Source organism: Homalodisca vitripennis, chromosome 1, assembly GCF_021130785.1.
Source record: "Homalodisca vitripennis isolate AUS2020 chromosome 1, UT_GWSS_2.1, whole genome shotgun sequence".
Taxonomy (NCBI): Eukaryota; Metazoa; Arthropoda; class Insecta; order Hemiptera; family Cicadellidae; genus Homalodisca; species Homalodisca vitripennis.
The window spans coordinates 221,915,900-222,060,078 of NC_060207.1; the positions used below are offsets into that span (position 1 = coordinate 221,915,900).

General features: G+C 32.8%; 4 protein-coding genes and 1 non-coding gene across 8 annotated transcripts; 3 read left to right on the forward strand and 2 right to left on the reverse strand.

Annotated features, from left to right (window-relative positions):
- Window positions 1-4,060: 4,060 nt before the first annotated feature.
- On the reverse strand, window positions 4,061-26,319 carry LOC124353090 (prion-like-(Q/N-rich) domain-bearing protein 25). 2 transcript variants are annotated; one of them, XM_046802908.1, is made up of 7 exons: window positions 25,874-26,312; window positions 19,404-19,532; window positions 18,742-18,879; window positions 10,275-10,397; window positions 8,861-9,004; window positions 7,198-7,329; window positions 4,061-4,787 (listed from the first exon to the last, which is right to left on the reverse strand). In XM_046802908.1, exons 1-7 carry the CDS (start codon window positions 26,217-26,219, stop codon window positions 4,714-4,716), a joined length of 1,086 nt encoding a protein of 361 aa, XP_046658864.1. In that variant the 5' UTR covers window positions 26,220-26,312; the 3' UTR covers window positions 4,061-4,713. The 2 variants fall into 2 exon arrangements, with proteins under 2 accessions (XP_046658864.1, XP_046658865.1); XM_046802909.1 differs by lacking the exon at window positions 19,404-19,532 and having other exon boundaries at window positions 25,874-26,319.
- Window positions 26,320-31,525: 5,206 nt separating this feature from the next.
- Window positions 31,526-43,015, forward strand: LOC124353091. The gene is made up of 6 exons (XM_046802910.1): window positions 31,526-31,675; window positions 35,795-35,926; window positions 37,952-38,077; window positions 39,498-39,638; window positions 41,032-41,163; window positions 42,910-43,015. The coding sequence occupies exons 1-6, from the start codon at window positions 31,606-31,608 to the stop codon at window positions 43,008-43,010; spliced, it is 702 nt and encodes a 233-aa protein (XP_046658866.1). The 5' UTR covers window positions 31,526-31,605; the 3' UTR covers window positions 43,011-43,015.
- A 1,334-nt stretch (window positions 43,016-44,349) lies between these two features.
- LOC124353092 (ribonuclease H2 subunit A) lies at window positions 44,350-53,577 on the reverse strand. Its single transcript, XM_046802911.1, has 6 exons — window positions 53,187-53,577; window positions 51,217-51,415; window positions 48,800-48,926; window positions 48,415-48,604; window positions 46,349-46,472; window positions 44,350-44,645 (listed from the first exon to the last, which is right to left on the reverse strand). Exons 1-6 carry the CDS (start codon window positions 53,350-53,352, stop codon window positions 44,507-44,509), a joined length of 945 nt encoding a protein of 314 aa, XP_046658867.1. The 5' UTR covers window positions 53,353-53,577; the 3' UTR covers window positions 44,350-44,506.
- A 5,785-nt stretch (window positions 53,578-59,362) lies between these two features.
- LOC124353093 (alpha-L-iduronidase) lies at window positions 59,363-96,849 on the forward strand. Of its 3 annotated transcripts, none has more exons than XM_046802913.1 (15): window positions 59,363-59,502; window positions 62,516-62,716; window positions 64,678-64,818; window positions 66,104-66,297; window positions 67,004-67,099; window positions 68,865-69,018; window positions 69,978-70,112; window positions 72,694-72,894; window positions 77,091-77,237; window positions 84,839-84,978; window positions 85,957-86,078; window positions 91,913-92,035; window positions 93,512-93,582; window positions 96,367-96,482; window positions 96,661-96,849. In XM_046802913.1, the coding sequence occupies exons 2-15, from the start codon at window positions 62,562-62,564 to the stop codon at window positions 96,759-96,761; spliced, it is 1,896 nt and encodes a 631-aa protein (XP_046658869.1). In that variant the 5' UTR covers window positions 59,363-59,502; window positions 62,516-62,561; the 3' UTR covers window positions 96,762-96,849. The 3 variants fall into 3 exon arrangements, with proteins under 3 accessions (XP_046658869.1, XP_046658868.1, XP_046658870.1); XM_046802912.1 differs by lacking the exon at window positions 59,363-59,502 and adding an exon at window positions 59,688-59,839; XM_046802914.1 differs by lacking the exon at window positions 59,363-59,502 and adding an exon at window positions 59,846-59,987.
- Window positions 96,850-106,390: 9,541 nt separating this feature from the next.
- Window positions 106,391-106,464, forward strand: Trnai-aau. The gene has a single exon. It is a non-coding gene; the product is annotated as a tRNA-Ile (tRNA).
- Window positions 106,465-144,179: the final 37,715 nt, after the last annotated feature.

Here is a 144,179-nt window from a genome sequence, read left to right on the forward strand (position 1 = left end):
CCAAAGAAGAAGCCTCAGGAACAAAAATTTGGAAAACTACTGGAGAATTTCAACTGGAGGCGAACTAAGAAGCTTTATAAGATTTAACACAATGGCTGAGTTCTAACACACTTTCTTACAGAACATTGCAAGCTCGATAAACACATGATAAAGCTTGGTTTAAGAGTAGATGATACCTGTTTAAACAGTCAGGATGATCAGGCAGCACCTATCATCAACTACAGTAGAATTAATTGTGTTAGCAAGGAAGAGCTAGCTAAAGTCCTAGGCCGGCATTAAGTGGAATCAATAGACGTACCCAGTCTTGACGCCAAACAAAGATTCATATTTCTTGAGAAAGCAGGACTGGTAGAATTACTATAGCTGGGATTTACCAGTAACATAATAGTAAGGAAACACAATAGAACTCTGATGTCACACTTTAATTTCATTCTTCTGAACTCAATACAATAAAATTGTATTATTTGGAAACTAAATAAACTGAGAGAAATCTACTCTTTGGAGAAAGTCCATCAGACCTTTTTTTGTTCTCTTAGGACAAGAAGCTTATAAATTGAAACTTAGTCCTATAAGGATCTTAGCATTGCTTCCGGAATGATAGGATATTCAGGATGGCTAAGGTTAGGAGGTAGGGGCCACCTCCTATCGAGATCCATGAGGAAGGATTAGGGAACTAATCTCAAAGTCATGTCCTCTCGGAAGAAGGAGAATCCAGCTCTGAACCAGCCTCTCCAGTCAAAGCAGGCAGGGGGTGGGCACACACTTGAGGTTGAGGCTACCAAAAACCTCTGATACTTAGGGAACGAACCCCACCAACTCTAACAGTCATCTTCTGCAGTAGACTAGACCTATCGAATTACCCTTGCACCTCAGAATTTCGACATTTGCGGTTAGTGATGTGCCGCTCCTGGACATCTATGAGGTTGCCCAGATTTAAGTGACACTTTGGTTTTTGCTGTGCCCAGTGGTAGGTTCAACTGGAAGGTATAAACCAGCCAGAAGTGATTCCTGCTTGTATTCTAGATATACAAGCCCTATAGCTAGACACACTATCTGAGAATATTCAATAAAAAAATAGTGATTCAAAATAGATTAAAAAGTGATTGTTTTAAGGTACATACAATATAAGGTTTATTATTAGTGCATCGTGAAGCTGATAACCCGGTTTCCGGGCGAACAATACTAGCTGTTTTGCTCGATCCTGTTAAGAGCCAGCTGTAATAAAATGACCTTGGTTTTGCCCCTAAAGAATAATGGGCAAATTCAGTTTAAAGATATAGTTATTCTTGGAAAAGTGTACACACTTTTTGAGTATTTAAATGACGGAGTATGAAAAAGTTTGAAGATTTTTTCTTTAACAGCCATTAAACGTCGAAAAAAAATCCTTTGGATGTGTATTAACTATATGTTTAAAAAGAGATATATCCCATAATGCTGTGGCTATAAATACAGTTGTAAAAGTGTTTGAAATTTAATATTATTCTTGAGGCTGAAATAAAGATGACGGCTCTTAAGCCTTAGAGTCTACATTCTACATAATCATGAGCAACCAATGTAGCAGAGAGTCTTAGTTGAAAAAAAGAGAAAGGGTATAAAGATTGGAGTGCCAATTCCACGGTTCATCTGGTTGAGTGTAAAATGAGGAGTATTTCTGTTTGATGTAACTCCTCGGGTAATTTCGATGATGATCATGTAGGGAAATATTTACTTATAATATTTTATAAACCACACATTTGAAAAGCAATCTTATGTTTTATTTAATAATTAAAGATTTGAGTAGTACAATATTTTATTGAAATTTTAAAGAGTTGAAGAGTTATTTTATTCTTATTATAACAAATAAGAAAAATGAGATTAAGTTCTTGTTTTTTTGCACAGAAATAATTAAATCGGTTGATTTATTTTCTATAAACGATTCTTCAGGAATGAATTCTTCACTAAAAGAAGTTAAATCTTTCTAGATGGTACATACAACATTCATACTATGAATTAATACAGAATACTTATCCATCTTCTAAATAAAAATGCTGAAAATCGTTAAAAAATTAATACTATTTTTGTTGTCTTCTTCATTAAAACAGACTACTTTTATAGAAATATTATGCTTGATAATATTAGGTAAAAACCTTGGAATCAGTAAATTGTTAAATATTTATACGTCTATTATTATAGGGAAGAAAAATTAATGCATTATTGTAAATATTCTGGCATCTGCTATGTCTGTTAATCTAACAGTTATTGTTATGTATTTTTAAATAATTTTCTAATAATTCACAATTACTACTTTACTCAGAATTTTAAGTTGATGAACAAAAAGAAAGAAATGTAAATGAATATGGGTATACAGTAATTGATCAAAACACCATTTACCTTGCAAATTATTTTTCTATTGATCCTGTAAAAACAGTTCTAATTTAGGAGTTCCTTAAGGCTCCAATTTAGAGCCTCTGTTTTTCAAATAAAAAACATCCTGAAATGTAATGTTCAAGTATTTTGCTTATTTAAATTCTCTGACATCATATGATCTGATGTTCTGAGGCAACTCCAGTGTGTCTTTCTGAGAATTTCTGCTGCAAAAAAGGGTAGTCAGGATTATGGCTGGTGGAGGTTCTCTAAACCTTACAGGCAAATGTTTCACTCTGTAAAAATGTTACCACTTCTATGTATTTTCATCTCGTAATGTGTGATGTTTTTAGCTGTAAACTTTGACCGATTTTTCGGCAGGAGTGATTGAAATTCCTATTTTACTAGAAAGTCTTTTCTACTACAATATCCAATTCACAAAACTAATTTCTTTAAAAAATCTCCTTATTACAGCTGTATCACCACCTATAACCATTTCCCACCCAGAATAAAAAATGAACTACTGCGAAGTTTAACTAAGAAACTGCGTTTTTCTTTACTCACTGATGTTATCGTAAAAACAGCTTTCTAGCTTTAGAATTTAATAAAAATTATTTAAATTTAGTATAAAACAGCTTAAAATGAAATATTATAATCAGAAATAATTGTTTTGCTCACTATATAGTATTTTTTGTTACAACATATATAGATTTCAAATATATATAGCTCATTTTATTCTTTAGACGTCTTGCAGACAGATAGACGGACATACGGAAAAAAAATGTCTACATGTTCCCGGTAGACAAATGAGAAATTGCGTAAGCCTACTGAATTATAGGCATCAGTGACACTCAAATTCATAGATTGGACATGCACCATCATATAACTCACTCTTGTCTAAGTAGAAATGAATTTTCATACAAAATTCAAAGTGTACAGATTAAATCTTTCTCCTTACCACATGATTCATCCACATTTTTGTTCAGTAATTTAGATTTAATAGCAGTGTTCAAATAAAAGCCCCTGTAAGCAAGTTAAGGTACTACAACGTAGGAGTGCGGTAAAGTCAAATATTGTCACAGACTTTTAATATTGATTGTAGCCTACTATATTTTCTTTTCACTATAACAATAAAAGTATAATTTGTGTGTAATATGTATGATTGTACACAGTTTGTTTACAAATTTATTTATTCAGCTATTATTTCGTTTCCACCATAGTGTTACCCATAAGACTAATGTCAAAATATTTTTATATTCACTATCACTCAGCTAAATTTCATGGAGTGATATGCACCATCATCAAACTCAGTGTTCTTCATATATAAATACAGCTTTATACAAAATTTCTATGTCAGAGATATTGTGCGGACAGACAGACAGAAATCAAATTTTTCCAGACTTATGAGTGATAGGCTTCGTTAAAGCTCAGCCAATTATTTATTTATTAGAACATGCTGGAAGACAAGTTGCAGACCAAAAAATATGGAGGAAAAATAAAGGAAATGTCAAATATGTTGCTAGTATCTGCATCAACGCAGACAAGGCTCCAAATCTTATACACAGTTAAGCTGTTAAACATAGCTTACAAACCCAAAGATGTAGTCATTGATTTTTAAATTTCTGACAAATTATTTTTTTAATTTATTTGTATTTAGTAGTTTCAAACATTTGAAAGGTCAGGATGATTATAATGCTTTTCAATAAAAATCATCTAATTATACTTCATTATATTTTATTAATTACAACTTATCTAATAACACAAATCCTTAATAAACTAATGACTTACAAAAGAACACAGCAATTAATTCAGCACTAATCTACTCTTTCTCAATACTAAAACATTTTAAACTATATGAATAGTTTATTTGGGACAACCAATATCATGTCTTTCTAATTTATGATATTAAAAATGAAATTCAATAAATTTTGTTAGGAAAGGTGTGCTAAAATTTTCTCTGAGAATCAGTAACATGCCTTTTTTGCTGATTGAATAGTTATTTTTGAAATATACAATTATATAGTACTTAATTAACTATTAAGTAAGTTCATTAATTAATTAATCCCGTAAGTAATGGCAGTATTAGAACAAAGGGCTAAGAAGGCTATAATTATAGTTAACATTTATGACTTAATAATTACTCTATTCTGCTCTACAGACACATGAGTGAATGAACAATATAAATACACTAAATTAGTAATATACATGTACAGTACAAACTAAAAAGCACAGATATAATTCAGATAGCTGTATAACCATATATCCATTTGTGATCCAAACAATTTTCAACCTCTGCGTGATGGAACTTGCAGGGTCCGTTTGAATCCATTGCCAACTGTGTTAAGTTGAATGTCTAACATGCGTCACTAACTACGCCAGGTAATACTTGGCGACTACGATACAGAGTACCCATGTCAGAGAGACAGCCAACTCCTCTCCAGACGCTGCAAACAGACAAGTACATCATTCATAGAACTACACAATTATACGATTTTTACCTATCTACCCCCTCTCCAATCCCCCATTGAGGTTTGCGGTTGAAGTTCTCAAAAATACAAAAATCCATGAATTTAAGTCCTATATCGACCCTCCAAGGAAATTGGTTGACATATTTCTATTCATAACGAGAACGTAGCCAGCTATTCATAACGTGAACGTAGCCAGCTATTCATAACGAGAACGTAGCCAGCTATTCATAACGAGAACGTAGCCAGCTATTCATAACGAGAACGTAGCCACCTATTCATAACGAGAACATAGCCAGCTATTCATAACGAGAACGTAGCCAGCTATTCATAACGAGAACGTAGCCAGAACAACTGATATTTTCCCGTAGTGGGCAGAAAGTAAGGAAAGTGCAATGAACCGCTCATTCTCCATTTTGTTTCTTAAAAGGTTCTTGACCTGTTTCAATGTTGAGAACAATCTTTTAGCAGTGCATTTCAGTATACTGAATTACTTAAATAATAATAATCGTTAATAATTATTTAAATTTGGGGGGATCTGGTCCCCTTGAACTCTCTCGCTGGCTACATCCTTGGTTCATAATTTAAGGGAGGGGGTGACTTTTGGAACAACTGGTCTATTTCATTTATTGAAATAAAGAATAATGGAAATATTAGTTACTTCTTTAGATAATAGAAGCATATGCCTACATACTCAGAAAGCACAACAATATAATAGCAATAATTATTTTCTTTATTTCACAAAACTAAATCAATAAAGAAGAAGGAAGAAACACTTAAATCAATATAACATTTCACATAATAATGTATGAAAACAGGTGTTTCAGAATAAATTTGCAGATTTTTCATGTGACAGTAAATAATACACTAAGCTTCATTTCTGAGACAGTAACCGTACACAGCATGTACATAACAACACTCGTAGAGAGAAAATGATAGTTTGAGACAGTGTTGTTGGAGGTAGGCCATTCATTCATTGTTCACAGTAGCAGATACATAAATAAATTCATGTGTACAGCTTGCACACCATTCCATCCAAGTACATTTAATAAATATTAACTATAAAAGAAAATTTGTTAATCAATAGCATCAAATTGGTAATATGAAAAATAAACAAAATGCAACATTGCAGTAATTGCACCACAAAATGCATTATAAAATATGTGACAATTTTGTTGAATGTACAATAATTCAGCTCTACAAATCATGTAATCCATCACTGTTAGAAACACGTCAGAGTTGTCTCGAATTTATTCTGGAGTTGCAACAATCCTACCAACCAATTCCTCTCTATATGGAACTGCAGTTGCTACGATTATTTTCCTACCACACCAAAAAACGATGTCTAGCAGTGTAAATTCAGGTGAAATTGCTGACCACTGCTCTTGAACACCACATTCAATCCAGCAACCTGTAAACTCTTTGTTCAAATAGTAACAGATTGATCATAAAAAATGCGCTGACGCACCTTAGTACTGGTTCCACATTTTTCCTGAAGACGTATCTTGGATGCCAGCGCAAAGAGGTGGTAAAAGAGATTAGGCAAGACATCTTAAAAAAAGATTAAGAACCAGTAGGTTTCTCTCACTATTTAGGCAGGTTGAAGAATTCAGGGACCTATCACTAATTACCATACTATACCGGCCCAACCAATTATGGAGAAAGTTTCCTCAAAATTATTGCCTTTTTCGATATTTGGAGTTTTTGTCTTTCCAATTGTGACTATTTGTATAGGGCTTTGCAACTCTTATCTTGCTTATCTACGCTTCATCGTTGTAAACTACCAGTTGAGCATCATTGAAGTTAAAAAATTTTCATTTCATGTCAGGTAATCTCAGACTCTTGAGGAAAAGGAATTACCATGAATTTCCCATTACTATACCCAATCAATGTGCTATCTAATTACCATGGATCTCCCATTACTATACCCAATCAATGTGCTATCTCAATGTCGTTTTCTTTAAGTATCCATTTTTCCTTCTCTGTGTTACTATGCATATGCAACCCATAGTAGAAATGTAGCTTGGGTTATCGTTGACCACAACATAAAATAGCCGCACTTTATTCTGAAATACCCTGTATAATCCATGATAGATGTCAGTGATGGTAGAACATTACTAGAACATATAGGTGGGATATTGACTCAGACCACTACGAAATTCCAAAAGCTGCTCACTTTTTTATTTTGAAATGCTTTTACTTCCAAAATTTGTTCTCATGTATAAACAATAGATTCTTTATGGATAAAAATATATGGACTAAACAACTCAAAAATTTTTTTACACTTCCCACCTAATTTTACCATGATCAGATATTTTTGTGTAGTGTAAAGGATGCTTTTCTATAGAACATAAAATACCAACATTAGAAGGTTAATAAAGTAACTTACATCTTGTACAAATGTCTTCTCCAGGGAGAGTCTTGTATCCATCTGCACATGTGCAATTGTTACCCACACACATCCTGGACCCTTCATCGGAGACAGCACAGTCTTCATGGGTCTCACAGACTTCTCCAAGTTCTGGAAGTATCCAAGGATAAAGTTGAACCACAAGCAGTTAATTATTTATTGTCTCACTTAAATATGAATAAATCATAACATAAAGGGACCAAACTTAACTAAACAATAGACTAAAAGAAGCTTCAGTAAATTAATTTCTGCCTTAATTAAATTCTGACCAAATTCATGAAGTTTTGAAATTAATCCATATGTGATTATTATAAATAACTGCACCTTATAAAGCATTTACTGCCAATTTACTTTTCATTTGAAGAACTCTAAAACTTTTAAATTCTAGCAAAACTACCAGTCTGAAAATCTAATATTAGATAAAACTGAGACAAAATTAGATGAAACGTCTGTGGCAGATTTAGTATGACTAAACATGTAAATAGAGGCTAGAAAGAAGAATTTAGTTTATGATAATATAAAATATTGTTTCTCTGTTGTACAGAAATATTTTCGATCTCTATCTACTACTACTTCTATTAAGTGAAATTGATAATGATATAGTATAAAAATGCTTTGTTGTTTATTTCTAAAACAGAATTTTTTCCTCATATTCAACATACCTAAGCTAAAAAATATTCTATGTAAGTTTTAGAATTGTTATTGTTTACGACAAAAATTTACATTGTTTGACAACTGAATTAAATTAAATAATAATAGACTTTTATCTCTATCAAATATCACTAACTGTGAGAAAGATTTCATTGTTATTGGAAACCATACAAAAAGACTTAATTGTATGTATGCAAGAAATTAACTTAGTGAACTGTACTGCAAATTAAAGAATTGAATATTTGAACACTTTTGTGGTATGACAAAACAACTTTGTTTATTAAGGGGAAATTAATAACCTGTTGTGAAAATAATTCTGTCACGACTCAGTAAAAGTATTTACTACAAATAATAAGCTATTCTTTCAAACGGTCTAAAGCCTACGCAGTGGGTTATTGATAGTATGTATACAAAACATACTTTTTCTGTTACAAAAGACGCTCTAACAGATGTAAACCAATTTCTCATTGTTGCATAGTTCTCTATGTTTCTCATTATTTTAACCTCTGGTCAATTTTGTTCTGCAATGATCACTAATCCCACAATACCTCTTGTTTACCTCAGTGCTGAGGTAGAACTGTTTACATGGTCATTAACGCTTTCTTTATCTGGACCTATTTAAATGGCTTCTATCAAGAACAATATCAATGTCCAATGAAATTTTATAATATTTTTAATTGTTTTAAAGATTGCTATTAAAAAAAGAATAATACTCAATCATTTTATCTCAAACCAAATGCAGAGAACTTCAGTTAAGAATCAGCATATAAAATAAGTTTTAGTTATTCCGAGTTTCTGATATTTCTGTATCATTGCTATTAAAACAAAAATGGTCCTAAAATTGATCTCTAATGTACTCCACGGATAGACTCAATCCAATAAACTTAACCTTAAGATCATTCCATGACTCTTTCGTAGTCTTAATACTGTAACTTATTCATTATTTTAAAGACAGTACATTAACATAATAAAGAATAAAGACTCCTCTTACTTTTGTCAACAATGCAGGTTGTACCGTTGAAATGGTAGTTGTTGGTACACCTGCACATACTGTTACTACATCGTGCTTCATCTCCGTACGAATGTGTGCACTGAATATCCTCCACACAAGGTGCCTTGTACAAGTTTCCAGCAGCTGTTAACATTCCACAAACAATTGATAGCATTCATCCGTTTATATAAAACTCACAATTTATCAACATTAAATAAACAAGTTTATACAAATGAGTAAAATGTATGTGTTAGAATTTATTGTTCAGAATGATATTTTATGTGAATAAAGTTTACAATAATATAACAAATTCTTGGATTAACATTTCTCAATCGATCTACAGCATTTCCAAGGGTTGGATTACTAATCAAATCATCATGTATAAGAGGCTCCAAGAGTTTTACCAGTGGGATCAAGAAGACCAAGCTTTCTCAAACTTTCTGATGAAAATAGTAAAACAGAAGTAATTTAGAATCAATTTAAATCTGGCATTATTCATTGCATATTTGGTTACCATATTTTGAATATGTTGAATATTAGGATTATTATAACAACTGGGGTTAAATAAGGGTGTATGCAAGAACGTAGTCAGGAAAAAATGTTTGGTGGGAGGGGAGTCAAGACACTGATATTTTCCTTTAGTGGATAGAGATTTTAGTGTAGTGGAGTCAACTACTCATTCCAAATTTTGTTCCTTAAAAAGTTCTTGACCCATTTCAATGTTGAGAACGATCTTTCAGCAGTACACGTCAGTAATGCTGAATTATTTAAATAATAATAATCATTTGCTAAAAAAGTAAATGAAAAAAATTTGGATGGCGTCTGGACCTCTTGGGATCCCCTCGCTGGCTACATCCTTGGGTGTATGGATGTTACTATACCTTATTTCATATACGTTTACTTAGTAAAGTAAATGGCAAGTAGGATGAGTGGTAGAAACAATTGTTTAAAATTAAATCCCTTTAACAATTTCTCAAATTTTGTTTGTCACTTACTAAAAACCCAATTACTTTTTTTTATAAGTCCCTCTTCCTCTCATGAAATACGAGATGATGAGTTTACACTCCACAATCTCAAATCCTGGAAATCCCTGTATATAAAAGGAAGTAACGAAACCTGTAATTCTCTTTGTTTTACAACACATAAACTGAACTAATATAATATGTTGAGATTAAGTAGTAGAATAATATTAATACATACAGGACAATATTATTAAAAATATATTCATTGAATTAAAATATATGAATATTTAATTAGAAGAAACCATTATTAGTGGGTAAGTTACTGATAATTTTCACTGTATGACTGTTAGTATATAAAACATTTTATGCGTTGATTAACGTTAAATGTTATGTTCACAAATTCTGACATTGACGATAATATTCAGTTGTTACACATTGTAATTTATACTCACGTTGGAGGCACTTGTTGACAGGGCTCGGAATGTAAGGGTCGATACAATTGCAGACTCCCTGAGCGCAGGTCGCAAACTCTATATCATCACATTGGAGGGAGATGTTGCAGTTTCCTCCGAGCACTGTGATGGATAAAGAGCCAGATTAAAATTTAACAAAGAAGTATGAGAATGACTACAGTTACAATACAATTTCTTCTTCTTCTTCTATGGAGCGGCCTACTGCCATGCACTTAAACCTCCAGGACTTTTTGCGCACCCGGAAGCACACCATGAGGCCTACCAGTCTATGATTTCAGCAGTTCCAAAAACCGCCGAAAACAACCTATCAGGTCCACCTGGAAAAATTCACCACCCTTGTCCAAATTACCATGATGGCATACCGCTCCTTTGCTATTTAAGGACAATCAAAGAGCAAGTGTTCAACGGTTTCATCCTGCTCATCACACATTCTATAAAGCGGATCCTCCTGAAGGATGCCGACTCTGTGAAGATGCTTCCTCAGGTGACCATGTCCCGTGATCAGACCTATAACTCGAGAAGACATTGATCTATTTAGTGAGAGAAGGTCAGATGCCACTCTGGAGGAAGCGACTGTAGTACCATTCTGCTCATTCTCATGCCCGGATGCAACCTCCACCTTCTCTCATGTTCAGCGCGAACCCATTTCAAGACAGCCCAAAGGATTCACACCTTGGAATACCAAAGAATGGTTGTGGGCCTGTCATAATTGTCAGTACAATTTAATGAAACCATCGAATTGAGGCAATAAATTATAATTTGATTAGAAATAGTAGCATGTTCGTTATACGCACTTGGATTTCTATATTCTGAATATTGCAATTGGGCTTCCTATGACACCTGAAGTCTGCATTAATCCTTCTGCCAATACCTTGAAGTCTTTTAAGAGTTCAGGTACAACTGATAGTCGAAGGATAGACATTAGTACTCTACCAATAGCCAAAACCAAATTTCCCGCTTTTGATGTTTTGGTGGCGTGGGCAGTGTCAAATTATTATGAACAGAGATCTCCAATGTTCAAATTCAGAGAGTTCTTGGATTTCATGGTGTATTTAGAGTGATCAGTGATAATTGATTTCGTCTTCCATTGTAATAGGTACAGTTTTGTTTTGAGGAACATACTCTGGGGTGTTAGTTTTAAAATTGAAAATCTTTGGGTAAATTCTTTGGTGGGTCACAAACAACTCTGAATTAGGTAGAGTAAGCAACAACAGCACAAGGATTACCTTCAACAAAGCAGGTGCAGTGTTTTGTCTTTTATGCATATCAAAGCAGTTCCAGCTAGTTTTTTTAGGAATAAAAACTGTTTATACCCTAGAGGTGTCTACTTCTGGAGAACAGTGTTGACTTCAAATTGAGTCTGGACCATAGGACTTACTTATTGGGCTCTCTTTCGTTTTCTTTATTACAATATTCTGTTAGGTGAAGAAATGTTGGGCAAGTTGAGATTGGCTAACTGCGCAGTACTTGCTTCAGTTTGACGAAAATTGAGGCTGCCTTAGGATGTGGTTAAGGACTTTTTCTACACTTTCAAAATCATTGGTTAGATTCTTGTCAGACTGCAAAGCCGGTATTACTCAACATTCCTGGTTGTTACAGAATTGGTTCTGATGTAGTCAAGAAGCATGAAGCTCGGGGTTTGGAATACCCTAATTACAGCACTCAAGATCAGTGGTAATGACATTGAACTGTAAGGGTGATTTGCGTTTTGCTTAAAATTTCAGATCAGAACTGAAATTTTAGTTGAATGTTTAGATTGTTTATGTTCAAGACAAAAGCTTCCAAAACAAATACAATCAGCAAGAGTGAAGCAAGATTTGACCGTCTATTATTGAGCTGGTTGCCTTGAGGCAGAAGCTGCAAATTATGAACTGATTGTAGCTGCTACAATATTTGAAGACCTTTATCTTTTTTATCATTTATTATTTTACTTTTACAGAAATTCAATTTCATGTACGGTACAGTACATAATATGTTATAAATAAATAAATAATTTTTCAAACAGACCTAACAGAAACGCACGAAAAGATAATTAAAGAGACATGCAATTTATTGTCTCTACAACGCAGAAAATGCAATTGTCAGTCAAACATACACTTATTGAATAAATAAAACTGGAGCTTTATGCGATGGATGAAGTAAGCCCTACACAGTCTGTAAAAGAGGAGATGACCAGTGTGCAAATGTATCTCATGTGATAAATGAAGAGCATCTGATATGTTGAGTGGTCTTCATACAGCAAAGATGGTGGAGTTCTGGAATGACCCATTATTAAGGCTGCCTTTGTTTCTAAAGTATATAATACCAATGCCATATAAATAGGTAAAACACTTGGTCTTCTTATCGTCTATTCTTATCGTCTATTCTTGATGGACTCTTGATGAGTTGGAGTCTACTTATGAGTATTGCATACTTTTATCACTTATGAGTTCATAGCTAGGGTTCTTCATGGTAGCCATTGTTTTGATTTTTAAAAGAGCCCAAGCAAGCTTAAATCTGTAAAAAAAGCTGTGGATATTAAAATGTATTTATTCTTCACAGATCCATTATGCAATAAGATAGTTAAATTCTACCTGGAATACAGCCGGATGTGTGCCACTTAAAAAAACCATGCCAAAATTATAATTGGTTTTATCCCCACTGGAAATAAAGTGACTATAAACAAAGGTAGATGATCAGGTCAAGATAACAGTAAAAAAATACTACAAGGCCTTCCTTACTGGCTATTGTCTCTCTTAAATTAAAGTATTATAGTGCAATACCTAATGCGCTATGGAACCATTATTGAATTTGGCACGAATGATCTAGTAATTCAACTCATGTTCCATTGAGAATTTGAATATACTTATTTGAAGTTGTAGAAAATGAATCGATTTCATTTTCTTCTCAATGAAAGATATCAAAAACAGAATAAAATGCTAGTAAGGGTATCAGGCCTGAGAATAGATTTCTTAGTTTATGTTTATGTTTAAATGCAGCTAGTGACATAACTATCTTGAGCAAACTGTTTTGATTTAGTTTATCCTAATGTTGAACAAACAAAAACAAACATTCTGATTTGAAAATAAAGTCTATTTATCTTTGATAATGAAAACTTATTTACTGTGAAAACAATAGTTGCCTTCTTACTCAAAGAGCTTGGAAATCTTCAGCATATTGAACTGAACGTAGAGAGATAGGTTTTTCAAATAACATCAAATAACATCTAAATTTCGAATGCTCTTACTTATTTTGGAAAAGAAAAGAGTAAGGACAAGATATACATTGCAAACATATGTTTACTTAGAGAGCTGCCTCAGAATGTTTACTTACAATGAAGCTGAAAGTACTCTACGATTTTATGTTACATGATAACAACATTTTGTAGATTATAAATTTAATTATTATGTACACTGTATGCAGTTAAAACATTTTGTTTTTATAAGTAAATGTTGAAATACCAGCTGTATATTTTTACATAAAATATAATTTTCAACTACTATGGATTCATGTAGGTTCTAAGACAACGTTATAAGTTTATAAAGCCTTAAGAGTATATTAAACCTTTTTCCAATTTATAATCTGTCAAAGAATAAAAGCTTGATTTGCAATGTTTTTAACTCGTAAAAAAATTATTCTGTAGTTTTTTTTACCAGTTGAGTGTTGCACACTAGTAAAAATACCAGACAATAAATGTGTTATATGTTTAGCGTGACAATTAAACTATCAAACAAGTAAATATCAGTTAGGCCAAAAACACAAAAACAATGACATCTTTAGACTGAAACTGATGTGTAAATTTTTGGTTACCGTTAATGTAACTATTATTTACTGGCTGTATAATAACTTGTAAGTGTTGTAGACTAAACTAAAGGGAAATGTATCAATAGTCATAGTCAAACCACTTTATTCCATAATGTCACTACAATAAAATAAAATACTAATATTAATTTAAATATATAAATAGAAATTGGTACCATTAGTTCATCTAAATAATATCTTACTTCTTAACAATTTATCTTCAATTATTTTTTAAATTAATTAATTGAAATCAGAAATCAGAAAGACTTTATTTGTTAATCAATCACACATTACAAAATGAATAAAGAGCCACATGGGACGAATCCTGTGCGTGGCTCCATATGCGTGGAATTGGTTTCCATATGAAAAGAATTCCTCAAAAGAATATAAAGGCAACTTAGTTAAATAATCCATACCATCTTTTTAAAACCTTAAAAGATCTATTTCAATTATAAATTTGTTGGAAAATTATGTAAATATCTCACACCACTATAATATCTTTTCTTTTTTATAAAATTCGAGATTGTGTTGATGGATATGTCTATTAAAACGAGTGTTATATGTATGTTTATTAGTTTTTAGTATAAGATCAAAAAATTGATTTACATAAATTATTGATTCAAATATATGTAAACCATATACTGTCAGAATTTCAAGTTCATCAAAAATATCTTTAACAGGATCTGTATATCTTAAATGTTTCATGACTCTCAAAAATTTTTTTAGGACCAATAAACTATCTAAATTGCTTCTCATTGTTGATCCATAAATGCTTATTCCGTAAGCTAAATGTGGGTGAATAAATGAGAAATATATTCATTTAAGTGTATTTAAATTACTAATTTTTGCTATTTGTCACAATGCATATACACCATACCAGTATGGTAATAAAACATTGAAACTAAACCACTTTCAGAAAATTATTTATAGTGCTCTTGACAATGTGGTGAAATAATAGATTGTAGGACTGTAGGTCCACGCCTAGTTTTGAGGGTGGCTGACGCCACTTTTCTGCAGGGTAGGACAGTTAGTCCACACCGACACCTGTGGACTAACTGTCCTACTTTTCAAAACTGACCTGGCCGTGCATTAGTTTTTCTACCTGCACTTATTCTTTATTCTGGTCAGTGATGCTTCCACTACATTCGCACAGCGTACTGCTAAAGCAGCAAATATTAACAACAGTTTACTCAAGCTATCACATATGAAGTGGATTACTAATTGGGATTATATGTTAACGAATTCCATATAGCATTATATTACTATCTGATTAATTTGGCATTGTCCTAATGATTCATAAACATCTACAGTAAGTTTGTATCAGTTATTCCTTATATTGGACCATCGTTTGTATAATACTGTATATACCAGTAGACACTATAATGGTTAGACATTCTTAAGTTAGAAATGGCGTAACTAACCTGACTTTATTTTATGTATATAATTTCGTTTCATTCTTTTTGCAGCTGTCTTATGTAGTGTACTGAAAATTATTTAGCAGATATAGAGTTTAGATCTCGAAACATCCATTCAAGTGCTGCAGTGTGAGTACGACGATCCCTTATCAACCCCTCGTCAAAAGAAACCCGTGAGTCGGACAGTGGGTCCCAGGCCGGGACTGTGGACCTACTGTCCACCCCTTAAGAAGTAGGTAAGAAATGCTTCCGGCAGTTTTATGACGTGGACCTACAGTCCGTTTACCGAAATAATATTACTAATTCAGTGTCCACCATGCAGAAGCCTTGCAGCAGGGTGACTTTGAAATCTTGTGTATAATAATGTGTTTAAGTTACTCATGCTTCTAATTACATTTTATTTTACAATTACTTTCTGGTATATTTCAAATTACTTCCATATGTGACAATATTATTACCAGCTTTAATAGTTTCTTAATTTATAATGTAAAATACACTGTGTAACATAAGTTTTAAAGAAAAAATTTTCAGTATATAATTTAAAATTTAACTATCTCAAGCAGAGACCTACATAGATTCAGCTGATATGATTATTAACTTCCAATCAAACACAAAAACATTAAATCTAATATTTGCTAATTATTATACTTTCACATGATTAGCAATGTTTTTTTTCATTACTTTGTTTTCACTGATAATGAAACTAAACTACATAAGTAAGTGATTAGACTATGACATAACAAAGCGCCATAGTATTACACACTTTGTTATTTCAGTAAAAGGTCTTTGACTTTACACTTGACAGTTTTTATTGCATTTCAGAGAAAGTTTGGTGTTTGTATAGTTGTTGCAACAGTCTCTGATAATTACTGGGTGATATGATGTGTGGTGTGGTAATGTTTTGTAAGTCTGTTCTATTGGTTACTACCTACTCTCTGTAATGAATAGTGGATTTTACTCTAGTGTCCATTAACCCCTTAATGCTTTTCTATTTGTACCTTAAACTATGTTGAATTCTTTTGTTGCTGTTTTTTTACAGAGATAGGTTCTAGAGTTTAGATATATACCTTTTAGGAAAAAAGTTTATTTTTTGAGTCTTAAAATTTTGGTTATTTTTTACTATTTTGGTCATTTTCACTATCTATGTCCGTGTCATCATCACGTAAACAACGCCAATCGTCTATTTGTGCATTGGATTTTTGCATGGCACAATAAACATTTGAAATAAAACATAAAATATTCCAAAACGGTTGACATGCAATAACAAACATGTGGTAGCTATCTGTAATTTGCAATTACAGTGAACTTTCCAAGGTGCAAACTCATAACGGACGACCAAGGAAGTGCTGATATTTAATAAAAAAAACCAAAATTACTTGCCCAAAATGTGCCAAAAAATTGTCATAGAAATGTTTCTTGTGCAATATTCTGGCAGAAAACAGAAAAAAGAGGATCAATATAAAAATGTGTAATGTCAGTAGCACACTTTTACGTCATCGCCTATGAACGTTATATTATATCACGTTAAATAAATATGTTCCTATTTCATTGCGATACCATACAAACAGACTGATTTAATGTCCCAAGGTTTTAATTACATTTAATGACTATTTAATGTTTATCCAATACTAGGCTAATATTTTTTGAGCATTTATAAGTTTTAAATTTTCGATCAAATTAATATCATGCTTTTAATAAAAAATCAAATCTCTGCTCATGAATGTGCTTTATTTTTTTCACACTAATCCTATATCCCCTAATTTGGACATTTAGAAGATTTTAATAAAGAGTTTTATATAATGTTGACTAAACGTCCGTTACGATTAATGTTGCAATACTGTATTTCCATTGCAGATTAGCAATAATGATTGCAATGTTTTTAGTACAGCATTCCAACGTTTCATAATGTTAGACAGCGTTTTGCAGATTTTCTCGGTGTACTTTGATATCAGTCACTAAAACAACAACAGTAAGTAAAACAGAGCTTAACACTTTCACTGCCGACAACGTAATTTGACGTCGCGCAAGGAGTTCTATAGACTGCCGACAACGTCATTTGACGGCGCCGACTTTTACAGTAATAAAAACTCATTTAAACGACTATGAAATTCGGCATTGATAGTCATTCGCTAATTCGATGTTTTTGTTTCTTACTCTATGTATTATAATCTATGAAATGTTGTTGGCAGTCATCTGTAACATCGGAAAAAAAGTGGTTTGTTTACCGCTTCGCGTCGGGCGTCGGCTATTTGTTGTCGTTCTGCTACCGTAGTTCGTCGTCTGCGTCGTTATTGTTTTGCTTGCTATTACGTTTGTTTATGATTGTTTTGTGAGTAAATACAATGAATCGTAACAGTATTGAAGACAATCAAGTTCTAGAAGAGTTACTCAGATGTTCAAGTGACAGTGAAAGTGATGATTTATTCCAAGATGACACAGATAATGATCCCGATTTTACTACTGATGGACTTCTTGGAGATGCAAGTAAGTTTGTTGACATTGTATTTTTACTCAAATAACAAATATAAGCAAATTAGTAATAAAAACATTTATTCTTGTGTTTTGTAAATAATTGGTTTATTACAGAATTTTACAGTTTATTGTTTATTTTATTTTATTTATTTTTTATTTTTTATTTTTTATTATTCAAGACTTTCCACACTAAAAAAAATATTTCAGCATAAGTAAATTTTAATTGTAAACATGTGTAGCTATAGTGTTAGTAATGACAATTCTAAATACAGAAAAAAAAATAATAAAAAATATATTATGCTACAGACTAGTACATGGTGATGTTTTTTGGTCAACTTTTTATTTTTTACAAAAAACGTTATGTTTTTAAGTTTTCAACCAAGACTTTCTGTTTGAAAATATTTATGCATGAGCATCTGTGTAGAAAGAGGAAGAACTTAGCTTTAAAAAAATGTAAGTCCTATGGTTTTCTTATAATTAGTTAAAAAATTATATATATTTAAAAAATCGTTAAAAAATGGGCGGCAGTGTAAGAAAGTTGTCAAAATTAGGAGGCGGCAGTGAAAGTGTTAATTTGAAAGGATAACAGGATTTCAGACATTTGCCGTCATTACAAATTATAAAAGGTGTTACACTGATTTGCCATCGTTACAGGCTATAAAAGGTATAACACCAATGTTATATTATTTATAACCTATAACGATGACAAATGTCCGAAATCCTGTTATCCTTTCAAACCTTCCATCGTCAATAACAAACTTTAAACAAAGAAAGCTTACTTTGTTTCTCCCAGCAGCGCCCTGAGTCGAAGATGTAATTGTGCCGGCAGACACATATGTTGTCGCGACAGTCACTCTCCGGAACAGCATGATCACACTGAGCCTCCTCCTCGCACTCGTCGCCCAATCCGGTCGGCACTACACAGACATGGAATGTTACCTGTTAGGGTTTATCTTAACAGGAATTAGCCATTTGATTACCAAATAGAAAATCTAACAAATAAAATAACAATAATGGTAAATTTATTGCCAGGATAATATAAAACAAATTGTATAGCGTGCATTAAGATTGTACATAGAATAAAAAACAATATAACATAACAAAACAAAACATTCAAAACCCATTGAAATATCAGGAAACCCACTGCAGACCAATTTATCATTTAATCCATGTGACTGGCATTTCAAATGCATTTTGAATTACTAGTTTCTAAGACAAAAACAAAACTTAGATCATGATAAGCCACTTCATTGCTCAATAGTCAAGTGGTTTGATACTCTACTTCACTATAATGGGTACTAAATATTTAAAACTCATATTTCCAAAGTTATATGAATGATATAATATGAATAAAAAAAAATATGTTTTAGGTTATTTAAAAACAATAAATTAGAAAACAATACTAAAATAAACAATAAACAACAGTAACTCCAAACCATACCTTTGAGGCATTTAGACAAGTTGTGTTTCGAGGGAATGAAGCCCGCCTTACAAACACATACACCATCTACGCAATCTGTATCGCTAACTTCTGCACAGTCATCACTGACACGACACCTTGCACCTAGAGCTGAAAGCCAGAAGCAAAAGAGATTTAGTCACAAAGCAAATACAGTTAGTTCTAATAAGAAACTAACTAGTTCTATTAAGGGGGAATAAATTTCCCCCTAAGCATCAGGACTGCTAACTGCTTCTCTGAAGGAGAGCCTGAATATTCCTTATGAATGTAAGATTGGCCCAAAACTGGAAGTGGAACCAGTTGGGGAACAAACTAGGAAAACAGCAGGATTCAAGACAATAGCCATTGTTATGTGTTTCAAGGACGTTTTGAGGACTGTTATCAGCTTTCTTCTTCAGGTGTAAAATCCTAAACATCAAAATTAAGGAAGTAAAAAGCAAATGATGAAGAACAACCCAAAATCAAAATACATTTGTACAATATGTAAGCCAAGTAAAATACAGTGAAAACACAAACAGGTTTCTAGAGCTTCTTCTTCTTCTAATGGGTGGTCTATTGCCATGTAATTAAGCCTAAAGGACCTTATGCGCACCCCGGTAGTATACCATAAAGCCAATCAGTTTACAGTTTCAGTAGTTCTACAAACTGTCAAAAACAACCAATCAGCTCCTCCTGAGGAAATTCTCCACCGTTGTCCAAACTACCAAAGATGGCATACCGCTCCCCTTGCTATTGCAGGACAGTCAAAGCAGGTGTTCAGCAGTTTTTTCCTGCTCATCACACATTTTACAGAGCGGATCCTCCCAAAGAATGCCAACTCTATGAAGATGGTTCCTCAGGTGACCATGTCCTGTAATCAGACCGATAACCCAAGAAGACAACGATCTACTTAAGGAGAGAAGGTCAGATGTCACCCTAGGGTAAGGCGACTGTAGGATAATTTTGCTCATTCTCAAACCCAGATAAAGCCTCCACCTTCTCCATGTTCAGTGTTCACTTTGAGACAGCCCTAAAGAATTCACACCTAGAAGTACCACAGACCAGTTGAGGTCCCGACATGTTAGATGCTGAGTCTAAGTTGATCAGGACATCAGCTCTTCGTTTCCCAGAGATCTCCTCATGATCAGGAACCCAAAAAATAGTCACATTGTTGATTCTGGCAAGGGAAGAAATAATTTGATAGCAATCGTAGAAAAGTTTGGAATTCAATCACAGAAATTCAACGCCTTTAATGCTACCTGCCTATCTGTGAAAATACTAATCGCCTTACTTCCTATACCACAGATGAAGATTCTCAAGAGTACATTCCATTATGGCTGTGACTTTTGCCTGAAAGACTGTGGAATAAGGACCCATAGGGACCACCAGCTCCCTACATGGTCTCACTCTCACAATTCCAGTGCCTGTGCCACTTTTTGTTTAAAAGCCACCCGTAAACCATTCAAGCTCCACTTGTGGAAGAGGTTTTTTTCCCTCCGACCAAGCCTCCCTAAAAGGTACAATCCTGATGGGTTTGTCAAAGGAAAATTATTGTGGTATCTGATCAGAGATCACATACAAAGCATTCTCCTCGATCAGGATGCTAAGTTTGCTAGAGCTGCACGTACACTGCTGACAAAAAGCAATAATTAACACACAACAGAAACAAAAAAACTGATGAAATATAGTGGATAATGACAAAATATTCAGGTGTGCTTTAGATTTTAAAACTCATTTTGCAGCAAGATCAAGGTTGTGCTGCTTTAGGGTCAAGCAAGAGCCTCCCTTATTTCAGCACTGCAAGAATGGTAACGGACTCATCCTTTTTACTCACTGGAAGAATATCTACAAACAGTAACTTGACTGTTACTTTCTTTTTTCTATACTTAAACCTCTCAAAAAACGTAAACAATTATTTAAAATGTATTTAACTGACACCATTTGTAATCTTTCAGATTATAAGTAAAGATTACACTGACTCTGATTCTTAAGGGGTGAGGTAAGAGGTAGAGGTATTTTTACCTTTTTTCTAATTTCCACCATCTAATTTTAATAGAACATTAAATTCTTACTAATGTTCTTAATAACCTAAAATGTTCTTATGTTCTTAAAAACCTATTAAATTCCTAATAACCTAAAACCTAAAGTAACTTAAATGAAGGGGAGTTGTAATCCTTTTTTTCAAAACTCGAGTATCCCAAAAAACCATATTATCTAACAGGAATTCATTAGATGAATAATAAAAGTGATGATTTGTTCAGATCGGTCGTTGGGAGAACCAATTGCTGAATGGTCTAAGATGTCTGACTTTGGATCTGAGTTAGAGATGACACAGATTAAAATCCTGTCGGTGCTCAATAATATCGACCTTATACTGGATCTACTCTCCTCATTAATTTTGATAAGGTCCTTGCACAGGCCAGTGATCCATAAGGATAGATAGAATAAGACCTAAAAGGAGATTGGCTTCTCCTTTAATGAAAATAATTTTTATTTAATTATCTAGACAAGAAAGAAAAAGGTGTAACCAAGATAATTAAATAGGATAATTCACATTAAATTAAAAATCAATTTCCAGTTTTTAAAGCAAACAGCTTAACAATTGTAATTTTTAAATAAACATTTTTTGGGAGAATAAATGTATTTTATTTGCAATCCCTCTAAGGGATACTAGTCTAGAATTCCCTAAAGATTATTTTGAACTTTTAAGAGATGAAGATATTAATTATCAACAGTAAAAGTTGTAATCTTGAACTAACTAATATAAAACGTAGATAAGATTTCCATCACAAATGTTCATTCAAATCTAAAATAATATTACGAGAAAAAAGTGGTGTTACAGTAAATTCTGGGATAGTAATTTTGTTTTGGCTTTGGTTTTTTGGGTAATGAACTAGCCAGTTCCAATTATTTGCAGTTTAGTAGACAAAATGTATATAGGCTCTATAATTTTAATGAAAGTAAATGATGATGTTAGTCTAATATCAAGGGTAAGTGGCTAATTAATGTATTACTTATGTTGATTAAATTTTGGTGATGATTATTTATGTGAGTGACATATGTACAGTGAAAGTTCGGGAACTAGTTAAGAAACTTTACTGTATTAGTTAAACCAAAACATTGAATTTGACTTAATCAATTTTGACTAATTTGGCTGCTCTGATCTGTAACGAATTACAATTATTGTGTAGTTGTTAGTTCAAAGTTTTAAAACATTTTTCTGGTAAATTGTTAACCTTGACATAGTGGTGCTATAACATGGAACTTTATTAAATACTGCTATTTCTGACATATATTATTGTTAATAAAACTTACAAAAATAAAATTTCCTTACAAGGAAGATTACCGATTCTTATTTCAAATGACGCATCAAGAATGTTGGGAGTAGTGGATAGGATGAGGTGCGGATTTATCTGGTATATTATCAGTGTTTATTGAAGCTAGCTAGAACCAATCCTACCAACAGCCAGTGAATAAAAAGCTGTGGTGGTGAAATTATCTTGATTTTTACAACATAAAAAAGTTAAACTTCAGACACTTTTACGCCCCCTTATTTTTGTCATACAATTGTATGAGATGTCTCATTTAAAGACGACTAAAATGCATCTGAACACCTTTTTATTGTTTCTTGTAAAGTGTATACCTTTTAAATATGTAAATGATGAAAACCAAAAAGTGTTTGTGATTTTTCTGGATAACCAATGAAGAAAATGTACCAAAACATTGGAAAAAAACTAAAAAAGTTTGGTGTGCATTGTATTTTAAATGAGACATTTTCCATAATCATACAACTAAAAATAAGACTATAAAAGTGTTTGAAGTTTAAAATTGTTTTTATGGATCTAAAATCAAGATGGCCGCTCTTAATGGTTTGACAAGTAGGGTTGTCTGCAGATATATTCCACTACACTCCCATCATTTTTAGGGGAAGACAATTCTCTGGGAGAGTATGGGATACTGCGCAATACTCATACAAGGTGAGGTCCAAAAAAAACATTTTGGTTATAAAAATAAAATGTAATTCACCCCAACCACAAATACGGATAATTTAACCAAAAGATAGTAAACAATTTTAAAACTAAAAATTCTATAGTAAACCATGTTTGTGCTGTGCCTAAATTTGTTCTAAATTTAGTTTTTATTCCATTTTAATTTTTATTTAAAGAAGATTATTGTTCACCATTTAAATAAATATTAAAAGACAATCATGAGTTTGCTTTTAATTAACACTTTTGTTTAATATCTTCTTTTATATCAAATTCAAAAGAGGTTGTAAAGTAAAAAAAAACTTCTCTTTAGTCACTTTAGTGTTCTGAAAGTATGAATTTCAGAGAAGAATAAACCAGATCAAATCCTGCATTTTTATTAAACTGTTTGAACAAATAGGCAATATATGTTTATCAAGAAATTCACCCTCAAATTATACATTTATTTAGTAATTCAGCATTTTTATTACCTCCAAATGTGAACCAAAGAATAATATTTTTAATTTTCCTTTGAAAGCCTTTGTGTTAATTGCTTGGAAATCAGAGCTTTTAAAATCAAACTGAATAAGGTAACGTTTTTAGAAAGGATTGATGGTAATCATTCTTTTCCAATCCGATTATAAGAACGTAGAGAGGGAAACATTTTTGGGGGGTCAAGACGACTGATAGTTTCTTGTAGTGGACAGAAAGTAAGGCGAGTGCAGTCAACTGCTCATTCCCCATTTTGTTCCTTAAAAATTTCTTGACCTGTTTCATTGTTGAGAACGATTTTTCAGTAGTAAGCCAGTAATGCTGAATTATTTAAATAATAATAATTATTTGCTAAAAAAGTAACTGAAAAAATTAAAATTTAGAGGGGTCCGGACCCCTTGGACACCCTCACTGGATACGTCCTTGGATTTATGCATGTTACGGCACTATATTATAAACTATCATTTAAGTTACACTAAATAACTTGTATATTAATGTATTACTAAACAAATAAAACTCTTCAATTTAACAGGGAAGGAACCCACCATGAGAAAAAGAATCAACTAGATGTTAAAACAAAACCCCAAAAAGGCAGTTAATGTAGTTGCTAAAATTATGAAATTGGTGAATCTGTAATACTGTACAATAATCAGAAACATCACTAACATATGAGATAAGGTGTGAAACATTAGATATGTTTGTGTTATCCTTAACTCTCTGATGATAATTTATTTTATTAACAAATATTTATTACTTGTCATGTTTATATTTCATTCACACATATTTTTCTCACTGAGATGTTACACCATTTGCTTTTAATTACATAGAATCAACCATGACAACCACTACTATTTACACACTAAATTTACACAACTTAACAAAAGATTACCAGCTAAAGGATCGTTAAAGCAGGACTTTCCAACAGTGTACTAGACAAAACTGCTTATCTGAACTTCATTAATGGTTGACACATAAAATCGGATTTGGTTTCTCAAATCAGATCATAAATACTGAATCAAACCATCACTTATTGGTTTAGACACCATCTTTTCTGTTGTATTGTATATTTACAATAATTGTTATCTCTTTTATCAATCACTAAAACAAAGCTTTCTGTATTAGCTTGGAAATTTTATTACTTAATTTTTAATTTCTTTAAAACCTGTTGGAAAATATACCTTTAACAGCTATGTATATCAGAATGAACAACATAAAAAATTATATCTGTTTAAAAAGAACCCTGGTTATTATGGACATTTAATTATGGATATATTGTTGCATTTTCCTGTGTCCTTTGGTTGAAATAGAAGAAAGGAATTCATAGAAAAGAGGAAACAAAACAGTCATCCAAAATAAAAAAAATTAATTTGATATGGGACATTTTTTAATAAATTTTTCAAGTATCTTCTGTATAGCCTATAATGTATTTCACACCCTAATGCTCAGAATCACTCACTCAATAACGTCATATTCTGGAGGCTTGGCATACAGTGCAATCATAGGCATGAGGCAATCATACTTTTCATTCACTAAGCTCCATATTATGTGACCTTGCCTTTCCCCATCCCATGTACATTCCATGTTCCAAAGTTCCCATTTAATTTGCCAATCACTCCCTGTAATGTTATGTTCAAATGTACGATAAAATACAAATATTATTTTTATAATATACAATAATACACCTTTTGATCTATTTTATTGTGTACAATGTAGATTTAGAATTCGATGAATTCATCTTCAGGTACTTGTAGGTTAAGGCAATGTAGTAAATAAATAATATTGAAACCAAATTGTCGTAATATGTTTTTAACTACTTTTGTGGCTAAATTTAGTGTATTTAATTTTGTATGTAATCAATTTATCAAATTCAAAATGTACATTGTACACAATAATATCGATCAAAAAGTGTCAAAAGGTGTATTATTGTCTATTATATATGAAACACTTTTTGAGGCTACATCTCCAATATTATTTTTATGTTTGGATTCAATTGAATCAAGCGAACCTCGGTCTTACCTTTCCCAATAGCGTCAGGCTGTACGAATATGGCAGGTTGGTCGAATTCCGGGCTTCCTTCCACCTTTTTGGCGGCGAGCAGAGGATCTTCCACTTCAGGCGGGGGCGTAATTTCCAAGTCGACCGGTGCAGCTGTGGCTGTTTCCGCCGGTTTCTCGGTTACTTCCGGAGGAGTCGTTTGTCCCGGAGGTTCGGTCACCACCTCCACCGGTAGCGGAGAAGGCTGGGGCGGGACTTCTGCTGCGGGTTCGGTGCCATTCTGGACGGCCACTTCGGCTTCTTGCGCCCTGGCAGCGACCGACAGCGCAAGCACGATCAGCACGAGCTGTAACCGCTGGGAGGCCATGATGAGAGAGAACGCCTGGTGAAGTGCCGCACCCACCTCGCCGCCGCTCCAACCTTATCTACCTGCCTCGCCGCACTGATAAGATTACACAACTAACACACAGACGATGGTTACGAATCCCCTACTTTTAGCAAAGCCCATATCAAATAACTTCTTTTATACCGGTTGCTATCAAGATCGGCCTTGTCATCTGTTCGGTCTGATTATAAACACATCCCTCTGACAGTAAAATCTAAAACTAGAACAGTCCATACAAAACGGAAAAGTTAATAAAATTTCTCATTGAGAAACACTACTTATAGAGTAATATTCCGAGAATTGCACTCAGGCCCGGCCCTAGCTTGTCCGGGGCCCGGTGCAAATTTGTACTTCGGAGTCCATAAATGTGGCACCCATCTTGCACACTCACTAAATTTATGACTATATATTACGAAAAACGCAGTATCAAGAGAAAACCTGGTATAATAATACTTAAGTATTAAGAAATAACTTGAAAGTAAAGTAGAGAAGGTCTTATTTTACCAGGCGAAGTTAGGGCTAAGAAGCCCTCTCTGACTCAACCTGGAGACCAACGGCTTAAGGTGTACGAGTATTCCGAACCACCACCAATGGCCGGAGAGGCGGGCTGCTTGCAAGGACAGGATCGCTCAGCGGTCAACAATCAGAGCAGCGGCCACGCTCGACGTTGCTTGAGTCGGTTATCTTGCGATAATTTAGCCTATAATAAATAAAAACAAACACCATTGAGGAATTTATCCAATTTAATGTATATTCTTTTGATCCATACAGGATCATGTGATTTTATAATTGTACATGAATTACAATAATTCATAACCATACAACAGATTTTTCATTGATGCCTGGAACATTATTCATATTGAAAAATTTACTGTAACTATAAATAAACTTTCTTGACAATTTTTCTAGCTGCTTTTTTATTACTTTGTAAAAAACTTAGGCTGCTATTACGATGAACTAATAACAACTAGCCTAAATAATGTGTTTTGTGCAGGCTATGCTAATATACAAAGTATCAAATTTAACTGCTTGCTTTTATAATAGCAGTTGTGTTTATTAAAACTTTCTTTATTAATATTTTATCATTCATCTAGCAATCTTAAATACTTTTATTTTTGTGCGCCCCCCCCCGACCATAAGAGCGGATCCCGCCGCGGCCACACTTCGCTATAGCCGGCCCTGACTGCTCTTGAACTTTATAGACGAATCACCCACTTTCTTATAAATCATTGATTAGCTCGTGATGAATCACCGGTTTAACACTGCATTGATTTCTTCAAAATTTCTACATCAAAATTATAACTAAAAGCACTTCTTAGTGAACCGGAATGTTAATGGAAAACGATGTATAGCCTATTAAACAAATACATTTTGTTACCTACGAATGCCACATTTCCTGTCAGTGTTAATTTATGTAAAGATTCCTTTCATGTTATTATTATGTTCACGTTAATTCTAAGCAAGAATGCGTATTTTACTTGACTTTCATTGTATTAGTGGATACCACAACTGTTCAAAGTTGAAGCTCCGCAATTCAGCTGTAAATTATAGGCTATTCAGCGGGAGATTCTAGAGAGACCAGGCTTATCGAAACGATACAAGGAAATACGCAATAATTTAACCTTTCTGACAATGTACTTCTACAAATAACTTTACAATTAAATCACATTTTACTTTTCAAGGGCTTTAATATCTCAAATATAAACATAAAGATTTTAATTACTTTCCATCGAAACAAGAACGTAGCCAGGAAAAAATCTGAGGGGGGTCCAGACAACTGATATTTTCCCGTAGTGGACAGAGAGTAAGGCTCCATTTTGTTCCTTAAAAAGTTCTTGACCTGTTTCTTTGTTGAGAATAAACTTTCAGCAGTACATGTCAGTAATACTGAATTATTTAAATAATGACAATAGTTTATTACAAAAGTAATTGAAAAATTTGAAATTTTGGGGGGTCAGGGCCCCCCTCTCGCTGGCTACGTTCTTGCATCCAAATTAATTCCAGGCCAGTTGTTTGATCGGCCCAGCAGCGCTGCACGGCGGACAAATAGCGCATCACAGCCTACTTGGGTTATATCAAATGACAATTTTATCGTACATTCAATTATTTGGTAACAACGTCTTTTTCGAATATAATAGAAATATGTATGAATGAATATTATTATCCTGGCATTTCCAATATACTTGGCAAACGTTAGGAATTTTTATTATATCTGTAATCTGATTCGGGGTTATTCCTAGAAAGGACAGTCATTCATATCAGATTAGAGAGTTCGCTAGCTTTACATCTGTTAAGCCTCAGCTCTTGGCTATGCTGGATTGTTGGGGCCACTTTGTCTGTTATTCCTGTCTGCTGGGACCTCCCAGGGATTTGAACCCTTGACCTCTCAATTAGAGAGCCGTTACTATATCCTCTAGTTTACGGAGGAGTTTGTTAATTAGTTCATGGAACCCACAGCAATGCAGTAGATGAGACAGATCTTCATACACGTCAAGTATACAAAGAAAATGACATATGACAGTAGATTTTAGGCAGATTTTGTATACAAACATTTTTATAAAATGTACGAAACGTAATCCAAAGTTAATGACAATAAACAGCTGTACACAATTTCAGCTGCAGTTCACCAAAGAGGCAGAAACATTTATTTACATTTAAATTTTAGAAAATTTGAAATATCAGTTCTTGATCAGTAGTGTAATGCAGATTGCATAAAAAAAGTCGCTATCTAATTTTTACTTTATACTGCAATAGTGACGAATAAACCATTTAGTGCATCGTAAATATAATTTAAACGCTATAAAAACCACCTTAATGAACAAAGCTATGAATGTTTGCACGTAAAGTCCTTGAAACTGGTTGGCTCCCTTATTGTTTTTTTTTTTGTTTAAAAAAAGAAAGGCCGATCCCCTTTTAAGCCTTATTCTGTCCGTCCTCATAGGCCACTGGTCTGTGCGAGGATCTTATCAAACAGAATAAAGTGTAGAGTCGATACAGTACGAGGTTGATGGTACTGATAAAAACTGCAACGGTTACAGACAGGATTTGAACCTGCGTTATCTCTAACTCAGACTCAAAGTCCAACGACAGACCGCTCGGCCATCGGCACTCCCTAAAAGTTTGACATTGTGTATGGCATTTTTACTGTAGTGGAAACACAAAGGGATTGCACACTCTTCCTCTTATACCGGAAGCAGAACACAAGCAATGGAAGTAGATGTTTTTGACCAAAGTAGTCTTTTTAGCTTATGTATGCACATATTTTCTGCATCGGGGTAAAAACATGAAAGTTAATTATGATTTTTTCCCTATCAATTTGCAGTATTAAAGCATTGAGTATGTTTTCTTATTTTAGTTTCAATATAAGTGCAATTTTCTTGCATCTGGTTCACCTTAGAGACCTAAATAAATAACTAGATTCTTCACAACATTACACACTACAAATTTATCTGTATGTTCCATCTATTGTGTGTGTTTCTTATATAGGAAATGATGTTTTAAAATTAATATTCTATTACTAGAATTACACTGTCCTTGCCAAAAACTGAATATAAAGATGTTGTATTTAGGACTTGAGTTTTTTTTTAATTCATGATAAAAATCACCAATGATAGATTAGTCCTACATAAAATTATAGCATCATGAAAATAATAACAAAATCCTTAAGCTCGAGTCCAAATATATTTGATTAGAAATAGAATGAAATTAGTAAATTACTACACTATAAGGCCCTCAAATAAATTTCAACTTGTGAACCCCATTTAGACCAAAGCTATAGAATTTTGAATTTAGGTTAAAACCATGTATCCACTTTGAAACCTTTATTTCAAGGTCATTATTCAATTAAAATGTGCTTATCTTAGAGTCCAAAAACTACTGACAAAATAAAGTCCAAGATTAAAATCTTATTCGAAAGTTTTTGATTAAAATATCCAGAAAATATTTTGTGATTTTTTTACATTGAAAATCAAATGCATTAATATTCCTAGTATTTTAATTAGAAAGGTAAGTATATGCTTTAAGAATAGAGAATTTCAAGATGTGGGCTATCGTGTTTATTTTACTCAATATTTTAAACTTATTGATATTTAAAATTTTAATGCCAATTATCCTTATTGGGTCTAAAAATGAAAATCTGATCCATCTGTAGTACGTTTAAAGAGGACTGAATGGTACAAATTATGTTTTCTGTAGTGAACTATATATAATATAAATGTACCAACCAAAACTAATGCCGTGATCATTTTATATATTATAAGTAATATTTTATGTTTTAAGGAATTATTATCATAATTCAATAATGGTAGCCTACTATCACCATATCATCTTTGCAATAATTTAATGTACCTATCTATTCTTAATTATTATTAATCTAAAGTATAATGGATCCAGACTAATATGGCTATGTTACATTTTGATATCAATACTATTAATATTTGTCATATGTAACTCACATATACAATTTATATATTTTATAGCCATAAGTATATTATACTGGTAGTTAAATAATATAATTTGCTCGAAATTCAAAATGTAAATAATCATTTATATAAAGAACACACATGAAAAATGTTATTGAAATAATATAGTATCGCAATGTTCTCCAAACTGGCATTTTGTTACAAGTTTTTAAGGTGATCTAGATTAAATCATTGTTTTCACGTGAGAACTTTGAAGTGGAGAAATATCAATTTAAACAAAACCTTTTGAAAATCTGTGCATAAAATGGAAATAACTCTGCACTAAATTTGTTAATAATTTGGAAATAACATGATTGAAGTTATGTAATGCAACTAAAAATGGTGTATAGATGAGTTTGTTTTGAATACTGTTGTAAACAAATTTTATTTATTGCTCAAGCCAATCTTCTAACTTAAACCAGATCGAGATATTTTCCACTTATAAAACAAATAAAATAATCAGCAATATTAGTTTTTGTAAAAATGGCAACTAAAATAAGTATGGTAAAATTCTAATCCTGAAAATCATCCTCAAAAATATATATTTTGCTGATATGGTTAAGAAACCAATTAATCTTCTCTATGCATGTTGAAATGGGTTTCTTCAGTTTGGAACATTATTTCAATGCATAATGAAGTTAATTAAAAAAAATTAAATTGCTATTCATTCCAAACAAAACTGAATGGTAAAAATGTGTAATACAGCTGCAATTTACTACTTTTTATTATTTGATCCCACTACTGAACTAGAAAACGAAACTAGAACAGGTTTGATAAAAAAAGAAGAGAGATCAGGTGTGGCTGAGGTGATAACACTTATCTCTGCCTGATAACAAAAGTTTAGCCACAGCAGATGAGTCTCTAAACTCAACAGCATGGTTTGCTCATTTGTTCAGTGCTTTTGAAAAATGTTAAGTTTTGTTTTTCTGACAATAAGCATAATTAATTTCCTCTCCAATGCCGTACCTCAAGTTTTAGGTAACTAACTATTTGTAAGGTAACAAGTTTTAAGGTAACTTTATGACTATGTATCAGAACACATTATATTTTTGTTTTTAAATAGTTATTGAGTGGCGAATTGAAGAGAAGAATGTTTATAATCCGAATCATTTTGAAATCAAATGAAACAAGAGATTCTCACGACCTGCCTGTAATTAAAGGTAGTAAAAACTAGTATCCTTACGCAAGACAGTACAATTTAAGAGAATTTGACACACATCAACTACTATTTTGTTTTGTTTGACTAATCACTTTGCATTGCAACAGATAATAGTACACAAAGGCGATTATTAGGGACTTCTTTCAGGTCAGAATCAGTTTGCCTAAAATTAGCACATTTGATTTATAATAAGCAATTATTACAATATGAAAATCAACACATTTTAACCTACTTCATTGTTAAAATGACTATGATCTACTATACATCAAACAAAATGTACATTTCAAGTTATTAATGACGTTTTATGGTCTCAGCTGACAAAACTACCTTGAAATCATTTAATGCCATTTCTGCCTGAATCCTGAAAATTAACATTGCTATTTATGCACAGGTAACATTAAGTGTGGAAAACAAGCTGTCGTGCTGTTGATAGTAAAAAATAATACAAGACTAACCATATGATTGAGGAGCATATTCTCTGATGCTAGTCTCAAGCTCAGAAATTAATTGTTTGATAAGTTAAACATTCTCTTTTATGGCTCTAATCTTAAATTTTCCAGTTTACATCTTGTTTACAAATTTCTAATACAATTACAATTTTGAGATGTGTTGGCCCCACTGCAGAGAATTATCTTCAGTCAATAAGGTTAAACCAAAACTGGCAGAACCAGTAATGTATACCACGGAAAGTGAAGGAGATGGAGCTTTACTGTAATTGGCTGAAGCTAAACCAATCACCAATCAATTTGGCTGAAATTCTGATAGAGAATACAATAGATTTTTCCTAGGTCATTATCATAACACGCAGGTTTGCAAAATTTTTCCCTAAGGAATTTAAAAAAATATGACCACTCTTAATATAGTGATATCGATTTTATTATAAGATTTTACGTAACATTAGATTATAAGTGAGTATATTTATTTATTTATTAAATAAATATTCTATTTATTTTATAAATAAATAGAGTATTAAGCTTTAATTGTGTTTCCTTATATTATAATTTTATCTTTTTCTTAATGTTTAGTAAGACCATCAATTGACTTCAGTTGTTCTGGGAAACTGTCTATTACTGATAAACGCAAATTTTATTTATTTATTTTAAGTCAACTTGAAGGTGATTCAGAAAGAAGTCCATCGTTGTACCAGGTCACTACATCCAGACTGACAAAATCTGCAAGCGTCTGCATGCTCCTTACCATTTTTTGAGATTCAATCTTAGCTTATCATCACACATCAGTTCCATGCGTAATTTTTCAGGTCTAACCTCAGTAGTATAGAGCCAGTGCAGTAACTTAGGTTTCAACTTCTGCATCTCCTCCACCAATCGTTTGATTGCAATAAGTGGATACTTCAATTATATTACTCTATTGCAATGTGTTCCCCAATGAACACCAAGATACTTCATCTCTACCAGCATTGTACATATTCACCCTTTGTAATGTTAAGGATTCAATATTTTCCTATTATGTTCTCCTTCATGTGATGGGTACAACAACCGGTAGATATGTAAATAATGGCCAATCCTTGTATACCGTTTGTTCCAAGAAATTCGTTTATCAGGTCTGTAAATGTATCATTGTATTTACCAACAACCAGGATCATCAAATCATCTTCATATCATTAGAAAATAATCCGCTTTAGTTCACTTGCATTATGATGTCATCCATCACCAGATTCCAAAGAAGAATAGTTCCAAAAAAGTCCTCTCTGAAAACAAATCTGTGTAGTTTTTACCATCACAGCATCGTTCTGAAAACCAAAAAGTGGACGGGCTCATTTTCTTCTGAGGAATACTTCCAAATTCAATGACAGGAAGGGACAAAATCCCAGGCTCGGAAGCCAGAATACTCAGGGATAGTATAGAACAAATATATAAAATAGAATGAAGAATTTAAATTTCTGAATAACATAAACAATAATTATAATAAAAACTTATGTGTTCTGGTTTTCCGCATTGTAATGGTAAAAGTAGATACACTTTTGATATAGGTACTGTACTTTATGACTTTTTTTTTTGTTTTGTATTTATACAGTACTTTTATAATAGTTTTTAATCAGAATTTTTTTTGTGTTTCACACTTTCACAAACTTAATACGATGTTGAAGGTTGTTGGTCTTTTGTGTATTCTATTCACGGATCAAAAAGTACAGATACCTGAGTTTGAATGTTAACCACAAACTAAAATTACATTAAAATTTAGTTTGTTTATTTCTGCATTTAGATCTATGAAGCAAATTATTTGCAAATACTGTAATAACTTCATGTTTTGATATTGGTAAGAATGAATAAAGGTGTAAAACTTTTGACTCTTTTGACACAAGTCAAAAAAACTTCCAACTTTGAAAACTTATAATTCAGAAACTTGTGATCATATTAACACTAAATTTAGGTAAAAGTGTACTGTTTATTAGTATAAAATTTTACAATTACATGAAAAAATTATTATCAAATTACTATTTAACTTTGATTCTTGACCGGGACGGTTCAACAAATTCAACATTTGTCACGTTAATTAGGCGTTTAATTTTATAACTACTATTTAAAACTGTAATTTTTAACACCAGTTTAACTGAAGAGATTTTGGTAATTCATCACGGTTGATGCCTGCTCAAAGGAAGAGGTTACAATAATAAAGAGGAAATCAATATAAATAATGTTCAAGGGATCACACATAACAAAATACATGTTAAACATGAAGATTTTGTACAAAAAAAAGGTATGGAAGGACAATTCTTTTATTGCAGATTCATCTGAGGAAGCTTGTGACTATATACTGAAAGGTGAGTTTGTTGAGGAATATTTTAATTTTATATTCATTAGGTATCATCTAGTATTTTATAGTCCTCATCTTCAATATGGTGATCTTGTTCCTAATAACAGTCTGCAACTTAAAATAAATTGTATGTATTTATTTACATCCACTTATAAGTTTGAAATGTTCTTTTACATCTGTTTGTTCAACCTCGGATTGATCTTAGTGTAGCCAAATGATACAAGTAAGAAAATTTGACATTATTTTGATTCTTTCAGGTTTCTTAAATAAAAAAGCTTATTTTTTCAAATGAACTATTATAATTTTGGTTACATTTTCACTATTTAAAACCCAATAATTAATTAAAAATAGTATAAATTACATCTGCATGAAAATTGTACTTTTTCAAGAAAAGAGTGCAAATTTTGCATATAATTGACTCCCTGGTTACCCAAATAACACTTTAGTAAAAGAATTTTCTCAAACTTCAGTGGCTTGAAAACAACAAAATACGGGTATGAGGTTTTTAACACACGTAAATGGAGAAAGTACTTGCCGTATATTGGCACATTTATTATTTTGCTGTAGAAACAAATAAGTTTTTTACTCAGTGAACATCAAAGCACCATGTTACTAAATAGTGATATTGAAAAATACTGGTGAAAAACAAGTTCTACCCCAAATGTATCTCAAACATAACAACCATTATTAGTTTTTAGATATAAGTAGAGTTTCTTGTCTCTCCAGGTACTATAACAAGCAAGTCTGCCAGTGCCAAGGGTTCCAGCCAACACCCGATGTTGTCCCTTAGAGAGGCATTTCAATATAAAAACTCAATGTACTTGCAGGTTATGACCTGGAAGCCTCTTGTGATTACGATGAGGACTGTATTGCTGACCACTTTTACTGCCGTAACCAGCAAGTCTGCCAGCGCCGGATAGGGTTCCAGCCAACACCCGATGTCATTACTTGTCCCTTAGAGAGGCATTTTAATATAAAACTCAGTGTACTTGCAGATTATGACCTGGAAGCCTCTTGTGATTACGATGAGGACTGTATTGCTGACCACTTTTACTGCCGTAACCAGCAAGTCTGCCAGCACCGGATAAGGTTCCAGCCAACACCTGATGCCATTAATTGTCCCGTAGAGAGGCATTTTAGTATGAAACTCAATGTACTTGCAGGTTATGACCTGGGAGCCTCTTGTGATTACGATGAGGATTGCATTGCTGATCACTCGTACTGCCGTAACCAGCAAGTCTGCCAGTGCCGGATAGGGTTCCAGCCATCACCAGATGGCATTACTTGTCTTGCTAGTAAGTGACTAGTGTGAAAATCATTTTACATTTTTCAATAGCGATTTTTTTCTTTTAAAAGAATTTATTAACTTGTAAAACATCATAATTCTTCAAGAGCTAGTGCTCCTTATCTTTCTTAGTATGTAATAAAGAGTTGAAATTGTCAAGTATACCTTAAAAAAATCATGATATTTCTTTACTTTAGTTGACTACCTCCAATTTTTCTCTCTGCTGGTACTAGTGCCCATGACATCAAAGCTCATACAACAAAGAACTCACTTCGGTTTGGGCACTTCTATTTCCCTCTTAGCCTCAATAGTTGACCATCACAATGGACAGACAATGCAAGACTATCTTCTTGTCGAAATGAATCATTGTTTACCAATTAATTGGCATAAAGATTTCACAGCAGTTATGTGGTAGAACATGAAAATGATTCCTGTCCATTAGTAACACGGAAGATTCGAGATTTGATTTGATATAAATGCTTCTACAGGGTGGGCAAAAAGTCTGTACCCAATGGTACAAGCATTATCCAGCGCATCACAAGTTTTTTCAGCAAGTATCAAGTGGTGGTTGGGAGTAATATTGGTGGAGGGGCAAACTGAACTGTTAGGAGCAAAAGAGGTGGAGGGGAGATGGAATGGGTTGACAGTTACAGCCAAAATCAAGCTACCAGTCTGCCAGTGTTATAGGGAACAATAGCGGATACAAGTATATTCACAAGTAACCAGCGTCTGTTGGCTTGTGTTTGGGTTCATGAACGTCCACAAGAAGTGGAAAAACTTTGAATCAACTTAAGAACAACTTTGTTGTGCGGTTTGGGTATCCTCCCTTTTACGAGAAAGTCGAGAACAATCCACCACATATGATGATTTGGGCAGGAGTGATAGGTAAACATCTGTTTGGCCTTAATTTTTGTAATGGGTCTTTAAGTCGGTAAACTTATCTGAGAATGCTGAACGAGTGTTTGTTCCACAATGAGAGCCAGAGGATTAGTGGAAACCATTACTTTCCAACTGGACTGTGCTCCACTGCATTTTGCATTGACAGTTTGAGGTTGCCTTAATGAAATTTGTTCTAACCACTGGATTGGTCAAGGATTGGATAAATACCCCTGCACAATTGTCCTGACCTCTAAAATACCTCAGACCTCACCACACCGGACAATGCACTCTGGGGTATTATTAAAGGACGAGGTGCGGAAACATCGATACATGCATTGATTCAGTTGAAGGAAGTAGTTCATGCTTCCTTTACAATAATTCCATCAGATTTGCTTAAAAAGATGAATAAATGAACACGGCACCGAATAAACCTGTGCATTCAATATGATGGGATGCACACAGACTTGTGGAAGCCCAATCTTGAAATAATAATAAGTAATAGTAAGTTAAAATAATATTATTTTAATACAGTTGATTTAAAAAAATTTAATTCCAATTGTTTTTCATTTAAGCAAGTAGTGGGTACGTACTTTTTGCCCACTCTGTACAGAAAATGCAGAATATACCACATATTTCTGGTATGCAAGTATTTTTGCCCAAAACTATTTATTAATTACTGTTCTTAAGACCAGTGGCATAACTAAGTCGAGAATGAGGGGTATAAACCCCCTTCCCCTCCAAAGAGCACTAAAAATAAATAAAGTATTTGTGTAACAGCAATCCATCTTCTTTGAAATATAGCAGTTCAATATTTTACTTTAAATTAGGCCTATCATGCAGTGTGACGTGGTTTTCAATTAGATTCATCCTCCCCTACCCCCCAAATTCTTTTTACGTCAACGCTTTACGCACTTAATTACTTCTTTTACAAAAGTAATAAAATTAAACAACACATTTAAGAATAGTAACATTATCACCGTATAGTTTTATCCCAGACCAAGTAGTAGCAATGAAACATGACAATAGTTTCAGTAAAATATTTCAAATGAAGATTGCTGCTTGGCTGTATCATTACAAAACATTGTAGAGTTGTCCAGAGCAAATATATTACAGTGAAGTGATCATCTAAATTTGGGTTATTTTATTACTGTTACAGCCGTTGGAGCTAGATGTCACACAAATTTCGACTGCATGACACTGCCCCAGTCAGAATGTCGACAGGACGTCTGCCAGTGTCAGATGAACTTCGTTCCAGACGCAACAGGAGCACAATGTTTGGCTCGTAAGTTGGTTTGTTCCTTATTTCCTAGAGTTGGAAAACTTGTTAGGCTTGAAATATTTTCTTTTGCCCACTTTCCTTCACAGATTCAATAATAAACAGTATTTTGTTATTTTTAGTAAACATTAGTTATGTCTGATATTATAAAAATAAATGCTGATTATAATACAGATATTTAGTATGACTTCGTAAATTTGGGTAAACATTACTTTTATTTATTGATGGGCGGTCATGTTTTTGAGTTATTTCGTATGAAGTCATTTACAGCAGAATGTACAGGGTTTTTACATTCACAAAACAATCTTTCATTAAATACGGTAAATTTCCACTTAAAATTATTGTTCAAATATTTGGATTTTTTAAGTAAAGAACAAATAGAACACGTACGTTTTAGATACGTTTTTGGATCTAAAACGTATAAACTGTTTATATATGAATACTTCATAGGAAATTGCTACACACAAATTTAGGTCTTGTAAAATGAAACCTAATTACAGTTTTTTTCATCAAATATAAAGTGGAAAACGTTATTCAAAAAAATTTGAAATAATTTTTATTTTTTTGTAGTTTTGGCATATTTATCTTTACATAATATTCAAAAACAAATAGTATAAAAATTGAATTACGCAGGTTAAGATTTTCAACAGACATTAAGGATGTCTATTTATTGACATTGAATAAATTAGTAGCTTCACAATGACTAAAATTCTTGAAAGAGCAAATACTTTTTGTGTACCATTCTCAAAGTGCTTACAAATGCAAACACTGTGTATACAACCAAAATGGAATAAAACATACATGAAATCATGAAATTTCAAATGAAACACATAACATATTAATTCAAAACATTGTTTGAAACAAATGAATACCTAACCGAAGTTACTATAAACCGTTATTTATTCACTATTATTATTATTATTATTAACGTAGTTGAAACAGAGTTGTTTGTAATGTTTTATTTTATAACTTGCTAATTTGGTTTTAACTTATTTGTATTATTACATTTTCATATTATATAGGTTGTAACATCTTAAATGAAATATTATGCATCACATGTCATTTATTTGTTGTTTTGAACAGTGTATTTAATTATTTATTTTATTTTATTACTATAATTATTACAGTTAAACAAGGAATTCACTAAATTACAATTTATTAATTTGTTATCATAATAAATTGCTGTCCATTCACAGGAAAAAAAAAACACGCATGTATTTATTCTAAATTTAATAATGATTATAATGAAACGTAATTACAGTAGTATTACACAACTGCCATGTCCATCATCACTTGTTATTCAGAGTGTGGAGACATTTAATGTGAAAAATAAAGCTTACGGTTATTTTGTCACCCACTGTATGTTGCTGACCACATTTCACACACTACCAGTATAATCTCTACATGTTACTGGTCATACTCCCAGGTGTGCCGGATATAAAGGGACTGTGCCAGCTGGACAACCAGTGCCAGGCGAGTTTTGGTGACCAGAGCCACTGCTATGCCGGCCGCTGCGAGTGTATGATGAGACATCACTTCTTAAATGGCCGCTGTTTTTTAACTAGAGGTAAAAACTGATACAATTTTGTAAGTCTTTAGAACAAACCTCACCTTTAACCCTTTTAGCGCCAAGCATATTGGGCAGATCGTGTCATATAACGCCAGAGTTACTGGTGTGGGTTGTCCCGCGGTAGAGCCACTGGGTATGTCGCAGTAGTGTCAAAGCAATTTTACAAATTATGACTCACATAGATATAATTCATTCTCATTTCGCAAAATTTTATGATAAACAAACGATTTTTGTCTAATTTCGTTCATTATTAATAGGAAAACCATGACATGTAATAGAATTCTTGAAATGTTAATCTGTTAAAATTGTATACCTTTAAAAGTTAGATACTTTTTCCATTTTCTTTTTTTAAATTAAGAGTTCAATAAATGCTTCAACAAAATATTTACTCAATAAACCTCTGTATTATAGCGTAAAAATATATTTAATTGAGAAAGACCTGTGAAAATTTGGTAAAATAATACAATTAAATAATTTACAGATTTATATATTTATTAGTAACAAAGTACAAAACTGAATTTTACCATAAAAACACATGTATCATTAGAAAAAACATTTTTGTGTATATTGTTATTTTGTTTGAATATTAGATCAATGTCTATGCATTGCTCCTTGCTATAGTGCATTTTACAAAAAATGCATGAATACGTACTAATTTTGTTGATATTAGTCAATAAATGGTTGTATACTGAATGAAAATGTTGAGAGCCTATATATAGGGCTCTTGGTGCTAAAAGGGTTAAATTTAGTCAGTTACCTATAAAGAAATTGAATTGTCCATTCAATTTTGTCTTAACTTAAAGGTTGAATTTTCAAAACTGTTGTATTATTGTTTGAATTTCATCTGTATCACTCTGAATGTTTTGAGACACTGACAGACAGTGAACACTGCCATAATCTTATCATTCTTATCTGATTTTCTGAGCATCTGGCAGCAAATTTGGTTCATCAGTGTGATCATGTCATCTGTTCAGAAAGTTCAATACCTTGACGTCAAGGAGTTATCAAGATAACATTTTCAGACTACAGTTTTCTATGATTTTAAAGTTAGGGTTTTTCAAGAGGAGTGCGTTGTACATCTCCAAACTGCTCTTGGTTCTGAAGCATCATCTCATGCTTGTTTTAAAATGGTATTCAAAATTTCGAAGAGGCTGAAATTCGCTTTTTAACTCACTTTGCAATGACCTTTAAAGGTAGGAAAACGAGTGAGCCACGAGTAGCATAAGAATTTGTCAGGAGTGTCCCCTAAAATACATATAACATCTAATTCATGACATCATTATATTTTTGAGAATTGATTTAAAAAAAATCAATACATACCAACTGTGAAAACTTACAACAAAATACCCATCTCAAAAAAGCTAAAATGAATGTTTTTTTTTAATTGCAGATCTTAACGAGTTCTGCGGCAACTCCAGTGAGTGCTACATCGGACCTGACTACACCAACGTTGTGGAGTGTGTGGGACAGAAATGCCAATGTGTCACAGGTTACTACATCGACGAGTACCACAAATGCAAAAGTATGTTCAATTTGAAAAGTGTCAAAAACTTTTACACTAACCTTGCAACATCTGGTTCTTAATAAAATTGTCACAGTTACATATAATATACTTTTAAAAACAAGCATGCTTTCACAGTAAGTAATTTTTGGAGTTATTGGAGGAAAGATCATCTAATTCTGCTGCCACATTTGGAAAATGTCTCTGAACACAGTTTAACCAACAAAGGAGCCATAAAAGAAAAGAACTATATAAGAATAATATTTACTGGAGAGACATTAATGAAGATCTTTAATAGATATTGGTGTTTAGACATTTTATATTTTGTACATTGTGTATCCATGTAAACAATTTTAGCATTATTATAGCTATAGCAGTTATACATTCATTATTTATTTTAATACACTATCTGATCCCAAGGTTTTTTTTAGGTTTTTGGTAGTCTTATTGGTTAGGCTTTGCATTCACCTCAAGTCGGCCAAAGGGAGGATTGATGAAGTGTAGGGGAGAGCAGCCTCAAAAGAAAAAAAAGAACAAAATATGGAAAATGATAACTATTTTACAGTTATAGGTGACCTGTAATTTAAGAAATTATGCATATACAATGTATTTGTGCGTTTAGAAATAGTTACTTTGAAAGTAGCGCCATCTGGAGATTCACAATTTTTGCTATGATGGAGGCAGTTTAATCTAGGTATATATAAACAATTTTTTTTTAAATGCTTAGAGGTAGATTTAACCCTCCAAATGCTATTGATATCATTTTAAAGTGCGGGCCCATTTTAAAACTTTTGACATGGTTTTTTTTTTTAAATTACATTTCAAATAGAAAAATGTGTACAAATATCAGGGATTATACATAATTTTTATTAGAAAAACAAGCTTTATGAGGTAAAGAAAAAATAACACAATTTTTCATTTAGAGAGATAGTCTCGTTGACTGGTAGAGTAAAATCAGTTTTATTTTTTTTCAATTTATGAGGTATAGTAGTTTTTTTTATATAGCAATAAAATTAAAAAATATATCATTGTTTCAAATTTTATTCTGAATAAAAGAAATGTGCATCACGTTTTTGGAAAAAACCAATCTGTCAGTCTGCACCCATCTAGAAATGTCGAAAACAAAGCTATTATAAGGAGAGCTTTAGATATTCGTTGTCCTCTTTCAAAACCAAGGCCAAGAGGCAGGCCAAAACTTGTTCCAATATGACCGCGAAGTAAACACGCTAAAAGACGATTTTTTGACCTGCTTATACAAATATGAGCTAAAAGAAAATAAACTCGATATGGACATAATAAAACAGAAAAAGAAAGCTTATGACAAAACTTCAAGAACTTAGACAAGCAGCTGCAAATGAACACATAAACAACTCTGACAACAAATCTAAGGCACAAGAGCAAAAACTGCTAACAAAATATCAACATAGATTCCTGAAAGGGAAGATCCAACATCACTGCCATAAAAAACTTAGTAGTATAGTAACACACTAACTAGAATATAACAAATTTGTCTCAGCCATTTTTTAGACTACATCAAGTCAATCAAAAGATGGTCTAGGTGTTGGTATTTACACACAAAAGGTCACAACAAACAGAATTATAATAATATTTCAAAACATTGGCAGCCCTTGAAAAGTTAGCAATTGGAAAATTGTACATTGAAAAAATAACAGAGTCGGAATAATAATATACCTTATTAATAATACGATCAGAATTGTATTACCGATGTACCATTCCAAATATTACTCTCTATTTTTTTTGTTTTAGGATCAGCTGGAGTTACGACTCTACCAACAGTCTTTATTCTACTGGCCAATCTCACTTTCATATTCATACCTTTTGTACTGTACAATAAATCATTCATTTAATAACACTTGTATATTCTGTGACCTTGAAAATTACATCCAAAATTCAGGTAATATGTATTTACCTGACTGAAAAATTAAATTTATAAACTTGATTGATGGGATTTATATTTAAAATTTATTATTTATTTAACCCAACTTCAAACTAGCACAATTTTTAAGTACAGAACCTTTTGTGATGTTTCATCGCTCCAGTGACTCATGGGTACTTTTTGAGTTGTGTTTTTGGATTCCAGGGCACCTGCTGACAATTTGAATTAACCATTTGTTATCAGCATCAGCCAATCAAATAGACTGAAATTGTAACTTCCATGTTTTCACTATCTTTATTTTCATACTGTCTATCTCCTTTTAACCCCTTTAACAGTTATAGACATTCTAAAATGTTTCCAGACGGTGAGTCACGTGTTTAGAAATTTATGACCTCAATTTGTTATTTGTTTTTATTTTGGTCTATTAAGCATGTGGAGCACTCAAAGTGGAAATATGCGTACTTTGTGAGTATGATGATAGAAGGAGGCAACGAGTTTGTGCTGCTATCTTGTGGATTTTCAGACAACTATGACATCACGTGTTACAAAGTTTAATTGTGCATCGCGCTGTTTGTTTTGTTTTATTGTTGTAACTATTTATCGTGATGAAACAGTCACAGATGATATTGAAATGAGATATGAACACATCAGAATCAGGTGATAATGCTTTATTCTTGAGAAATAGATCTGTTGATGACCCAGTTGACGACAAACATCTTGAAAAATGCTTCCTTACCTAATCTAATAGGTAGTATAATAATAACAAGTAGTGTTTGTTTAGAAGTTACACTATATTTTGTAGTCTTGGTGTCTCTGTGTCGAAACGATGGAAAGAGTTCGATTTGAACTTATTCATTCTTTATCGCCGATTATTTTTGGATCCCTTCAGACGAACATGTCTTCAGATTTCAGGAGTCAAGTCTGCGACATCATGAGGCCTAGTTACCTCATTTCTTTCCCCTTTTAAGCCTTATTCTGCCCGTCCTCATGGGCCATCGGCCTGTGCGAGGATCTTATCAAACAGAATAAGGAGGAGAGTCGATACAGTAGAATGTTGATTGTACTGATAAACAATGCAAGGCTCATAGACAGGATTCGAACCTGCGCTATCTCTAACTCAGATTCTAAGTCTAACGTCTTAGACTGCTCGGCCATCGGCACTCCCAATCTCTTCCCCAATCCAGTGGTACATAAATCATATTTATACATTGATTGAGTGTTTTACAAGAAATTATTATGCGAGGACATGTTTGGTCAACAAAAGAACGATTAACAGTACAAGGTCACCTAATTCATTTAAATTAAAACACTTTTTGTAAAAATATTCTACCTTTATTTCATAAAAAAACCTTTTATCGTCAGTGCAAATGAAAACAATCATTCAAGTATATTAAATAGACCTAACAATCAATTCATTTCACATTCAACAAAAACAACTTTGGGCAAACTTAATGTATCACATTGAATTTAAAACTCCTGCATGTTTTTCAAGCCTCTGTCGACAAAGAAGGAATGTTTGCTTCTAGCGGTCTTAGTAGAGGGTCTGAAGAATGTGGTGATGGCAGTATTGTTCTTGACAACACTATCTTCTTCCTCCTCATCTGACCTGGGGAGATGACAAGGGGTAAGTATGGGGTGCACATACTAAACTCATCGGAGAGAGTGAGTTTCATCATTATTCCTTATATAGAAGAGAAGTTGGAAACATCGACGCAAAAGATATCAAAATAAAATAATAACCATCAACAATTTTGAGTGCTATTGATCCTGAAATATGCAACTTTTGACTGTTTTATAGCGATTTTCAACAAACCATTACTCAGAAAATCCATATAGCACTTAGAGCGTAACTCCTTTAGTTTTAAGAAATGAAAAAAGTCTGGAGGAACAGGGTTAGTTTGACGTGATTGACGTTTTCGACTGAATTATACTGCAGACGCCTATCAAACAGAACACAAATCATGCCAGAATGCATGCGATGTATTGATATGATTTTTTATAAAGCAAAAGCTGTTGGCTTATTTTACAAAATACTGCTCCACTAAGCAAAAACGCGATTTAAAGTGTTCTATACTAAGAAGAGTAGTACTGTACAGTACGATAATCATCAATTGACAGTTGCTATGCTCAATTGAAATATTGTAAAATTAATGTAAATATGTTTAGTTTAGATTGTTTGTAATAAAACATTTGCAAAGTGATTTTCTTTTCTTTATATCATGTGGCAAAAAACTTTTTTTACTAATGTAATTCAATAATTCTACAATAAACATAAAAAAGAAAACATTAGACACAGGTATTTACAAATTTTTATATGTTTTTAGAAAGTTAGTAAAGTTGTTGAGGTATTAACAGCGTTTGAAAATCATTAAAAATTATCAGCAATCCATAAAGAGGCATGTAATTTGCGACCAGCACTCAAAGCATTCAGAAAGTACTGACTTATATGACTGCAAATCAAATTGTTATCAAATTATATTAAAAGTTTTAAGTTTGTTAGCGACCAGCACTTAAAGCATTCAGAAAGTACTGACTTATATGACTGCAAATCAAATTGTTATCAAATTATATTAAAAGTTTTAAGTTTGATAACGACCGGCACTCAAAGCATTCAGAAAGTACTGACTTATATGACTGCAAATCAAATTGTTATCAAATTATATTAAAAGTTTTAAGTTTGTTATTGTTACATAAAATTAATCTATTTAAAATAAATGATTTAATGTGTACATACATAAAACACCTATAAATATATTCTTCAAAAATATTCTATCAAACATAAATATTTAAATTATTTGTAAGTGTATGTTGGCAGAGCTGATAGAAACAACAATGTAAGTTCAAATCTTACACATGATAAACAGGTTGAGTGTTACCCATTATAAGTAGTGAACAGTTTTACTACCACACCTACCAATAAATATTAGAAGAATGAGTTAACTCTATTCATGTAAAGTCACTGTAGTTTAGCGATATTGGAAACATTGATTACAGTTTTTAAATACAATCTGAAACAGCCTTTAAATACATCAGATAATAGGATATATTTCTTAAGTGAAAGAAAATTGTTGTTTATTTTTTCAAGGAGAATATGGCATAGGCCAATTAAAATTAACTCATTTTTATGATTTGTTATTTGGGGCAAAACAAAACTATGCCGAAATTAAAATTATTTTGGCCAGAACTCTGCCTTATTGCTCAACTGCCTAAAACAGGCTGGATAAAAATCATTTTTATTTTCGGTTATAAAAAGATAAGTAACTAACATTTTTTTAGAAGCTATGTAAGGTTTCAAAAAAGTGCACTGACCAGTCAACCGCAACTGCATGTTGGTCCAACAATTTCTGAGCCGTGGACCAGCTGAACCGGACGAGTTGAGGGAAGCCAAACACTGGATCGATGTTGTTCTTTAGGAATTTTATCGTCTCCGGATCTGCAAAAGCAACATAAAGAATACCAATAAACACTTCCTTTCAGTTGAAATGAAGTATTTTTCTAAAAGATCACCAAACCTTTCTGGAAAATAGATCACAGTTATATTCTTTTACTATTTACCGGTTGTAGTAACTAAGATTTTAACTACTGATAAATTTTGCAATTAATTATAGTAAATAACAGTTATTTTAAGGTGGACCGAATCCAAATCTCTAATCGCAATACTATCAATTCACACAAATATCACAAATTCTAATCTCAATTCAATATATTCTAATACTTTTTATTCAGTTTCTTTGTATTTTAAAATAATAGTACTATAATGGAGAAACATAATATATTTGGTTATAGAAATAACCCATTTTGTTTTAAGTTTATTTTAAACATTTTGTCATAACGTACAGAATATAACGGAGAGTGGAAAGACCATATTAAAATTACTGTAACATCCATTCCTGAGTTGTGATACTTTCTCCGGCACTTCACACCCCTACAACATAAGTTGTGATAATGACGTGAGAGAACTGTGGTACAAAATGTGCACTACAAAATTCTCTACACATTAAATACAAATATTAACTAAAAAAAGATCGCCACATGTCTAAACCATCTATCAGTGAGTAGTAGTTTCAAAATTGTAAATAATGAAGGATTATAATAACTCATTTACAATATCTGATACACTGAAATAAACGGTACAAAATTTATTAACAGTTTCAAAAAAAGAACAAGTATCGGTATACACCCATATACATGTGCAATTAATTACTGCCCAAGTATATTGTGCAATAAAGACGATTTATGACTAAAAATGCCAGCAATAAGAAACAAACCTAAATCAGATTTTATAATGTAGTGTTATTTGGAAAAAATAGTGGCAAATAACTGACCAAGCTTCTGACACGGCTATATGACACAATTGTGTTTAACACATTTCCTCTCACACTACAAAATATTATCCTTTAAATTAGTCCAGCTGGAACACAACTGTGTCACTCTTTTCACCACAGACCAGTGGCACAAATATGTGCCAGTTGGTACCATTAAAATAGACCAGTGATTGATATATGTGAACTTCTTTTAACTCTTTATACAATTATTTTGGTCCGGACTATGACAAAGGTCTGAAACTTTGCATATGGTCTATAGAGATGTGTAGCATACTTGTGTTGCAATAATTGGTGTCTGGCCGGGTCATGTTGAAACTTATAATTTGGTCTTGAAAGTTGGTACCAATGTTGTTTAAATGTTCAATACAACTGACTTATTGTCGATTGATGTTCCAAAAATGATTTTCACCTATAAGTACAAAAATTGATTTCCTTAATAATTACTATTCAGATTTTTATAATTACAGCTGATTTATAAGAACCACATAATTATATGTGCTAAGAGTACAAACCCTGATAAACCAAATAAATTGGTTGCTGTATAAATATATAACCACACATTACTAGTATTTAAAAAAGTTTTGTTTTATTATTGAAAAGAGTTGTATGTATGGCTCAACTTGGGTGTCAGAAATATAATTCACTCGAACCAGATGTGCTCATAAAACCTACAAAATTGCATGGGAAGCCATGGGTAAACTATCAGTGATTTTAAAAAACCAATGATGGTATTGAAATAAATGCATATTTTTATTAAAGCATGATTTATGAGCTTTAAAACCTGATATAAAATAAAATTCATTTTAAACAAACTGATCTGTAAATAAATATTAAAACTAATGAAAAGCTCCGCAATCATTTTAAATAAGAAAAGTTTAAACTAAATTGTAATGCTTGGATATTCTCAAAGAAATTAAAGAAATATGCTTAAATAAATAAAAAATAAGTACCGTTGACTGTGTAGCTTGCAGATAAAGCAGATATCAATCTAACAATAGAGTATACAGGTTAAGATTAGCAAACTACAAAATTAGTAGCCAATGAACATACCTCCCGGATAACCACTCCCCCAGGATATATCCTCAGGAAGATCAATTTTCTCGGAGAACACCCAGTTCTGCACAGCGATATCCCTGGACACTTTGGCGCATATACTTGCCGCGCTTACGATTGCAAACAAGGAGTCAGCTTTCTTTGCCACGGTAATATTCAGCTGGGGGAATATCTTTGACAGTTTTTCCTGTCAACAACAAATTCAACTTCAAGTAATGACTATAAGTATATAATTAATTGTTGACAAAGACTACTTCGTATACACATTTCTGCAAAACAATAGTGTCAGAGGTTTTCATTAATTCCTTTAAACAAAGCTTATGGCATATTAAATAACAGGAAGGTGCCGAATTTGTGCAACTCGAGAAGTCACAACACTGACCTGATATTTTTCTGGCATTCCAACTGTATCGACGTAGACTTCAGTCACGTTTACACCTGCGTCTAAAGCTGCTTGGATCAATCCTACAGCTGAGTCCTGAGATACTTGGTTGAGAGAATATTTTTGTCTGAAAAAGAAAATGAATTCAATGAAAATATTCTGTTTCATTTATTAATTATTATAAGTATGCAATTAATAAAACTACAAGTGTTTGTTTATATATTACTAAATCGTACAAAAAATCCTTAACTGATTGTGCGTGTAATTATTGGAGTTGTGAGAGTATATAAAATTCTATCATCTGTAAAACAATAACTAACCAACAATATATGTGTCTGTTATTGTATTTATTTAAAAGAATCATAGATACAGCTAATTTTCTTTAAACAAAATGATGGAATATAAGGTATAGTACATATTGAGGTTTTTTAATATAAAAATGTTGTTTAAGATTTTACAATAAAAATTACTCATAAGTATTAATTTATATACCGTACGTAGATACAACTTACTATACCTAGAAACAACTTCCATACATTAGAATTAGATTATGAAATTAATTAAACGTGAGAATTAAGGGATGTTACACTTTAACTTAAATTTAATTAAAACCATAAATTTACGTCAAAGTGGTGGCAGCATTTAATAATTGGCAATGTCTCATGAATTTCTTATTTTAATTAATTATTAATATCCCAAAATATTAATTACAAACTTATATGGAAAGATGTTATACCGTGAATTTGAATAAGAGATAAAACAGTTTCTGTTTTTATTATTAGTTTTAAAAAAATATAAATATTTTGAAAAAACTCAATTTAAAGAATAAACAAAGTTTTTTAACTCTAGAACTAAAAACCCATCTCATGGTTAAATTTTAATACATTTTATGTACAGTAACATTTTTATGTTTAAGAGATTGCACATAGTTTTAAAAATTTAACATTTTCCTAATTTCAACAATAAAAAAAAATAATTTTATTAGTCTGATACTAAATTTCAATGTTAATTTTATCCATCAAATCAACAATTCACTGTCTCAAACTTGCAATACTAATGGCAGGACACTTCTTGTTTTTACAACGGTATTTAATCAAATTAGTCATTTGGTTATATGTACATCGTCGTCATACATAAATCTTTTTACCAAAATTTATAAATTTTTATAAATATAACTTTTTTGTCATGAAAAATATTATTTTACTTTATATTTTGTAAGAGGGAGAGGGGTATGCATGCCGACAGAAATAGTTTTAGAAAATGTAGAATTTAGTGGAATTATTTCATACACGTTCCTTAAAATTGGTATTATTCTGGTAAGATATTGTATTGAACAATTGTATTTTTCATGTTCCCAAACTAGTATTACTTTATTCCAAATTTTAGAAATAACATCTAATTTGGCAATATTTAAACAAACATATATAGCAAAACCCATTATACTTATTGCCCCAGAAAGATTCAATTGTTTTGGTTCCATATGTTAAATAGAAATTACATTTAGGCTACAAAGTTAGAATACAATTTTCGGTATCAATTTACAATAACGTGACCATAGAAAGGTATGTTCATTTTTTTCCCCTGAAAACTACAATTTTTCCTGAAAACAATAGTGAAGAAAAAATTCGTCGGCAACGAAAATCAAAGGAGTTACGATTTTTTGAAAACTCTGTTTTTGACAGTATCTCTGGCAATTTTACTGAAATGATGCTGACAAGTACGTTAATTCTGTCAACGATGCCTGCCCGCTGCGCACTGCTTGCTCTTTTAGAAAAAAAAATTAACTCGAGCTTGCAAAAGTCGAATCCCAGATCACGTGATGCCCCTGATCCTTAACCCTCCAAGTGTTGTTCGACAAAATTTTGTCGGTTATTTTCCATTTTTAACGCAATAATGCCCGAAAGGCATCAATATAATACAATAATATACTTTCCCCCCAGTTTATATGCACCTGTGATAATAATACTTGGCTATAAATGCCCAAACCATGAAAAAAAGTCAATTTTTCATGGTCACAGTATTGTAAATAAATACCCAATTTTCTATTACGAAAATTTCTAATTTCTGCTTTACTATATAATAGTATTTATTCACAATGAAAATGTAAAGAAACTACGAACACAAAACAATAAACAATGACAAGACTCACAAATTTAGTACAGTATTTTTCTACCTCCAAATTGCATCAAAGACACATAAATATCAAAACAGAGTTTTTATTAATAGATGTTTTATGCACTACAAAATGACACCATTAAATTCATCAAAAAACTTTATTGTTAATGTAAAAAGTGGTTATTTTCAGGTGGTGTTTACTGCTACGAATTTCACCACTTATAGGGGATGATAGCAAAGTGAAATTCCATCAGTCAGGAGTGACTGAACTTTAACTTTCAACAAAACAGGAAAATGCTTACCTTTGCAACATCCTGTTGCATATAATATTTGGAGATATGACTTCAACCATCCATCCAATAAATTCATTTGCTTTAATCAAAGTTTCAAATATTTCTTCCCTTTTCTTTTCTGTAAGTGTCTTGGAATCCGCACATTCTAGTTTCTTCAAGTCCTCTTCCATACTGACAGGGCAATAAGACACACCGTACACCATTGGCCCTGAAAACAATTGCTTTTTAATTAGAACTTTATTCTTTTGAACACCAATGTCCATTTGATAAATCTAGCTGGCCAGTCTGCTTCTTGGTAATCAGTTAATAAATAGATAGTGCACACCTGGAATGGCACACCAAAAAAATTTTATCCTGTGATCAGACCTTCTGGAAAAATTTTCTGTTATGTAAATGAATATAAAAGGTTAATAGACATATTTTGTACATCATTTTAATCATAAAAAACCTAAAATTATATCTTAGTTCACGTAAATTACATATTTACTGCAATAATTTTTCAATGCTTCAAAAAGAATAATATAAAACTGAAAAAATTTACTCTGAAATTCTGTTTTGTATATTAGGATTTTATGGTGATTTAAAAAATACATAATTTATATGGTCTAAAACATAATGATACACATTCCTCAGAATGTAAATAATTGTTCTAATTATTTTCATCTCTGAATTACGGTTTATACCTAGTTTTAAGTGTGTAAAGAAACAAATCAAATTACTATTTAATTTCTAAATTATAATTTCTATTCAAAATTATAAGCTCATTTCAGAACTTAGTTTATATATGATTTTAAATGTTTCATATAAATTTATGATTTACTGCACATTTATTCTTTGTTTAAATGTTTAAAAGTTAATATTTATATTATTTATGTAATATAAATAAATGAGTCTATATAAATTACATTTAAGTAATAATTCATTGAAACAATCCCAATAATCACTTCTATCATGGTGAGGAAATAATAATCGTACAATAAATATGATTATGTTCGTGGCAGCTGTTGTAGCCGTTGGCTGATACAAAAACAATTGAAGAATCTAATTGTTTGTAGTGTACAATATGGTAGAAGCTAACAATTTTACATTTTGAAATAGGAAACCGTTGAAATGAAATAATAAAACAAAAGAAATTTTGACAATTCCAAAAATACAACACGTTTTGATTGTATCCTCTTAGCAACCATATGAATTATCTCACAATTAGCTGCAGTATAAAAAACGGCCACAATGAATTTCATATTTCTGATAAACTGCTGAACAATAAAAAACCAAAAACTGAACAGAATTACATTACAGGTATTTCCTATTAGAGTATTGTTCAGTTATATTTCCATATCTAAAAAGTAATAATTTAATGATTATTAAACACTACGGTATCTAATTTTTATTTATTAAATATTTTAAAAATCAAAAACAGTGCAAAACTTTTTTTGTTTTTCTCTTAGAACTTATAAATTGCACCTAGTCCTATAAGGACCTTTGCACTGCTTCAGGAGTGACTGAACATTCTGGATGAGTAAGTTTGGGGGGGTAGGGGCTGCCTCCTATCGAAATCGACGAGGAAGAATTTAGTGCACTAATTGCAATTCATTTTCCCTAAAAGAAGGGAGGCCAGCTCTGAATCAGTCTCTCCATTCAAAGCAGGCAGGGGGTGGCACACCCTTATGTCTAGGCTAGCAAGAACCTTGGACACTTAGAGAACGTACCGGACTGAAGCAGCAAGTAAACAAATATATTTTTTCTGAAGATCATAAATCATGGGTATGACATGTTTGTAGTAGGCACAAAAAGGCAAAGGATTTTCCCACCTTTTTGGCAGGGCAATTCCAAATAACCAAGAAACAATGGATTACGAGAAGGAAGTAAGTATTATCGTTTGCTAGTTTCAATATAAAAAACCGGGTCCGCTTATCGTATCCTACCCACATGGTCTATATTGTTAATTAGCCTACATTGAATAGTGATGGTTTGCTTACCTAGCACAGGTCCTCTTCCTGCTTCATCAACACCTATTTTGCATGGTTCCTTCAAACAAATTTTAGGAATTGGTGATTTAAATATTAAATTCTCTGAATGATTACTACATTTAAGGTTAGTTTTAATTTGTTCCAATTTTTCGATTTCAATAGCTGTTGTTGACATTGTTTAACAATTCAAGTAAAAAGATAGTGGACAACTAAACTATGACGATTTTATGATTTACTATGCTAATATCGCACTTGATTACATTAATAAGAACGGAATGATAAAGGCTACAATTTAATCACTAGACTGGGCCTAAAATAAAGATAAATTTTCATGTACAGTTTGCTTTTAATCTAAGGTTATGTTTATTATTCCCTTACTATTTTCGTTCAGTTCATACACACGCACAGGAGCTTTTGTGGCGGGAAAATAAACATATGATACTTTCCGGATGGTCGTGTACATAGAGTACAAAATTTGTTCTCAATACTTGCTATCTATTCAATAAGATATGAACAATAAGTAAACAGGAGACTAAAAAAATTAATGGTTGAAATGAAATGAAATGAAAAATGAAATGAAAATTTGTTTATTTAAACAGGCAAAGTTAGGGCCTCATGGCCCTTTCTTACACTTAACCTGTCTGATCAATAAGCAGAACAATAAACAACATGACAAATATTAACCAAATTAATATTGACACTAATATACCTTACTAAATACATTAAATCAAACATAATCTAAACACTAAAAAAATTATAAATATGATACTTCTAAATAAAAATAAATAAAAATATAAGTATACAATCATGACACAAAATAATACTACAACTTCCATCTTTAATAATAACCAAAAACTATAATTAATACCTAATAACAATAATTTATAAATATATAATAAGAATATTTTTGAAATAAATAATATATATGCAGTTTGTCTTACTCACACTCCTCACACACAATGCCAGCACCACACCCACAGACCCCTAGGACGGACCCGCCCCGACCAACCGTTCATGGTACAAACGTTTCAGTGCCGCCACAAACCGCCGATCTCCCTCAATGGAAGTGATTTCTTGGGGGAGGGAGTTCCACAGACGACAACCCATCACTTGAAAAGATCTATCAAATACTACAGTCCTGTGTTGGGGCATTCTTAAGGTACGAGAACCAGAGCGAGTGCTTCTTACACTATCATGAGATATAAATTGTAAATAGTTTGAAAAATATTTTGGAAATCCAGATTGTAAAATTGAATGAACTAAATTTAGTATTTTGATTGATCGTTGTTCTTTTAATTTCAAAATATTTCCCTGAATATAGTACGGTGTAATGTGTTGGTCTCGTCTCACATCATAAACGTAACGTAAACAGTAGTTTTCAGTCCTTTGCAGCTTCTCACTAAGTGCTACCGTCATGTCATTCATCACAGAGTTGCAGTAATTGAAGTGTGGAAGTACTAGTGATTTTGTCAACAGTAGTTTGATCCGTTCAGGTAGAAATCTTTGTAAGCGTTTCAGTGAGTGGACAGATGCGAAGACTTTTTTACATATATCCCTCACCGCTTCCGTCCAAGTCAAATTCGAGTTAAATGTCAAACCAAGATTTTTCACTGTTTCGTAGTATGGTAGAGTAGTTCCGTCAATAATTAAGGATTCAATAGTGTTCGGGTCCAGAAAGTTCCGTAAACGTGTGTGGCATATAAGTATTGGTTTGGTTTTTGCATGGTTTAGTGTAAGCCCATGGTTTCCACACCATAAAACAATATTTTTAATGTCGTCATTCATTCTGTTGATGCAGTCGTTAATGGAGTTAACGTCAAAGTGCAAGTAGATTTGTAGGTCATCAGCGTACATGTGATACCTGCAGTATTTGAGAACTCTGTGAATGTCATTTACATACAGTACAAAGAGTAGGGGACCCAGGATAGAACCCTGAGGCACCCCACAAGTAACACACCCCCAGTCCGAAGTCACGTCAGCAACCTTGTTGATTAGATAATGGTTGATTAGTGTCTAAAGATCTAATCAACACGAAGAACTTAAAAGCGGTCATATACTTAAAGGGATTCGGTCCTACTAAAGTCTATAAATACGCTAAATAATGTCAGAGACTAGTAATAATATATATGTACACATACATATATATGAATATACTTCTCTTATTGGTCTCTGCTATTGTCCAGTAAAATCAAAGCAAGATAGTCTTGATGACTTTTAAGCTTAGGCCGAGTGTAGACTAAACTTAGATATTTTCTCTACATGCAATCCGAGTCACCGAATTTGTAATGGACTGTGTAGCCTGCAGCATTGTTCTCAGCACTTTAGATTAGAATTACTTTCTGATTTGATAAAGACGCAGTGCTCCACAGTTGAAGCCCACATTTTCAGACAGGTTTCAAAACTAATTTATAAAGTAACAATTTATTTTAAAGAGAAATATGTGATTTTCTTTCCAAAACCCAATACATTTTCGAACACTCCACACTAAGTTGCATTCGTTTATTCCAAGTATGGTTTTATCATGTTAACACATTCACTGCTATTCAGCTCCGATAGGCGCTCACCCCCATGCTAAAATATTTTGTGTGTGTGCAAAATATAGTAGATTTGTGTTACATATTAACGGATATAATCATAAATAATATATCTGATGAAAACTTGCCTGCCATTTTGTGTTGCCTAAAGGCAACACCAGCACTCCAGGACAGTTTTCCCCTACCAACATAATTTTTTTAAGCTGAACTATTTTATAAAGGTAAATAGTTGACAGACAAACACAGATATGGAACTTTTACCAAGAAATAACCTTTTAAAATATTTCTTTTGACCATGTTGCCCATAGGCAACGTCAGCATCCCACTATATGATGTAACACAATGCCAATGATACATCAAGTGTATGTCAGAAAACATAATGTTCATTAACTTTTGTGCTGTATTTACACACACACATGTAATTATATATATATATATATATATATATATATATATATATATATGTGTGTATAAAAATATATAGCTATATATATATATATATATATATATATATATGTGTGTATAAAAATATATATATATATATATATATATATATATACATACATAATTCATATTTGAAGCAAACATTTTGTAACATTATATATTTATTATAATTATTATTATTTTTTTACTTGTGCACTTGTGGTACAAATCAAAGCACTGGATAGCACACAACGCAGGTATTCCAGGACATTGATTACAGAAATAGATAGAAAATGATTTTTTTCTTTAGAGCACTGTTGGCATCTTCGCCGGGATACGTTTTCCATCTGGAGCTAGCTTTGTGTTTTTTGACAAGACATGAACGACATTGTAGTTTTGTCGGAGTCGCTTAGGAGATGGACCCAGTGTTGGAGGAAGAAGTATGTCCAAAACATCAAGTCTGAAGTTGTAAAGGGGTTTCTTGGACCTGGGGTTGGCCAACTGATGCAGCTTGAAAGCATTGATCAACATCATTTGTATAACATGAACAAATATCTTTTTATACCACCTCAGGCTTTTATGTTCACAAGGGTAGTAGGCTAACATTTGGTCGTGCCGATCTACACCCTTCATATGGGCATTGTATTGGACAATAGGTAGCGGCTTCACGCGAGCGACATTGCTTCTGTTGTTGGAGGTGACCAGTACATTCTCAAACTCAGTTGACATGTAAGTTACTGTGCTCTTGTCCCGCTACTTTGCTACCATCACTCCATCAGCATATCGCTCAATCGTCTCCCCTTTCCCCAGTTTGGCTTCTTTCACTGCATCTGGTAAGTGCTTGCGGTTTGTACGCAATATTCGAGTGCAATATATACCGTTTGCTAACAAATTTGCTGATAAGGGAAAACTCATATAATAATTGTCCATAAACAGAGAGTGTCCATTATTCAGCATATGTTGCATTAGTTATTTAACAACTTTCATAGCGTGTCCTTTTCCGCTGAGTTCCCGTCCTTTACCTGAATATACAGTAAACCTAACACATAGTCCGCCGGGTTCACACAAGGAGTAGAGTTTAATACCATATTTGTGTGTTTTACCTTTGATGTTCTGCCTAAACATAAGGCGACCCCTCCAAAGGGCAGTACCTTCATCCAACGACAGTTCCTTCCCCGGATGGAAATAAAATGTGTAATAATCAGTCTGACTTTGTGCAAACGGTCAATTGTTACAGTGGATGTCATCGTGTTTGCTAAAGTGAAGACATCTCAAGATCATAAGAAATCTGTCACGACTCATGTATTCTCGTACTAGGCTAAAATAAAAATATCTTGACTTGTTCCAGTAGTCATTGAACCGGTTCACTCGCACAGTGCCCACGTGAATACAATACAATACAATCTTTATTTACAAATTCCTTGGAGAATTGTAAGGGCGTCAAAATATCTTTTACAGTGCATAATATATATATACAAGTTTTAGTTGAGTTCAAGGAATTCCTCCAATGAGTAGAATGGGTGATATTCAAGCCATTTTCTTAGCTTGTGCTGGAAGTTCTTGCCTTGAAGTTTCCTTATCTCCGGAGGTAGGTGGTTGTGCAGTTTTCCTCCAATGTAGGTTGGTTTTCTCTCGTACAGTGACATGTGGTGGGTCGGTAGGTGATATAGTTCAGCACCCCTTGTGTTGTACTGATGGACATCACTGTTTTTTTTAGGGTTTTCATTACAGGTGCTGGAGATCACTGCTTCAATATAGAGATTCACAACAGTCAAGATTTTAAAAGTTTTAAATGCTGTTCTGCAGCTGTCATTGTAGTGTAATTCTGCTAGGGCTCTGATGGCTTTCTTCTGAATTTTAAGGACTCTCTCTAAGTTAGTCTTTGAGGTTCCACCCCACACAACCAGACCATAGCGGAGATGGGACTCAAAAACTGCAAAGTACCCAGTCCTGGCAGTGTTTGTATCACAAGAACTTGCAATGCGTTTTACTGCAAAGTAGCCAGTGTTAAGCTTTTTGCATAGGCTGTCCAAGTGAGGCACCCATGTCAGATTTTTGTCTAGGGTAACACCCAGAAACGTAGTATGATTCTTCATTTCCACATTTGGGATGTGTTCAACTATCTCTGCTCGCCTTCCAAAAGCAACTTGTAGTGTCTTTGTAGTGTTTACTGCCAGGATTTTTACTACAGTATTCATAAGCTTTTTTTACTGAAGTGAGACAAGATGATGTTAGATTTTCTGACTTGGAGTTTTTTAGGATCAGGGTGGTGTCATCCGCGTACATAAGAGTGTGACATTGATTTCCTATGTACTGAGGCATATCATTTGTGAAAAGGATGAACAAGACTGGGCCGAGAACTGATCCTTGCGGCACTCCTCGGTTGACTGGTAAGGGACCTGACTTGGTTTTTCCTGTTACCCCATTTGTTGTTTGTTTGAGTTCAACTAGCTGACTTCGACCCATGATATAACTTCCGAACCACTTTTTAGCTGTTCCTGTTATTCCAAGAAATTCTAGTTTTTGCAGTATGAGCTCGTGCCCCAGGCAATCAAAGGCCTTACTGAAGTCGAGGAATATGCTTGTTGTTAGTTTACCTTCTTCGAGATTGTCAATTATGGTTTCAACCATGTCGATCAGGGATAATCAAACCAATAAACACTTTCAACTCTGCGACGGTTCTTTCCACTGATTAATTCGAGAATTCAGAGTTAAACTTGGTTTGTCAAACACACTCCAAAAAAATGTCATCCAGTAAAACGGTAAACCAGTCAAAAGGTCGATTTCGTCCAGGTACGGGAATTAGGTATGAATTGTCTTTAGTGAACGGGATTCTGCGAAGTCCAGCAGTTGTCAAACTCCAATGAGGAATGTGTACATCATCATCTGATGATTGTAAATGTCCTGGTTCAATCTCCACATCGAGCTGAGCTTCGTCGACGTCACTCTCATGTTCGCCATTGCTACCCTCTGACTCGGCATACTCCTCGTCGTTTACAAACAAACCGTCCCTTGATGTTCCGGGAACACCCTCCATCACAATAGACGTATTTGAAATACAAATAACAAAACTTGCGACGTAATAAAACGTATTTGAAACACAAATTAAAACTTTACTCGCGACGTAGGAACACTGCTAAAGCAATAAAACTGCTAAAACAACAACGCAGTTTAGCTCAGTAATCAATGGCTGCAATCGCTTCAAATGTATTTTCCTCTATGAGACTAGGTTGGTTGAGTTTGGTTCTCCCACAGTTTATTAGTCCCTTTTCTTCTTTTAGTCGTCGAATCCAGTCCATTCCTAAGAACTAAGGACATTGATTATAAGCGGTTTCGTTCGGTCTAGTTCGTTTCTTATCTGTGAAAGGGTTAGAATCTCAGACAATATATTTTAACACCCAATAATTTTGAATAGTTATTACTTAACCTTTAATAAAGACTGTTACACAATAACATAGCCTATAAAGTTACTGTAACGATGATTATAACATTTATGTGAATCTTAACCTTACTAACTAGTGAACCAAATATTAACCACGATTGTTTACTTAGAGTATCTAGCCGGTTAAACCGCTAAATGTAACTAACTTTTGGTTAACTGGTGTAGTTAGAGTAGTGCTGTACATTGTGCAATATTTACTAAACTTGTGAAAGTAAATTAGACCAGACTAGACATACCTTTCCATTTCAAAGTCGAAGAATTAGGTAAGCAAACATCACTTCTTAAATAAGTTATTTCCTCCCATTTTTGTTCATTATTTTGAAATCCCCTTGTAATTAAAATCTTCTGAGATATATTCCCAAGTTAATTTTTAACAGCTACCAAAAGGAGTTCTTCCAATTTCAGACTGGGGTAAGTACATTAAACCCTGAAGTGTTTTACTTCAATATATACAGGGTCCCAGTCATTCCATGGGTTTAAAAATAACATAACATTCATAAAAATTAGTACATTTATGGCCTATGTACAAAGAGTAGCACATAATTTTGCTCATAAGAAAACTGTAGGATTACAAAATATACTGGTTAAAAATGATAAAATAATGGTTGGTTACAAATTTAAAAAATGGGGTTGCCTTTTTCATTTTTATTTTTTAATCTTTAGTTAATAGGCCTATAAGAAATTTCCAACTAATTCTAGTCAAAATTGAAATAGGCCAAGTTGTATCAAATTTAGTTGTGAGCTCAAAAATATGTGCTCATATAGGCCAAGTTACATAATACAATAAAGTATTGCCTGACAACAAAGCTTCTTAAACAAGATTGAAGAAAAAGGTGAAGTAGGTCTAACAATACTAATGTTATCTGGAGACAGGGTATTAGGAAATCAAAGACCAATAAATGTATAGCCTATGTCTTCAGCTTTCTTCATTAATATAACTTTGATTTGCCTTTGGTTTTGGGATGTTTAAGACCTGTATAGCTAGTGGATGTAAGTCAATGAAAATATCACTGGTGACCTTGTAAACATTATCTCATCAGTGAAAATATTACTGATCAACATTCTAAGGGATAGTATATTGTTGAAACAAATATTCAAATTATAGGTCTACAGGGTGTTTCAGACCACCCGGGTCAAATGTCTAATGGTCAGTTAACTGTTAACTGCAGATTTAGTTTAAACGGATTCATCTCTATATGGACTCTAAAGAATTTGTTTGAAACAATTTAAACTCTTGAAAAGCATAAAAAAAAAAAAAAAATAACACTTACTTCATGATAGGCTAAGCTTTTGAAATAATAACATGCATGGCTGTATTTTTAACACTTTTTCTAAACAACATTTACATTTAATGTTCTTTTCTATCTCTAATTATTAAAAAAGCTGCGGCAAATAAACTATATTTATAGCACTTACCCATATCCAACTTTATTATTGGTTTAAATTATTAAAAACAAAACCGTATGAACTTGATTACTTTGTTCATTTATTATATTATATAATACAATAATATTAATATTTACAAGAAGTTCTTGGCTTAGTAACTATTATTATATGTAAAATTAATACTTATGACAGATCATGCAGGAATTTATCTGTATAGCTGCTCGAAAGGCCAATTTGTCTAACAGATATAACAACATTCACAGGAACATACGTTTAATTTATTATAATCGGCATAATATGTCGGCATAAGTTTGATATTAGTCATGATACATAGTTCAGGTACATCATACTTGTATTATCAAGGAGGCTTAGTGGATGGATTAGTCATGAGGAAGTGCCAAGAATTCCATGATTTGTAAAATTAAAAAATTATCGTAGCCCACTTCCGAATCCCATAGTGAATGAGAATAAGGCCTCTGTCTGAAACACTGTAACACGCTACTTGTGGAGATTAATAAGTAACTATGAATATTATTTAATCAAAGAGGGAAGGACGTAGCCAGCGAGAGGGTCCAAGGGGTCTGGACCTCCCCCAAATTTTCAATTTTTGTCAATTACTTTTCAGCAAACGATTATCTAAATAATTATTTTTAATAATTCAGTATTACTGGCATGTACTGCTGTAAGATCGTTCTCAAAATTGAAACGGGTCAAGAACCTTTTAAGGAACAAAATGGCACCTTACTCTCTATCTACTATGAGAAAAACATCAGTCGTCTTGACCCCCCAAAATTTTTTCCTTACTACGTTCTTGCAAAGAGGCCAATTTACTAAAGAGACCCTGGTCTTATGTGAGAGGTGGTCTTATCTGGAGAGAACTTGGAATCAAGCTTTAGAAGCAGTATAACGTGAATAATCTGAACCTCAAGGGAACGATAAATAAAATTAGTATGATCCACAAATTCAAAATACACTAATGTCTTAACAAGGGGCTGACAAAATGATTTTAACTCTATGATATATTTTATACAAGGAAATTAATGATTATTAGCCTTTTATACTGAAAAAATGCATGGGTTGTAAGATTTTAGATAATACTGTTCAGTTATTAGTAAAAGTGTACAGTTCCTTGCTTACTACTTACTATATAACATCATTAGTTTTAGCTAATTAAAATATGGTGGTGCAGAAAGAGAAAGGGTTAAAAATAAAGTTTATAAAATAAAATCATTGTCTGAATATCATTGATTTTCTGTAGTTATCATTTTGTTTTTAAGATAAATTGAATGTATATAATTACATTGTTAAACTTGGTTCAGACACATTTTAATTGAACTCTAGTTATACTGTACAAGAAAAGTTCTAAATAGTCTTCTAACTTAATTTCTTTCAATATTTTCAGTTGTACAGTTTTTATTTTCATGCAAAACAAAGTTTTAAGAAATTACTTTATCCAAAATAGCCTCTCATTAAACAGTTGCATAATTATTTTACTTAATTTTTAAGTTCTATTTAAATTTACAGTAAAGTTATAATTTGTGTTTATTGTTTAGTTGCAGAACTAATTAAATGCTGTGATTTACAAATACGAAGTATACTATGGTAGCTTTCAAAGTATTCCAACTGGTAGGTTTACTACTGGTTGCTTCAACCAGGGCTACACAAGAATCTCTTGGCAGTGATTTTGATGTTGTTGTCGATATGACGTCAAGTGTCGGAGACTTGAGGAGAATCTGGGATAACACTGGATTAAGGTACGAAAACTTGTTATAACATATTTAATAATTTGTAAAACAGTTAATTTTAGTTAATCCATCATTAGTTGAGAATACTAATAACATTTTTTTCACAAAAGGGGTGGTTTGTCACTATTCAGCTGCTGATTAGAGGAGACTCTTAACTTCACGTAACGTAGATTGTGGGAAGGATTGGTTCAATGCGAATGTTGAGTTCAGCCCCAGTTCACCATCCTCATAGTACAGCATCTGGACTCCAACAAGAGTCAAGCCTGTGATAGAATCGGATTCTAGACATTGCGCTAAGAGGAAGGTGAACTGGAGATGAACCCAACATTCACATTAACTTAAATTCCTCATATTATTAGTCATTTCACATTCTCATGTGAATTATTCTGTAATGTCCGACTAACTGCATGAATATTTTATTCTTGTTTTAGTTTTTTTTTGTCATATATTATTACATGACTATTCAAAAATTTGATAGTGCAGTAACAAAATGGATGAAATCATGTATTTTGTAAATTAAATTATTGTACTGTAATAGACTTTACCAATAACTTAATAATATAACTATTTTTTATGTTTTTACTGATATTAATAAAATAAAATTTTTCTCTTCTAAGGGCGATAATTTTTGTAAAAGCTACTGTATTTCAAATGATAGTGTTATGCATCAGTCCTAAATATATTAGGATTTTTTTAAAACTAATGTTTACCGTAAGAACAATGTATGGTGTGCAAAGAAATTTCCACACCTGACTAATAGTATAACATTTTTAGAGCTGACTAATAGCAAATTAATCGTATATGTAGAATTTTGAAAATTTGTGTAATAGACATAAGACATATAATAAGTATACAAAGTTTATATTCATACTGCGACAACAATGTTAAATTACCAGTATTATTAGGTGCCACAAAATTCCATTTTGAAAACATGATTTGGTTCTTTGTATCACACAAAAGACGAAATGTAGTGCACCAGATACGAGAGGGTCTAGTTTATTTTTCTTAAATCCTATTCTGAAGAGGTACTAATTTAAATACATAGCTACAACAACCACTTTCATAGATTAGGTAACAATAGTCACTCAGTCATTTCACTTAAGATTTACAATAAATTGGAGCATTTACTTCTTAAAAACCCTGTAAAAATATTTCAACACAAATTTTACCATTGGTTGTTAATGTCTCTATTTTTTTATCCAGTTTAGTAATTTTACACTTCAAATAATTTATGTTTCTAATTTGTTGTAGGTTTTGTGTATGAGTGTGTTTGACTAATTTTATGTACTGGCTGTTAATTATATAGTTATTATTAAATTTATCTATTGTTGAGTTTTATATTATTTAACTAATGGTGACTTTTATAAAATTTTATACATTTTGTTGCGTTGTTCAAGCCTTGTTTTGACTAGTTTTAATGCAGTAGGTAAACTGTCTCAAACCACTAAGCTTCTATAATGTTGCTCTAAATGCTACTGTTGGGCCTCTGTCAGGGACGTAGCCAGCAAGGGAGTCCAAGGAGTCCAGACCCCCCAAATTTTCTAAATTAATTTTTTTGCAAATGATTATTATTATTATTTAAATACTTCAGTACTACTTTCATTTACTGCTGAAATATTTTTCTCAACATTGAAACGTGTCAAGATCGTTTTAAGGAACAAAATGGGGAATGAGCGGTTGACTGCACTCGCCTTACTTTCTGTCCACTAAGGGAAAATATCAGTCGTCTTGAACCCCCAAAATGTTTTCCTGGCTACTTTTTTGGCCCCTGTATTATTTTTATTTGATTTAGTTTTTAGAATAGTCCATCGTTTAATTTAATTTTGACTTGGCCATCTGGCGTCAAATAGATATTATCAATACTTGTAGAAGTTTTACGGCAATAAACAAGATTTGATTTAAAGTAAAACAATACATTTTTGTCTGGAGTGTTAGAATTAACCTATTAATCTACAAATTTGAATTTCCAGTCCTCCTGGACCAGGTGAAGCTGCAATGGAGTATTTAACATCAAAAGAGCAACTTGTTAACCTTGCCCTCATCGGTTCATTGCCTTTCAAGGGCATATCACATGTGCGAATACACTGGCTTTTGGATTTAATAACTGTGAAGTAAGTTCTGTAAAGTAAACTGTAAAGAATTTCCAATCTGTAAATGGCAGTAACGGTAAGTTTAATGCTTCATTTCTTACTTTTATTACAAAATAATTGGTGTTTTTGTTGTAAATATTTAATTTTTAGTTGTTTTCCTAATGAAACAGAATGAAAAAATGAGTTCTTTTTAAGTTATTCGAATCCACTGTTAAATAATATTAGTAATATTTAATTAATTTGTTTGGTTGTATAATGTACTCTATTGGTTAACTGTTTATTTGATCTTGGATGAAGTTAGCTGGTGATCAGTATTACACAACTGATCAAAATTGTTGTCCTCGCTTGTTTTTACTAGTAGCACCCACAATCCAATATAACATAGTATTAGGTTTGTTTACATTATTGTTTTGTGTTACATAGGATTGTGTTATTTCAAAATTATTAAAATACATTTTGAACAAAGGTAAAAAGTAAGTCCAATTTTCGTATGTTATTATTTTTGTTAATTAATTTACAATTTAGGTTTTTTACCATTATTACCTACTTTAACTTCTCATATTTAAGTTAATTTTTAAAAAACATTGTTCAAATAACGTAAAATCTTCTAAAATTAAATCAGGAAGGGTATGTTAGCAATCTAACTTCAACGCTTTTTTTAAATATTTCCCAAATTTTTTAAACAAAACTTATACATTTTTGAAACAGTATGTTGCTTATTGGTCAGTAATAAGAAGATTCCTGCAAAAATCAAAGAATTTATTTTTTAATTAGAATAATTTTTTTGTATTGAATCAATCCATACTACCATATGTATGTTGTGTGTATTTATTTTTTAATTGTTCCCTAGTCCATGCAAATGAAAATGTTTGAAAAATCATATGAATATCTTTAATGTTTTGAAATATACAATTTTTATCCTAAACCAGTACAGCATACAGCATAGTATGCCACAGTATAGGATTTTAGATGCTTCACCTAAGAGGAAGGTGAACCGGATCTAAACTCAACGTTTGCATTAAACCAGTACAGTTTTGCTTAAAATTGGTAAGTCTTTGTGGCATAGAAATTCTGAAAACCCTTAGCATAAAAAGGCTAAAAATATTCATTGGGTGTATTAAACCCTTGTGCAGTATGTGCAGAGTCTATACAGTATATACATTTTTTTGAATATTCAGAATGTGGGTTTTGGTGTGTCAAGAGTGCAATAAAAAAATATTTGATATGTACATAAAGAAAATTACCTTGTGCAAACCTCTTTTGATAGTTTGTTGCTTGAGTTTTAAATGAACTAAAACTGTTTCAGTTATACTGATGTTGAACCACTCTTCAATTTCCAGTCTCTGGATTATCTGATTTGGTGGCTTAAGGTGCACAGGATGAAACCCGGATTTGAGCTCATGGGCAACCCGGGAGGCATATTCAATGATCTTAATTCCAATCCGACAACGTTGACTTTGTGGGAGAAGTTCATATCGAATTTAGCTGCTCATTATATTAGTAAGTCTATTTTTAATATCACTATTAACAAAGTCAAATAACATGAAATTTAAGAATATCTTTTGAACAATTAATATTTTAGTAACATATAAATGTCAATTTTAAAATTTTCTAATTTTGAAAATGTTTAAATTTTTTTGGCTTTTTTGTTATTGCAGGCCCACTCAGGAATGTCATCAACTATTGCAGATAAAAATTGTGAACATTATTGAAGTATTTTTGTAAAAATATTTGTGACTTCTTTTGATCAGAATCCTGTTACCAAGGTTTTAATAAATCAGCTAGATTTAGACACCGGAAAATCAAATTGCATTTTGGCACTACCATTATAACGGTATTTGAAATAGTTTATGAATACATTCATGCACAGCATTTTGGTGTCATGTACATGATACACAGGTGTGTACATTAACAGACTGAAAAGATGGTACAGATTATGCCACAAATGTAAGTGGCTGAATTCTAACTATTATTAATTGAGATATAATAATAATAACAGTGTTAACTTGCTTATTGCTATGAGAAATGTTTATTAAAACATCTAAATGTTTTATGTTCTAATGTATATAATTATTTGAACATTTTCCGATTTATAAATTTTTAGGTTAAAAGTATTTTTTTGTATATGAAGTATGTATGTAACGTCCTGAATTGCTTGAATTTATTCTCATGGTAATAATTTTATATTTACATCTTCTTATTTTAGGTAAATTTGGCAAAAGTGAAGTTGAAAGATGGAGATTTGAACTATGGAATGAGCCAGATTCAACGCAGTACAACATCCTAAATCTGACAACTACTGGTAATTTAATTTACTTTGTTTATCATATTAACGACATTTTACCTTGATGCAATCCAGAAATATGACAGATAGGCAGGTTTTGGAAACCAAGGCTTCTGTATTGGCTTTATGTCTCCGTGGTTGACCTGCATTAATGTTTTGGGCTGTCGTCTAGTGGTCAAAAATGGAGGTCAGGATGGCGGTAGTTGGTCTGGCTAGCATTCAAAGATTGGCTTGCCTTGCTATCAATGGGGCTTTTCTAAGTGCACCGGGTGCAGCTCTAGACTGTTGCCTCAACTTCACCGCCCTGGGCACTGTCATTCGGGCTATGGCCAGAAGTGCCTACTGTCTTCAGCAGATAGGGATTTGTTGGTAAGTCTCGTGCTTCAACAGTGGGCACTGCAAAATTTGCATCCTGTTTCAGGGGTATGCTTTGCATATGATCTTTGATCACATACCTCGAAGATTTTCCTTCGACTAACCCTTCAGAGTTGTGATACCTTCTAGGGAGGCTTGGTCGGAGGGAAAGAAACCTTTTCCACCAGAAGAGCAGAGGAGTAATGGTTTACATATGGCTCTAAAAAAAAAAATGGCACAGGCACAAGGATTGTGGGGGTGAGACCATGAAGAAAGCTGGTGGTCCCTATAGATACTTATCCCACGCCTTTTCAGGCAGAAGTCACAGGCGTTATGGAATGTGCTCGTGAGAATCTTTGTTGCATGAGGGGGTCTCTGAGAACAACTTGGACTCAGTTTCTAACATGACGGTGACTCAACCGTTCTGTGATATGTCTAGGTGTGAATCCTTTGGGACTGTCTCGAAGTGGGTTCATACTGAACTTGAGAAAAGGTGGAGGCTGCATCCGGGTCTGATGATAAGAAGATTAGATCTGTAGTCGCCTTCCTCCACGGTGGTGTCTGATCCTATATCCTCAAGTAGATCAGTGTTTCCTCAGGTTGTGGGTCTAATTACGGGACATGATCAACTGAGGAAGCATCTTCACAGTCAGCATTTTCTGGGAGGATCGGGTGAACGTAGATTGTGTTGCAGGTAAGAGGAAACTGCTGAACACCTGCTCATTGATTGTCCTGCAATAGCAAGAGAGTGCTACACCATCTCAAGGGCAAGGGTGTTCGTGAGGTGGTGTAGAAATTAATTTAGGATCTAATAGGACTTCATCACTTTTGATCTGATTGACCTATAAAATGGACTTGAACATGTAATATATTTGTAAATATTCATATCATTGTTCATAATAGTTTTTTAAGAATTGTCAGCATAATATAATGACAATACACATGATAGAAATTAGCTATACAAACATACTGCAATTTATAGAAGATTAATTAAAACAATAAAGATTAAATATTTTAGGTGTACAGGTACCTAATAACTTTTTCTCATGTGGAAATGAGTTGATAAAAAAATGTGAACAATAAAACCTTCCATTGTCAAAAATAGGTTTTTTACCCGCCATTAGTCGCACTGTAAAATGTCACACCATGGTTCATGTGTTAGATTTAGCCACATCTAATACATATTTTACATTAATTTAGTCTTATTTAAAATGTTTTTGCAATTCCAGATATGAAAAATTCACTTTAAACTTTCTAAATAAAACAAATACACTTTTAGTGTTACGTATGAAGGAATGGCGCATACATATGTTGTTCTATAATGGTAGTTTGAAGAGCTGTCCTTTGGATCATACTATCAATAATATTCTACTGAGATATATGTGTTTTCTGAGATGTGCTGGCTACAGACGGTCTTTTGTAAATTCAGGGTACTTGAAGTACGCACTGGCCTCTATGAGAGCACTGGAATCTTACAATCTGAGCATAAGTGGTCCTGCTGACACATTCCGAGACTTTGAGCACCACAACATCAGTTGGAGTCTTCTGCAGATGTGCAACACCTTGCTGGCTGTCACGGGAAAGTGAGTAGTCTTCTGCAGATGTACAATACCATTCTGTGTGTCACAGGGAGGTGAGTAGTCTCCTGCAGATGTGCAACACCAAGCTGTGTGTCACAGGGTGGTGAGTAGTCTTCTGCAGATGTGCAACACCAAGCAGTGTATCACAGGGAGGTAAGTAGTCTCCTGCAGATGTGCAACACCATATTGGCTGTCACAGGGAGGTGAGTAGTCTTCTGCAGATGTGGCACCAAGCTGTGTGTCACAGGGAGATGAGTAGTCTCCTGCCGATGTGAAAAACCGTATTGGCTGTCACAGGGAGGTGAGTAGTCTTCTGCAGATGTGGCACCAAGCTGTGTGTCACAGGGAGGTGAGTAGTCTCCTGCAGATGTGAAACACCATATTGGGTCTCAAAGGGAGGCGAGTTGGCTTTCTGCAGATGTGCAACACCAAGCTGTCTGTCACAGGGAGATTAGTAATCTTCTGCAAATGTGAAACACCATATTGGCTCTCAAGGGGAGGTGAGTTGGCTTTCTGCAGATGTGCAACACCAAGCTGTCTGTCTCAGGGAGGTTAGTAGGCTCTGCAGTTGTGCAATTTCACACGGAGATGACTAGCGTTTATTTTACATAACTTTCTTTTTTCGTTTAATTACCAAATAGCTTACATACATAATGTATTTTTCAATTCACGAATCGATAGCCAATCTACAAAACAAAAAGAAACCGTTCAATTTACATAAAAATCAAGGGCAATATAGAGTGAAATGTAAAGCATTGTAAAAGTGTAGAAATAAGCCTTGGTGGTTTTGTGTAGTACCAGGCTCTCAGGCGCTGGTGTCTAAGGTGTTAAAAAGTATTATTTATATCAATCTCATACATTGGACATACCTCTGTGCAGTCATGGTGGTTAATATTCTGCATTAGTGTTATGTGCTTTACATCAATACCTTCTTGTAAGATAACGTGTGCTAATAATTACAGATGTGGGCTGAACACCATCACGTTTCACAAGAAAGGAGACGGGGACGCACAACAAGTGTTTAACAGTTCTGCCGAGTTCTTTTCAACCGCAACCACTGTTTACCCGTTGCTCAAGACAATTCCATTCGCCAACAAGTAAATTATATTTTGTACTCTAGAGATTATTTCCTTTTTATTAACAAAAGTATTATTGCTAATAAAGCTTTGTTTTAATAGACCAAAATGTTGAGGTTCAACTGAATTAAGAATCTTTATTGTGTAAAAAAGTATAGTGCAGTACACAAAGGTAGCTTAATTTAAAAGTTAAAATAGCGAAATTAGAAAATTTCTGTGTCTCAAGCTTAGTACCGGAATTAAAGCCAATTTAGTACCGGAATTAGTACCGGAATCAATGTTGGGCAGAACAGAATCGTTATCATTAGAAGTAACAAAACCAATAATTTTGAAAAATATGAAATAATATTCCCAGTGTGATGGGGTTGTATAAATAGAAATTATATCAATTGAGGTTCTAATGAAAGGTCAAGGACTACACTATTCGAAGAATATTGTAGCATTTTTAAAGCTACATTGGTTGATTTAAAAAAAATTAAACTTAAATTAAATGAAAATGTTGGGAAAGAAATAGTAGGATTTAATTTTAATTATATTGTGAGAAGTTAGGATAAAAACGAATATGTAATCCTTTGGCAAGTTAGTGCTGGTAAGTTTAAATTATTAGGAAGGCGGTTCACTGCCTTGAATTGACCAGAACTTGTCTTGTACTGCAGTTACGTTACATCTGAGAGGGCTATTGTTCTTATGTTGGATACGGCTGGGCCAATGAGAGAACGCCGCTGATGTCCATCAGAAGGGGGGAAGGGGAACTATAAAACTGCCAGCTCATAATTTTCACCCTTCTTTTGGTTATTATCGTGAATAAAGTTGATTACAGTGTGCTGTGTCTCTAAATTTTTTTTCCACGAGGGATTTTGAGGTAAGCACCAAATTTATTGTACGTTATATTGAAATAGTCTTCCAGATCTGATATTAAATTAATTTTGTTGTCTTTTTTATAGGAAAAATTAAATTTATAGAAACTACAGAGCAATCTGCATAACTGATTCTTGATGAACAATAGAGCACAATAGAATCAAACAAGTTACATTTTGTACAAACTTTCAAGAAAAGTGAATTAAAATTGAACTTTGTTAATAACTTTGATTGGATTTTGGAAATTTAGTAAATTATTAATATTTAATTTGCACTGTTTTATTGTGAATTATTAATTGGAAATTAATTGAACTTTAATAATTGTTTGAGAGAGTTGTATCTGAATTGTAAAGACTTGAAAGTTAAGGTACAACTAGTGGAAAGAGAAGCTTGATTTTTTTATTTTGAATTTTGAGTGAACTTAGAAGTGAACATTTTTATTTTAGTTATTTCCAAGCGGTATTTGATTTTTATTTGAAAACTTTATTATTTTCTTTCAGAAGAGAGCTCTGATTTTTAGTTTGGTATATTTGATTGATTTTTTTTATTTCTTGCCAAAGGACCTTTTAAACTTACTAAACGGTTTGTCAATTCTTTGTGGAAAATAGAGTGATGAAAATTCTAAAACATTGTACTTATTAATTTGCCAGTTAAAAATAAATCAATTATTTTAATTTAGAACTGTGATATTTATTTTAGACAAACCAGATAATATTTAATAGTTGAAAATTTAGTAATAAATTGTACTGAATATTCACTCAGAGCTTACTAATGAAAAAATATTTTATATCGTCTTGGATGTCTCATTAATAATTTAAATCTTAATATTCTTCTAACCGTTGGTTATTGAAAATATCAACTTGCTCTAACAGCCATTTTAATTTTTCAGCAATGGTAGAGTATTATACAAGTTACAGAGTATCTGTGCCATTTCTAGTCAAAATGCAGCGATCTAGCTTAATATAATAAGGTAGGAATACGCTATACTACGTTTTGCGTAACAAGCTTCACTGAGGTTGCCTGCAAAATTTCAAGTCTACAGCTAATTTCATTACACTATACGTGTTACTATGTTACATGTAAAAGTTTCATATGATTGTACTTAAGTTTGTTGACAAATTGATCAATTCTGTGATTTTCACGTTACCATCATGGTAATCTATAAGACCAATGTAAAAATACTCACTAATGCTCAGAGCCAAATCCCATATAGTGAAATGTACCATCATCAAATTCAGTGTTGTTTGTATAGAAATGTTGCTTCTTGCAAATATTCGAGTCTGTAGTTAAGTTCATTCTCGAGATATCATGTAGACAAACAGAAATGAAATTTTTCCATTGTCTCAAGTGATTAGCTTCACTAACGCTCAACCCAATAAGTAATATGGGCTGAAACTTGGAATTCTAACTTTTTATTAAATTGAAAATATTACAGTAAAGATCCATTTCAAATCTGAATAGTGTAAGGAATATTTTAGCTTGAGCGTCTGCTATTTTCAGGTATATAAAAATCATCAGGTACTAAAGTACGAGTAGTATTACTTATAGATAAACATTTCTTGAGGTAGCTGCCTTATTGGAAAATAGAAGTCATTTTTGAACCGTACTAATTAATATATATTATCTAATTCTCCTGAAATAAACTGAAAATTTTTAACAGTTTTAAAGTTTATGTATGGAATACCCTAGAAGTTTTATGTGTATATTTTGGTAACTGTTACAAAGAGAAAGTTGTTGTTTGTAGTGAAGCTGATATTTTGACGGGGTGGTGGCGAGAGGAAGAGTGGAGGGGAGACGTGAACTACGCAGCTCGTGTAGTGGAGATATTGACCACCTTCCTTGCGACTGTAAACCAACAAAACTTCTCAGTGGCGTACATAAGCAACGATAATGGATTTCTAAATCAATTTCCAGCCTATTTCAATCAACGTACTTTACTCACCAGGTGTGTGTTTTATTAGATGATATTCTGTATAATTTTGGTAAAATTAAACTATTTATACAAAATAAAGGTTTAAAGAAATTAGAACTTTGTCAACTTCAAAAATAGGAAGAGGTTCTCAATTCAACCTCTTTTAATGTTTTTTATTGTACAAAAGAGACTGGGAAAGTGTTGTAATGTGATTCTATTTCACAGTCTTACAGTTTGATATAAATAGGTTTGCATATTAGGTACATTCTCACTCTTTGAAAGCAGTTATACTTCGATTACCCCTTGGTGTGCTAATTTTTAAGGGCATTTTAGTGCTTAGGAATTCCTTGGTTTGGTGTAACTGCAATAGCTTGAGTTCTATCGGATATAGTAGTTATGAAACTTCATCAAACTACACTTTAAGCGTTTTAAATTAATTTTAAGCAAGAAAAATACGTAATTATTGAATTACATAAATTGTTTTTGAGACACTTTTGGTTTATTGGTTTTGAATGTTGAGTTTAGCTCCAGTTCACCTTCCTTGTAGTGTAGGAAGGATTATTTTTTACTATTCATAATGCCCTCACTGCTATACAAATTCTCCTTATACGAGTACCGACTACAGCTGTGAGCTTTTATGATCGTCAGAACAACAGCAAACAGGAGTTATATAGTAGTTATATAAGAAAATATAATATTATATAGTTATGGCATCCAGAAACTAATTAAAAATATGACGAATGATGTTGGGAAGACTTCACAGCCTGTTCAGTGCTGCTATCTAGCAGACAATAGTTCAACTACGTAGTCAAAGTTTCATGGCGAGATCGTCCCACATGGTGTAATTGTGATACTGCTTTTCCTTGCGGTTAACACTCTACATAGCACGTTAATTGGTGAAGAATTTCGTACTCAATTCCTACACTACTTTTAACTAAGCGTTAATGCATGAAAAATTAATTGAAACAATCATCATCAATCGCCATTTTTTAGCTAAGTGTCATGCTGTTTAATCAATACGTAGTAGATTACATTTTATATCCATCGAATGAAGAATTTGCCCGTTGATTAACAGTTACCTGACCGAGGTTTCTCGTAAAATCAAATTCTATTGTGATTCGCCATTCTGTACTTAGTTTTACCCGAAAGGGTTAAACGAAGTAAAACTGACCAAGGTATAGAACGTTGTCAATACCTCGATACCACTAATAATAAAGAATTCTGGTATTGAAATATCAGTCAGTTTATAAAGGCATGTTATTTACCAGGTTATAAAAATTTGGCTCATTATTATGAATTTGGTTATAGTTACTACATGTGTTTAATTTTTACATTCAATAAATTAATTTTCAGTAATAATTTACTGTAATTAATTGCAAACCAAGTTTATTTTAGAAACATTACAATGTGTATGTTACAGATACATGAATTAATGATGAAATGTTTAATAATTAAGTATTTTCTTAGATTATAAACAAAGTTTATTACTTTATTTTGCTTTTAACCTGTTGACGAGTGCAGCAAAACATACCCAAATGAAGTGCGCACGGCATTTGCCGTTTGGTCCCGTATGAGGAGGCACGGCATTTTCCGTTGCAGACTAATGACTGTCAATTCGTTCTCACTGACTTACTGTGACGTCTAGCGGAGATTTTTTTGGAACTTTTTAGTTGTTCCTAATAGTGTCTCAGTACAGCGTTGCTAGTCCTGTATCGTGGTGGCACCTGGTGATAACTTAAAAAAACTATTTTAACGGAGGCGGGACACAAGACCCGCTACGCCTCCAATGTCGCCATTTTATAAGGCCACTCCCCCAGAATGACAGAAAGAAGCGTCAACTACTCAGGCAGTGCCATGTGTGCATGCAAACACACCACTCGAACTGGTTAAAGAAGAAAAGTAACTAACTATGAATGTTTAACATGTAAGGTCGCCCTTTATACAGGGTGACAATTAAGTCTGGAACCCCCTTTTTAATTTTTGAACCACAATAGAAAGAAATACCAAAGTTCAAACGTGCTTACTGGTGATAGTAACGCACACATCTGCCCAATTACTGACCAGATATTCCCTTTGGGGGACGGTCTACAAGGAGTCAGACAAAATTCTTAAATAGCAGCATAGGTCAAGTTTGGTATCAAATTAAAGGTCTCACTTAGCAGAGTACAATGCCGCAAACCGGACTTCAAAAGGTGGATTAATTCAGTAGTTATAGCTATTTGAATTTTATAACAATTTAACAATGTAAATTATTAAGTATTACAAGTAAACACCAATTTTTAAGTACCTGTGATCAAAGTAAGTGTTCAAAATGTTCCCCTCCCATCGTCTGGCAATGTCCTAGGCGGTTTTTTTAAAACCATCCACTGCATTTTGAAGGTAGTCACGAGGAATATCTTGAGCTTCTTGGACTATGAGATTTCTTAGGTGCGCCAAATCTCGAGGCTTAGTACGATAAACTTTATCTTTGAGGTATCCCCAAAGAAAAAAATCCAGCGGAGATAAAGCAGGGGAACGAGCAGGCCACTCTACTGCACCACGTCTTCCAATCCATCTGTGATGGAATATTGTATCCAAGTATTCTCTAACAAGGAGAGCAAAGTGTGGTGGCGCGCCATCTTGTTGGAAATAAATTCTTTGAAATTGTCGACCAAGAGCAGCTTGTAGTGCAGGAATTATCTCATTTTGGAGCATTGCTAGATACGAGTCACCATTTAAATTACCATTGATAAATAATGGCCCATAATTTGATTTCCTATAATACCTGCCCAAACGTTAAGTTTCTGTGGATGCTGTGGTATGACTCAATCTGCCACTTTCACATTCTAACAGTAATGTGTTATTGGTAATAATTATTGATTCCTGGCTTTGATTACTACATTGTTAGATGATGGGAGGGGAAACATTTTGAACACTTACTTTGATCACAGGTACTTAAAAATTGGGTGTTTTACTTGTAATACATAATAATTTACATTGTTAAATTGTTATATAAAATTCAAATAGCTATAAACTACTGAATTAATCCACCTTTTGAAGTCCGGTTTGCGGCATTGTACTCTGCTAAGTGAGACCTTTAATTTGATATTAACCTTGACCTATGCTGCTATTTAAGAATTTTGTCTGACTCCTTGTGGACCGTCCCCCCAAAGGGAATATCTGGTCGGTAATTGGGCAGATGTGTGCGTTACTATCACCAGTAAGCACGTTTGAACTTTGGTATTTCTTTCTATTGTGGTTCAAAAATTAAAAAGGGGGTTCCAGACTTAATTGTCACCCTGTATATATCCTTGTTTTGAGCAGTATCGCACACTAACAAGGTTTTCAAACGAGGTTATTGCTTTTCAAACAATCTACAATGTATTTTTTATATACATTTAAACTATAATAAACAAGTTTATTAACATTTTAAAAAGTTTTTTTTTTGTTTTACTCCCTAAAAGTCTGTCACTGGTCAATGAGGCACTCAGTATGGACCGTCATAGCGGCACGGTAAATGCCATGCGCACTCGTCAACAGGTTAACATGCATAAGGTCATACCCACAGCAGTGTGCCACAATGTTTGCAATTCTGTTGTATTATTATGATTTACCATATCAGCAGCTTGGAAAATCGTCTTATCTCTTCTCGAATATTTCTTCACAAGACCTTGACATCTGTTCGTCTTTTAATCACTTCATTTTTATAATAATTAAAATGTTGTCCCCTGCATCCAGATCAGTATTAATCCCTGATACAAACACTTATAAATAAAAGTTACATTTTGTTCTTTTATTAAGCACATTTTCTATTCATGTAAAACAAATTTTTATTTACATGCTTAAAAAAGTACAAGCACATTTATCATTATTATTATTATTATTCAATCACGTAGTTTAAATTTTACAGCAAGTATTACAGTACTTTTACTGTGTTTTTATTGACACGGTTTTATTAACAGATCATTCAAATTAGTGCATTCTGAGACACAGTTAGTCAAAATAATTACATAGACTTTTTTACAAGATTTTCTATTGAAGGTAAAAAATAATATAAAGTAAGTGTGAGTAAATTGTCTTTACTTGATCTCTCACTTCCAAGAAGGAAGTGTAAACTCTCATGTGTTTAAGCTTTTTTTAAAGCATTTATCCTTGAAAAACTTACTTTCAAGCCCTTATGTATATGAAAAGTGGAATACTATTTTTAAAACTGTAATCAAATGTGACATTGAAAACTGTAAACTTGATAGGTTCCAGATGAACTTTACCGAAGACCACCACAACCAGTTTATCCGCAAGCCTGTGATGGTTACCATGGCTTTGCTGAGTTACCTCGGACCGAAAGAAATGCCAGTTTTCCTGAGACATCTGACTAATTCATCAGATCCTGATTCAAGGTCAGTTTAGTTTTCTTTACTCTCTTTACATGCAGAGATATAGTAAAAGTTGTATAAAGCAGCTATATCTACTTGGCAGACCACAGACACTGCTTGATGCAAATGCTCATGATATACTCTTTTTGGATTAAAAAGTCCATTCATCATTGATGAAGGATGATTCCATTAATACCAGTATTATGGGTATTTTACAGTATTTACTGTTACAATCAAATAAACACAACATTTTAAAGACTTCTTCAGATGCCAATTAAGAAACCATAAGTTTAACATATTGCTACATGCCCCTCGACAAAATGCTGCAAAGCCAGATTTTCGTCAATATTTTCCTTGTTTGGGAAAAGTAAGGGGGGAGCATTTTACACTCATCCCCTATCTCTATTACCTGATTTTAGGTAAAACCAGTTTGCAGTGGTCTTTTGGTCTGATACTGATCGATCATTAGGTTAATGTGTGAACATTTTGGGTAACGGACATGTTATTTGTGACTTGTGAGCAATTTGATATCAGGCTTATGTTTATTTTATTATTTTTTACTTGGAAACGGTTTGTTCTTCAATATTGTTAATTAGTTTACGTGTTATGGTGGTAGAAGAATAAGTTGGTGGCAAATTTCTACCATTGCGTGTAGTTTTAGTACAGGGAAAAAAGATTTACGTTTGCAATGTTGAATAGAATATATTATTTTTAAATTAAAAAAATATTTTCCACACAAAATCCTGTATGTGTTAAAAGATAACTACACAAGAGAAATACTCGCTCATGTCAAAAAAAATCTGAACCCAGCACTATGTTGGAGAATAATAATTAAAAAAAACCACATTAATCGACTTAATTGATCATATCACACAGTTAGCTGATAAATTTGATGACAAACAGGCACACAAAAAAGCTATCAAAACCATTCAGTTGATAACAAATATTAATATTTTATTCTTTCTAAAATAAAAAGTAAATAAAAGGAATGGATTTTACGTTTTAAACACATACATAGTAAATAGTTATTATGAAGCTAGGTTCAGAGCTATGTTGAATAGAGTGCTCTTATAGCTCTGGGAATCATGTACTTTTAACAAACCGTTTTGTTTTAAAATCAGAGCAGAACTTGAAGACCCAGATTTGCCATGCTTCTAATATTTATCCCCTAAAGACTACTAATGGTAATATGATTATGGTCTAAAGTTTTGTTTTTATAATGATTTGCTATTTACTAGTTTTATATTATCTCACCTTAATTAATTCAGTGCATAATCGGTCAAAAATATTGACGTTATATCTTAACACTCTGCAGAAATAAATAAGAAAATGTATTATTTTGTTCTGGCTTAACATCATTAACTGCTGCTGCGGTAAGTCTTCAGGATTCCAAATCTAAAAAAAACTGTTTGCTTTAAATACATTCACTCTGAAAACGTTTATTTCCTGGTAATCTATACTAGAGCATTTGTACTTGTGGGATTGAAAGGATACATGATACAAAGGACAGGAAAACACAAGAATTATATATGTATAATATCAATTTTACTAAAAATTATAGCAACAGGCATTTGGGTTGATTCAAATTCAAATTCAATTCAAAGTATTTATTGCACTTTGACATTTGAATAATTACATAAGTAATACAAAGAGGTGCATGGTCAAGTGTTTTGAAAGTATAACTAAAATACAATCGTTGCAGTATGTACTGCATGTATTGTATATATTGTATTACGTCTATAAGGAATAACAAATCATCCTTATTTTACATAGACTGAAGTGTAATAATGAATAATTGCATGGGTTGGGATTTGAAAATTGATTAGTTATATTATTTGAAAAAATCTTTCTCCATTTCATTTACACTGTAATAAACTTTTTCTATGAGAAGGTTTATAATACTATTTTTTAGTGGTAGATATAAAGAATTATACAAGTGAATTCCCGTATATAGAGGACTTTTTTCAAATAAAGAAGTTTTATGAATTGGAAAAGCTAGAAGGTTTTTGTGTCGTATTATGATTATGCTGATTTTTGTATTGGTCAAAGGTGTTTGGAATTTTTTTGGACTACTAAGTTCAACAATTCAAAAATATATAAACCTGGTAGTGTGAGTATTTTAGATTTTTTAAATAGTGGTCGGCAGCTCTCTCTAAAGTTTGCACTAACTATTGCTCTCAGAACAGCTTTTTGGGCTATGAATACTTTTTCAAAATCAGGAGATTAACCCCAGAGTACAATACGGTATTTCAGAATCCATTGTACATAGGCGTAGTATACAATTTTACAAGTAGAAATAGATACTGAATCTGCCAATATTCATTGCAAAGTGAAATAATTGATCTATGGATAATAACAAAATAATGAAATTTATAAAACAAAAATGGTTGTGGATTCATCTGTGCTCACATTTCTATTGTTTGGAGGACACTTTCAAAAACTTCAAGTGATAATTAGCTTGTTTTATTTCAAAGTGAAAACCCAAATGAGAAAATTGCTGAGCTACAAAAGAATGGAGACTGAATGATGTGTATTTGTTTTCCTCATTACTGCCTCAAATTGAAGAACAGAATAACCAATGGTTTTGAATTGGTGTCCACTCTAATCAGTTGACTGTTATCCCAAGAGGGTTCACTTCTAGCTGGTGTATACTTTCCAGTTAAACCCTCACGGGGTATAACAAAATCTGATGTGTCACTTAAATATATTTCTATATATATATGCTTCATAATATTTCTGAAACACAAGTTCAACTAGAAAAGGAAAAAAAACTTCGGATGGACACACAAAGTATCTTTGAAGAACATGATAGCCAACAAGGTCAACTAGTTGATGACTATGTCAAAACAATAGATCATTTGAAAAATACAATTAGTACTCTTGAAAAGAAAATTACCTCCCAAAAAACTCAACACTCAGAGTTAACAATATACTCTAACAAGGGAACTCAAGCTGAACCCCTACACCTCGCCACTCAGCCTGCAACTGTTTCCTCAAGCTTTCTCATCGATCTCGCTCAGCTAAAAGATAGGCAAAACAGTTTGGAAAATGCAGTTAAGGCCTTAACGACACAAATTCAAGATGTACCACTTATCAAAGAAAAACATATAATTGCAGCTCAAAGTCACAAAATAGTGAGGAGCAATGCGCTAATTAAACCTAACTACACTCCTGCTAAAAAAAGAAAAAAGAACTTTTTTAGCGTTTCATTGCAAATGGCTGTGAATAAACAACGTTTAGCTGCTTAAGACTTGGATCAGATTAAGATAGGGGGAGTCTGTCAAACCCCTTCACAAAACAGAACACCACCTGTGTGACTCAAGGCTCCAGCCAAACGACAACTGATCAACAGATGATAGGGGGAGTCTGTCAAACCCCGTCACAAAAACAGAACACCACCTGTGTGACTCAAGGCTCCAGCCAAACGACAACTGACCAACAGATGATAGGGGGAGTCTGTCAAACCCCGTCACAAAAACAGAACACCACCTGTATGACTCAAGGCTCCAGCCAAACGACAACTGACCAACAGATGATAGGGGGAGTCTGTCAAACCCCGTCACAAAAACAGAACACCACCTGTAGGACTCAAGGCTCCAGCCAAAAGACAACTGACCAACAGATGTTAGGGGGAGTCTGCCAAACCCCGTCACAAAAACAAAACACTACCCGTGTGACTCAAGACTCCAACCAAACAACAACGGACCAGCAGACAATGATAGGGGGAGTCTGTCCAAAATCCACCCTGCTACACAAACAGAATTCCTTAACACAGATTCTAAACCTAGAACCAGAACAAACAAGTACAAGACCACTGGATACCCCAATTCAGGATGGTAACAGAACTGTTTGTAGAAGTACAAATACATCACCAGGACAACTACTCACCTCCACAACATACCATTAATAGGACAGTTCAAAAACAGTATTTTTTAGAAACTTTTCCACAGAAGAGAACGCGCTACAAAACTCGGGTATTCATGAATTCAATGTTCCAGACACAGAGAAATACACCCGCTTTTACCAACCAATCAAATGCAAAACACAATTCACCATATTACACCAAAATACAGACAGAATTGCTAACAAAATTAATAGAATGAATTCTCTCCTGGAAATACAAAAACCAGATGTTTTGATTGTAACCGAACACGGCCAAAATAAAGAAACACTCCTGAACACTAGGCTTATTGGGTACACACTGATTTCTGACTACAGCAGGAAACAACATCTAAAGGGGGGAGTAGCTATCTACACGAAAGAACATCTTAAGGAAAACAGTGAGGCTATCATCATTATCGAAGATCTCTCGATAGAAATGGTGTGTGAAGTGGCTGCCATTAAGCAAAAAGTGGGCAAGTCAATTTTCATTATAGTAGGTATTTACAGACCAAATAACAACCTCGAGTCTGGCCTAGAAGTGCTAGCTGAAGCCTTAGAAAACTTACAATCTCAGCAACACCCCATCATTCTAATGGGTGACATAAATATCGACTGCCTGAAAAATCAAAACGACACAACACTATTGATCGAGACCCTGGCAAGCTACAACCTCTATAGAAAGAACCTCCCTGCCACTCGGATAACACCAACATCAAGAACATCCATCGACTGTGTATGCTGCAACATCAGAGAAGAAGAAATCACTGTAAAGGTAATAGAAACCAGCATATCAGATCATACGGGACAACTGTGTGTCATAAAGGGAAGAAAAACTCAAACGCCAACCACAACTTGTTGGAGGGGTAGAAACATGAGTCACAGAAACATACTGACAATGAAACATCTCCTTAGTCAAGAAATCTGGACAGAAGTATACAACTCCAATGAAGTTAATGAAGCATATGACAATTTCAGCCGAACTCTTCTTGCAGCACTCAATCAAGCATGTCCAGTGAAACATACTAGGTGCAAAAGAAGCGGAAACAAAAATAAACACACTCTCCACAACCCTAATGCTCAAAAATTGAGGCAAAGATTTCTTTTCGCTCAAAACGCTTACAACACCACTGGTAGCGAGGAACATAAAAGACACGCTGCCCATCTCAAAAAAGAATATGACTTGCAACTCCGCCACCTAAGACAACAAGACACAATAGCTAAGATAACAGATGCGGATAATAAAACAAAAGCCATCTGGGATGTCATAAACTTAGAAAGGCAGCCAAAGGAAAACAAAAATGCCCTCACCCAACTCGACGTAGGTGGCCAGGTTACGTCGAACTCAGTGCGGATGGCAGACTATCTCAACTTTTTTGTTAACATGGCTGAAGAAACCATCATAAACAATGGGCTGAACAATAAACAACCATTTACTCCGACCGAAAATAGTTACATCCCCAACCTGACACTGAAGCCAACTAATTCAGAAGAAGCTGCCAAAATTATTAGTGGATTGAAGTCAAAGCCCTCAGCAGGATACAATGACTTATCTGCCATAGTCCTGAAAAAGTGCCAAGACGAACTTATAGAACCACTGGTGCACATTACTAATCTATCTTTTTCATCAGGAGTTTTCCCGTCTGCCCTGAAACTTTCAAAAGTGTACCCCAAGTTCAAACAAGGTGATGCCACAAAAGCAGGCAACTACAGGCCTATTTCACTAATCCCAACCATATCCAAAGTAATAGAAAAATTAGTGCTGATTAGACTTCTCGAACATCTTTCAAACAACAATCTCTTAACAGAATATCAGCACGGCTTCCTACCAGGTAAATCTACAACCACAGCACTGATTAATCTTGTAGAGTTCCTACTAGATCAGCATGAAGAGGGGAACACATCAACTGCCATTTTTCTAGACTATAGTAAAGCCTTTGATAGTCTTGACCATGAACATCTTCTGAAAAAGTTAATGACACTTGGAATTCGTGGAACCTCAAAAGCATTGTTTACCAGCTACTTAACGGAACGAACACAAATGGTTGAGATAAGATACAACAGTAATAGAGAAACGGAAAAGGTCAGGTCAAGCACAAAAAAGATCGCAAGAGGTGTACCCCAGGGCTCTGTGTTGGGACCCATTATGTTCATTCTCTTCACAAATGACTTCCCTAAGTATATACAGGAATACAGCAACTGCATCATGTATGCTGATGACTCAGTGCTCTTGCTCGGCAGAAGAACTCCTGGTCAACTAGAAATAGATGCATACACAGCAGTGAATATGGCTATCCAATATTGTCATAACAACGACCTAGTTGTGAATGAGAAGAAGACAAAACAGCTCATTCTAGGGAGGTGTAGAAAAAAACTCCAAGGCTACCAGAGACCGATGACACCACCTTTACCACGTACCTTGGGGTAACAGTTGACCAAGACCTTTCTTGGACACCACACATCAACAACCTCTGCAAAAAGCTAAGCACCAGACTGTATGTAATACAACGAATAAAAAATATAGGAAACACCATGACCACGAGGATTGCATACTTCTCCCTGTTTGAATCCTATATCCGCTATGGGATAGCAGCTTGGGGAGGGACAACTTCTGGCAACCTGCAACGCATACTTTTGAAACAAAAAAAAGCCATAAGAATACTGGGTAATCTCCAACCACGAGAGTCTTGCAGGGATGCTTTCAAGCACCTCAAAATCTTAACAGTCATAGGCCTGTACATCCTGGAAACAGTAACGTATGTCCACATCAAGACTCCAGGCATAGCAGAAAGGGGTGAGCAATTCCATCACTACAACACCAGACGGGCCACTGACTACTGCCTTCCTGTGCACCGACTCCGCAGCACTAACATAAGCCAAGTTACATCGGCGCCAAAATGTGGAACTGTTTGCCAGAGATGCTGAAAAAAGTGGATCAACAACAATTCGCTCGTCACTTGAAGACCTGGCTTATCAATCGACCCTTCTACAGCATTGAAGAATTCATGAGCTGGCAAACTCAACCGGACTTTTGAAAAATTACTCAGAATTTTACTTGCTCCTCAGTAATATTGTATGACACTATACTTATCTTGATGATAACGTAATAAAGATATTTTTGATTTGATTTGATATAGACAACCTTATGGATGCCTAGGAGCGGCACATCACTAACCGCAAATGTTGAGATTCTTGGGTGCAAGGGTATATTGATAGATCTAGTCTACTGTGAGAGATGACTGTTGGAGTTGGTGGGGTCCCCTAAGAGTCAAAGATTCTTGCTAGCTTAGACATAAGGGCGTGCCTCCCGCTACCTGCTGTGACTGGAGAGGCTGATTCAGAGATGGCTTCCCCTTCTTACGAGGAAAGGGACATGAATGAGATTAATGCCCTAAATTCTTCCTCATGGATCTCAACCGGAGGCAGCCCCTACCCCCTACCTTACCCATCCAAAAAATCCTGTCACTCCAGAAGCAGTGCAAATGTTCTTTTAGGACTAGTTGCAATTTCTAAGCTTCTTGCCTTAAGAGAGAGAGAAAAATCAGGTTGACTTGATTATTTCTTGAGTACTTCCTCCAATTTCATCTTTGCCTCTATAATAAAAGGATTTCATTTCTATTTTTCAATGTTATCAATGAAAAGTGTCAACTGGTGTTTAAAATGTAATGGTGATAAGTTTAGAGTTATTTTGACATGGAACGATTCTAAAATGAAAAGAAGGTGAACAAAGCCTGTTTATGTGGCAGGATATCGGTGTTAGCTGCTGGGGACGGTGTGGATGTAGGCCCTGGTTGGAGTGCCGCTGTGGTGTTGGCTGTCAGCGCACTTCAGCCCGACTGTCCAGACAAGACACTCCAACTCAACCTCAGACTCCCTCCTTATATAGGTAGGCTAGGCAATAACGTAATAGCATAGGCTAATATAGGTAATAACGTGGTTGCAGTTGGAGAGACTGAAAAATCCACTTATTCACATCTAGAGTCGTTCTCCATGATACTGATGTATGTTTATATTTTGTTTGGAACAGACATGTTTGTTTTGACTGGAGGGTGTGCAAATTTTGTGAATTAATAATTTTTTAGAAAGCGCTAGCAAAGAAGGCCATTGAAGGAGTAGCCTGTTGGTGACATGTTCTTCAACTAGCCAGTAAGTATCTTGCTGTGTTGCCAGGTTGTTCTCTAGTTCTGAGGCATAGAAAATCGTTCAACTAGAACATGCCTGAGTGTCTGAGTATAGTAGATCATCAGTGGTCAAACAACTCTTTTATATTTGGCAATTCAACAGAACCCGTTTAAAATTAACAGCTGTTGAATGTCATCAATAAATATTTTGTAAACATTCCCTGATAAATATGTAAACACACTATATAATAATCATGTAGAATTGACATTGAACAACAGATAGTTTCTGAGTACACTTGTGTGAGTGACAAAGAGGAATAAATATGTAACAAGCATTAACAATGAGTATGACTTCTTTCATACAAACCCATCTTATATGGTAAGTAAAATCAGTAGTCACCATCTGTTTGATGTGGTAACCATATGCTACTCTGCAACGGCTATTACTTAAAAAAACCTCTCAGTGGCTCTTGATATAATACCCAATCTTACATTTTTGAAACAGACCTCTATTCTGTACATGATACTCTGGGTAAAGGTGTATCTCTTTGCTTTGCTTAGCTTGTATATCATACAAAAGAGACTGCACACTTAATGGGTTTAATGTTTCTTATTTCAGTCAAAGATATTGATGTGTGAAAATAAGAAAAATTTATATAGATTAACTTATGTACTGAAATTAAATATTTTTCCATCCATGCCTTTAGTATGTATTTGAGCTATTTGTGGTATTGTTTTTCCAGAATTCATGTATGTGGTGTATCAATTGGACAATGTGTTAACAAATCCTAAAAATATTTGGGAGAAGAATGGAAAACCGGACTTCCCAGATGCCAGCCTTCTGGATGAAATGAGAAGCAATGAGGTACGTAAAATAAGAAGTTTGAAAATTCGATTTTTAGAAGACGTTTCTTAAAATCTCGTGTTGAACCTCAGAATGAAACATTTAAAATGGTTTTAAAAATAATTGTATTGGTTTTGTAAAAAAAATCCTAAACTATTTTGTACCAGCGTTTTAGTTTAGGTAAAATCAAAATCAAAATCAAAAATCAAAACATCCTTTAATAACATGTTCATTGAGAACAGAAATGGTGTCAATTATACATAGTCATAACTCAAATCACATAGAGATACAAATTATACATTTGTAAATGAGTCAGTGAAATGTTTTAACAGATAAAGTGTTCTTTGGAATCGGTTTAATCATGTTGAAGGAACTCGTTGATGGAGTAAAATGGACGTTCGGCCAACCAGCTGTGAAGTCTTGATTTCAGCTTGCTTCCACTTCCTGTTCTTATGTCCCTTGGTAGACGGTTGAAGAATTTAGCACCTTTATATGTGGTTTTTTTCTCATATTGAGTGAGGCGATGTGCTGGGAGGTTGTAGAGGTTGGCATTACGTGTGCAGTAGGTGTGTAGATCCGATCCTCTCAAGAGATCTTCTCCATCCACGTACATCACAACTTCTTTGATGTAGAGTCCAACAATCGTTAAGATATTTAATGATTTAAATGCTTCCCTGCAGCTGTCAAGTCGTTGCAGTCCGGCTAAAGTTCTGACTGCCTTTTTTTGAATGACCAGGATTTTCTCGATGTTTTCTGCAGAAGCTGCACCCCAGACGGCAAGGCCATACCTTAAGTGTGTTTCGAAGAGTGCAAAATATGCAGTTCTTGCTGTTGCTAGGTCACTAATGGCCTTAATTTGTTTAATTGCATAGACACTAGTGTTTAATTTTTTACAAAGATTTTCTATGTGTGGGGTCCAGCATAACATGTTGTCTAGAGTTATGCCTAGAAATTTCACTTGGCTTTCCAAGGTGACGCCTGGTATCTGTGGTACATCTTCGTTTCGGTGCCCAAATCCAACTTGGTTAGTTTTTGTAGGGTTGACGACCAGGTCATTGTTATGGCAGTACTGATAGGCCATGTTAAGAGCTATGTATGCGGTAACGGCTAATTTATCAGTTGTTTTGTCATTTAGTAACAGTGTCGTATCATCCGCATACATGATGGTAAAACAGTAGTCCTGAAGAAGTTGGGGCATGTCATTAGTGAATAAAACGAAGAGGACTGGGCCCAGCACAGAGCCTTGAGGTACGCCACGGGTTACTGGCAATGTATTTGATTGCACATGTTTGGTAATGCCATTTTCTGTGTGCTTGAGCTCCACCAGTTGGTGTCGTCCAGTTAGGTAGCTTTTGAACCAGTCTTTGGCTTTCCCTGATATGCCTAAGGCTTCCAGTTTTGTTATAATGAGGTCATGGCTCAAGCAGTCGAATGCCTTTGAAAAATCTAAAAAAAGTGCAGTAGAGAGTTTTCGCTGTTCGAGGTCGTCAATAACAGATTCTATGAGTTTAATCATGGCTGTTGTTGTTGACTTGCCCTTAATAAAGCCATGCTGTGCGTTTGTGAGGAGACAGTTTTCGTTGCAGTATGTCAGGAGTCTTTTAAGGACTATTCTTTCACATAGCTTTGAAAATGTTGATATTAGGGAGATCGGTCGATAGTTGCTAGCAGTGGCTGGGCAACCCTTTTTGTGTTTTGGATACACCTTGGAGATTTTCATTCCTGATGGAAAAAGTCCTTGATCAAACGATTTATTGAATATAACTACCAGTGGTGTGCTAAGTTCATTGATACAGTGCTTTAAAAGTTTTGGTGATATTTCATCATTGCCGGAAGAACTTTTTGGTTTGAGATGTTTTTACTATTTCTTTAATTTCTTGGTCAGTAGTGTGAGGCAGGGTTGAGAATGTGTGATTTAATGTTTTTTGTGAATGGGCTATTGCATTTGATCTCTTTTTATTACTTTTTAAGGTTTCCTCCGCGATGCTGGTGAAGAATTTGTTTAGGTGGTCTGCAATTTTTCCTGCATCTCGGACTATTTCACCTTCTATTTGGAGATTTATTTCATGTGACTGTTTTTTCTTGACTCTTACATTGTTTATAACATCCCAAACAGCCTTGGACTTGTTGTCAGAATCATTAATGTAATTTTTAGATGCCTCCTTTCTTAATGACTTAAGCCTCAAGTCATATGTTTTTTTCACTTCAGCGGCTTGTCTCTTGTCGTTAGGGTCTCCTGTTACTTCATAATGATTTAGAGCTTTTAGGTAACTGTTTTTTAGTTTTAAAGCATCTGCATCTGCGAAGTGTTTAGGTTTAAGTCTGTGTTTTTGCCTTTTCTTTATTTTAGGGCAGGCCGTGTTGAAGGATAGGGACAGTTTAGCGCTAAAAATATTATATGCTTCTTCTGCTGTCGGGGCATAGATGACAGGTTGCCAGTCCTCTTCTTGAAGTAAAGCTTTCAACGTGTCAAGATTTCGTCGTTTTAGGCATCGGTAAAGTATTTGTGGTCTTTGTGGTTTCTCCGGGTAAGTTATATTGCACATTTGGGCTGTGTGGTCTGAGAGGCCAGCATTTATTACACTTGCATCAACATCTGTCGAGTCAAGGTTAGTACAAATACAGTCTATGGATGTTTCAGAGTGAGCTGTTATTCTAGTAGGAGGTAAGTCCACCCTTGTCAAATTATGGAGAGCTAAAACTTCATTCAGTTTAATTGTCTTTATGTCAGGGTTGATGCTGTCAATGTTGATGTCACCCATAAGGACTAATGGTAAGTTCTCAGTTTTTGTTTCCTCAATTACTTGTGAGAGTATGTTTAACCCATCATCCAAGTTCCCCGCTGGTGATCTGTACACTCCCATTACATGAATAATTCTTCTGTCTACCTTGATCTTTATCAGCGCAAGTTCACATGCGATTTCTTCACAGTACTGGTGTATGTCAATGGATTCTGAATATTCTTGTAAGGTTTGATTAACATAGATAGCTACACCGCCTTGTTTGTGTGTTTTCCTGCTGAAATGAGCCTTTAAACTGTAGTTGGGAATGTGGCAACATCCTTCGATTTGTTCTTGCTTAAGGCCATGCTCTGTCAAGATTATAATTTCAGGATTGGTATCTTCTATTAGATGGAGGAGTCTGTCTATTTTATTAGAGACACCCTGGATATTTTGGTGAAGGATACTTAATCTGGTTTGTTTTGAGGCTGGCTTGTCTCTAAAAAATAGGTGGATGTGCTGGGATAGTTGACATTGTGTCCAGTAGACATGAAGTCTTTATTGGTATTGGAATGCAGGCTAGTTGGTTTATTAAAGGAGTGGTTTATTTTTGTGTAGAAATCAATGTGTTTCCTGAAAAAATCCTCCAGGTCTTCGTCAACGGGTCGTATTCGTGCAGTTATTGGGGGTTCTTTCCCGGTTCTTGAAGGACATGTTGACACGTATGGTTCTTTTATGTTTATTGGGGGGGGAGTTGTGATTGTCTTGGGGGTTTGGCCTTCAGTAAGGTTTTCTGCATGGGAAGTGGCGGCTTTCATCTTTTGCACTTGAAGGGAGACACTGAATTTGTTCTCTTCTTTCTTATTGACAACTGGTTTTCTTGCATTATTGTGGTATCTTTTATGTTTGTGTGAGGGGGTTTTTGAACGATACGTGCATTCCTCTGCATTTTTCGTAAGTGTTAGGTTCTTTATTATTGCTTCCAGACTTTTAAACTTTTCTTCCATGGCATTATGGCTGTTTTTTAAGAGTCCGATTTCCAAGAGAACTGAGGGGAAGGTATTATTTGTTTGATAGTCAGGGGCCAATGTTTGAGTTCCTGTAGTCCTGAGCCTCCTGTCAGTTTTTTCAGGTGTATGTTGCTGCAGTGTCATAATTTTACTCTTTAATTCTTCAATCTTATTTTCATAGTCTTGAATAAGTTCGATCTGTTTTCCGTCATGGTCCTCAAAAATAGTTTGTGCTTCAACCACATACAGTTTTTCCTTGGTCAACTGTGCTTCGAGCTCGGATATTTTTTCTTGGAGCCTTTCCATATGTGCGACATACTTTCCTTCGCAGTTTTCTAACTCCTCTACTTTGGCTTCTAGACTATTCAGTTTGTCTTGGAGTCTACGATTTTCATTTTTTAAGTAGTTGTTTTCCTGGAGTAAAGCGGATCCGATTTTGGCGGCTACTATCAAGCTTTCCTCGCTACTCTGTGTGTCACATTCTGTCAGACTTTTTTCGAGTTCTTGGAGTGAGTTGCTTAAGGGGTTAAGTTCAGAGTTGTTGTTTATATGGGGTTTAGTTTGAGGGAGGTCCTGTGAGACAGACTCCGCCATTACTAGGGCTTCATTAAATTTTTTGTTTTTAAAATTGTTGGTTTTTTGTTTCCCATGTATGTGCTTGTATTCTGTGTATAGGCATATGTCATTTTGTCTGATAATGGCGGTGGTGTCTTCCCCAAAAAATGTAACTGTGTATTTCATAGTTTTGTTGTTTTCTGTAATTTCTTTTATTTGTGCTGGCCAGTAGGGGTAACCTTTAATTTTGGCAAAGACTAAAGTGCCAACTTGATATAGAGAATTATTGTTTGTTGCCATCTTGATTAGATGTAGGTAGTTAAAATACCAGCAAGTATGAATTTTGTTTTTGAAAGTTTGAACCGAAAGCTTACATTTTTGTCCAATTTAATTTGTGCTAGCGGTCCTGCAGAGGCATTTAACAAGTACTTCCTCATTGTGTAAATAATGGTAAAGATTTCAAGATTACAGTTCTTCCGAATTTTTAAAGGGAATAGGTATTTGAAAATTTGTGAAATCTCAGCTATGAAAGTATCGTAACACAACTGAAATTGACTTTATAATGTTAGGTAATTTACAACAACTTTTTACTTATAAATTTTCTGACTTGTTAGATTTCTAAATGGCAGCAATACAAAATTCGGAGGAGAATACGGTACAGAAAACAAGTAAATATGATCACTATTATAAGTATTCTTAACTAATTACAATAAAACTGAGTTTGATTGTATTTTTTCTTATCTGAATATTTGAACACTGAATTGAGAGTTTGAGAGTGGCAGCTGCTCGTATAACAATTTCTGAAACATTTTTCGTGGTTATTTCACAGTATAATTTATTAATTTAAATGATGTAAGATGGTGTTTTTCCTTGTTAACACTAAATTTTAATTGTGTTACATTCTCATATAGAGTAAAAAGTGTTATAATACTTCACATTTTTAGAAACTACTGATGCGTTTGTAAATTTTTAAATATGGTAAATCAATAATAAATTGTCTCCATATCATCAACGTTATAGAAATTGTCTACAAATCTGTTAAAAAAATATGATATTCAAAGACAATCGCCACATATGATATCTTTGTTTGAAGTTTATTTTTAACAATGGAAGGATTGTGAAGGAAACAGTTTTTTCCAGACATTTGCGGTAGGTGGTTGGTAGACAAATGTAGACGTATTGTGACCTGTATTCTGTAGTTCAGTTTTAATAATTAGTGTTGTGTATAGTTTTTTATTAAGTGCATGTTTTAGAGTTAGTGAAGTTGACACACAACATGGTGTTTGTGATTCCTGACTTACGCGTGTCACAACGCTCTGGTATGTTTATTTTAACCTAGTTTGTAATTGTGTATTAGGTTAGTTCTTTACCTGAAGAAGAGATCAGATTGCAGATCTCGAAACGTAGTGTTACTGATTTTTTGTTTCACTGAACGATGGCAATGTCCGGAAAAATCCTGTTTCCTTCACACATGATATCTAACTTTCTTTCAACTGTGTCGGAATGTATATGTAAATCTCATGTGTGTTGTATAGTTTGATAATTGCAACAGCAACCATATATTGTTCAGGGCCCATATGTAGGTCAGACAGGCAGTGTAGTGGGAGACTGGGAGATTATCTCCTTGCAGATCAAGTGTCCCAGCGTTGCTCTGGTTCATGTGTGTGTCCGCCCACAAAATCCGCCTGGAAAGGTAAAGTGAAAACTCAACAGTATCAATCTAACATAAATAAATATATTACTATAAAACGGGTACTTTTAGAAGAATTTCGTATTGCTCATTGGTGCTTTAGAATGCAGATCTTATTTTGAATTCCAGAATAGAAAGAATGTTTTAGCAAACAATAAATTATATATATATATAAACACAAAAACAAAAAAGTAAGTAAGTAAGTAAGTAAACAAAAAGTACTTGCACTGCTGCGATTCAAACCCGGATCTCACTTGCCGGGTGCACTTATTTTTTACGATTCAACTATTTTTGTATTTGGACGTTTCTGTCACATATGGGTTTAAATAATCAAACTAAAGTATGATCGGATCTGTCAAACAACTTTTATTTACAATCTTAAATGTGTATAAATGGCTGTAGTCTTATTTTATTTTATTGAATGCAAATAAATGTTGTTTGACTGGTATTTGGTTATCCGATCATATGTTATCTCGTTTATTAAACATATATGTGACAGAAATGGCCAAATACAAAAATAATTGAATCGTAAAAAGTAAAGGCTCTGTGATGTAGTGGTAGCACACTCACCCGGCAAGTGAGAGATCCGGGTTCGAGTCCCGGTGGAGCAAGTAGTATTCGTGATTCAATGTTTATTTAAAGTAATTAAGGCTATTGCCATTTGAACAAATTGAATGAAATATATATATATATATATTTTCCAGAATTGTCGTTATATATATATATATATATATATATATATATATATATAAAACGACCTTTCTGGAAAATCACATCGGATGTATTTTTAAATCTCCATGATTTTAATTGCATTTTACACCAAGCAAAATTTAATCTTTTGTTAATAAAAAATCTCTGTCCAGTGTTTAAAAAACTACTATTCAGGTTAAAGAATGAACTTTTTAGATTAGAATTATGATTTATTGGGGTTAAAAAGACTGGTCAGTTGTATTCTTATGTTGAGTGATTTGTACACCACGAAGGTGGCAAAGTATTGGAACTACTAGTCACTGAAACTGACTCTTTCTGAAATGTGTCAATATTGACTCTAATAACTTTTCATCATAAAAAATTCCATACTCGATAAAACCAAGCACACTAAACCAACATTTTTGTATCAAGTTATCACTTAAAATGAAATGCTATAGCTTATTTTTAGACATTATTTTAATGGACGACCATCTAGTCAACTTCTATCAGTGCTAGTGATTGATTAGGTGAGTTTGTGTTTAGTATTACATGTTTAACAGACAGAACTTTATTTTAATGCAAATTGATATAAAATATATGTAAAATATAAAGTAATAACCCTGAAAGGGTTAAAAAAGAGACAGAACAAAACAAATTTTTATAAATAGATTTTTTATAGAAAGAAGCAAAAATTCGGGTTGGGGAAGATGCTCCCCAGCCCAAGCAGCTAATTCCTAGTAAAAGGTTTTGCAAAGAAAAATTACAGCAATTTTCTTTTTGTGCCTTCAGGTTCTCCAACTTCATGCAGTTAATATTACGTTCAATGAAGTTCTTCTCTTGTGGCAAGATTCCAATACAAGGTGTGTTATTTGTTTTATTCTGTTTGAAAGGATTTGTGTGGACTACAAGTTTGAGCAAAATCTTGTTCATCCTGTTGTTTTGAAAGAACATCAAGTTACCATAAATTTGTAAAAATTGTCTTTATTTATTCTGTCCAAACCAATCTAATGGAATCTGAAAAATCCAAATTGTAATTGTTTTCAATTACATAATTGTGTTTGTATACAGGGGTGCTGAAAAGTCCCGGGACGGTCTAATAACTTTTGAACTAATTACAATATAAGAACCAAAATTTACATCAAGCTTTTTGCTCATATAAAACTATTATTTTATGTATTTCACCATGATATCCTGCTTATGGGGGACGTCCCGCTAGGGGTTGGTGAAAATTCTTAAATAGAAGCATAGGTCGAGTCGTACATCAAATTACAGCTCTTTTAATTAGAAACATTTTGGCGAAAATCTGACATAAAACAGTTGACGCATTACAAAATGGCGGACACTCAAAGATTATAAAATACAGAATTTTTCAAATGCAAACATTCTGGTTGTTAGAGAAAACTGAGACACTTAATCTTTTATTGTACTTCTTTTACTTCAAATCACTTACCAAAACAGTTATAACAAATGTTCAAAGTGTGTGCCTTCAGTTTGCTGACAATATCCCAATCGATTGTAGAACGCTGATATCGCATTGTTTATCTGGAAATTCCTTATCAGCAGGTAAGGTTATTACCTTCCTTATCTGGAAGGTAATCAGCTGGAGCAAACAAGACCAAAAAGACAACAATGAAATTGCCAGCTGACAGATACAGTTGTTTTATCAACTCAGTCACTTAGAAGTCTTCAAGCCCTAATTTTGCAAGTAGTTTCAGTAGTGCTAGTTCATTTTGCTATGGCGCTTTCCGAGAGAGAAAGAATAACTTTATTAATGATGCGCGGGTTTGGTGACCGTATTAGATCATGTGATGAGGTAAGGCATCTGTTTAATGAAAATATCTGGTTTCAGCAAGATGGAGCCCCTCCACATTATGGCGTACATGTAAGACATTTTTTAGACAATGTCTTTCCACATAAGTGGATTGGTAGAAGGGGAACAATAGAATGGCCTGCCCGTTCTCCAGATTTGTCCCCTTTAGACTACTTCTTTTGGGGCTACCTCAAAGAAAAAGTGTTTAAAAACAAAACCTCAAAATTTGGATGAGTTGAGAAACCGTATTGTAAGAGAAGCTCAGGGTGTTCCAGTCCAAGCTTTAAACAATGCGATATCAGCGTTCTACAATCGATTGTGATATTGTCAGCAAACTGAAGGCAAACACTTTGAACATTTGTTATAACTGTTTTGGTAAGTGATTTGAAGTAAAAGAAGTAAAATAAAAGATTAAGTGTCTCAGTTTTCTCTAACAACCAGAATGTTTGCATTTGAAAAATTCTGTATTTTATAATCTTTGAGTGTCCGCCATTTTGTAATGCGTCAACTGTTTTACGTCAGATTTTTCGCCAAAATGTTTCTAATTAAAAGAGCTTTAATTAGATGTACGACTCGACCTAGCTTCTATTTAAGAATTTTCACCAACCCCTAGTGGGACGTCCCCCATAAGCAGGATATCATGGTGAAATACATAAAATAATAGTTTTATATGAGCAAAAGCTTGATGTAAATTTTGGTTCTTATATTGTAATTAGTTCAAAAGTTATTAGACCGTCCCGGGACTTTTCAGCACCCCTGTATACATAGCATAGATTTTAGTTCATTCTAAAAATAAAAATGTTGATTTGAACCTAATTGTGAATTCACAGAAGCCATGTCATAATATTTTAGAATGATTTTGGAACCTTATACTGTTTTGGGTGTGTATGTCTCTTTTGTAATTTTTGAGTGATTTAATTCATAGTTATACTCAATTGAATAAAAATAAATTTGTACCAATCCATGATACACTATGTTCTTAAGGCACCTTGATTGCGAAGTTACAAATTGTAATGATAATAGGTCCAAGCGCATTCAAAAATTTTCTAAAAACATTATCTGTTTTAAAATCATGATTGTGGTAAACTGAATAAAAGTCAGTACAGTTGAAGGAATATGTACCAACTGTAGACCTTCAAATACTTTATGTCCCACAATTTGAATTTTTTGTCCTAAATGCAAGCATTTTTGGAAGATATTTTTGTATCACACAGTTAAATGGAAGTGAAAATCAAATTTGTGGCACTAAAGTGCTACATTTTCAAGTAACACTCATCCCACAATTTTAACTTTTAGTTCTTCACAGGTTGGTTTGTATTTTTCATTTTATTTAGTATAGAGAAAATTTGGTAATTATTTATTCTCTCTTACTTTAAAGAGATGCACGTTGAAATAAAAAATACTAAGCATCAAAGGCATAATTTTCTGATTCACAAAATGTGTCTTTTAATTTTTAAAAATTTGAAAAATATAGATGTTTGTCATGTTTGATATTCTTTTTATTAATGCATGCAGTTTGGAGTTTGTTCAATTATTTCTTACGCAAAATATAACAAACTAAAATTTTTTGTTGGGAATGAAAACATGAAAACCGATTTGAGTTGTTTTTTTTTTCCAATTGTGATATAATAGTCATTGATATATATTATGTATTTAGTTCCTTTACCTTCCCAGTACCATTGGTTGTTAGATTGACCTGAAATACATCTGACAAATTTAAACTTGTAAAATTGTCATATAATATAAATTGTTATTTCATACAGTAAATAAACATAAATAAATATTTACAGTAAGTACAAATATAATTTTTGCAATTAATTTATTTTAGTAACAGGTGTGTGAAGACGTATGAAGTGTTCTTCTGTTCTGGAGCCTGTCTGAATGATGAGTACCAACTGATCACCAACAGGACTGTTTTAATGTTGGCCTACCAGTTCAAAACCACGACTAGTAAGTTTTTAACTTACAATAAGTTATCATGCAAGAGGGAGGGAAGGGTAAGAAGGTTTTTTTTTTAGCTTACCAGTTCATGACCGCTTGTGGTTGATTACTTTTCTGTTTTACAATAAGCGATTTCAGGTGTGATCTTATAAAGTTAGAGGTTGTAATAAAATATTTGTTTATGCAGATCCTGATGGTACGGAAGGATCAAGAGGAAAATATAAAGTTCGAGTACATGATTATTGGGATCAACTTGGAGCTTTTTCGGATGTCTTTGTTTATCCATAAAAAGAATTCAATACAAGCTCTATTTGTGTATAATTTTATCGTTGATTTTATCTGTAATGTACAATAAAAATCTTTTTATAAGACTGAATCGTTGTACATTTTTTCCCTTGGAAATCTTTAAGCAAATACTTGAGATAACACTAGAGCAACCTGCATGAAAATAGCCAATGGTAGCTGGTGTGCCTGAATTCCCCCCCACAACACCCCGCATCGAACACTGTTGTCAATTTTATATATAAGAAATTACCGATCCATCTCAAAATTGTTGTAGTAAAAAAAAATCATTAGCTGTTACCATAAACAAATAAACTTACACTTGATTTAATTGATTTGTTATATTTAACCCTTTGCCATCGACAGCATATGACACGGGTCGTGCATGATTAGCAGTACTCTACAGAAGCGGCTACTTTGGCTGGTCAGTGGGGTTTTGTACAAATCATACTCTAGGCGCATTGTTCCAATAAAAAAATGTCCACAGGAATTAATGATGTACCAATGGCTTTGTTGAAATAATCATTCCTGTTCATCTGAAACACATAATAAATTCTTTATTGATTTCAGGATTTTTCCGTGTAATTTTAAAAAGGCTAAGGTCTATATAAAAAAAGAAACACAAATGATCCACCAAGCTTTAGGCCAAAATCTTTATTACCTTTATTCTCAAACTTTAAAAAAGGTAGTTTATAATCAGTAGTATCTGGTAAGTAATCATTTACTTGATAGCGAACAACATAGTATTCAACCAGGTGAATTACAGATCACAAGTAGAGAACGGCATTTAATATTTGTGATAGGCTTTTTTGAACTATTAAGAACCAGCAAAATTCCAAAGATGTTTTTTAGTTAATATGGGCAAAAACAATCATATACATTCATATAAACTCAAAATGTATATATTTTTTCAACAAAAGACAAGAAATGTATTATTATTTATTTTTTGTATTTTATTTCTTATATCTTTTTTCCCTTGTACTAAGAAATTGAAAATATTTGAAAACATTGTTACCAATTACAAAAAGGCTACTATATACAAAAAAAGAGTCAATAATCTGACAAGGAGCTTTCAAATAAGGAATTAGTTAGCAAAAACTGATTTTTGAGGTTCAAATAACATGAATAACAAAGTACAGTGAACAATAAAGACACTACGCGATGTGTAACGCTTTATGTGTACGCTGTATGTGTATGTTGATGGTATGATAAATAAAATGGCCTCTGGTCTGTTTGCCTTACGACAGATGAGAGAGTTTAGCATTGAGACACTAAAAGTTATCTACTTTTCTATGGTGAATTCCCATATGTCCTGTAATATAAGCCTATACAGAGCCATAACAAAGAGAAATTTTGACAAAATCTTACTACTGTACAACAGAAAAAAAACTAGAAGAATCACTTTTAACTTAAATCAAAGAGATACAGTGAAACATACCTTCTTAACTTCAGATTTTAACTGTGTATAATCTGTAGATTTATGAAACTGTTTTATTTGTAAAAAATATTACAATTATATTTATATTTTGAATTGTCATGATTACAATTAAGGCGTAGTAGGTATATCACACAACATAGACTGAAGTTTTATGGAAAGAGAATAAGTTGCATTGGCACATAATTGTTGTTTAATTTTTGTTTTAATATACAAAATGAGCAAAATTATGAAACAATTTGAAAATTAGCTAATCATTATTTGTAAGTCTAATCTTAATCTTTATTTTATCTTAATCCTTATTGAAGATTTTTCTGCAAATGTAAATACTTTTAAGCATTATTAGCTACCTATGTATTACTTTTTAGTTAATTACTAGTTAATTGATTAAAGGTAACAAACACCTCATCATCTGGTTTCATGATAGTATATTTTATTCCTTAACAGGTAAATTAACTCAAGATCTTTCAACCAACATCTACATGTAAAGAAAGAAACAAACAACTCATTTTCACTATTACTCTATTACTCTAAAGTAAATGTTTTTATTTCTTTACTTAATTTAAAAGTCATATTTAACTCAATAATAAGGAATGTATGATTTATAGATTAATATAATCCTAGCATTACAACTAATTACCGTTTTCACAAAAATGTCCTTTGTATTAAAAAGCTTCTCCTTTGTTGTGGTTCATGTTCAAACCAGCACACTAATGGTCTGCTAAAATATTCTGTCTGTACCAGGTAGAACTAATAGCTAACTAAACCGTGTTAACTTTAATAAGGTATTCCAGTAACCAATAATAGTGTAAACAGTCCAGTTGTTTATTAATATTTACAGGCAATGTAGTGTTTATCGTTGTAAAAACCAAAATATGTTTAAAGGAGGCAAATGTTTCTACTGAACACCTCTAACAATTTTAATACTTTTTTTTGTAATTTATAGCTTCCTAAAGGCTTGACATAGTTGTAGAAATCCTAAAAATTCTTTCAAAAGTTTCAAGAATTCAGGATAAAATGATAAGCTTATTGGATATTGTTCATCTAATGAAAATGTACTTAAGTCTGTTATATTTATAGCCTTCAGAACTAAGGGAGCTCCATCCACTCTATATAGTCATCCGCAGTAGACCAGACCTATAGATTTACCATAGCACCCAATATCTCGACATTTGTGTTAAGTGATACTCCTGGACATCAATAGGGTTGCTATGATTTAAATGACACATCAGTTTTTGCAGTACCCAGTGTAGGTTGGATTGGAAGGTATAACCAGCCAGAAGTGAACCTTTCTTCTGGGGTTTCACTCAGTATAGAGCAGTAGTGAAGGTTTTAACAGCTTCACAGTTATTGAAAAGTTTTTTTGGTTCTCTTAGGACAAGACAATTTTAAATTACACTTATTCCTAAAAGGATCTTAGCGCTTCTTCCGGAGTTACAGGATAATCAGGATGGGTAAGGTTAGGGGATAGGTGCCACCTCCTATTGAGATGCCTGAGGAAGAATTAGGGCACTAATCTTAAAGTCATTTCCCTCCGGAAGAAGGGGAGGCCAGCTCTGAACCAGCCTCCCCAGTCAAAGCAGGCATGGGGTTGCACACCCTTGTTGAGGTCAGCAAGAACCTCTGATACTTAGAGAACGAACCCCATCAAATTCAACAGTCATCTCCTGCAGTTGACTAGATCTATCGAATTACCATTGCACCCCAGAATCTCAACATTTGTGGTTAATGGTGTGCCGCTCCTGGACTGCCATAAGGTTGCCCAGATTTAAGTGACATCGTTTTTGCTGTGCCCAGTGGTAGGTTCAATTGGAAGGTATAAACCAGCCAGAAGTGATCCCTACTGGGCAAATATTGTACAGTTGTTTAACATGTAGACTGCGGCTGATGCGTACAGGTGAGACTGTTGTGAATGTGTTACATATTGAAAAAATATGTATAACAAATATGATTATTTACGTTTCAAATCTAATATAGCGTTCCACCATATTATGTCATATGTAACTAAGAAAACTATGGACACCGAGTACAGTACTCCTGCCCACAATAGCTGCTGAAATCTTAAAAGCTCTTTGGCAAAATACTAAGGAATTTTTCATAGAAATTTGAGATATTTTACTCCTATTTATACAAAACTTTCATTTTCTGACATAAGAGCCTTGTTGGACACAATGCTCTTTAAAACCTCAAATCATTCAAAAGTGGATCCAGAGATGAGAATAAGGTCTATGGAGAGATAACTGTGTGCAGAGCCATGAGTAACAACTAGTTATAGTTGTAAATACGGTTTAAAGAAAAGCGGATAAATATTTTTAGAATAGTTGGAATTTTACGACAGTAGATTCGTTAATAATTTTGTTCGAATCCTAAAATTTCTTGTTAATTCCAAAAATTAAGGAATTAAAATACCATAAATTAAAATTCTTTTTGTTGATATAAAAATATTTAAACCATTGAGCAACTGTTTTGGATTAGTTACAGTAATTAAGCCTACATTTGAATAAAATAACAAAAAAAACAATTAAGTTATCATGCCACAGCCAAAGTTAAGTATTAAGTATATTCCTTTGGGAATGTATAATATTATCACTTAAGGGTGTTTTTGATGAGTTTTCAAGTTACACACCTCTCCAAAATTAGAGATAAGAAGCAACTCAAATATTTAAATAGAACTAGCTGTTTCCCGCGGCTTCGCACGCTTTTCGTAAGCTTCGTCCGTGTATGTGCACTTCTGGTTCAAGTGAATATATTTCCAATGCCGATGTTGAGTTTGCCTTGTTGCTACGATCAAGAAAATCTGTCTAAAGTGTATGTTTATAGTTCATTGTACATGTACTTTATTATAAAGCGGCCTAACATTCAAGCTTTAAGTTCAACCAGAAATGTATCTTAAAGACAAATATATATCATAACATATATATAATAGTGTTTGACTATTTTAATATACGTAATTGTTTCGTAATTGCAGTTTAAATTGTGCAGGCGATTTGAAAAACTTTGATCTTTTGCAGTGCCGCCTGGTGGCTAGTTACAATAATGGACATAGCGCATAAACCTTCTCCGTAAAAAAATACATATACATAAACATTTTCTTAATCATCGGTCAAATGGTTTACGATTCTATAAAGGACATACATAAAAACATACATTTTTATATAAATAGATAAATGTACTACCTCAATTTACAGATCTTGAAAAATAATTATTTCTATGAGTGTTATTTCTTGTTCAGTGTAATTTTGGGGAATATTAGTTTTGCTAGGAGCTTTTTAGTGTACCTGTGCAGAAAGATAAGTTTAATGATGTTATTGTGGAAGGAAAGAAATACAATTTTGTTATTTTGTTTTCAGCGTAGATGGGAAGAACGATAATTTCGCTTTTTTTGATTTTAATGTTGCTGGGAATAAAGATGATTTTAATATTTCACTTGAAAGAAAAAGTAACTGATAGTAAAGCATGGCAAAGAGAAAGTCAAACGAAACAACTATTTGTCGACGGCTACATGGCAGATCACAGAGGTGTTGATTCAGATAAATGTTGAATGGGGGCGGTGAGTGGGTGGTATTCTTCACACCTGGTCGACTAAACACATTTATTTCCATTCCGGGCGGATCAGGCAGAGTGAGCCGTGGATGATACATGTAGTGTCTGACAAATGACCGTGTGTAGCTCTAATCCGGGATCATTAGGCGACATCAATCAGCTGACAGTCCACCTGCTCTCAGCTGATTGATCACATCACAGGACTCCTATTCCGCTGATTAACACTCCAGGATTCCACAAAGCTGATGATTGATTCCGCTCTCCATATAGAGCGATTTACTCTAAAGCCTGTTCGGTTGTAAACATTGAAGCAGACCGTATTTGATTTCCATTGTGTAACTAATTCTATATCCTTGAATTTCCTATAATGTACTCGTAAAACCAGCTATTATAATAACGTGTTTTTTGTGAGGCTAAGGTTAGTTCATTGTAAGTGTCTGAAAATTCCATGCCAGAACTCGGATCTCTGGGTAATACGTTGAGGTGATGACTACTGAGCCTCCACGAACGGCTGTTTAAACTTCGAACCGTCTTTTTCGGGTATGTATACTTTTTGATCCGAGAGTAGGCAGCGCGCCCATGGGCCGGCCCAGCTTCTCGAGACGATCGTGTCGGTGCGGGTAGGCAAGTCCGCCCTTGAAAGTAGCGGCTTTCAGATTTTTCTGGGTTATATAACTATTATTATACAGGGTGTAAAAAGTCCTGCGTAATTCCCGAGCGATTACAGATAAAGCAATAAAACTTGGTACATCATTACTGCATCTATTAATCTACTTTTTGAAGTACTGTAACTACAATTTGTTTTATCTTGTCAGTGAGAGGACCCGCAAGGAGTCAGAAGGAAATCTTAAATTAGAGGATAGGTCGAGTATTACAATAAATTAAAGACCTCTATTAGTAGAGTACAAAGCCACAAATCCTATCTGAAAAGTCCTCTTTAAAAAATTACGCTGGTTTAAAGTTTGAAACATTTACATTGTAGGTCCTGTTCTAGGTGGTTTAATATTTTGTCTTGGCTCAAGTTGTGGATCGTGGAAATCGTTCGGGAATTATTTTTTTTACACCCTGTACATCTAACGATCGGATTTAAGTCTGTAGAGTTATGAAAAATGAAATGAAATGAAAAATATGATATGAGAAAAAAAACTATTCTAAAAATTACGCAGATAGGAGGAGTTGATTCAATGTAAATGTTGAGTTCCAAACATAGCGTCTGACACGGTTACAGACTTGGCTCCTGGAATCTGGAGTCATTTGTAGTCAGATGAATGTAAGGAACGGACGTCCTAAGGAAGGATGCAGCGTCTTTGTGGTTTTTAACAAACGCTGGACTAAGAGGAAGGAGGACTGGAGTTAAGCTCAGCATTGAAATTGAATCAAACCTTCCCACCATAACTACGTTATGTGTAGAACTACTCCCTTGCTCCATTGTGCTTAGAGATAGTGTCAAAACAGCGTAGTCCACAGAATTGTGCACCTGATGAGACAATGAGAACACCCTTTCACCTAGATTACACTATATTTTGTACTCTATGTGTCTCTGATGTTGAAACGATGTAAAGAGTTCGCTTTGAGCTTCTTCGTCTCCGACTCTATGGATCCCTTCAGACAAACATGACTCCAGATTCCAGTAGTCAAGTCTGTGACAGCGTCAGTTTCCAGACGCTGGAATAAGAGGAAGGTGAAAAATCGGAGAACTCTGCATTAGTCTAAAAGAGTTTTATATGAGAAATTAAAAGATTTATTAACCCAAATCTTGAATTACCTCGTTTTAATATTCTAATGTTACATTGTACGTTCCATTCACTAATGTTACATAAAAACTATGATGAATTAAATTTTATAAGTACCTACGAGTAATACAGCACTAGAAATTAATTAATTATTTAGTTTGCACTCTCAACGGTTTTATTTAATTAGTATAAATTGTTGTAACAAATTACCACCAATAAATAAAAAAATGTCATGTATTAATAATTTATTTTAACTTTAATTGATTAGAATTATAGTACAGTTTAAACATACTACTTGAGAAGTGGATACAGATTTTTCGAAAGCTATTTTGTAATTTGTTATTACCGTAGTTAATGCACTTATATTTAGGGGAGAAAAATATAATATTTCAATCATTTTAAAGTTATCACCGTTTGGTCAAATTAGATTGTATTTTTTGCTACCACTTCTTGTCATTTGGTATGGTCTACCGCACACATTTGTTCGATTTATTTAGTCTCTTATTTTGTAAAACGTTTTGTTTTGAATTGTACAGTTTTAAACGCTAGATGAATTTTTAGGACCAATATTTTATTTTCTCTGTTAGGTTTACAATTTAATAAATCTATAACTTTTTGTCGATAAAACTATAACTTTAATATAATAACCTTTTTATAATATACTGAAAACGAATGAAATTGTGAGTACGAGGCTTTTGAACATCAGGGGATACATTTGAACATCAGGGGATACATTTGAACATCAGGAGATACATTTGAACATTGTAAATAGTATATATATATATATGTCATTTATTTCTTTATGAAATCAGTAAAAATACTAAAAATAAACAGTTTATGTTGTTTAGTAGTGTTTGGACGACTAGTATTCTTCCTAAAGGAAAAATTCTCTATAGATTTGTCTAAAAATAGGTTGTGGTCTTATACAATTCACATTAATTCTCAGATCTTAGACTCTTAAAGCAGAGTAAGCAGGTCTTAGTCGATGACCAGGCTTAGTGTATTAAAAAAGTTACTCGGAGTGGAATTTCACAAACTGAACAATTGCATTTAGTGATTTCAAAGCAATAATCCGCAAGGAGCTTTTACTTTGCTTTCAAGACTCTACCTAGAGAATTAAAATGGAATGGGATTAGCATAATCTACTGAGATTAACAACTTTGGAATGGTTTGTAACTTTACAGATGTCAGGCGTGTTTGAGATTTGTATTAAGCCTCTTAAGTCCCTTAAGCCTATTCATAATTAAATCAACAATAAGCCTCTTAAAAATCCTTTGTTTACTGCAGGGGACTATTTCATTCAGTTCCACTTAGATAAGTTATGCACGACACAGCCTGTGCATAAAAATGTAACAGTTTCTCTTTTTCTCGATAATGAACTCAGTTTAAATTATTTTTTGTACAGCTATGGATTAAAATAAGGTAATCCATTGGGTACCAATGACGTATATTGCCCGTCATCAATTAACGGTCACGCGAAGATCGTCGTAATTTCTGAATAGAAAATTATTCCCGATATCGATTATTTTGGCATTTGTCTACACTATTATATCAATGGTCTGTTAAAAATAATATCATGATCGATTTTGAAGCTGCTCGACTCTCTCGAAATCGATTGTTGTTTACCATTTTTTTATCTGTTGATTGTTTTGATTAGTTGCCGGACTGAAATGAAAGCGGTAAAATTACTTCTTTTCAGAGAGTTTTAGTAACTTTATGGAGAACATACTGAATAAAAGTAAAAATGAAGTGAGCAATGATAACTTTGTTGAGGAATTTTTGTGTTAAATGGAGATGAATAAATTGAAGCAAGTTATGTGACAAAGCCTGACCATCAAACTTGGAGTGGCCAAGGAAAGCTAATGATCCATATAATTTTATTTTCAGTGGTAGATCAGGGATAAGTCCAGCTAGGCAAATAAATACTTAAAATATAAGATACAATGCATTTAATTGTACATGGTAGTTTAATATTTTTAATTTGTCCTAAGCACCTATAAAATGATTTCCATTACAAAATGAAAAAATAATTCGGTACCTATGTGTAAAAATATTTAAATTTTAATGGGTTAATTGGTGGACTGTAGTGTAGTTTATAGCGATTAGTAGCCGACTGTAATGGTTGCGGTAAATTACGCCGTTCTTTTCCGAGAGATAAGAACCTTTTCAACTGTATGGACAACATACTCAATGAAAATAAAAATGAAGTGAGTGATCGTAACTTTGTTGACGAAATTTTGAGTTAAAATGGTGATAAAGAAGTCGAAGAAAATGATGTGATAAGTTAACCTTCAAACTTGGAGTAGCCAAGTAAAGCTAATGATCCACATAATTTTATTTTTAGTGGTAGACGCGTTTAGCAATTCCAAGTTATAAAATTCCCCAACATTGCGATTGCGTCTACAAAATAATTAAAATTTAAAATTTATCAAGTGCAAATTTTGAGAAATATGTAGGCTACACCAAAATCATGGAATGCTCAGTAATTTCGTTAAACCTATAAACATTTTGTATATTAGGCTAAGGGTTTATCTATAAGTTTCTTATGGTTGTGAGAAATCTCAGGCCATTAAAATAATATTTGAAAGTAAGAAATACGCTATTTGAATATGCTTACATACACTAAGATTTTTTATTTAAACCTTAACTGTTTAAGTATCAAATTTCAGATCACTTTTGGTAGTTAAGAAGATGGTAATAAATAACAACAATCAATAATAAATAACTAATCGTTATTAGTGAGTCCAGAAGGCCACACTTTATATACTGTAGAAAATAAACAACACAGGGGCTAATATAGACCCCTGTAGAAGACACATATTTAAAAGTCTGTACTTAAAATAATGCTAAGCCAAGTCAAGTGCAGTATGACAAAATAGATCTGTGTTGCGGTAAAGAGAATACTGCAATGTGTGAAAACCATCGGCCCATTAGCTCAGTTGGTTAGAGCGTCGTGCTAATAACGCGAAGGTCGCGGGTTCGATCCCCTCATGGGCCACTTACATTTTTGTCACCTCTGTAACAATTGAACATTTAGATGTGGCCAGTTCATACTTAAAATACTGTACTTATATTTTTTAAATTTTATTTTCACCTTCAAACGAACCAATATTTGTAAGAAAAATTATTTACAATACAGAGTTAAAAATGTTAATCTATTTTATAACTAAAAGGCGGCTGTTGATTTGTACATACAAAACTACATATGGTACAAATTTTTTGTTAATATAAGGAGTTATTAATATAATATCTATCATTATTTAGTATTTCAGCATCTTTCCTGAGAATTTACCATTTAGAAAGTTTTGATGTATTTTAAGTATAACGTGAAGAATTTATACATATACGTAATACATTAACATTTTTATATTAGAACATTAACTACTAAATTTTATGGAAATAATTTATTTGTACCGCACGCAATAGATTGTAAATTAATAGTGGATCAATAGCTCGGAAACAGAAGAGACTTATAAAGCTTCGCTTGGCAGAACCAAGAGAGAACACTTCAAACGGCAGCCAAGCGTAGCTGTTACGTAAGTATTAGTGCGCGCACTCTGTTAGAAAACAACGGAACCATTCTTGTTGATATCTTTCCTTTCCAACCTTTGCCAGTGCTAATAGTTTTTATCATTCTGACGTCAACTGAGAATTTCATAAGAACCAGTTGTAATGACTGTTTTAACGTGTTTTAAACAAGTATAAATTTAATTCGTGCAGGACAAGAAATGTGCGGTATAAACTCGAGCTTCTTAAAAAAATTCAACATATCTAATTATAATTATGAGCCTATATAGTATAGCATTTCTAAATTGAGAGACGTGAAAGGTTGATATTTCTAAGAATAGCGGATATCTCCATAAGTTATTTTCATTTATATAAGCGGAACTCTGTGATAATAATAAAAACTCTGACCTGAGTTTCATAAAAGGCATACGGCTCCATGTTTGACTCAAATTAAAAGTAGCAAATTTGGCTCTTTTGGTCCAAATTGGATTACAAACAGTCTTAAACAGTTTTATAATAATAAAAATATTTCTTTAAATCCAAAAATGCCCTAAACATATGGGACGAAAGATGTTTAACATTGAAAAGCCGAACTTCAGACCCGTGGCTTTTCCATACTCTGTACAAAATAATTTCTAAAGACATTTGCAAACTGTTCTTAAGAGTTTTTTTTAATACAAAACCCGTTGGTAACACTGTTCTACGTTAACATATACTCTCACAATCAACTTGATGCATCCTATATGAAACTTACTGTAAATCCGCATTGACACTATCACAATGAAATCAATTTTCAGTTAAATTATATTTATGTCATTTTTAGCTGTAATACACTGTGCGTAGCCTACATTAAAGAATACTGTACATTTTATTGCATTAATGAGTTCATTATGATTTAGTCGCATTCGACGTCATTAAATCTAGAAAGAAAAGTAAGACAAGATTTTCACTTCATTGGATTTTATTACAAACGCAAGTTGACAAATAAGAAATTTAATTTTTAGATCCGTTTACTAAACACAATTGAAATCGGGTAGTTATATCCAACCATTTTAAATTTACATTCTTTAAATTATAGTCATTTATGCTTAGATACACCATAAGACATTGACATAATTAAAGTATCATATTAATTAAGTATTGGATTCGTATAAATTTTCAAGTGATTTTAAACCGACAACGGAGTATCAAAATATACCCGACAGAGAGTAACGAAGTCTACCAACCGATCCAACGAAGTAACTTTATCACATGTGTTACAATGTTACATGATACTGTTTAATACATCGTACTAGGATTGTTATCCGATGTACAAATTGGTTTGTTCTAGAGATTTTCTCGCTGCCATCATGTTTATCCATAAGAGCAGAGTACCAGAGATATTTCTTGAACCAAGCCGAACTTTGTACAAGTTCCGCTTTTAGGATCTTTCTTTTAAAAATTAATTAATTAATTACATTGTAAGACAGCACCACATACACACACTGTATTGGAAAGTGTCAATTACGAACTAAAGTTTACAAAATTTGTTTCATTTTTAGTTTTAAGTAATTCTGAAATGGAGTACGTAAAATCACAATTGTCCCCATTATGTAAGTAGATAAAACTTAATGGACCTTAAAACGAAAATCACATTAGTCATATTAACCGAGGACGTGGTTTATGAAGGTACTACTCCCCGTTCATCATGGTAAAACCAATAACAAAATATTAAATATGTACAAAACTTGCCTGTAAAGAAATCTAGCCATTTTTATTTACCACAATAAGACAACAATGAAAAATTTCATTTTTGATAGGAAAATCCTTTATTTGGCAAAGAGGAATATTTAATTTAACGAACATTTTATCTGAGGGTGTGCCGTACATCCTCCCTCTTGAAATAAAAGCCCACCTAATCTGCTTTAGCTGCAGCCGTCGTTGAAGGGAGGGGAAGGGTTTCACTAGGAATCACAATAAATTACGAAATACACAATTACATGGCAAGGAATGAAAGTTAGATATAGCGCCTGTATATAGGCGTGTCGAGTTTTGACCTGATACAGATTATGACAAGTATGAGGAAACTCGATTTTGTAACTAATTTATTTTTTTATAAATAATGCAAGATGTAACGGACTTTTAAGTTTGAAGCGTACTTCAAAAATAAAATATTTTATCTTAGACGCCATGAAACAGATCAGAAAGAACGTATTTAAAGGATTATTTCGGTATAAAACACTAAAACTGTGTAAGCAACGTTATAGGTTGCTTAAATACAATTTATCATGTAAGTCTAATTTGCAAGGTAGGAGTGCGATAAACCAACTATTACGAAATAGGCTTCGCCGAGGTTGTATCAACAATTTTAAGTCTATAGCTTGTCATTAGGCTATTATGTGACATATACAAATGTCATATAATTGTAATGAGGTGTTCACAGATTTATTAATTATGCAATTTTCTCGTTGAGACCATAGTAAACACCAGTGTAAATATGTTCGCTGACGCCTAGCCAAATTCCATCAAACATGCACCATCATCAAACTCGATGTTGCCTTTATAGAAATGAAGCTTCTTGTAAAATTTGAATCATTTTTGTCAATTTATCTTTCGAGATATTGTGCGGGCAGATATACACATATACATAAATTAAATGTTAAATTTCGAATTATTGACTGAATAATTATTTTAACAATTAGAAAAAATAAAATTTAATTTGATTAGACACACAATGTCTGACTATTTGATTTAAGTATTTTTGTATTACCTAAGCTCATTTAAATTTAAATAAATTCAAAATTAATAATATAAATCTAAAAACTTTCATTGCTGCTAAAACATTGCAATATATATTAAATTACGAATAGGGTTTACTATAGGAACAGTATTTAAAGTTTCTCTACTTATATTCTAGATTATTCAAGCTTATGACAAAAAGTTGACATACATGTAAATTAGAGGCTTACGAGTTAATTTGAATCATTTCATGAATTACTTTACTCCAAAGAACGGATCGGAGCGACTTGGCTAGTTAAATTTCCCGAATGTTGATTATCGTGAAATATTGTCTCCATTATTATTCGCAGTAAACGAAGGTTCCACCCCAAACATAACGAGGGAGAGAGTTGGGCGGTTTTCGAATGAAAGGGAATTGTGTGGAGTCGATAATTGAGTTTGGGCCAGCGAGAGTCCTCTACTTGAATAATAACGGGCCTTTGAAACAATCGCTTATTCCTCAGAGAGATTGTCCAATACAGCCCAGGGTGGGCTGGTTATTATATAGTCTTTATAATGAAACCGATGATAGTTATTATACAGCCACCTTTACTCTCACTGTTTGTGCATCAGCAATATAGAAAATATTCAATTTTTTTCCATTTTGTTTCTGTTCTTTGGAAAACAATATCCTTTTTCCCTCTTAATTATATAAAATTAACCATACATCTTTCAATAGGAGATTTGTTTTTAGTAATTCAGAACCATTCGTAGCTATTAAAAATCATCCAAGAAGTTTAACGGACGTTTTAAGCAGAATTCCTCCTTAAATACACAATTTATGTAGAATTTTGAAATCTGACTGTTCACTACAAACAGGCTATGTGTGACGTTTGGGCTGTTGGTTTATTATTGACGATGGTCGATTTAAAAGATTTAACAGGATTTCACATATTACAATAATGGGTGAAATCCCTATTTAACATTTGGATATTTTTTAAGGTAAATGGGAAAATTCTATATACACCGCTATAAAAGTCGAACGGTGGAAGCAACCATAATGGCGTCTGTTATGAGGTCTCTAGGTGCAGATACACTCTTAGGAGCTATGGTGTCAGCGGTGGCAACATTAAAAGCTAAAATCTTGGACTAGGGTAGAACGTTTCAAATGGGGTCATCTGGCATCATTTTTAACTGTCTCATCCTCAGTAGAAAAATATAAAAAATATGTAACGTATCTTTATTTTTTTACATCTTTAGTCTTAAATTTTATCTAGTGTAAAGATTTCCGGTTAAAGTTTATTAAATCATCTTTAATAAAACAACAGAATTAACTTTTGTTTTCTTAAGAATAAAGCAGCTCAACATGATGTGCCTTATTAGCCAATACTTGTTTGACAAATTCTATCTACATCCAAGATGGTGGATTTCGAGATAGTCATCGATGTCATCATATATTCTAAAAATTGGCCACCTACATGCGTACAGACCCCATACCAGGTATAATTGTAATTCCTGGTACCGTCCTAAGTTTAAAGGGGTGTATCCAGAGTTTTGCCTTACCCTTTATATTCTCTATAACTGGCTTATAAAAAGTATACTTTAGAGCAAAGCGTTACTATTTTTCCGTTTACTTTGCTTAGAGTATTCTTTATTGGTGGCAATTTTAAGGTTCATAACTCCAAGTATTTTCTGGGTTTAATGCACACTTCCCTCCATTATATCTACGATTTCCCGGAATACTGATACTGGCTGTCTAACGGTAGGTAACTATGGAAGTAAAACAGAATCAGAAACAAACTACTGAGTACACAGAGGTTGCTTCTGAATATTATTACCTCATCGGATGTGCAGGCACGTCCAGAAAATCCCACGTCTTCTTCTCACTCAATTTGCGCAACTTTCAGATCTACGTATACTGATGTTAAAACTGCGTAATAGCGGTCGTGTGTTAGCAATTAACGCAATAGTTCGTGTACATGAATAAGAAGAAACGTAAAACCTATTTACACAATGGATTGTAATGTTGATGGTAATATATAATTACTTGAGAAAATAATCGTCTAAGTAGCTTTTACTGTATGTAAGTATTTATTTTTGACTTAAAAATAAATTGAGAACATACTATATGAATGTCCTTTATTATAAATTCATCTGTGGTCTATTCGGTTTAAAATGGAGATGTAAATGAGATAAATTTTATTTAAAAGTTAGTTTGAGGATTATGTGTATTATCACACTTGAATTGAAACATGTTTCTGTTAAACACAGTTTAAATTTCCAGTTATAATAGTGTTAATAGATAAAATTTATCAAGCAATATTACTTAAACAGAATAGTCTAACCCTTTATGAGGTTTCCTAGTTCGTTTCTAGAAGTAATATGGATAAATTAATTCGTATCTATAACATATTATGGGTTTTAGGAAAATAAGTTATTAGCTACACATCAGAAAACATGAAATAGAAATGAGCGGGATAAATAGACTAGAGAGATAACAGGAAGAATATGGACAGGAAATGTAACTTGTATCCATTTAGCTAATTTACAGTTAAATAAGCTTTTCATAATAAACCCATATGGGTTCAAGATTGAATAAACAACGAGATATGATATATACATACATGGGCTTATTTTACTATATTTGTTTTTGTGTACATGTATAGTATAACTTGGTATTGTTATTTGTCTGTAAGCAATTTGCAGTATGAATATGTATCTACTGTTTAAATTAAAACAAGAAATAATTAACGGTGGTACATGTTTCATGCTTTTATCATAACTGTAAACACAGAATAAAAGATATTTAAAGGAAGGCCTAAAATACGAAATCAGCTTGGCGTATTAAATTACTAATTAGCAGAGCTCTTTTGGCGGTCTCTTGTCAAAAGACATTCAAGAGCATCAATTTGCTTCCATTGAGATATTGTTTATGTAACCTCTTCATGTCTCCCTTAATTTTCCTCATAATTTATCGATTGTCTAAGGTAGTTTATAAATTTGTGACAATTAGTTTTATTGTTTGGCAACATATTTTCATATTATTAGTATTTTAACATTTTCCTCCAACAAAAGATAATGTAATGGTTTATTGAATATATTGAATGAAATATATTGAATGAAATACATCCAAACTCATGAACAACATGTGATCTTTTAGAATGGCCGAATGACCACAACTTAGATGCACCACCTAGGTTTTTATTGTTATTTTTGAGGGGATCTGTCTTATTAAATTCCACTGTTTATTAAAAATAACGGTATAACATTAATAAGTATTGTTTAGTTTTATTTCAAGGTTATACATTTAAAAATCAACTTACGATACTTTGTATAAATGATTAATTTTTATTTATTATCTAACAAAAAGAACATTTTTAAATTTAGCATGTTATATAATATGTAAAATATAATACAATATATTTGATTAAAATAGATCGTGTTTATATATCTAGTTTGATGTTATAGCGATGTAAAAAGCATACTTTAATAATTTAGCTCAACATTATATGAAGGATGATTTATCGGAATATTGGAGTTAAAATGGTTTTTTTTAAACAAGTTTTAAATTATAACCTTTCAAACACGCTTATTTAAGTTTTCCCGGAGTGGTAATATCAACATTATAATGAAATATACTTATAATAATAAAGTTTTTACAATTATATATGTTGTTACGAAAAATAGAGGGAAATATTTATTGGCTGAGCATTAGCGAAGCCTATACTTAGAAAGGCTGAATAATTTGAACTCTGTACGATATCTCAACAATGAACTGACTTATAGAGTTGATATTTTTGAATGACGCTTAATCTATTTATAGGTTCCAACAGGATGGTGTTTGTCACTCCATACCGTTGAGTGTTAGTGACAATTTTTACATTGGTATCTGGAGGAACCATGATGTCAATGAGAAAATTAAGAGTAAAGAAATTTGTGAAAAGCTTAATAAACTCATATGACGTTTCAACGTTTGACATTGTAATACATGTCGCTATAGACTTCACATTTTGTATGCAGCCTCATAGAAGTCTGTTACGAAACATGTGTGCGGTTAACTCCTACCTTGTTTATTTTACAAAAGTTTTGACCGATGCAGTTCTTGCGTATATTCTATAAGAAAAAAAAGTTGGAAAGATGATTGTAACTTTACCTGACAAACAACAGTCACTTAAAATCTCTGTCATGTTACTCTAATGCAAAGATCTCCAGAGACAGGGGCCAAGCTACTGTTACAGTGACAGGACAATATCCATGCTAAAGTGAATTAGATCTTCTCTTATTATACTTGTACAGCAGTCACCGCTTGTTGTACTTTGGTTTATTATAATTCCAACGTTTTATGATGCATTCCTTACCTTTATATTACTTATTTGAGAATTCTTGTTTCATATATATTTAGATCCTAAGTTATATCTGACGTTGATACAGTGTGCTTTAGATGTTGAAGGCAACAATGTGAAAGAGAATATACCACGAGTAAACTAGCCTATGATTATATTAGAGGGCTAAAATACTAATATAAAATATAATAAAAGTGTTGTGGCTTCCACAAGATTTCATATACAAAACTAGATTAGGCACTTCATATTTTAGTACGCTTTATGTTTTTTATATTTTCATAGTGTACAGAAAATAAATAAAGAAAATAAAATGTAAAGATGAATATTATCTGGCACATAATATAATAATACATAGATTCTCAAAACCGGAAAGCTTGTCGTTAGGAAACAAAAGATTCAACCATATATGATACCTGTATTATTCATATTACTTATTTACGTTTATTTCTTTAATTTTTGATTATAGTTTGATAACATATTATAGTTTACGTGAACGTACTTAAAACAAATTACATTAAGTGTTTTTGTAAATGGTAAGCTCAACATTTAGTTTTGTATCCAACACATTTTCATACAAAAACTGATTCTCTCATATGTCAATGAAGTAAACCGTTAATTTAACGTTTGTCTTCGAAACGGCAAAGCGTCAAACCAGTGATCCTAATAATAAGTGACTAGAACAAAAAACGCTAGGCACCAAGACTAAAACCAAGATAGACCACCCTTTTTTGTAATGTTTTCTCCAGTTTGCGGAATTTAAACCAGTTGTACTAAACGTTTTTGAGGGAAAACGGTCCAACACCCTTAGAAAATATTTACATACCTCTCTGGGAATCGACCCCGTGACCTCTCGGTTAGATTTCCGGAGCCTTACCTCTGCGCTAAGTTGAAGGTCCTATCTGACTAGTTACTTCCCAAGTAGCAAGTCCATTTTCGGTGTTATACACTTTCACATAAGGCCTTGGAAGAAAAATGACTAAGAGGTTTTTTTTAAATTACAGAATAAGATTATTTATTTTAAACTATGAACTTTTTATAAGGTTTGATTTGGATTTCTTTATAATTTGCTGAAACAATTTATTGATCTTTACTCATTTGGAATTAATTTTCAAATCCACGACATGAATAAACTGTATATTCGAAGTGTTGACTATATCTATATTTAGTCTGTTCAACATAACTCGATATAACGATGCTTACAGTTTTGATAAGGCAGGAGCAAGTGTTACATAAAGGGCTTTGCTGAGATTGCAACCAAAGTTTCAAGTTTATAACATATTTCTAGTAGGGTACATGCTATATTCTCGTTGCCATCTTGGTTACCCAAAAGAACAGAGTAAAGATGTTCGATAACGCTTAGACAAATAACTAAATTCAATGTTTTGCATATAGATGTGAAGTTTTTTGAAAATGTTAAGTGTATTAATCAGTTCGTTTAAAGATATCGAGCGGACAGACAGACTGAAATGAAGATTTTCTATCCCCACAAGCTTCACTAACGCTCAGATAACAACTGGTGAGATTTCCCACACATAAAAACCAACTAAACTTGTATTATTTGTTTGGTTTTGTAAGTCAACATTTACAGGAAGTATGCTGCAAAGGTAAAGTAGGGTACATGCAAGTACTCTTAAATCAACCTTCTAAGTTAACCCTGACACTTTGGTTTTAAGTTATACAGCAGTTTGATACCTAATTCGGCCCAAGTTCTGCCAAAGTATTAAAATTTGTTGTTTCTCAAGTAAAATGAATATTACATTGACTTTAATTATACCAAGCTATTACAAACATATCTAGCTGATTTTGGTGTCCGGTTTAAATATTCATAGCAATATCATCCTACAACTGGTACTTAAGTACCTATTGCCAATTAATACCGAAGTATTAAAATCACTACCCCTAAGAGACATGGATTTATACCGCATTCTTGCGGGATTTGTAGTTGAAAATCATCCAATGATTAAAACTTAATTGTTATCAACTAATGCGAAAAGTATGCTATTTTAAATGACCAAAGAACGAATAAGATATTTCCGTTAATAAACACTTTAAATTGACATATTTAATGTGTCATTCAGAAATTAGAGCTGCAATTTACGCAATATTTTGTCTTTGTATGTTATTACTACTAAAATTTCAAATAATTCAAATCTGGTTATAAGTTTTCACAAGAGTGAGTAATTCCATCAAGCCATAGTATAATGTTGACAAAGTAAGTAGATTAGTTTGAAGAAAAGTGTTCTCACACAGCTAATCCAACCTTAGGAGATAAATAAATCATACGGACGAGGTGTGGTGAGGTCTGCGGAGTTATTTAAGTTAGTTCTGAGGTCCGACACTAGAGCTGCGCCACGTATCTTTGATTGTTACCGTTCAAATATTTGCTACGAGACTTCTCACTCCACAGATTGCACTCTGTGCGCTCACTTTTCCTTGTCTCAATTTATAACGTTGGATAAGTTATCACTTGTGCACCTATTGCAATCAAAGCTCATATTCTAGAAACATTAACATACTGTTTATCCAATATGGATTAAATTAATGCAAAATTGTTTCTTTTACATAACAGGGAAACTTTTCAGTACAGTTAACTTAAACAACTTACTATAGTCCTATGTAAGACAATATTCAATAATTTATTTACTCCATTTATCAATTTCTATTACAAATAAATAATAAAACTCAGAAACGCTAAGACGAAAAGAATAATTATTAAGTTCTGTAAACGAATTATAATTTTATCATGATTAGAAACGTGAAGCATAAGATGGTTGGAAGCTTCAATGACGCAATTAGCTTCGGGTATTTAATTACTAATTAGCAAAGCTCTTTTGGCGGTCCTCTTCAAATGACATTCAACAGCGACATTGTGCTCTTTGAAATTTATTTTGAGCTTTCAATGAGAAATTGTTTAACAAAGCTCTTCAGGTCGTCTTTGTGTTTCCTCATAACGTTTACTCATAAAATTGTTTGTGATGTGTTTTCAATAGGCACTTTTACTCCAACAAAAGTTATATTATGGTTTTATTTAGTCTGCACGACAATAGAGTGTAATCTTGGTAAAGCCTCAGAGCGCCACAACTCGGTGGCAGTGCCTGGGTTATTGCTAAGAGGATCTCTGTTATTAAATTGTCCACTTTAATAAAAAATAGTAATAAACTACCATTTTTACGTTTTATTACAAAATCAAACAGATACTAACAATTTTTCAGTATTAGTTCTCTTTCAGTTTTTACTGATTCATGAAATGTAAATTCGAAACTTTTTACTTTTTATGTGATATAGTAATACAGTTTGTATTATTGGTACAATTATCAAACAATTCATAACAATTATCAAAGCATTTGCTGCTTTATAAGTAAAAATGGCAATGTAAAATAAGGTGCTTGTTCATTGTTTTTGTAACGTATTGTAGATATATACGATACATATATATATATATATATATATATATCATATATTCACTTCGGGTGTATAAATGCAGAATTGCTCTATTATAACAATTATTAGACTTCTCGGTATAAAATTTCCTTTAATATTTCGGCATTTGCCGTTTTCAAAAATGTATAATAAAATATAACACAGCAAACAAAATGAACATAAGTTATATTTTATTATACCCGTTTGAAAACAGCAAATGCTGAAATATTAAAGGAAATTTTATACCTAAAAGTCTAATAATTGTTATAATAGAGCAATTCTTATTGCTCGTATTAAAGGAAATTTTGTACCGAGAAGTCTAATAATTGTTATATACATATAAAATGGTTTTTTTATGAAGCACAGTAATAATTGAATAATAGTTAATGGCAACAAACATTTTCTAGGAAAGATAAGAGTAACTATTTGATCACTTAAAATCTTCTTCATGTTAGACAAATACAAAGATTTAAAGATTGAGGAAGACAAACTACTGGTACAATCGCAGGACAATATCCATGTTGAAATAAATTAGATCCTCTCTATTTTACACACTAGTCACTCTAATTTATTTCAGTGTCACAGAATATATTCTTCATTTAAGTTAAAGTTTGTTATATATTTTTGGCCTTGTATAATTAACCAAATTAAATACGGTTTCATATTAATTTATATCCATGTTTTATTCTAGTCCAATATAATGGACCCAAGTTAAAAGACGCACTTGAGATTCGACAGTACAATGTAACTCAGAAGCTAAACTAAAATAGTAATATTTTATCATAATAAATTATTGTATAACACAATTTCCAGAAAAAATTCAGACTGCCCTTATTATTTTCGTTACTTGATTTATTGCATTTGCTCAAAGTTAAAGTATATCTAACATAAGTAAGAATATTATTAGGTTTATGTTTAAACAATAGTAGCTCTAGTAATAGCTTTCGATAGCTATATTTATATTTAGCAAGATTTTAATTATTAATATTTGTAAGCGAATGTTCAGCTCAGCCCCATTTCATCGTTCGCTTAGTTTGATGATTTCAGTCTATTGGATTTGGTTGAGTGTTAGCGAACATGGGAGTTTCGGGTAACAGTCATGGCTACGAAAGAATCACACAATTTGTAAAAAAAGATGTGATTAGTAACATAATGTCCTATAAGACCTATAAGAATGAAATACGATATAAACAGGAAATGTTAGATGCAACTTCAGCAAAACCTGTTACTCTACATGTGGTGTGGCGTACCCCTACCTTGTATTATATTGCAGAGTATGAACTGCAAAATTATTGTTCTTGTAGTGGTGTAGGGAGATCTGTTATGCGGTATCTAGTAATTATGACCTGATTTTTGTTGTAAAACGAGCATTGTCTTATTGAAATAAAATATTTGAATTTTAAACTTGAAATCAATTACTTTTAATATACTCTATGACTGTACTTTATACAACTCATAAATGATTCACGATTTTGATTTTTTTGTCACGAGATCGTCTTTAAACCAAGTTGGGGAACTTCAAATTATTTATTCAGGTACTTAGCTTCTCAAAGAAACCGATAATCATTGTTTAGATTTGTAATTCTTCTATGCTTATATCAAACGAGAAAAAATAACAGTTGTGGCGCACGAAGTATGCTGTAGAGGGAAAATAAGGTAAAAGGAGTAAAAGAGAAGCGTGTAATATAGACGCAAAATGATCAAAGTGAGATTTCATTTATTAGGTTTACAGCATGTTACGGCCTGTTTGTAATCAAAGCACGGCGTAAAAACAATATTTTTTAGGGCCAGGAATGAAAATTCTTCATAATAATAATTGTGATGGTTGTAAAGAGTAGCTTGCATGTCATTAAAAGTTTATGATTAGGTTAAAATACGATGTCAGAGCATCTCCTTAAACTCATTATTAACATTTTAATATAATATAGAGTAATACAATATTTTATCGTGCTTAAAATAAATAATCACTAGAGTTGACACTAAATTTATACGAAGTTTTATTAAACAAACTAACCTTCTTTAGGTAACTACAACGAAATATTATGTTGGTTATAATAAAAATTACTCTCGATTATCCTTATATATCTTAAGCGGTGATTGTTCACATTCTGTGAAATAATTATTTATTTGAAAGACAGAAGACCGAATAAAAGCAACGTCTAAAATATTTCAGTCATTTACTGAAAACAACAATCAGAGAACAATATTCACCTATTGAACAGTCTAGAGTAAATTTAGGTAAAGCAAATGTATAACACAGTTGACTGGTTTCATTCACTTATTCAACGAATAAAACAACTGATAGAACTAAATCAATCAACTGGAACTGCTTCCGGTCATACACTAAAGCTTAAAATGAAAAAAATCAACCGATGGAAAGAACTCTAACCAATCAAATCTACTTAATTAAACAATCGAATGAATGAATTGTTTTCAATCGGTTATTTATATTATTTATTAGGTACGAGTACCGGAATGGAACACGTATTAATTTGATTCTTCAGGTTGGACTGTTGTGTAGCCAGAAATTTTAAATCAATAATCGTAATATATATTTTTTTCTTGTTAATTTAAAGTCTTTTCAGAAGTTGAATTCACAATTTACTAGAAGCGATGGTAATTTAAGTTATTATCAGGTGATATTACCTCGAAAAAGCATGTAGGAAACTGTAGTGGCGGGAGTTAGATTGTCAAATGAGCTGGAACACTGGAACTGGAGGAGGATTGGCCAGAAACAAACACGGTTTAGTACACACAGTTTGCTGCTGAACATTATAACCTCATCAGATGTGCAGACACGTTTAACAGATCCTGCGGCACTCTCCTGTCGTCATCTGCTCACTCAATTTGCGTTGCTTTCACAGTCTCCGTATACTGATGTTCATGTTTTACAATTGAATAATTAGGAACGGAAGTAGTATTTCATGTAAGATCGTAAGTGCATATAATACTAAGGAAAATGTTGACAGAATGAAATATTCTGATGGTGTTTCAAGTATAAATTAATTGAGCATATTATCGTTTTACCAGGCATTTCCTATATCAAATATCTGTAAAAGCTTCTCTTAGACTGATATAAATTGGGCTCAAAATGTAATGGTTTAAACACTTATACTCATCCTTTCAATTTCCTATCAATACGGATTTTCAAGTTCATATTTTATTACTTTTACATTGAATGAAATATGGCTTTATTCTAACCGTGACTTGATTCTTACGTTTTTCCTATTTTAATCTAATTTTGCGGAATTATATTCTATTGTGTATAACATAATTATGGATATTAAATTTAACAATTTGTTTATATTCTGTTCTGCGTATAGTACGTTAATCTATATATAAAGTAGAATTAAATTATTTTGAATTAGAACAAATCAATAATGCAATAACCACTATTTTTAATATATGCCCATATAGTTAGATGGTCAACTTGGAAACGAAAGAAAATAAACATATAAATAAGGGAATGGAAACTGGATAGATAGAAAAATAGCATGCAAAGATTGTATGGCCGGGAAATGAAACTATAGGTAATTCTTATAGTTAATTATATTTTACATTTGTGAGTTCAAGAGTTATTGGACATGCAATGAATAAATGAGAAATTTATTTATGACATTCAATTTGTTAAGTATGAGATTTACTAAACAAATTAAATGCAAAGGATTTCATGAGAAGCACTGCAGAAGGTAATATGAAAGTTGTATGACAGTTAATTTATATTTAAATTGAATTATTACCGTAAATTATTGTTAGGAAAACATGTGGAATAAATTTCCTTCCCAGCTCATATATTTATTAAGTATTAGAATAATCCCAGATATTATTAACCCTGGTAAATGACTAATAATCTTTTAATGATTAGAAACGTTGCTGATAAGATGTTTAAAGGAAAGCTTCAATGACGTAATTAGCTTCGGGTATTTAATTACTAATTAGCAAAGCACTTTTGGCGGTCCTCTTCAAACGACATTCAACAGCGACATGGGGCTCTTTGAAATGTATTCAGAGCTTTCAATTGGCAATTGTTTAAATAAACTCTTCAATTCTTTATGTTTTCCGCTTTCGATTTGTTGAGAGAATTTCTTCAGAGTTTTTAGCAAACATTTTCCTTCAATAAGGGTTTTATGGTTTTATGTATCCACTCCACCTACGATTCTGTAGCTTACTACTGCACCTACTGGTAAATCCACGGAGCTTTAAAATGGATTGAAGCTGTTAGATTAGTATTGTTATTGTTGAGGGAACTTTTGTTATTTACTTCCCCATTTGTCAAAAGCAACTTTTAGTAAATAACCATTTGGGAGTTTTATTACAGTACTCTACAATAAACAAATAAAAAGCATGAAGTATTGCTAAAATAAGTTAATTTTTCATATGAGTAATGTTAATATCAAAACTTCAAAGTACTATCATAAAGCCTAATATAGGAAACCGCTTTACAGACTTAAAAACTTGTTTTAATGTTTCGTAAATTTATTAAAAATATAACATCTATTCCAATAACTAGGAATTTGATTTTGAACAGGACATAATTTAAAGTAACAGTTTGATTTTTTAAAGGAGTAAATAATGAAACGTTCTTTTCTTAAGGGTGAAGAAGGGAATTATTTATTAATTTTTAATACTGGTATTGAAATAATGAATATTAATTTAAAATATCACAATACATTCCATAAGACAAAATAATATATTGCTTTGATAGATCACTGTAGTTTGTTTTATAACCATGTGTTATTTTCAATCTTCATTTACGAAGAACTTAGAAGGCATATCTTCCATCGATCTTGTCAGCAGCGCTCCTCGTACATTTCTGGAAGACCGTCTGCGATTTCTGATCTTTGGGGCGCACTCTTAAGAGTTAAAGTGACAAAGCAATATCCCAGCTCAACCAGATTAGATGTGGATAGTTTGTATTGAATGTTTGTATCCTGAAATAGTGCTCGTGAGTAATAGGTATGTCACACCACGTGACGCATAACAGGATACACTGAGACAGTTGGAGTAATTCGCAAGCTATAGCTCATTTTATTCAGGAGATTTCCTGCGGACAGATAGGCAGGGAGGCAATCATGTAGAAAAGAAGTTTTCATATCTCACGGCAGAAAAAGAGGAAATGTATCATTGGTAGGCTTCAATGACGCTCAGCCATAATGTTAGTTGGACATGCACCTCAATAGTATCTGTTCTTGCATATGCGTGAATGAAGTTATATTCGAAATTCAGTGTCTGCAGGTTTTATGACAGATACATACATTTAAATTTTTGTCATTTATTTAGTTTAAAGTGTTGTCAAATAATACAAATTCTGGTGAGCTAGAGGTACTACAATGCAAAAGTTCGCTGAATTAAATCTTGTGACCCAAATTTAACTTTGGCTTTCCACATTAGAATCTGATTGCACATATCATATGACTGTAATAAGCTTGTTTACAAATTTGTTTATTCTGCTGGTTTCTCGTTGCCCATCATGTTTACCCATAAAACCAATGTAAAAATATTAACTAACGCTCAGCCAAATCTCATTGGAGTGACATACGCCATCTTCGAACTTGATGTTGTCTATATATAAATGAAATATAATAGAAAACTTCAAGTTTATTGAAAGTTCGTTTTTGAAATAAGGCAAGGACAGACAGGCAGACAGATTTGAAAATTGTCCAGCCCCTTGTATTATAGGTTTTGCCAACTACATATAAATAATAAAAGATAAAATTTTTAAATTAACATTATGAAGTAGGTTTATTAAAAAAAAGTTATTTTTAGAATATCTCAAACCAAGTCCTATTTTTGGTTGTGTATTATATAGAAATCATTAAATGTATACTATTTTCTGTGTTTATATGGGGAACAAAGATATGTTGTACACTTCTGCTGGCCGATTGAAAGTAAGCACAAGTAATATGTAGTTAAGTTAATGTATTTTTGAATTTGTATATTAGTAAATGTAAGATAACATCACGTCATATGTATATAAAAACTGAAAGAAGCCGACACATTTCTTCTTTAAATTACCTCCAAAGCTATTTATGTATATTTAATCTTTTATTTCAATATGGTAGTTATTTCACACATGATCAACATTTGGTTACTACAAAGGCACGTAGTCCAATACTGAGTTGTAAACCTATCAGATGGCTGAATTTAGTATTTAATTGTGACAATAACAATGCTTACTTATATTTGTACATTGAAAATAACGTAGGAATTATGAACTCTTTGTCTGGTATAAACACAATGGCGGCTTTCCCCCAGATTAAAGCCGCAGATGGTCACAATCAACCTCTTGAATAAAACTTGGTTTTTGGTGAGAATAAATTGTCAAAGTTGTTGGAAGGGACAAAATCCTCATTTCAATAATTGCTTCAGGACAAATCTTCACGCATAGGTACGGTTGATTTGATTAAATGTACTGTAAGCTTTCGCAGGAATCGAGTATTTCACGTTTACTTTACTAAAATTGGTAAATAGGTCTTCTTTGCGTTTAATTTAAATAATTTTTATTTAAACTAATGAGTAATATTTAACTTATGATAATAAAATTTGATCACCTGTTCAGCTCTCAGGGAATTAATGGCTATTATACAGTGATCCCGATGAGAAAACCTGAAATTAAACCTGGTTAAGTCAAAAACAGTTAAGTTTGAATCTAAAATCCATCCTATATAACCAAAATAAAAGACTGAGTTGTAGACAGGTATTCCCTATAAATAGTGGGCGAGGTAACTTAAGTGAACCTTCAATACAAAGTGGCTTATATGTGAGGAACAAAATATCTAAAAGAGGGATGTTTACAGCAGCAGTAGGTCTTATATACTTATGGCACTTTATATACTACTATTTTTATAATTAAAATTTATTGAAAGGAAACAATATTCGTTCATTTATTATTGTTATGTTCTAAAAGGATACAACACGACGTTTCGAGGATCGGTATCTGTCCTCTTCTTCAGTTGGAAAAAGACTTCTACATTAATACATCTAAGACGTATGAATCTTTTACACCTGATGAAGGGCAAAGTTTTCAAAACGTAGTGATTCTTCTAAAGACATAACGATAAAAAATATTAGAAATCCTGTTTTCTTTTCAAATCGACCATCGTACATAATTCATAATTAAGTAAGATTTATTATTACATCACTCTGAAAGAAATTGGGAAAGTTTGTCAAAATTCAGCTGATATTATTTTAAAAGAGTTTTGAAATTTTGTTTTATCCCAAGAAGGAACTTAGTTGGTCTGCGTATTCCCATCTCTTGTAACATGCAATATAAACTTTGGGCAAATGGGGAAAACTTGGTATTTAAGTTTACCCAAAGTAGAGGATTAATACAGATGAGCGGTCTCTGCTACTTAGGGTGGGCTTAAATGTTATTAGGCTCTACCATCTAATAACAAGAGTGTATGGTTGTGTAATTGGCGGAGATAATTTCTTACATGATTTATAACAAAAATAAATGTTTCTAATACGTTTTTCACTTTAATATTAGAAACTCATTGTTTCTGTGTGAAATACTTCCTCCCAAACTGTGATAAGTCTAATCAATTATTTAAAAAAACCTTGATTATTGGTTATAATTATACATGGAATATTGAAAAGAGTCCTACATAGTTTTAGAACTATAGCATGAAAAAATATCTGCAATGACAAAATCTAAAATAACTTCGGATCCTTTGTGTGCTTGTTTTTTTTTTTGAAATATTACATTCATATTATATTATTAGCTTATTTGTACAAATGAGAAATGCTCATTTCAGATAGAAATTCCAATAGATTTTGCTTAAATATGTTCCAAAGATGAATTTTACTATCCGTTAAAGTTAAAAATAAAAAATGTTATCAGGATGGTACTTTTATTCCTTTTACATAAAGAAAAACCAACATAAATTAAACACCAAAGGTTTCATTGATGCCTATAAATTTTATTAATATCCAACAAATTGCCAGAAATTTATTTTCCAAACTAAAATTCAGTTCCTTAAAAAGCATACAATTGAAGTCGATAATGTGTCGATGGAAGCAATGACAGGTACGGTAATAGTTTTATAGCTTACTCATAAATAGTTCTGCGTTGTGCACCCGGTACACAATTAGCACCCTCAAGGTGAACACTTTCCGCTGTAATTACCGGATACGTCAGTTTCGCCGGAAATGACGTCATCAAGGCCCACAGAGGAGGCTTTGTGGAGCTCTCATTACGTCAAGTAGCCGTTCTTCAGCGGCCGTGTTCACTTGAAGAAGTCTTTATTTGTTTTTAATAGCCTCTTTGAAACATTTCTCCTTCTTCAAGCACAGCGTGTTTGATCCATAGTCTAAAACATCTACATCTTGATATTGAAACTGTGACTATTTTATCCGTACAATTTGATACTGTAACTAAGACTGTTTTATCCGCGCTCGTACACACCTACATCTTAATACTGAAAATTCGACTGTTTATTCGTCCTCGAATAGACCTACATTTTGATATTGTATCTGCTGCTGTTTATCCCTACTTGTGTATTAAACAATAAAATCTTGATACTATTACTGTTACTTTTTAACTTACTAGTACATAAGTATACCTAATAATGTAACTGTGATTGCTTTATTCATAATTTTAAATAGATTACAACAAATCATTCAAAATAACATATAATTTTCTTAAATTAAAATTTGATATTTATAAAAAAATAATGTTATTTCTACAATAAATACTATCACATAACCGACTAAATGTTTATTAATAAATAACAGATGGCAAAATTATATTTTTTAATCACTAATAAATTGGATCCTTGTTTTTAAATAACATAATTACTCGGGGGGTTAGTATATGATTTTAAAATGATAGTACTAATTATTATTAATTGAGTTAATTAATTACTATGATTATGGTTTGTATGATCAATTAATACATATTATTATTATATAGTATGTGACCGATGTAATTTCAATTTAGTAATAATAATTGTATGACGTTTTATGTTTGTTTTATTTATAAAAAAATTTCAAAGCGTTTATGGAAATAAAACTGAGATTTATTCCGTAATGACTGGAGAAATGATTTGCTTTTTTTCTCTCTCTAAATGGCGTTATCCATTTAACACGGTATCATTCCTGACTGGGTGATTTGTCAGTAATTCATTGATAATTTCAAGGAAATGAATTAGAAAATTGGGTTTTCCTACCTAATCCAAGCAGATTTTAAAGTTTTTATTAAATTCATAAGTAAGGTGCTTCCTTTCCAATTACTTATATTTAATTAAGGCAGAATGTGTATTTTACGAGTGTTACTCACAGTGTAGAGTATTTTAGATTTCAATACTTAAATAGATACAGTATGTCGTTGAATTAATGAAATTATTTTATATACTGTACAATAAACAACACGTGCTACTCTAAATCAATTTTTGTTAGGAATATATTTTTTATATAAAGTATATATCCCTTCAATATAACTTCTCTTGGTAAAAAAGAAGTAGAACACATTCTTTTATCACAAAAAAAATTAAAATTTGTGAATTTTGTACAGTATAAAGTTAAAGCTTTAGGGACGATATTTTTATTTATACAAAAATAATCTTTAAAGAATTAGTGTATTTAAAACACGTTATGTTCCTGTTATATTTAACTAAAAATTATATTTCCTTTAATACATAAAAAATTGAAAAATAGTCCCCAAAGCTATATCTTATATGAATACAGTAAAAACTTTCACTTTTTTACTTAGGAGAGTTATCTTAAAGTGCTGTTAATTTAAAATAAAATATATTTTACAAACACAAAATCGATTGAAACACCTTATCAAATGCACAACTCACTGGAAGACGCCAATGGCGTTATTCGCGTGTACCGAAGACTCCTGTCGTTGTAATGTATCAAATCCTGAAAAATCATAAATATTAATATAAAAAAAGAAAATCGGGAACCACAGCAAAAGCTATTTTTGTTATATCATTTGACGGTTTAAAATATTATACAAAAATCACTGTTCTTCTACCAAGGACCCACTTGTGAATAGAGAGAAATTTTGGTCCAGGAGAAATGGACGAAACATTGTTGTTTTTTATGTATGTTTCAGTCGATCAGTGGTTAAAGGAGTAAAAAAATACAAATTACGATAAAATATTTAAACAATTTAGTGCCCTCACAATAAAGCTATTAAGACAATGTTATTAGCTTTTAATTTGTGGTAAATGTTTGAAATATATCAACAAAGAAGTAACTGACACACATGTATAACTAAAACCCATAACAATAAGATATACAAACAGTATATTATAGGTCTATTTATAAAAAAAGCAAATTCTATAGTTATAGTATTACTAATACGGTTATAAAATATTTAATGTAGTTATAATTTGAACCGTAAGTATGAAAAACGGCTTTTTAAAATTAAGGGAATTGTGGGAACGAGTGTGATAGTGTTGAAAATCCATAAAGTAAATGTAAGTGCAGTTCATTACAATAATTTTAAGAACTTCAATAGCTTATATTATGATTAATAAGTTATAAGTAGCCAGTAATATTAGTTACATATTACTACATAATTAGTGCACCCCTATGGACGGTCAGGCTGCGCTCATGCCGCTTTAGTGTTAGAGTTTACGATGTATAGGCGCTGATGACGTAGTCACTTAGCCCTCCCTGTGTCCACCACGCGGTAATCTCTCACCCTCACTCTCCCTTGTCAGGTCCCACACATCATTGTTTTGTGTCCTGTCACGCTGTAATCCCTCACCCTCACTCTCCCTCTTCGATTTACACGGATCATCGTTTTGTGCTATGAGAATTGGTAATCTCTCTACGCTTTAACTATAATTGGGGGTAATAAGTTTGGTACTTTAACAGATAACACATTATATTTCATAACTACATTCTGAAATATGCATTATTCAATAATACAACTTTCTATATTAATTAATTATTTTGAATCCATCTTTGAAAAAAAAGTATTAAGAAATTACAGAATAAATCTAATATATTATTGTAAAAGTACTGAAGAGAGGGAACTGCTTAGTATAACTAAAATTAGTTAGGATCGTATGAAAAATCTGCGATATTCATTTCTACCATATATCTCTTAATAGTACACGTTAATGTTATAATCACACATGACCTTTGTACGTATTTACAATATTACATGTTATTGAACTGTCCCATGGCATTCACGGTAGGAATGAAGTGAACTTATGGTAATGTTTAGCCTATGGTTTACGGTGAGGTTGGGAATTCTAGGAACTATGACAGAACTAAAGTTCTAAAAACATCTTCGTTGAAAGAATAGACTTTGACTTTTAATTCAGGAGGTACCGAGTTTGTTGTTAGGGAGGCACTCACAAAAAATGTTTTTTAACATGTTGAGTAAACTTATCCATATTTAGTTTGTCCGTAAATTGAGAGTTCCTTTGGATTAGTATAGATTAGTATAAGTGGGACACAAAGAAGTAAAGTTTAAGGTGGTATTCAGCCGCGCTGTATAAGAGGGGTAAAACGTTTAGAAATGAGACCAGTACAAAGTATATTACAAGATAATATGTTATACCATTATAAAAGACTGGAGACGACCTACGGTAGCTGCCGAGGCGCTCAAACTAAATCTCTAAAACCATGTTCCATGAAAGTTTACGATGGACGGTAAGCACCGGATAGCTGGACGTGTAATGTCGGCAGCATCGTCACAGAGCCTACTACCCGCTATCTGTAGCTGAATGTACTCTGTAATATCAGGGAGTAATCCTGTTGAGTTACTGATTGTACATTCTATTCATAGAATTGCTCTAGTAGTATATTGAACTTTACATAATGAAAGTGCTAATGAACTATTAATGTTCGGAATAGAAAACCCAACCTCAGGCATCAATATACTTTTAAGACATTACTAGCAGTTATCCGAGGCTTCATACGCAATTTAGTAGGCTTTGAAAGTTTGCGTGAGATTTTTATATGCTAGTATTAATTTCAAAAGAGTTCCCAATGGCGATGGACGCTTAATTAAGTTCACGTAAAATTCCTACCACAATCTCTACCAATGAGGTGTTTCACGTTTTTCCTTTCCTCCTTTTGAATACCCTCTTCATATAATAAGGCTTGATTCAAAGCTTGCTGTCGGAGACCATTTTCCTGACATCGAGTTAATTGACGTTTGGCATGTGACTATTTTTAATTCTCTCCTTTCCTCTTCTGCAGAGATAATGTGCTTGCTAGTTTTCGTGAAGCACTGAGTTCAAGTATTCCAAGTTCCTGAACCTATCCATTTTAAAGCACGTTAAATCTGCCGTGAGCAGTTATAAACTGGTTTTTTATATTGTCCATGGTTTAGTTTAAAAATTGGCCCGCACCTTATTTGGTGAACACGGCTCCCGATCTGAGAACTCCAATGAGCCCATAAACAGCAGCTATCTTATTTTGTTACCCTAATAAATTGATAAGCCTATAGATTTAATTTGAACTATATTAAGTGTTACTAGTAACTGCTCATGTATTAAAACAAATAGTAATTTTTATAAAAGTAAAATAAACTTCAACACTGTAATGATGTGTTATCCAACGGAAATTTGTAAGAAAGTTATATCTTGTGAAACAATCCATTGGTTATACAATATTAACTCTTTTATCAGTTAAGTCAGTGATGGGGAACTAACATAATAAGGAAATGCCATTTATACCGGTGATAACAATGTACAGGATCAACTATGAATCATTTCGATCAATCAACACCACCATCCATTTCTTAAAGCAACTGAAATTTTCTGTACGAAATAACGTATAAAACTTCAAACAATATTCATTAAAAAAACTTGTTTGTTTCTTTGAAAAATACATCCTTTATCTAGGTAAGTTGTAAACTGTAATGCTTTATGTAGCAATTTCAACCCAGAACCTTTAGTTGTAGTGTACTACCTGTTTTAATTGTTATATAATACTGGAAAAAAATATTTTAAAATTTATATTAAGACTCTAGAGGCTGCAAAAGTTGGATTTATTTCACAATTTTTTACCGTGGATGAGTAAACGACTCTTCTCTTTAAAATAAACGATCGTGACGTGATACAAATGATTACAGTGGCACTGTTTATAAAGCACGAGGGATCAAAGTGTTAACTGATTTTGGTTGTGACACCTTTAATCTGAACTGTCAGAAGGCAAATCAGCTGGGTTTTGCTGCTATAAAAGCTATTGACAGGGCAAAATGTTTGAGTGGGACGATTCGATCATTAGAAACATCACATAACATCGCAGCAGAATATCATGATGTTGGTTCACTGTGTGTGCCGATATTTCCCTATTTAATTGATTTACATTTCATATGGAATCACAAACTGGTCTTTCGTGTTTAGAAAGTGTCCAAGATTAAAAAAATTACACAAACACAAAAGGATGAACAATAGCACAATTTATCTGCCAAAAATCCAGTCTTTGATTTTGAAAATACTTCCTCAAATTTAGATAGGATCATTCAGATTCCATAAAAATTTACTTATATAAATATGAACTTGGCTATTAGGGGTAACGAATAGAACGTTATCAAATTAAATTGAAAATGTACAGTTATTGTGTTTAAACTAGATTTTTCTTGTGTAGTTCACGGTTATTGCTTTCATATAACAATGTTAATTTTTAATATATTCCATGAACAGTATTTAAATTTAGTGCGGAACAGTATATTTCACATGTACTGTAGTAAAATAATAAAGTAGTAAATTGTGTTACATTTAGAAACAAGGAACAAATTATTATTGCAATTCCTACTGAATGACTTGAGTAACATATAAGTAACTAATGGATCAGTTGTAGAGTTTTAAAACTTCAAACAACTATATTTTACTTTTGTTAAATAGCACATGCTCTATTAAATGACATTGTAATATCAAAAACTTAACAACAACCTTTAGGTACATATACCTCACACGAACTATACATGACATAAGCACACACATAACCGTATATACATCGATCAATGGTCAACATCCAAAAAACTTTTATAAAGCAAGATTACTAATAGACATCGTGGCTATAATTTGTCATTTTCGTGTTTTAGAGATAATTTAGGAAGTATTCTTATAATCTTCTGGCTATGCGAGGGTTGCCTTAATAACAAGGAATAATTAATTATGGAAAATATCAAAGCAATCAATCTATGTTTGTACGACCGAAGCATACTCGTACAAAATGACAATAGTTTTGTAAAACAAAGGGTAAAAAAATATGTTTATATCGGTGTAAATTAGAAAGCAATTCTAATAGTGAATCAGGTCCCTTGTAAATTAATCGTATGGTCACGCTGTTGCCAGTAAAACCGAATTATAATAACGAATGGCTCTCCAAAACCCGATGAAATCCTGTTTTAAATACATGAATATTGTAGGAAGTATTGGAGAGTAGATTGGGTTCCCTTATTTAAAGTGTATTACTTATTTACAAAGCATCTACTCCCTTTATGTAGGTGTAAAAAATTAATATACATGGTATTCGAAAAATCTTTTGACCACCCAAGAAGAAAGTCTTTAGTGTCGGTGGCGGGTAACTTTGTATTTCAATAACGTAAACAAGTTCTGCGGCAAAACACAAATAATAAGGTCTGAGTTAATGACTCTGCCTGTTAGCGGGATACATTTTATTGCCAATATCAACCTATCTGGGATTCAAAACATTTCGTAAAATACAAAGAGTTTTTATTGTTTTTAATGTATCTTTATTCTGAAATTATTTCAAACGTAAACAATTCTGTGGGTTTTAAATTTATCTGAGTTTCAATATGTAGTACAATGTAGTGACACATATCAGACCGTCTAAATCCAGCACAATATGTCGCTAAGAATGTTAATGAAGCGGTGGTGTCCTACAAGGACCTATACTCGGACCGATTCTATTTTTTCTGTATGTTAACCGATTAAACAAAACTATCTAGTTGAGAAAGCAGACAACAGGACTCTCTGTGTAAGAAAAAAATCAAAACTTATCAGCCTATCTTTTGTTTTAATCTTCCGGAGAAATTAAAATTAAAACAATTTATAAATAGTAGCGTTAAAACTTCGTGTGTCCTCGCCGGATAGTTATAACCAAACTATTGTTGATGGTCTGTATGTTACTTTTATGTAACATACCAATTATACCAACTACCGGAAACATAACCTTTGTCAGATCTGACTGGTAATATTCCTAGGAATGGATGTGTAGGAAGATTAGGATGCAGTTTATACGTGATGGAAAACTGACGATGTGTTGAATGGCATTACATGTTTAATTAGAAATTCCTCAACAATATGTCATGAAGATTTTTAAAGACTCTCATTTTCCTTTTCGGCTAGATGAGCCCAAAAAAATTATTAGCTTTCAAGTTTCAGGCCGGGCCATTGCCCATACGCATTAAACATTCATTAGAAAGTAGTTCCAAAAAATGGAGATCCTGGAAATGACCGGTCAAGAACGTTTAGAGGTTATTTAAATCCAAGTAAAATTAGACTAATAGTGTTGGAAGAGAATAACGGGTATTTAATACGTACTCGCATGTAAACCGATAATGAAATTATAGACGAAGCTTTGAGAACTGATCAAACAAAGACGCTGGATTTCCTAATGAGCAAATAGAGCAACATTGTACGGCATCTCTAAGCCGATCTTTGTTAGTTACTGTAATTTAGAATTTCCTGACGAATTAAAAAGAAATAATACGGTATAATTAAACTAAATTAATTATTATAAAACCACTGATTTGATTATTTTAGAATTCACTATTTTTAAGGTGTTTTTAATTTAGGGAAAAAATTTAAATTGAAGAAATTTTTAGTATATCGAAAAACTTTTATTTGTGGTAAGAAACTAAATCCGATAGAATGATGACTATACACTTTTGCTAAAAAGGCAGATTCTAAATAAGGACAAATTCTATATCTATAATTTTTTCGTGCGATTTGAGCCCAATTTAAGCTGACAGTGTCAATAAAAGATAGTCCGGTGACAGACAGAGTATTTAAATCAGACATAAAAGCTGAAGTTTTGGAATTTAGACCATGCCAATAATCGGCCTAGCTAATAAATCTAATTCGTTTTTGGTTAGTCATGATTGTAAGAGGCCTACTAAATTAAAGAAAACTAATGTATTAGTATAGCATCTATCTTTTACATGCAATGTTTTATTTTAAACACAAAAAGCATCTTTAAAGGCAGATTTAAATTTTATTTTGAGCGTTACCAAATGAATTCTTATTATCACTGAAATTTATGAGGAATAGATAATCATGTATGTAACTTGTTGGAGGTACTTAAGGTAAAAATTGGAATTCGAAATCAGAATATTGAGGTGGTAGTAATCGTTAATATACCAAGCAATTAAAAATCATAAATACAATAACTTAACACGATATAACAGGACAAAGTGAGGTCCTTTCTTTGAATATTCACTCATTGCCCAGTCATAGCCAGGAGTGGGTTTATCCTTCATAAGCTGGGCCAGGGTTTGCTAAACTCTCTCCAGGCGAGATGGCAGCAGAGTGGACAGCTCCTAACATTCTGTTTTTGTAATTGTTTTTACTTATTATACACATGAAGGTTTTAAGGACATCCTACAGCAAAAAGATTAATGTGCAGTAAATATCGTTTTAATGATAAGTCCCGGGAAAATGATGTTTTGTGCACCGACGTAAGAATTGTAACCATAAAATATTTCTTTATGAATTATCCTAATTATTTGCTATCATATTCGGATGTGAGTGGGACAAACCTTTCATCAAGCATATAGACCAAACAGGTCAATGAGATGTGTCATAAAACCCACGTTGATACATTTTGAGGTATGAGCTATTTTGTGTTTCATACGTTCTTATTAGGTCCGTCTTTTTATTTACTTTATTTTTTATACATTTTTTTATGGGCAAGGTAAAGGAAAGTATTGAAAATTAGAACACGCATTAAGTTATAAAAGAGTCGAAAAAACACTCTCTTGATAAAAAGTGTCCAGATGCAAAGGATAATTTTGAATTAGGTACTCATGTATAAGAAACGTATTCCTGCGAAACTTATATGACCTGTTATATGTAAATGCAATGTTATCACACAAAATAATTTTAACTAAAAAGTTGAAATTGAAAAGTATTTCACATTTGAATTCAGTATTATCAAAAAGATATGTTTCCTTATATCGATTTTCGAATATTGTAATTGTTGTAATTGTAATATTGTACTCTTAAATAAAACCTAAATTTTTATACTAATAAACATAATTTACTATATAGTTTTATTGAATATAAAAAATAATTGGTATAAATTAGATGATGAACAAGGGATTAGCGTCATTAAGCAAGTGTTTTGTAAAAATCGCTAACTCCATAGCAGAGTAGCAGTGTAATGTATCTTTAATGTGCTAATTGTAAAACCCATTTGCTAGGATTAGATTTGTTCAATCTGTGAATATTCTACAATATGCAGATTTTAGATCTAAATTATCACATTATTTTATCATTTATATTTCTCTTTATTTTTTATCATTATCCTTTTTAATCTTAAATTTTGTATTATTACATTTTAAATCAACAAATTAAGTATGGATTCAGAACAAAAATATTTACAAACTCAGAACAGAATGACGTGCACCTTTAAGTTATTGATTTTTGCTTCAGATATGAAGATAAAGGACTGTGCCAAATCAAGTTCTGCCAGCTAACACAATGTCTGCAGCCATTTGTCAACAGTTCAGGGAGAGAAGACATTTACATCCATGACAAGGTGGTATATTCTAGATAAACTCTTATGATAAGTACTTATATGATTTTAGAGAAGTAATGTTTTGATAGAAGTAACGCGCATTCCCTTTACTTTACCAGAGGTCTTCTACATACATTTTCATATAAGCAATCAATCAATCAATCAATCATCTGTCACTGTTGTTGGCAATAATTAAAATAATTAAATGCATTGCAGAGGTCCTTTTAAAATAATATACATTATATACAATAAATATATTTCAATGAAAAAATAGTAAAGTAAAAGAATAAAAATTAAAACAACTGAATATATCACCTTACAAAAGATACAACACAACGCGCACATCCGAAAATAACATCTTAAGGGAAATCAATTGCTTCTCCACATGACGAAGAGGATAGATTTCAATCTTCGAAACTTTGTGTTATGTATTTTGTAAAATATAACGATGCCAAATGTCCGAAACTGTATTATAATATAATTATTAATTAAGGCATACGTGTACTTTTCTTTTGCAATAGTCTTGGAAGTCATCTTAAAAATATTCCCCCAAACATGCGCAACCTTGTTTGCTTTATTCTTAACAGAAAGCTTGCAAAGGTTTATTTACGACTTCGATACCTGGGTTCTAATGTAGAAAGCAAATTTTAAATGTACTCCCATCTTTTTGAAATATCTTCAGAATTTGTCTTCGAACTTTCTATTTATGTCTCAATAGTTTTATAATTTTTAATGGATTTGAAGAATGATTTATTGTTTGCTTGTTACTAAAATTTCTAGTTGCAGACGGTGTCAAATAGGGAATAAAATATTTTCATACACTTGGTATTTATTATTAATTAAGAAGGTGCTGTGCTCGAGTCAATTGCAATACGTGCAAATAACCATAAATAGAACACATATAATATTCAGTTTGAAAGATAACAAATTTATAGCCTATTGTAACAGTTCATAAACCAGAACCGCGCAGTTGTAACTATCAGATGAAATAATACGGATGACATTTATTACCTTAAATTACGAGTAAGGAGATCAGTTTTACCACAACTATTATGGAAGCTATAAGGCTTCATCTGCTCTTAATTTTGTTTGTTTATTTCAGCCACTGCCAGATATTATTTGGTCCAGTATGCACTTTTTGGACATTGCCCGTAAGTAGTTTTTATAAAAACTTAATAAGTGGTTTTAAAATGTATTTATATTCTGTATTTTTCTACTATAATAATTTTTATTTATATTTAGAGTTTTTAGTGTATAAATAATTACAGTAATCGATCACCAATATTGAATTCTGTATTACTGTACCAACAAGGTGATCGTTAGTGAAACCACTAACCAAGGGTAACGAATGATTTTTGTAGTAGTAAATGAAAACAGAGCTTTGCAACTGTTTGTTTTTCATATAATACAGAAATAAAGCTGCCACTTATATGTGTAGGGTGTCAATATTACTACTATATAGAATGCACATATCGCCAGGTGGCTCTTATAGTACAGGAGAATAAGCTATTTTGTAGTACATAATCAAACTATTTGGCTTTTCATGTTATCTTTAGATAAATATTTAAATTCTAACGTGTATATTGATAATGCCAGGCCTTCAAGAACAACATAAGGGTTCTTCTTTGATAAACAGGGTTCATGCTTTAAACAGCTCTTCATTCCACTAAAAAAAGTAAAGAAGTTCGTCACGCGAAGTTTGAACTAAGCAGGTGGGGACCAACGACTTAAAGGTGACTTCCGAACCACCACCAATGGCCGGATGGCACATTATTACACACATTATTAGCATTAGTTTAGGTTTAAACGTAAATACCTGAATAGCTATAATATGCGGGAACAATGGTCCAGGGGCTGTGAGCGAATTTACCAAGCAAAATCAGTAGAAAGTTGTCCTATAAGATAGAAATCGATTGTGAGCCGCGAGAGTTTTAGCGGAGGTCGAAATAGGAGGGCATCGAATGGGTTAAAATTACGAAACGATATTTTTTTCTAATTTCATAGTTTTCCCATCATGACCCACTTTAAATTGATTGTTTAAGACATATTAATATATCACTTATATAAATGACTTAAAGCTGCCACTTCAAGGGTTTGCATATAGTTCCCTAAAACTAATTTAATATAAATGATTGCTTGTATATTTTATAAACTGTATAGTAATGGGCTACTTTCCAAGACAGCTGGGATCTGCGGAAGTCATCGCTTCCCTCGTTGGAAGGTCAGCTGATTTTTCTTCTCCCAATAAGTACTTTCCTCTTTTTTTGACAGCCCTATGTTCAAACAACTGAGTTAACACCAAAATGCATTATACAATAGTGTTAAGTTTCCATATGGAAACATAATTAATAAACTATAAAATATTTCAGATAATCTTTTAAAATATTTCCCGTGCTTTTTCGCATCGTATTATAAAGTATCGTTCAATACTCGTTTCTGAAGTTCCATTGTGGGACTAGTAATGAATGCACTCGTTTTTGGTTATCGGAATTGCAATATCATCGAACTTCACCTGGTCTATGTAGAAATGGAGTTAAATATAACATCTCTAGACTATAGTTCAGCTCATCCTCGAGATATCGTCCTTCCCTAACGATCTGCCGATCCCATGTATTATTAACGAACTTAATGTTGCCTATATAGAAATTAAGCTTCATAGCAAATTTCAAATCTCGACCTTAATTAGGTTTTGAAATTTTGTAAGGACAAATAGACAGACCAACAGAAAGGAAATTTTCCTAGTCTCTCGAGTTTCTCCAATGCTCTACCAAAGTCAAGTGGTCTTTACAGACAACCTTATTTCTTCCTTTATACTCTACATGTATGATTTAATGAGTAATTATTAATGAATTGTTCAGTGCAGACTGCCCGAGCTGCCGTGTTGTGGCTACTACCATTGTGTTGACGGCCTCTGTACCCACCCGGACTACGTGCCTCACGTCAAGTTTCCTGTCCTCACAAGGAATGGGACAGACGGCAATCTGCGAAGAATATTTTTACTGGTAAAAGAAATGTTTGTATTAATTCTTCATGTTTGATACTTATTGTGTGGTTTAATAAATTGATTAAATGAGTAGAGAGAAAAGCTTAAACGTCCCTGTGGAGTCTTATTTTAAAAGTAGAGTAAAAGTAGTATCATCAAGACGCTAGAGTTGCACTGTGTGGCTGAAGCTGAAGTTAACTACCGCTATAAAGTGTTATAGCTTGACCACGTATTGTAATTCAGTTACGTTTTAGTTATTGCTACTTTTTATAGTTTATTGTTTTTGTAAAATTGTAGACAGTAATATATGTTTTTACGCTTTTGTATTGACGATATAACAAAAAGAGTTCAATTGTCATGTGTTGTAAAATTAATTGAATAAAATAGTTCTTTTGGTTAAAAGTGTTTAGGAGTAAGAACCTTTTAAAAAGGTGTGCATTAATAAATGCTTCAAATAACATCTGTTTTCTTAAAGTAACAAAAGGTTTATTCCTATTAATTGGTAAAGTTGTAGCACTAAAAAAGTTCTGTGATGCTCATTATTTTTTTTATCAGTTAATATGAAAAGGATATATTTTGCAGGGTTACTTATAAATGGTTTTTGGAAAATATATTAATAAAAATTCAATGGTGGATTAATATATGTAACAAAAAATAAAATTTAACGTTTTACCGGTTTTAATCACATTAATATAAGTTAGATAACAGTTTAATTATGGTTATTTAAACTGTAACAAATGTATAGCATAATATTTAGCATTTTTATTCCTCACGATTTTTATTGTTCTTGGTTGCTGTTTTAGTGATATAAACCAAATACTGCATGTCATTTGATTATAGAATAGTGGTATTTTTTAATTCTTTATTTGGAAATGTGATTCGTTTACTTCACAATAATACATTTACTACAATAACAATTTGGTACAAAGTAAAATATTTTCTAAGTAATAAATAACTGCTTTAAATACCAACCCTGACACTGGTATATTTATGATTTAATGTCCCAAAGTAACGTGTAAAATTTAACAATTTAGAAATCATAAGCTGAAATTTCGTCATAAAAATTATTGTTTTATTCGTTCAACGGAAGGATATTATAACAAAGCCCGGATAGCTCAGTTCTGAATACAAACCGAGTGCGTTGTTATTTGAACTGTTTCACTTTACCACTTTTGTATTCTATTCATGAGTTGTGGGGTTTATTATTCTATTCTAAATTATTCTATTAAAGCAGTAGCGCAAAATGTGTTCAGCGATAATAAATCAAGTTTCAGTAAGAATGTGTTTTACATTATGACTTAGGTACATTGAGCTAAAATAATTTTCAAAGTAGCCTAATTAAAAAATCCCCCTTCAATTTTGTTCCTGCATGAAACTATTCCATTATTAAGAAAATAGAAAAGGTACCACTAAGATTTATTTAGATTGGTTGGTCAGATTTCAAATATAAATCTTTTCATTCCAAAATTACTTATTTGTCCATTTCATTGATGAACTCTGAAGTGGCGTTTCTGTTCTATTCTATTCATGAGTTGTGAGGTGTTTATTCTATGATAAATGATTATATTAAAGCCTTAGAGGGAAATTTACACAACGATAAAAAAGAAATCTTAGAAACAATGTGTTTTTCATTAAGACTCAGGTATTTACCTAAAATAATGTTCAAAGTAGCCTATTAAAAAAATATATACTGTAATTCTGTTCCTGCTTTAAACTATTCCATTATTAGGACAATGTAATAAGGTACCACTAAAATTTAGTTAGTTTGGTTTGTTAGTATGACCTAACCAGATCTCATATATTATGTATACTTTTTCATTTCAAAATTATTTATTTGTCCATTTCATTGATAGACCCTAAAGTGGTTAACTGTTCTGCATTAAATGTTCTTATAGGATAGAAAGATTTAATGCATTTGGTTAGGTAAGAATATAAATAACGATCTATGGTGTATCAAATAATATGTCTATTCAGTTAAGTTGTTGCCTGTGAGATAATAGGTAAGAGGTAATGTATTGGTAACCCCTTGAATTACGCAAAACCAAAAATTTTCGAACTCAGTTTATATATTGAACGTAATTCACAATTTAATAATTCTTGCTTTTATGAATTTTCTCATTATTTAAAACTGAAAGCCTCTTTATTCTTACTACGATGTACGCTGTCTTCACTTCTAGCAGAGAGTTTACCACAGTCACAGTTTACCGTTGAGTTTACCACAGTCACAGTTTACCGTTGAGTTTACCACAGTCACAGTTTACCGTTGAGTTTACCACAGTCACAGTTTACCGTTGAGTTTACCACAGTCACAGTTTACCGTTGAGTTTACCACAGTCACAGTTTACCGTTGAGTTTACCACAGTCACAGTTTACCGTTGAGTTTACCACAGTCACAGTTTACCGTTGAGTTTACCACAGTCACAGTTTACCGTTGAGTTTACCACAGTCACAGTTTACCGTTGAGTTTACCATAGTCACAGTTTACCGTTGAGTTTACCACAGTCACAGTTTACCGTTGAGTTTACCACAGTCACAGTTTACCGTTGAGTTTACCACAGTCACAGTTTACCGTTGAGTTTACCACAGTCACAGTTTACCGTTGAGTTTACCACAGTCACAGTTTACCGTTTAGTTTACTACAGTCAAGATTTACAGTTCAGTTTACCAAAGTTATAGTTTACAGTTCAGTTTACCACAATCACAGTTTACCGTTGAGTTTACCACAGACAAGATTCAACGGTCCGTTTACCACAGCCACAGTTTGCCGTTTAGTTTACTACAGTCAAGATTTACAGTTCAGTTTATCACAGTCATAGTTCACTGTTCAGTTTACCATAGTCACAGTTTACCATTGAGTTTACCACAGCCAAGATTCAACGGTCCGTTTACCACAGCCACAGTTTGCTGTTTAGTTTACTACAGTCAAGATTTACAGTTCAGTTTATCACAGTCATAGTTTACTGTTCAGTTTACCACAGTCACAGTTTACCGTTGAGTTCACCACAGCCAAGATTCAACGGTCCGTTTACCACAGCCACAGTTTGCTGTTTAGTTTACTACAGTCAAGATTTACAGTTCAGTTTATCACAGTCATAGTTTACTGTTCAGTTTATCACAGTCATAGTTTACTGTTCAGTTTGTGACATTCAAATGTTTTATCGCAGCCTTTTATACTACATTTCACGGTATGACGTCCTTGGTAAAATTTGAATTTGATAAATGTGTCACTGTGGCTTTTTGAGTTTCTTATCCGAACACGAAAAAGTGAACTAATTTGTATTTACTTTAATTTAACACATTAAAAACCAGAAATTAATAGAAATAAATTAAAATTTGTACAAGATACATGGTCAGCTTGATTTTTTACCAAATCAAATTTGTATTGATTTATTTTAGTTTTTCTTTAATAAATAGATAATTCAATGTGTAACAAAAGTTGCAAGAAAGCAAACCACAGCAATAAATATATTCACTGTAATTATTAAATTTAAAATACGTGTTTTTGACATTACATTGGGTGAAAGTAAAACCCTCCTTTATCCACACAATCACAAGAATCTCACATTACACATTCTCCCCCCTACTCTGATCACCGAACACAAATCACTTTGGTCCCACAAGACAAAAGGGTCTTGGTTTGTTTTCCCCGCGGCAATGTTTACCTGCCAACCTAATTTGTCTCTGTTTCAGTGTCTAAAATTTATATGTCAAGACTGAAAATGTGTCTCTGTCACAGTGTGATTAATCAGTCGTTATGAGTATATATGGTATGTATGGTTATTATGCAAAATGACTAAATTTGATAATAGCCAAAGTGATAAATTATGCATTCATGTGACCCCAGGTTTCGTTCGATCGGTTATTTGTATACATTGGCCTAATGGCAATATTTGGGCGAGTTTTAAAATTTATAGTTAGTAAATAAAATTTATTTATTTAGTTGTATTACAGGAATGAGTACAGTCACAACATTACAGCATCAATACTTGGTGTGCATTCACGTGATGTTTGTTTTAGCGTGTGAGAGATTAGTGAGATCCAGCGACTGTACCAACGTCGGCCATCACAGTCAGAGAGTCATTAATGTGAACATTACTACACTAGCTCTGGAAATGTGGCATGCTTTAGCCAAGTAATGACTAGTAACATTACTTACACTGTGTACACAATGTAAATGGTGTCCATGTCGAGAGTAACAATGAGCCTTTTATAGTCACTATTATTTTATTTTCAAAATGTAACATTCAGCTGTCTATGAACCTCTAAATATTGGTGGCTTTTCAAAAGAAATTATTAGAAACAATATAATATTAAGTAGTGACCAGATAAAAAAAATAATATTTGAAGGTACAGATTTTCAGTTCTTTGCTCAAATTGTACCAATTTGAAGGATAAAAAAAGTTTTCTTTGCGTCGTTGGTTTTGCCACCTTTATTTTAAAGTCCTTAGTGAGATGGAACTAGTCTCCTCTGATAATATTTATGATCAAAACGCCAACCTCCTGGAGTTAGTAACATGAGGAGGCAACACAACATTGAGCTATAACCAGTAAACGGCAGTTTCTAGGTCTTGTTAATCGCGCTATCAACTATGTTCCATTGAGACTTTTGTAATTTAAATGTTCTGTGGGTGGGAGGGATATTTATGTAAACACGTAGATATTTTCAAATACATTTTTTAACAAGAATGCAACTGATTAGGGTCTAAACGTGGAAGTGTAGTCTACACATGTAAAGTCTGCACAATTATCTGATTTTAAATTTTCGTAACTTGCCCAAAATTGACCTTGACATAACTAACCACTGATTCAACCCTATTACTGCGAAACCTTCACCGGCGAACTCATGGCCTACTAGGAGGTTCTGCTTTCTCAGCAGATAACACGGAAAGTAGGTACTAACTCAACACTATACTCGTCTCTACAATAATTCCTCCCCTTTTCTAATCTATCATCCTTCTGGATGAGGTTTCACTTCTTTTCCAAAATAAGTTTTACGTACATTGTAAAAATTTGTAATGGATAGTTATAATTTCTTTCTAATGAAACAGTAACATGGTTTTTGTAATACGCTTCAATATTTCTGTGAAAACTTTTTATAAATAATATAGATTTCTTTTGGGCTTAACTTAGTATTTCCGAAAGTCCAGTATAATTTTATTTCGCCATTCTTCTTAAAGTATTGAGAAAATAAGTATGTTTTATTTATTCTTCCTTACACTTACTCATAGATAATTAAGATAGATAATTTTGTGGGAGTCTAATACTTTATTGTCTGAACGTTTAGTGAAGCCTCTCCCGCCAATGGTTGACGGGGAAAAATTATTTCTGTCCGTCTGTACGCAAGATTAGTGTCGACTCAGTTAACTTAGAGGGTTGGAATTTGGTGTGAAAGTCCATATCTACAACTTCTACATTGGTATTTAAAGTGATAAAAATTGGCCTTCTGAGAGTCTCGACTTTTGTACGCAAAAAGCGTACTGGAGAGTTAAGTACTTTATTGTCCGATTTGGCTAATGTCCTCAAAGAGAGAGAAAGTTCTCCACTGATCTGTCGAGAACTAAAATCGGACTAACTGAACTCGAAATTTAGTTTTAAAAAGATCCACACGATTATACTCTTGTGGTATGATATACACATTAACAACCATTATGTTAAACACAACTCATCGGAAGTTTGAAAGCCTGGTACAAGCCCGGAACAATAAAATTATTATTTGTTTCCGCCAGGGACGTGATTAAGATCAGACAAACGATAACCTAACAGCTGTTTAAAACAGAAACAGTATTAAAGTTAAAAAAAACTTTGACACGTCTCGAGCTTTCGATTGCTTCTAAAGTCTAGTTAACTTCATGAACTAAGATGTTCCCTGACTTCTACTTGGAAAGTTGACTTGTAAGCTTTGCTATAAGTATTTTACATAATTAAGAATTCTCTTAAAATGAGATTTAAAACTTGTATTGTGCGATTACTGCTTTAATGGTTAGATTTTGTTTACATTGTTAAATTAGAATACGTTTGAGAGTAGAAATCATATTTTAATTTTTGTTGCCGGAAAATTAAGAAAGCCATTCTCGGTCT

What these genes read in the sequence shown, in the direction of transcription:
- LOC124353092 (XM_046802911.1), bottom strand. Translation starts at nt 53,352, where the DNA reads ATGTCAACAACAGCTATTGAAATCGAAAAATTGGAACAAATTAAAACT. An exon ending in AGGAAGAGGACCTGTGCTAG is followed by an intron (nt 51,416 to 53,186) that starts GTAAGCAAACCA and finishes AATTGTTTTCAG; the next exon opens with GGCCAATGGTGTACGGTGTG. An exon ending in CATGCAGTTGCGGTTGACTG is followed by an intron (nt 44,646 to 46,348) that starts GTCAGTGCACTT and finishes TCATCTCCCCAG; the next exon opens with GTCAGATGAGGAGGAAGAAG.
- LOC124353091 (XM_046802910.1), top strand. Translation starts at nt 31,606, where the DNA reads ATGTTAAGTTTTGTTTTTCTGACAATAAGCATAATTAATTTCCTCTCC. An exon ending in AGGAGCACAATGTTTGGCTC is followed by an intron (nt 38,078 to 39,497) that starts GTAAGTTGGTTT and finishes TCATACTCCCAG; the next exon opens with GTGTGCCGGATATAAAGGGA. An exon ending in CGAGTACCACAAATGCAAAA is followed by an intron (nt 41,164 to 42,909) that starts GTATGTTCAATT and finishes TTTTTGTTTTAG; the next exon opens with GATCAGCTGGAGTTACGACT.
- LOC124353090 (XM_046802908.1), bottom strand. Translation starts at nt 26,219, where the DNA reads ATGGCCTCCCAGCGGTTACAGCTCGTGCTGATCGTGCTTGCGCTGTCG. An exon ending in GCCTGACGCTATTGGGAAAG is followed by an intron (nt 19,533 to 25,873) that starts GTAAGACCGAGG and finishes TCTGGCTTTCAG; the next exon opens with CTCTAGGTGCAAGGTGTCGT. An exon ending in GCGCTGCTGGGAGAAACAAA is followed by an intron (nt 10,398 to 18,741) that starts GTAAGCTTTCTT and finishes TATCCATCACAG; the next exon opens with TGCTCGGAGGAAACTGCAAC.
- LOC124353093 (XM_046802913.1), top strand. Translation starts at nt 62,562, where the DNA reads ATGGTAGCTTTCAAAGTATTCCAACTGGTAGGTTTACTACTGGTTGCT. An exon ending in TTGGATTTAATAACTGTGAA is followed by an intron (nt 64,819 to 66,103) that starts GTAAGTTCTGTA and finishes AAACTGTTTCAG; the next exon opens with TTATACTGATGTTGAACCAC. An exon ending in CAGACTCCCTCCTTATATAG is followed by an intron (nt 84,979 to 85,956) that starts GTAGGCTAGGCA and finishes TTGTTTTTCCAG; the next exon opens with AATTCATGTATGTGGTGTAT.